This window comes from Amphiura filiformis, chromosome 14 (assembly GCF_039555335.1).
Source record: "Amphiura filiformis chromosome 14, Afil_fr2py, whole genome shotgun sequence".
NCBI classification, from domain to species: Eukaryota; Metazoa; Echinodermata; class Ophiuroidea; order Amphilepidida; family Amphiuridae; genus Amphiura; species Amphiura filiformis.
Window position 1 is genome coordinate 13,279,792 of NC_092641.1, and position 132,687 is coordinate 13,412,478.

At 35.7% G+C, this 132,687-nt stretch overlaps 2 protein-coding genes across 4 annotated transcripts; both read right to left on the reverse strand.

The window, feature by feature from the left end:
- Positions 1–57,738: 57,738 nt before the first annotated feature.
- Positions 57,739–118,939, reverse strand: LOC140169738 (uncharacterized). 3 transcript variants are annotated; one of them, XM_072193032.1, is made up of 5 exons: positions 118,789–118,939; positions 63,228–63,446; positions 62,412–62,594; positions 60,568–60,724; positions 57,739–58,103 (listed from the first exon to the last, which is right to left on the reverse strand). In XM_072193032.1, exons 2-5 carry the CDS (start codon positions 63,430–63,432, stop codon positions 58,040–58,042), a joined length of 609 nt encoding a protein of 202 aa, XP_072049133.1. In that variant the 5' UTR covers positions 63,433–63,446; positions 118,789–118,939; the 3' UTR covers positions 57,739–58,039. The 3 variants fall into 3 exon arrangements, with proteins under 3 accessions (XP_072049133.1, XP_072049132.1, XP_072049134.1); XM_072193031.1 differs by lacking the exon at positions 118,789–118,939 and adding an exon at positions 68,978–69,060; XM_072193033.1 differs by lacking the exon at positions 118,789–118,939 and adding an exon at positions 68,664–68,695.
- Positions 92,975–98,283, reverse strand: LOC140168929 (uncharacterized). The gene is made up of 5 exons (XM_072192243.1): positions 98,156–98,283; positions 97,430–97,654; positions 94,856–95,038; positions 93,679–93,835; positions 92,975–93,089 (listed from the first exon to the last, which is right to left on the reverse strand). Exons 2-5 carry the CDS (start codon positions 97,620–97,622, stop codon positions 93,023–93,025), a joined length of 600 nt encoding a protein of 199 aa, XP_072048344.1. The 5' UTR covers positions 97,623–97,654; positions 98,156–98,283; the 3' UTR covers positions 92,975–93,022.
- Positions 118,940–132,687: the final 13,748 nt, after the last annotated feature.

The following is a 132,687-nucleotide window of genomic DNA, read 5'->3' on the forward strand; positions in this document are numbered from 1 at the left end:
TGACCAAAAATCACATTAATTTACCAAACCACATTTTTGACAAGTAAATCACATTTGACCAAAAATCACACTTTTGACCAAAAAGGAAAAAGTTAATGCTTTTTCAAATTAAAAAAGGGCCTTGAGCTTTGATCTTTTGACCACTAGTGGTGATGTATAATTTGAAGTTTACTAAATATGACCTAACTATCTGCTATAGAACAATTTGCATGGCATTTTGAAAATTAAATAAAATTTCCATAATCAAGAATAATATTTTTAGTTATTTGGCTTTCTGACCTTTTAAACGCTGTGGGGTAATGTGTAAATTGATCTTTACAATATACTAGTTCAAGGATATAAATATAAATCGCAGTCCTTACAATGATTGTATGAAATGGAGGTGAATTAGCAAACCAGACGATGGTGGACTACATTATTCACTGTGGCAACAGCCAATATCGTAAACAAAACAGACAATATGACGGCAACACTGCCTGGACATTGGACGCCCCGTGCTGAGTTGTGTTTTTAGCTCTATTGGCCCTGTTACAGAAAAAAAAAATGCACAAAATATATTTCTCAGTGAATGTATAAATTTTCACATAAAAATAAATATTTTTGGATTCAAAATAAATGTGAAGAAAAAAAAATTATAGCCGGGAGTGAGCGGGACTCGATCTCGGGACCCTATGCACCGCAGGCGAGACCCGTTACCATTAGACCAAGCGAACCGTGATACACAATGGGGAAAATTTTAGGTATATATCATAAACATACCGTGCGTTATTCATACAAAACATTCAAAAAACAGTACTACAATGAGGTTCACTGGCGAACCTCAACGGATTTAGACTGATAAAATAGTGCTTAATAACATACGTACAGTTTTGGAATAATTTGAGACATTTTTGTGTTTACGTGTAAAACCAATGACAACGTCAAAATTCAGCCAATCTTGGCCGGCCCCCCCTGTAGCAAACTTACTATATATGTACTGCCCTCTAGCATTCAAACTTTACGATTCAAGAAATTTAACACCATAGAAAGTATAAACTTACTATTTCAAAGGTATGAATATAAATCGCAGTCCTTCTGATGATTTTATGAAATGGAGGTGGATTAACAAACCTACTACAATACTGCCCTCTAGCATTTTAACTTCACCGTTTAAGATATTTAACACAATAGAATGTATAAATACCTGGAAGTATTGGTTTTTCTAGTGAGTTTTACCTAAGTTTCTGGGATTTGCTTGGAAATGTTTTAGCTGATTCTTTAAATTGCGGTCAACTTTCAACAACGCAATCACAAGCAATTATTTCTCTTCTACCTTAGCTGAAAAAATCAAAAGCTTATCAAAATCAAAAATTGATGTCGACTATCGTTATTAAAATTACAAAATAGGTACAAAGACAATTGCCAAACGAATGGAAAATGTACTACCGGGTATTATATGTAATAATTAAATAATCAAACAGCCTTTGTGAAAGGTAGATATCTGGAGAAAACATTCGTTTAGTTGAAGATATGCTGCAGTACACAAATGATAACCACATTCCTGGTATGTTGCTTTTTGCTGATGTGGAGAAAGCTTCTGATTCCGTTGAATAGAGTTTTCTTATGGCAACCTTGAAAAAAACTGCTTTCATATGTAAAATGTTTTTATTCAAATATTAAAACTTTCGTAATAAATATGGGCTTTTCCACTGGTTGGTTTGATCTCACAAGAGGTGTTCGCCAAGGATGCCCGTTATCAACAACATTTTTCGTGTGTGTGGCAGAAATGTTGTTAATGGCATGAAACTCCAAAGTGGGGTGGAGCATAAGTTCTCCATTTTCGCAGACGATGAAAGGTTTTTCTATCCGATTCGAGATCTGTGGAGAATATTGTAAGAGAAACAGAAAAGTTTGGAAAGTTGTCTGTTTTGAAGATAAATTTGGAGAAAACGAAACTGATGAAGATATGAAATCTTAGAAACTGTAATGATTATGTTTATGACATTAAACCAACCAAGAAACCTGTTAAAATGTTGGTTTTTTTTTAAATGGATGTGATAGAAAAAATGTGATGAGTATAATATTCAACCAAGACTCATGAAATTAAAGGACAAATTAGATACTTGGAGACAAAGAGACATTTAGAGGAAAAGTCTTATTAGTAAAGAGTATTGGTATTTCACAAATGACTTATTTAATGTGTATCTTAATAATTGCACCAAGAGAAAATGGAGGGATAGAGCTTATGAAGATAATGTGGCTAAAGATTTTTGAGTAAAGGTTATGCACCATGGTAAGACCAAATTATTTATTTATTAAAATGGGAGGTCTGGAGTTTCTGTTACAATGGAATGTTGATGCTTCTGTTTTCTGTTTTTCTGATTTTGTAACATATTACGGTGCTATAGTTTACCAAGGGAATGGAAATTAATAAAGAAATTCTGTGATACAGATATTCGAAAACTTAAAAGTATTGGAAAAATCATTGTGTTAAAGGTAATCAGTCAACAACTCGTGATGTATCTAAACGATTTAACATGTCACAATCCACAAAACCAGCTAATCAGAATTATTATTATCGTTTTATCATCTGGGTAATCTAAATTGGGAATATTGTTTGACATTAGCTTTGTAAAATACCACTGAAGAAAGAGTGATCAGAAATATCGTATACAACAAAAAGATGCAACAAAGTAAAGCTGGGTTTTTTTTCACACGGTAATGCAAAAGCTAATACAACCTTATGAATCATATCGCACAAATAAGTGCGAAAAAGATGCCTGATGGTTCATTGGTCAGGCATAAGAAGCCATTGTCCTACATTACGTAATGTGTGATATAGAATGGTACCTAGGACCTTGTCAGACAGCCGTAATCCATTTTCCATGGCTGACGGGTCATTGATGGTAAGAAATCTACACTTAAAAACAGGGATATGCAAAAAAATACAAATATTCCAAACTTTTGTTCATGACTGTATTAGTGACGGTAGTAGTGGTAGTAGTAGTAGTGGTAGTAGCAGTATTAGCAGTAGCAGTAGTAGCAGTAGTAGCAGTAGTAGCAGTAGTAGCAGTAGTAGCAGTAGTAGCAGTAGTAGCAGTAGTAGCAGTAGTAGCAGTAGTAGTAGTAGTAGTAGTAGTAGTAGTAGTAGTAGTAGTAGTAGTAGTAGTGGTGGTGGTGTAGTGGTGGTGGTAGTAGTAGTGGTAGTAGTAGTAGTAGTAGTAGTAGTGGTGGTAGTAGTAGTGGTAGTAGTGGTGGTAGTAGTAGTAGTGGTGGTAGTAGTAGTGGTAGTAGTGGTAGTGGTAGTAGTGGTGGTAGTAGTAGTAGTAGTAGTAGTAGTAGTAGTAGTTGTTGTAGTAGTAGTAGTAGTAGGTAGTAGGAGTAGTAGTAGTAGTAGTAGTAGTAGTAGTTGTTGTTGTTGTTGTTGTTGTTGTTATTGTTGTTGTTGTTGTTGTTGTGTTGTTGTAATAACTTATTTCTAATAAATAGTAGTAGTAGTTGTATTAATAACTTACTTCTTATAATTCCCATCATTGTTTTCATTATTAATTTTATTATGCAGAGAAAGCTCGTCTTGACATTGAAGTTTTTGGCGGCAATATACAAAACATCGTTTTTAGGAGCTGTGCCGTTTTACACATTGGAATGGTATTCAGAAGTGTGTATTTATTTAAATTCTGCAGTTAACCCTATAATATACGGTTTAGCTAATGCCCGCTATAGATCTAAGTTATTAAGAGTATTCTTACCAAAGTGTTTCCATAAAAAATTATGCAAGAAGAAAAAATTAACATCTGGAACTATTTCAAACAAATAACACCTGTGATCACAATTTTAATGTTAATGTGATCCAGGAAGGTTGTTCCATGTCAGTGCATTGTGCTGTTGTGTCAGTTGGACAACTGAAGTAAAACGAAGTTGGATTTTTAAGTTAAGGAATCGGGTATTAAACGTTTGCACAACATTTTTGTGGGAGCTGAGAGAACACCAGACATATCGAATTGCATTCTGAATACGAGGAATGTCCTTCCGATATCAAATAATGTTGATGTTTCTGAAATTGGCGATGTAATTTAAATTACAATTGGATATTTTTAAATTTTTTGATATTTAACAGTCCTCAAAGTAAGCTTTATAAATCTAATGATATGTAATTATAGTGTATATAGCTGAGATGAAAAGCCGACGATCAATTAAAGAAAAGTTTGGCCTTTCATATTGAAGATAAACATTTTTTCCCAAAAAGACTTAAATATTTTTGGTGTTTTGGGGAAAAAAGACACAATACGAAAGGTCAATTCCAGCTACATACAATTGAAGTATATATCATTAGATTTATAAAGTTTACTTCGAGCACTGTTAAATATCAAAATATTTTTAATCATTTTCCATAAAATGTGTATTATATCGCGAATTAAAAAAAAGATCAAAATTATTTGATATCAGAAGGATATTACTCGTATTCAGAATGCAGATATGTCTGATGTGCTCTCATGTCCCACAAAAATACTCTTCGTACGTTTCCCTTAAGCATTTTTTGCTATCTGATATTGAAGACTTTAAAGTTGTTGCACATGTTAAGTGGTCTTTTCGTAGTATAACTAAATTTTAGTATGTCTTGTATGGACTATAGTCAGTGTACTTCGGTTATAGACGAATCCAATTTTACGCATTCCAGCTCATCAATGGCAGCCATTAGCCGCGACGGGTACCCAACTATCCCACCTAAAATGTGGGATGATGCGGCCTTGAAGGGTATTATAAACTGCATTCTATCACCCGTGTAACACGTAGACAAAAGAATGATGACAGTTTACAACACAAACGAATCTAACATCGAATTTTAAGCGGGTTTAATCCACCCAATTGGGTATTCACAACACCTGTTTGGTGCATGCGGGTACCCAAATATGGCCGACCAAATCTTGACCATGACTTGGCTCGTTGGATTCGTCTATATCTATAAATGCGCTTTTATAAACGCGCACGTGATCCATGGGCACGACATACCAAGACCAGCAAGCGTGACCAAATCCTCATGCATTGACCACTATACAGAAAGGGATAGATATCTGTAGATAAATATCATCATATTTAAGTATTAATTGAATTGCAAAATTATTACACATTTTGCAAATTTTCCGAATTTGTAATATGTTACCAAAAGCAACATTTTGAAAATATTTTACGACGGAAAAAATATTCAACTACGGAAACGTTTACAATATAATCACAAAGTTGAACAAAATAGACAATTTTGCTGCACAGCAGTCTCATGTTGTTCCGCCTTTCCATTCAAAATGTATAGAAAGACCACTCACTATGTAGAAGGTCACTGCAAGACTTACTGTCTATAAGCTGTTATGGCAGCGCGGAGGTGGTCACGTGCGCATTTATAAAAGCGCATTCATATATATAACCGAATTACACTGAGAGTGTGTCTCCTTAAACCTGTAATAGTGTAAGCTTTGTTACTCCCTATTTCGCACTAAGTTACTCCCTATTTCGCACTGATTGTTTTGCCTATCCCAGCAAACACAAAAACGTTTTAAAAACGTTTTAAATAAGTTATATTTTGGCTTTTGGTTTAGGTAAAAACGTTTTAATAACATTAAAATGTCGGGTTATATAAAAGTTATGATAACGTTTTAAAACGTTTTGTATGAAAACACACTACAACATTATTTTTTTAATGTTTTCAAAAAATGTTATTGTAAACTATTTTTGCAAACATTTTTGCCAAATATTTTGTCAATAGTTAAATAACATTATGTTACAGTATTTGAATCCAGCAAACACAGAAATGTTCTTAAAATGTTTTTTCAAAACCTTTAATAACATTTAAATGTCGGGTTATATAAAGGTCATGAAAATGTTTTTAAAACGTTATTGCAAATGTTTTGGGCAAACATTTTTCGCAAAATATTTTTTCAACCCCAAAATAACATTATGTTTAGAATGTTTTGTATCAAGTGTTCAAGAATGTTTTTGGAATGTTATTAAAACGTTTGTATACCCTTTATATAACCCGACATTTAAACGTTTTCTGTAAAACATTTTGTTTGCTGAGCAGTAGATTATCAAAAATGTTTTTAAGGTTATGAAAACGTTTTATACTCTTAATATACCCTTTATATAACCCGACATTTAAACGTTTTCTGACAACCTTTTATAACCTTTTGCGAATGATGTCGAAAACGTTTTGTGTTTGCTGGGATGCTATGTTTTCAAAAGCACCATACATGATATCCTGATTTGTATGGACTACCGTAAAACACCGTCTACAAGCATATAGAAACGACTGTGATAAAAGAGAAATTCATGCAGACGCCATCTACAATATCAAACCATTATGGAATTTGAGCAAATTAATTATCGACACAAGCAGGTATACAATGTATTATTTTATATGCATTTCGAACCTCACGAGCTTGGCTCACTTGGTAAGGCATCGGATTTTTGGTACACGACCGCTTTAGACTATTGATCGAAAAATGGTGAGTTTGAGCCTCATCACGGTCACATGAATTCAATAAACCAAATATTGTTCGACTTTTCATTTATATTTTGTTGTTGTATTTATACTTTTTACATTCTTCTATTAAAACTCTTTTTGTGTTCTCTTTAGTTTTATTTAGTTTATTTTTTTCGATAATTGTTTTTCTTTTAATGTTTCTTTTCTTTGTCGTTTTTTCTTCCCTGGTTTATTTTAATTTTTCTTTATTTTATCTTTATATTTCTTTATCACAGCAAATCCTTCGAAATAGATCCGTGTTTTACAAAATGGGGGTATTTTTTTATTTAAAAAAATCGAATCCTTACACATGCATGGATTCATTTTCGAGAAAAAAATATCCTCAACAAGCCAAATGTTGCCGGTTTTAAAGCCAAAAATAAGACCTCGGGAAGCACATCCCGCACATCGTTCGGACTTTGTAATATAATTCAGTAATAGTTGACACCTGCAAGTTCTTTGAAGCTCTCTTTCGGAGCAAATGGTTTACATAATTATTATACAGCTCATTAGAAAAAAAATCATTTTTTGAAATCAATTCATTGCAAACATCACCCAAAATTAGAACTTATTCGTTGCATTTGTTATACAATTTCTTGTTTGGAACGTCATGATTTTATTATCCCATAGTAACTGTGATACAGACTAGTGGATATTTAATTTTATCTAAAAAGCCGTACTATTCGCCATAAAAGTAGTGATGCAACATATTAACAGGATTATTTATTGGGAGCAGAAGACACCGAATATTAAGTTATCGCTTAAGCATAAAGTATACGGGTGTTCAATACAGAAACGAGGCCAGTTGTTTATCTATACGTAGAGGGTGTCTGTGGCGATGTTTCCTCTGAGAAGTTGGGAAATTTTGCAAAATGAAGGTCCAATTGAAGCCATTTGATGCATAATTTTTACACTATTTAAATCATTGCTTTAAAAAAAGGGGCGAACTTAAGTAGCAAAATTAGTCATAAGCCCTATCCAATAATTATAACGTATAAATTGTAAATTGTTCGTAAGGAATGGATTTGTTCGTTTTTGGATATTGGCTATGGTTTGTTGGGAATGTTAATACATAGAGCCCAAAGTAAAGGATGTACAAATAATGTGTCCGAGGCAGTAAAAACGTAAATATTGGGCGAGGTGCAGCCGAACCCATTTTTTAAACGTTTTTACTGCCTATAACACATAATTTGGGTGTAAAGGATATGCTGCACCCATTATTTCTATTCTATTACCAGAAAATAATGCGATTTAAAGAGAAAATATCATTTTTGGCACAAATATTTTAATTTGTTTACGTCAAGGTGGAGCGCGTACGCGTAAGTGACATCGCGTATCGCAGACATTTTGTACGTGGATCCAAGCGTAATGCTATGCGTAGAATGTGTTATGGCGTTTGACCCATTATTGCAGAATAATGGGCTCTCACGTGATGTGTTTTAACAAATCACAGTACGCGATTTTGAATGATGGTTCATAAGAGTAATAGAATAGATGAATAATTGTCCATGAATGGCTTCAATTGGGCCTTATTTTGACATATTTTCTGACTCAAATTTGTCTTAAATTGGCCCCCTTTGACTGCTCTAGATCCACCACTGAACACCATCCATGATATACCATTGCCTAACAATAGTAACCAAAATAGTAAAGTGAGCTTTATTTCTCCTATTTAAAACCAATCCGCTTGTTTCAAAGAAGAAAATTCTACCCAAACGGTTACATTTCAGCACATCACATCAAAGCTGTCATTGGGCGCCCCATTCCGTTTTTAAAGGAATTGTTATTGCTATTTTATTTCCTAAACTTGCAGGATAAGTGGGCATTTCTGTGTTTGGAATTGAAACCTGAACACCCCTCGCACATCATGGAAAAAAAAAAAAAAAAAAAAAAAAAGAGGCTAGGATAACAATGTTATCACTAATATGAGCGCAAAGGAATGTTCTACGATTATCTTACGTCCTTTTGGCGTAAACACGCGCGGTTTTTTTTTATGCCTTATGCAAAACCTTAGGCCCTATTTCGTAGGACTATATTTGCTGCAACATTAAACATTACTTATGTCTCTTTTTAGGTACTTTATAATCAGTAGATCGTATAATTGTTTTAATGCTGTAGACTTGTTTTGTAACTATTCAATGGGTGCCACGATTTTACACGTTCTGCGTTTCTCGTACCATCTACATCTCACACACCACAATATGATGGTATTATTTTGTATTATTATCTATAATAATTATTATATAATGCATTTATATATTGATACTCATTATATTCAAAACATGTTTACTCTGTATTATACTATTCTTTACTTGTACCAATTTGTGATGTGATGAAATAAAACTGAACTGAAACGGACAATTTATGCCTATTTTAATTAAAATTCATGACATAGGTTGGCAAAGAGTTTTATTTTTTTAAATTACATATGCATGTCGATTTATTGACATAAGGCCACAAAAAATTGTTTGTTTGGCGTAACCCGACCGACCCAAAAATTATGCCCGACCCTAGAGGTTTTTTTTTTTTAATTTTAGCAAAATAATAATAATTATAATTAATTAATTAATTAAATTTTAAAAAAGTTCCAAGAGCTTTATCAAAACGCGATTTACAGCTTTAAAAGTAAAGAAACAAAAATCCCGACCTACATGTACCTACCCTAATTTTTTTATGTTACGTCAATCAAACAATTTTCTTTTTGTGGCCCAGGCATGTGGCTATAAAGTTGCAAATTAGTGCTGCAGTAATAAAAGCATATGTCACTAAAATAATGTTGCATTCAACTGAAAAGTGTAACACGTCAAGAAATATTTACTGATTCCATCATATTAAGTTAGTATAAATCATTTCATTGATTGTTCGAAGCTTTGTAGATGTATGAACACATTCATACATCAAATTGCATCGCTTCTTCGTTCTCGTGAGCATTTTTGTTCTGCTGAAAAAAAAAGAAGCGCAGTGATTTATAGTCCGCTACGCAAAGGCACAACGCCTAAATGCTGATCCACAGGCCTCAGCACACTTTACAGGTTGTCGCTGACCACTATGGCTCCACATCATTCCATAAACCATTTAACCACAATTCAGGGACTTTGCTGCTACAAGAGCGCACACCCTATACATTCCAGAAATAACATTCGCAACCAGGATCAGCTCCCCGAGTTTCGTCCGGGTTACAACGAGACAATTAGTAGTAAGTTCCTTGTCCAGCTAACTCAATTTTCCACGAGCTAATACTAGGCACCGTCAGGGTTTGAACCCGCAACCTCTCGCACCATAGTCGAACGCCTTATCGATTGATCTAACTTGACAGGCATCGCTGATTGTGATGAAGCCGACAACATTGAAGATTTCAGGTATGTTTAGGTTGTAATGAACGGGACATTGTTTAATCTAACAAAAAACGTTGACAACGTAAAGAAAGCAGCAAGTTTAGAAAGCCCCCGCCTCGGCTCACTTTTTCCATTTGTAAAAGGTGCTGATTTACCTTTATCATATTATTAACTTCAAACACTTCCAGAAGTGTATGTGATATTAATTTGTAAGGGTTATGGATCGACCAGAAGGTTATTATTTGCTCTTGTTCTTGCATGATAAGCCTATACCGTAAAAACCCGTCTGCAAGCATATAGAAGCGACTGTGATAAAAGCGAAATTCATGCAAACGCCCTCTACGTAATGTCATGGAGAACTGCAAAACAAAATATCTTAATAATAATACACCATTGTGTTTTTAACCAGCTCCATGATCTAACCAAACGCACATTATGAGTGTTTATTCAAGAACTAATTTCTATTGTAGCCATACTCTATCTTGCTTCAGTGCACACATGGTGACAAGTTCCTGGTTTACTCCGTTTTTAACTAGCAAGCCAATAGGCAAGCATGGGGTAGACAAAGATGGGATAACATGAGTTCATCCTATGTAAAGATGGGATTAATTTCCTTCACGCTCTTAATGGGCTTTGGTAGTTTTGCACAACGAAAAGTCAAGTTTTAGGAAAACAATTACCGGTAACCAATTCATCAGTTTGATTAAAATAGTGAATTTTTGAAATGGAACCCAAAAAAAATAAGTATCAATGGTTACGAGATGTTATTATCTTTAATAAGGCACCTTACATGATGAAATTGGAGACTTGCCATCATTTGAAACCCAAAACACAAAAAACAAAACAAAACAAAATCAGGTCAAAAGTTTCATATGATGATCGGCTCTTCTTCCCAGCTAGTTGAATCAGTAGCCATAAGGAGTAAAAGTATTATCATCATTTACATTGTTATAATTTTTTACTTTACAAGATCATGTTGACAATAAGGATTTTGGAGTCAATATATCGAAGAAAGTTCATGGCAGATGCGGCATTTTGGACATTTGATTGGTATGTCAGAGTGTGCGTTTACCTAAATTCAGCGGTTAACCAAATAATATATGGTTTAACCGCTGTAGATCTGAGTTAGTAAAGGCATTCGTACCAAGGTCTTTTCGTAGGTTAAAAGAAGACACTTCTATTAACCACACAGAAGTAGCAGCCAATACCATGAAGCATCAGTGACTTTTGCATGCCACATGGTGGCGGGCGTAACTAACATGCACTTAACATTTTTGGTGAAAATGATTTTTTTTACAAATTGTGAAAGAGATACACGTATAGATTAGTCAATTTAAGTAAAATAATGGGTACACCTGGGCAAAATTGGAACGCCAATGCTTTTGCTTGTTAGTGTTTCCTGAACAACATATCAAAAATGGAGAAAAGGAAGTAAGGGGAAAAATTCCAATTTGAATAAAAAGTCAAGATTGAGCAAATGTGATGAAATTCAATTTCTTGTATTCCTCTCATTATTGCATTAGTATCTAAGATCAACAGGGATAAAGGTCAAAGCCCATTGAATAATGTTAACCTTGACCTATTTTGTGATGTTACCCAGGTAACAAAACACCCGAGATATAGCAAACTATTACTTTGTTTAAAATGTTGTTCCAAGTGGAACAATTTGAGACCACTTTGATCAAAATCGGAGCATTTGTTATTTTCTATTATTCCTGTTGACAATGGTGGAGACCAACATTTGACATTCCTATACTTTTTCTATATCCTAATTGCTACGGTCACTAATATAGGGTCCACAACTTATAAGTTCCCCCCTAAATACTTTTTAAAATAAATTGAAAAATATTTGACGAAATGCAAAACTCTGAAAGGATATGGGTAGCCTTATTTGTTGTAGACATGTGGACCAAATTTCAGCGCCACACGTCATTGCGTTCAGTCACAATGGTTCATTATGTAAAAAAGAGACTCAATTCTCAAACAATACAGTAGGCCAGGGATATTCATGTGTTTGTAAAAGAAAACTTAATCTTTGGTATTCTTTTTCATCTTTTTCAAAAGCAAAGCAGGTGTTTAATTCTTTTCTTTTTAATGATAAATGGCTGAGATGGAAGGGATATGTTATCAATGAAAACACAACACTGCAAGAGCTAACCCGATCAATCCAACATGTATGGAACAACATGGACCAGCATGTTGCAATACGACGTTGCAATGCACTTGTCAACGGTGCAGGAGGATACATCCCCTACTAAACATCTAGACTTTAAGTTTTATTTCCATTACAAACACATGGACAAGCCTAACATACTGTATTGTTTGACAATTGACTCCTATGGACTCAGGTGCAACTTTTAAAACTCCCTCTTTTTTACATAATGAACCATTGTGACCAAACGCAATGATATGTGACACTACAAATTGGTCCAGATTTGTAAAACAAATAAGGTTACTCATAACTTTTTACAATTTTACATTTCGTTAAATAATTTTCGATTTATTTCAAAAAGCATTAGGGGGAACTTAATAAGTTGTGTACCCTATATGACCCAGGCCAAAATCACCTGCTACCGAGTTCATTCAACACCAAATACGCAAACACACTGTTTAATAAAATATAGAACAACTTATGATTATTTATTAATTCGTGCAGTATGGCTGTCAATCAAATCACAACATAAGATCAAAAATTATTACTACAAAAATATTACTACAAATATTTCTTTTTGCTATGGCTACTTATAACTAAGCCTGGTGATCGTGATTGGTTGAAGTTCTGATGAGATTCCTTTGATGGTCTCAGTTCTTGATCCAAGATCTGGCAATGTCCAAGATCCTGTCTATCCAAGGGAAACCCATGGTCTATCTCAGTCTCAGTCCATGTCCTGATGTTTCACTATCCTAGCTGCCATGCTAGGTGTTGTCCAAATTCCCTTCTATGTAGACCGTAAGCCCCTCTCTCCGAGATCACTTGCGCAAGCTATCAGCTCTACTTAGCAGATAACAAACCATGCTAGTCCAGCAAAATATCACAGTTCGTTGATGGAGATATTTCAGTCTGTCACTTCTTTGAGTTGACAAGACAATCAATCACTATTGGCTTTCACTACCTACATTATTCTCTCCAACACACGAGAACCACAGACTGAAGTTTGAAGACTTCACACAATTTTAATAACTCTGCACTGATGTTGTTTGATTATTTTCCCGTCCTTATATATTACAATATATTACAGCACATTACATCATTTCTATAGCTCATCACATCACCACAAACCTATCAGAATCATTAACATGTGTACATCGTTGTTGTTATAGCGCCACCACTTCATCCTGTGGCAATTATGTGGTTTACATTACGGTATTATTGTTTATTAGCATTTTCCATTTATATGTACAAACCATTAGAGATAAATATCAGAACAAGTGAAAATTAATACCTAATGACATAGCACGTAACTTTTAATGAATATTATGGAATAGTTTTGGGGCACGTAACAAAATAATTAGAGGAATACAATGACATGGGTTCTACCCAGAATTGACCAATTTTAAAATCGGAGCCCTGCATCAACGGCCATTGTTGTTTTATGCAAATTAGCAAATGTTCCCCTACTTTTTTGGTATCCTATACGTCTTAGAATCTAGCGGGATGCTTAAATTGACGAATCATTTAAAAAGCCATATTTAAACCCCACACAACCTATCATCTTACGAGTAATCATCTTCGACAATGGAATCTCGCTATTGCATTTCTTATACGCGTAAGAATCGCCTATTATGAATGGACGGTAATCCAATTTGACCAGTACGTATAAGACGTCTATACATATGATTGATTGAAGTCTTTTTATATTATTGGTTGAAGTTTGGTAAGATGCAATCTTACACGTGTAATTTTACACGTTTGTCTTACAGGTAACGGTTATCGTTTAGAGCTATTTACAGCAAGCAACTTTGATGTTTCACTTTTGTCTAGTTTTAAATGTAAGCTGAATCGCCCAGTAGTCGTTTTTCATTTTAAACTTATTTTGAAGTGCAGAACTTTTTAAATTACTTTTTAAATTACTTTTTAAATTACTTTTTAAATTACTTGTTCAATTACTTTTTCAATACTTTTTAAATTACTTTTGAATAAAGAAAAAGTATGAAAATTATATCGTAAGTGCGGGTTATTGTGAAATCGCAGGTCAATGTTTGACTAATTCAACAGCATTTGATATTCTTGTAATACCGGATATCACCACATATGATATTTTGTTGTTTAATTTATTTTACTATAAATTCTCAGAATTCTATGAATAGCAAAAAAATCGTTTTAATTTTGCAAATTTTGATACCTCATTTGTTTGGATATCTCAAATTGTGTAACCATGGTGATTCCTTGAATGAAAAAGATACAGAACCAAAAGTTTCAGTAAAATGGTACTCAATTCAGTCTACGATTGCATTCTCATTAGAGAATGAATTTGGAGAAAACCTTCTGATAATTACAAATACTCGCTGAGCAGCAAGACCTTCCCTCCAAGCTTTTAATCCGATAAGCTGATTATCTATTTGTTCTCATGAATTGGAAGACATTCTTTGATGTATTACTGAGCTCAATCATCTGAAATTCGGTACAGCAAAATATAACAATATGGAGTCATTGGGTGAGAGCCTGATTTTTGGCATTGGGTGAGAGCAAAATGTACAAAATATGTGGGTGAGAGACGAACCGTTTGGATCTAAATTAGGGGGCCATTGGGTGAGAATATGACCTTTTTGAAATTTGGGTTAGAGCCAAAAGAAGCCTAATAACTTTTTTAGTTCTAAATGGCTTTGTTATTTCAAAAGAAGTAGTGATAGCTGACCATGATGCCTAGTTGCTGCACTGTTAGAAATAATCTGTAAAATTACTGTCCTTAGACTGGCAGTCTGGACGCCAGTAGTGTACCGTAATGTTAAAAAACACCTACCGTTAAAATTAGAATACTGTAAATATACCATCCTTATACTGGCAGTCTGGACGCCAGTAGTGTACCATAAAGTTACAAAAACACCTACCGTTAAAAAGTAGAATACTGTAAATATACCGTCCTAATACTGGCAGTATGGACGCCAGTAGTGTACCGTAAAGTTAAAAAACACCTACCGTTAAAAAGTAGAATACTGTAAATATACCATCCTTATACAGGCAGTCTGGACGCCAGTAGTGTACCGTAAAGTTAAAAAACACCTACCGTTAAAAGAAGAATACTGTGAATATACCGTCCTTAGACTGGCAGTCTGGACGCCAGTAGCGTACCGTTATGTTAAAAACACCTACCGTCAAAAGAAGAATACTGTAAATATACCGTCCTTATACTGGCAGTCTGGACGCCAGTAGTGTAGAGTGATGTAAAAAACACCTACCGTTAAAAAGTATAATACTGTAAACATAGCGTCCTTAGACTGGCAGTCTGGACGCCAGTAGTGTACCTTAATGTTAAAAAACACCTACCGTTAAAAAGTAGAATACTGTAAATAAAGCGTCCTTATACTGGCAGTCTGGACGCCAGTAGTATACCGTATTGTTAAAAAAACACCTACCGTTAAAAAGTAGAATACTGTAAATATAGCGTTCTTATACTGGCAGTCTGGACGCCAGTAGTGTACCGTAAAGTTAAAAAACACCTACCTTTTAAAAGTAGAATACTGTTAATATATCGTCTTTATACTGGCAGTCTGGACGCCAGTTGTGTACCGTAACGTTTAAAAACACCTACCGTTAAAAAGTAGAATACTGTAAATATAGCATCCTTATACTGGCAGTCTGGACGCCAGTAGTATACCGTATTGTTAAAAAACACATACCGTTAAAAAGTAGAATACTGTAAATATACCATCCTTATACTGGCAGTCTTAACGCCATTAGTGTAGAGTAATGCAAAAAACACCTACCGTTAAAAGCAGAATACTGTAAATATACCGTCCTTATACTGGCATTCTGGGCACCAGTAGCGTACCGTTATGTTAAAAAACAGCTACCGTTAAAAGTAGAATACTGTAAAATATACCGTCCTTATACTGGCAGTATGGACGCCAGTAGCGTACCGTAATGTTAAGAAACACCTACCGTTAAAAGTAGAATACTGTAAATATACCGTCCTTAGACTGGAAGTCTGGACGCCAGTAGTGTACCGTAAAGTTAAAAAAACACCTACCGTTAAAAGAAGAATACTGTGAATATACCGTCCTTAGACTGGCAGTCTGGACGCCAGTAGCGTACCGTTATGTTAAAAACACCTACCGTTAAAAGAAGAATACTGTAAATATACCGTCCTTATACTGGCAGTCTGGACGTCAGTAGCGTACAGTAATGTTAAGAAACACCTACCGTTAAAAGTAGAATACTGTAAATATACCGTCCTTAGACTGGCAGTCTGGACGCCAGTAGCGTACCGTTATGTTAAAAAACACCTACCGTTAAAAGTAGAATACTGTAAATATACCGTCCTTAGACTGGCAGTCTGGACTCCAGTAGCGTACCGTTATGTTATAAAACACCTACCGTTAAAAGTAGAATACTGTAAATATACCGTCCTTAGACTGGCAGTCTGGACTCCAGTAGCGTACCGTTATGTTATAAAACACCTACCGTTAAAAGTAGAATACTGTAAATATAGCGTTCTTATACTGGCAGTCTGGACGCCAGTAGTGTACCGTAAAGTTAAAAAACACCTACCTTTTAAAAGTAGAATACGGTTAATATATCGTCTTTATACTGGCAGTCTGGACGCCAGTTGTGTACCGTAACGTTTAAAAACACCTACCGTTAAAAAGTAGAATACTGTAAATATAGCATCCTTATACTGGCAGTCTGGACGCCAGTAGTATACCGTATTGTTAAAAAAACACATACCGTTAAAAAGTAGAATACTGTAAATATACCATCCTTATACTGGCAGTCTTAACGCCAGTAGTGTAGAGTAATGCAAAAAACACCTACCGTTAAAAGCAGAATACTGTAAATATACCGTCCTTATACTGGCATTCTGGGCACCAGTAGCGTACCGTTATGTTAAAAAACAGCTACCGTTAAAAGTAGAATACTGTAAAATATACCGTCCTTATACTGGCAGTATGGACGCCAGTAGCGTACCGTAATGTTAAGAAACACCTACCGTTAAAAGTAGAATACTGTAAATATACCGTCCTTAGACTGGAAGTCTGGACGCCAGTAGTGTACCGTAAAGTTAAAAAACACCTACCGTTAAAAGAAGAATACTGTGAATATACCGTCCTTAGACTGGCAGTCTGGACGCCAGTAGCGTACCGTTATGTTAAAAACACCTACCGTTAAAAGAAGAATACTGTAAATATACCGTCCTTATACTGGCAGTCTGGACGTCAGTAGCGTACAGTAATGTTAAGAAACACCTACCGTTAAAAGTAGAATACTGTAAATATACCGTCCTTATACTGGCAGTCTGGACGTCAGTAGCGTACAGTAATGTTAAGAAACACCTACCGTTAAAAGTAGAATACTGTAAATATACCGTCCTTAGACTGGCAGTCTGGACGCCAGTAGCGTACCGTTATGTTATAAAACACCTACCGTTAAAAGTAGAATACTGTAAATATACCGTCCTTAGACTGGCAGTCTGGACTCCAGTAGCGTACCGTTATGTTATAAAACACCTACCGTTAAAAGTAGAATACTGTGAATATACCGTCCTTAGACTGGCAGTCTGGACGCCAGTAGTGTACCGTAATGTTAAAAACACCTACCGTTAAAAAGTAGAATACTGTAAATATACCGTCCTTATACTGGCAGTCTGGACGCCAGTAGTGTACCGTAATGTTAAAAAAGCTACCGTTAAAATGTAGAATACTGTAAATATACCACCCTTATAATGCCAATCTGGACGCCAGTAGCGTACCGTTATGTTAAAAACAGCTACCGTTAAAAAGTAGAATACTGTAAATATACCATCCTTATACTGGCAGTTTGGACGCCAGTAGTATACCGTATTGTTAAAAAAACACCTACCGTTAAAAAGTAGAATACTGTAAATATAGCGTTTTTATACTGGCAGTCTGGACGCCAGTAGTGTACCGTAATGTTAAAAAAACACCTTCCGTTAAAAAGTAGAATACTGTAAATATACCGTCCTTATACTGGCAGTCTGGACGTCAGTAGTGTACTCTAATGTTAAAAAACGCCTACCGTTAAAAGTAGAATACTGTATATATACAATTATCTGTATGTGTTCTTTAACATTTTCAATTTTTAACAATTTCAATAATTCTTAAATTCGTATACTAAAAAGTATCTACCTAAGTACCCTCGAATTTAAATTGCCTATGTTAATTTATTCAAGTCACCTTAATGCACTTACCGGGAATCGAACCTCAACACTGACAGTCTGCTGCTCAACCGTTTGAGCTATTCGTACTTTCATTGGACGGTGTCTTATAGTTAATATTGTGTTAATTACTAAACTTTTTATAGTAATTATTATTATTATTATTATTATTATTATTATTATTATTATTATTATTATTATTATTATTATTATTATCATTATTATTATTATTATTATTATTATTATTATTATTATTATTATTATTATTATTATTATTATTATTATTATTATTATTATTTATTGTTATTCTTATTACTATTATTAGTATTATTATTAGTATTATTATTAGTATTATTATTAGTATTATTATTAGTATTATTATTAGTATTATTATTAGTATTATTATTTAAATACCGTATGGATGTAAAAAGACAATATTGGTATCCTTAAAACCTGCAAATTCATAGTTATTTCCAAAACGGCAGTAATGTAAGAAAACGGAGTCGGACGTGTATATATCTGTGCACTGTATTGTTACACTTAAAATACCGTGTACATGTTAAAAGACAATTGATATCTTCAAAACCTTTAAATTCACAGTTATTACCAAAACAGTAGTATCAGAATGTAAAAGAACGGGGTTCGGACGTGTATTTACATATCTGTGTACTGTATTGTTACGCTTGAAATACCGTCATAACGGTTGTAGGCCTATCCTAAATTTAAATGTCTACGGCATCTGACGGCATGGCAGCTGATGGCATAGGACCTACAATCACAATTTAGTGTTTTTGTTAATTCACATTGCATTAATTTACCAGTGGATCTAGTAATTGGCTATTATGATAATGAATTTACAGCCAAAATATAACCAACTCATTAACTATAGGCCTATAGAAGTAGGCCTACAAGAGTAAAGTCATATCCATTTTACTTCATGCGAGTCACACATGTGGCCAGTGTATCAGAAAGAAGGAACCTACTAAATTGTTGGCATAGGCCCCTACTGAACAAGTAGAATATAAATCGAGTTATTTTTGCATCACGCATGACCTCGACCCGGCAACCGATCACACGGCTCGTTTCTACTGCGCGGATTACACGCTTTGACCCAGCATGATCCACCTCAAGAGGTGGATCACGAAAGGCGAGCACATGACCCGGCATGACCCAGCAACCGATTACCCAGATCGTTTCTACTGGGCTTGTTACCCGCCATGACCCGGCACGGCACGGCATGGCCAGGAATTTGGCCCTCAGTAGAAACACGCAGTAAGATATGTACCACTTGATGAAAGAGTAAATACCTGTACTGTCCTATTTCTCACTCTGTTGCAAGGTTTTAATTTTGTTTTGTTTAAAAAAACAAACCTCCTTGCAATCTTGAGATGGAGAGGCAGAAAGATCAATGTAATATCATGACAGAGGCTGCAACTGGAGGGGAGGGCGGGGTTCCGGGACCAAATGCTCAACCCACTACTGCCCATCCCTAGTCGGGAGCAGTTGCAGCAGACTACGAGAACTGATAACAGGATGTACTATATAGTCCGAGCTTGATAATCCTCCCAGCAAACACAAAAATGTTTTTAAAACGTTTTAAACATGTTATATTTTGGGTTTTGGTTTAGATAAAAACGTTTTAATAACATTGAATGTTGGGTTATATGAAGGTCATGGAATCGTTTGAAAACGTTTTGTATTGAAATACACTACAACAATATTTTTAAAATGTTTTCAAAATGTTATTGAAAAATATTTTCTGCAACGTTATATATCCTTTATATAACTCGACATTTAAACGTTTTCTGGCAACCTTTTGCGAATGATGTCGAAAACGTTTTGTGTTTGCTGGGCTTACACATTCAACACTGCACATGTAGTCGTAAAGACACATTGGTGCAGATTAAGCCGTATAGTGGCCACACCCAGTCATGGTTTTCAATCGCATAAAAGTATGTGGATGTGATTATGGATGCGTATCAAATATGGTCGTTACAATAATACTACTTGCATTTTAATAAATCTTGATATTGTGAGGAAAAATGCATAAGTGTGGAATATGACTTGTTTGAGCTGATGACACCTGTCACTGCCTTATGTTTGCTTCAGTAATCATCGACTCATAATCTATAAATAGAGAGATTGGATTTTCATTATCAAGAAATCAGAGGCGTAGTAATGTCACAAGTTGACTGCATTGTGAAGATGAATTCGAAACACAAAACCTGTAATTAAAATTGTAAATCAAAAAAGCTTACAGTGTGTAGAGAGGTGAGGAGTTATTTTTCTTACTAATTTTTTTATTTGTGATATTTACCAGTCATCGAAGTAAACTTTATATAGTTAATGATTTTTCCCCAAAAGATCTCAACGTTTTAATAATTTGCCATAAAATTTATATTATATCGCGAAATTTAAAAAGAAAGAAAGAAAGAAAAAGGTATAATTATCAGAATGACATTCCTCGTATTCAGAATGCAATTCGATATGTCTGATGTGCTCTTATGTCCCACAAAAATACTGTGCAAACGTAGATAGCTGATCCCTTAAAGTATCTCTAAATTAATACTTCTTCGTTTTCCTTTCTTCAGGCTTCCCTTTCTTATTATTTTATTCATGTTTTATTCTTTCATTTGCTTTTTCTTCAATTTCCTCTTTCTCTCTTTCTTTTCCCTTTCTAACTTCATCTACCCCTTCCAGTCCTGTGGTCTAATTTTCTTCTTCATGTTCATACTCGTATTCGTCAATTGCTTCCCATTACTCTCACTCCTTTACCCTCCTATTACTTTTTTATTTCCTCTATTTTTCCTTTTTCGGTCCCTTCCTCTTTTCCTTTCATATGCCTCTTTAGGCTTATATTTTGTTTATGTTTTTATTCAGTTCCCTCCTTTTTGCCTTTTTATTCTCGCTCTTCCTTTTCTCTCGTCTCCTTTCCTATTGTTTCCTTGACTTTCCCTTCCTCCTTTTCTTATCAACCTTTTCTAACTTTTTTATATTGTCCCTGCAAAGTCCCTCCTCCCCAATTTACCCAAAGTGGGCAAGTCGTCCACCCTACCCACACATAACTACGTCAGTGTCTGAGCCCCCTGATCTCCAAAGAGAGAGGAGAAATGAGAAGGAGGTGGCATAATTTGGTGATGCCGCTGTCAATATGGGAGTGAAATCTTCTTTATTGATGGTTTTTGTCAAAGCAATTTATGATTTTTTATTGCGTATTCTACCTCACAAACTATTAAAACAAGGACGCTGGGCTATATTTAAAAATCCATCATTTATTATTCGGTGTGGTCGTGAGCATACGGTGGGTAAGGTTGTCTTGGTCCCGGGGGCACTCAACTTTGGAAGTGACGGTATGTGCCTGTCAATAGGCCCCCCCTTTTGAAGTCGACTATACCCGATGACCCCCTTCTTTTAAAAGCCATACCCGATGACCCCCTTTTTTTAGTTGTGGCTACCCAATGACCCCCTTTTTTGGTTGCGGCTACCCAATGACCCCCTTTTTTCTAGAATAGCATCATCAAAATGCAACAAAAAAATTCCGAAACTGTTTTTTTGTTCTGCTTAGTCGCGCTAAAAGTCGATCGATACATGTTAAAATCAGCACAATTCCGAGATACACCTTTTTGCTATGACATTTATTTTCTCGGTCAAATATAAAGCAATTTTTTTTTTTTTCTTCAGTAATGTCAAATAAAAACATAGTGCTTGGATGAACATTTTTTTTAAATCCTGGTGTTAAAATTAAGCATCAAATTGTGTCTTTTAGTGTGATATTTTGATTTTTATAGGCCTTTAGTTCGCCCGTGAGCTTTTTGCAGAATTCATTTTTTAGCGTCTCAAACTAATATAGTTTGCTAAAGAAAGATATTTCCCACCTCTGTAAAGCACATCGTGTGGGTCTATATATTTCTTAGCAAATAAACACATTAGGTTATGAATTACCAACAGTACACGTAATATCTTTCTTCAATTGTGTCATTATACGTTCAACATGTGATGTGTTAATGCATTTGACATGTGTTTACTGTTTACCTGTTTCATGTAAGATGGGATCCACTCTCATGTAATCACAATCACGTCACAAACTGATATTTTTGTTAGCCTAATCCAAGTAAATACTACTCACGAATCTGAGCTTTCGCCATCTTAGCTGATGGCTTGATCACAGAATTCGGCCCTGATTTGGTCAAATGATCTAACTTAAAATCGCTGTTTCGAGAGAAAGAGCTTTTAAGTTTGAACACTTGACGTTTTTCTTTTTGAATAAAATAAATTATTGAACAGATCTAATGTCTTATAAAATAAGATGGGCGCCTTTTAAAAACCTTCCACAAGGGCGTAGGAAAACAGTACGGAAATACTTTAAAAATATGCACATTGTTTTATCTAAAACATTTAAGAGTATCAACTTGAAAGGCCAAAAAAAATCATGTGCAAGGATATTTTTGGCAGCTGCAAGGAGGGGCGGACAAGCATTTTTTGGCACGATGTTTGAGAATTTCCCGCAGAATAATGCTGACATAATTCCAGCTGGAACCCTATGGAAGACATTTACATTTACGTGATATTAGACATATTACCACAATTCCGGCAGTGTCTTCCATGGATTTTTCCTGACATGTGAATTCCGGCTGTCCATTTAGCCCCGAATTCCGGAAGTGTCTTCCATAGGGGGGGGGTGCGGAATACATCTGGAATAGCCCATTACAAATGTCTTTAAATCACCCAAAATCGCTATTTGTTAATAGAGGATAACGATGAATTCTCGAAGTTGTCCATCGGCTTTAATACAGCCATAAACCTGAAAACATAATAATAGTAACGCTTTTTCATGTATGATTCAAATACTATAAGAAATATTTTTTCACTAGATATTCCTCCAGTAATAATAGAGTATTTGACTTATTTAGGTATTTGACTCACGGTTGTTTGATGTGATCATTTATTAGTTTTTCAAACAAAACGTCATGTACTACCCAATTTTAGACTTAAACAGCTAAAAGCGGTGTCATGCTAATGTATACAGATACTTTGGAGTCATTTTCAACTTTAATTTCCACATATTTACAACATTATTCACGTTCAAATAATTTTTTAAAGCTTTTTCGGATATAAAATGTATCTATCTATGACTAGATTGGTGGCGCTATTTAGTTACTGGAAATTACCCTTTCAAGCTTTTATTACAATAATTCCTTTTCTTTGTTGATGAAATATGTTTATAAAATGTCTTTGTTACTTATTTCACCCATTCCATCTGTTTTATTGGCAGTATTGATTACCTGCCCCTTCGAAAATTATGAAATATGATTTAGGATAAATAGCGCCATCTATAGTTTGCATTTTCTTAATAATGATCTATATACATCAAACAACCGTGGACTTATGGTGACGTAATATGAATGGATGTTTGCTACTGAGCGTATCTTACATCCCACATTGCTGAACTCGTCACCATTATGTCTCAAATCTACTTATTTCTATTATGATAGCTAATTTTACATTCAACAACATGGGTATCGCCAATTCGTGTTACTTTATTCCTCGGGAAGTTTGAACAACAAGACGTTGTTAAGTAACTACCCGGTGAAGGCATCAAACTTATGGTTTCGTTTTGTCAATGATACTTTCATCATCAAAGATCAAAGAGATTGTTTCGTGTATAGTGGGTCTCAACGTCTAATTGGATGACAACCACTTGGCATTTTTAACTGTCTATTACACCTGAACATTGATCGTTCTAATGGTATACAGCGCCCCCTCAATTTTTTGACTAGCAAAGGGCGCCGGCCTAACTTAAAAATACAAAAAATTAAAGAAATTTAAAAAAATGAACACATTCGGCCATGAACAGCAAACAATGGGCCAAAACCGCTGAGTTTTCGAGGGGGTAACCCCCTTAACACCATTTGTTCGTCGACCAAAAGGCGCCCCCTCTATCAAAAATTACTGGATCCGCCCCTGCTGATCATGTGTTCGATCAATTTGTGGATTTGCAGTGAAGTAGTCTCTTATTGCCTGGACTCTGTCTACGATAATGAAAATAGAATAATGGTAGAGTAAGTAATATCTCGAGGGTTAAGAGCCAGAAAGCCTCAACTCACAATCACCTGTTCCCAAAAATTCAGCATAAAGTCGCCAGGGGGTATAGAAGATACAGTTCATTAATCATGAACAATTTCAATAGAATAGAAAATACTTTTGTAGAGAAAATATTGACTTTTGAAGTCTAAAGCAAAGAGCCAACTTCATGTTCTTTCTCGGAGAGCTGGTCATAGTAAGTTACGGCTTTTTGGTTCTGAACCCTCGATCTATGATGTACGGTAAGGCTTAAGATGCTGGTGTCCATACCCATGTTTACAGGGTCTAGAAATCCATTGGTATAATCTAAAACAGCACAGGACCTTAAATCCCAAGATGGCCGCCAAAATTTAAAAATAACCACCACTAAAATGCAGAATTTAGCCTAATAGTATATCTTATCTTATCAGTGGTTTATACGGCCTTATCCGGGGTTTACGATCCTTACCTGGGGCTAAGATACCTTAACCTTAGCATAACACAGTCTAAACCCCAGATAAGGTATCTAAACCCCAGATAAGGCGCCGTAACCCCAGATTAAGGGACATAGATTCCAGATAAAGCAGTCCAAACCCCAAATAAGGTGCCTTAACCCTAAATAAGGAACATAAACCACAGATAAGGCATCTAAACCCCACGTAAGGTGCCTTAACTCTAGATAAGGATTGTTAACCCCCGATAAGGGTCTTAAACCCCCAGATAAGCCACCTAAACCCCAGATAGGGCGCCTTAACCCCAGATAAGAGACGTAAACCCCAGATAAGAGGCGTAAACCCCAGATAAGGCAGTTTAAACCCCAGATAAGGCGCCTTAACACCAGATAAGGAACGTAAACACCAGATAAGGCATCTAAATCCCACATAAGGCATATAAATCCCAGATAAGGCGCCTTAACTTCAGATGAGGGACGTAAACCTAGGATAACACAGTCTAAACCCCAGATAAGGCATTTAAACCCCATAAGGCTCCAAATAAGGGATGTAAACCATAAGGGATGATGCAAACCATAGATAAGGCAGTCTAAATCCCAGATCCATTCTTTAGGCATCTAAACCCAGATAAGGCGCCTTAACCCCAGATAAGGGACGTAAACCCCAGATAAGGCAGTCTAAACTCCAGATAAGGCACCTTAACCACAGATAAGAGATGTAAATATAGGATAATGCAGTCTAAACCCCAAATAAGCTGCTTTAACCCCTGATAAGGGATGTTAACTGGGGATAACACAGTCTAGACCCCAGATAAGGCATCTAAACCCCAGATAAGGGACGCAGCTCCAGATAAGGCAGTTTAAAAAACCCAAATACGGCACCTTAAACTAAGAAACACAAACCCCATATAAGGCAGTCTAAATCACAGATAAGGCATATAAACCAAGATAAGGTGCCCTAACCCCAGATAAGGGACCTGAATCTAGGATAATGCAGTCTAAACCCCAGATAAGGTGCCCTAACCCCAGATCAGGAACGTGGATCTAGGATAATGCAGTCTAAACCCCAGATAAGGTGCCCTAACCCCCGATAAGGGACGTGAATCTAGGATAACGCAGTCTAAACCCCTAAACCCATTACACTGTTGTCAATGGGAAAATGGCTGATTTTGGGTGAAATTTTCTCAAATTTAGAACTCTCACAGTTAATATAGTTAAAGGCCACCAATATCAGGTGAAACTAGATGATTTAATGATCAAAAACTCAACATAGGTTGAAATGAGACTTTTCTTGTTTAAATGCACTGAACCGCAAACAAAATGGCATTGCGCCCTCGAAGCTGAAAGATACAATTAATTAGATAGGGCGAATAATATGCTAAAAGGTGTCATATAATGAGAAAAATCAAAACCCAAAATGTACTTTTTTGGCAATATAACTTGGTCAATTACAGTGATTTTAAACAGTCTTTTCAGATGCCACGCAAATAAATAGTTCATCATTTCCATGCATCGCCCAGGCCTGTTAGTGGTGTATAACCATGCACTAGTGCCATGAGTAGGTACTGCATCTGATATGCCGTCCATCTTGGGCCTGGCAAGGGGTCTGGTTATGTAAAACATTGTGCTTTTGGTTCAAAGACATAATTATACACTTGGAAACGTGATCATAAAAACAAACTCATGCATTTATATACATTTAAGCAGTATATAAGCAGCCATATTGAATAATAATCATAATTCTAGAATATTAAAGTTATATTTGAGTGCATGACACAATGCTAGTTCCAGTGTTTAAAATTTAGATTTTGAGCATACTTTGAGAGAGGTATGTGGCTTTTTTGCATGTGTCAGTCAGTTTTACAAGATTTTGGCGGCCATCTTGGATTTTACCACTTACCCTGAAATATTAAATCTTTCTTTGAGTGTCTGCCACAAGGCTACATAGTTCCAGTGTTTGAAATTTACGTTTTAGCATATTTTGAGAGCGATATATAGTTTTTTTTGCATGTGTCAGTCAGAAAAAACAACAACAAAAAAACAACAAAAAAACAAACAAAAACAACAACAAAAACAACAACAACAACCGCAGATGCGACCTTTTTGTATTCACATGACGAACTGTTCATACATACGCGCTATATAACAGCATGCGTGATTGGTCGATAGGCGATGCCCGACTTTCCGGTCGTAAAACAAGCCGCGCTAGAACACATGGATGACCGCGAGTATGATATACGCACGTATGATCGCGAGCTATTTACGCAAAGCGCGAATGATGTACGCGATGTTCGCGCGCGTCCAAACGCGGTGGACTGAGCAAGTAAAAGTTTTCTTACAATTAGCGATGGAAACACTTTTTAAAATGTTCAGTTTTAAGTCTAAAATGACAATATTTTTTTTAGTTGTGGAGGAAAATAACAGCACGCCTAAATGTTGCAATAGCCCTCGGGCACAAACAATCGTTTAGTCATGAACATTATATGAATGAACCCCTAATTTCTGTATTTAGCAAAACAATCCACTTTCCTGTGAACTCCATGTTCACTGGCGTGAGCAATGCGTTTTCTTCGAGTGATACAATGTTCGGACAATATTAGGTCAACATCGGCCGTTTTGAAAGCAATTCAACAGTACAAATGTTAATGTAAAAAAAATGAAAAATGGGAAAACGTTGTAACAAATCAAAAAAATTAACTTTATTTAAAAATTACAACAACAATACACATCATGTTAAGTTGGGGGAGGTAAAACATGTTTATCCACAAAAGACATATTGTAGAACACTATTAGCAATAATTACCTGGACATGTAAAGTGGTCTACACCCTCTGCAATGCATTTCTCCAGGCATCCCATCCGTTTCAATGAATCCTTTTCAGTGAAGCATTCTTCGCAAGTTGCTTCACATTGCTGTTCATAAGTCTCACTCCTGGGGTTGCGGTGTAATGTACTCTGCACTAAGCAAATCTTCGTAATGATCAAAAATATGTGGTAAGTTCCATTTTTTACGTTTTTCCTGAAAACAAGTTTTTCAACTGTTTGATAAAAAAATCTAGGAATTTATTTTGTTTTGAATGCGTAGTTTCTGTATTGCTATACAAAAATTGCTTAATCTAAATTATACATGTAGATGCATGCTACACATCTTTACATAGTATAGAATGACCACCTTGTCAAGTCAAACTTCATAAAAAAAGCTTATGTAGAAGTAGTAGGGGGTATTAATCAGTGGCGTACGGTGGCTGCTCCTACCAGGGGGCTGCAGAAAACGTACATTTTGCTGCCCTTCATCAACAGCCAGAAATGGTTGACTTTTTTTTTCTCGATGGTTTGAAAAAGTGAAGAAATCTAAAAATTGTATGTATAGTTCCAATTTTTATACCTTTTCATAATTTTACGCCCTTTTCCTTTAATAACTCTTTTTGCCGCCCTTTTTTGCCGCCCCTGATTTTACAACGGGGAGTCCTCGCCCCAAAGCTCCCCCCCCCCACGAAATACGCGAACGTTAATGGTCATTAATAATGTTATCATGTGCGTATAGATAAAATAACCTTTGTGAGTTTTCTTCCAGACCACAAAGAGAACCATATTAAGTTTATAATGGGTTGAGATGGACTGACGATTGACTCTTGTAATTCTTTGTGTTTCCAGAGAACAGAGTTATACATGTTGGCCCTTTTTTCGATGTAAGGTAATGCCTAAAGATTTATGACTATGCAATCTAGAAGCACCAAGATTTATAGCGCCATAATTAAGTGTGATGTGAACAGAGTCTTTCTTTTCAACCCATTATGAAGGGAGTATGGGAACTTAGAAACATCTGGAACCAAACCTCAGTGACTGGTAAGGATTTGTTTTAACATTAGCTAGACTTTTTTTCTAGCGGCATGTATAAACATGATAAAATCATTTATTCGCGAATGTTATAACGATAATGAGATGACGTACCGATGCTTGCAGCTTAGGCGAGAAGAAATCTTTCTGAATATTCTTTTCAATTTACATAATCAATCAACCTTTAACTCCGTGATTGAATAATTTATATTAATCTACATTAATTAATAACGTCATGCCATCTGCTGTGGGGCTATTCTATAGGTTAAATACCACTAATTATGTATTACACGGGTTTCAATGGAAAAATGCCTAATTTCGGGTGGAATTTTCATATTCATAATTTTTAATTATTTTACGTCTCAGAACCTCGGTGGCAGCGTTTTTCAGTCCCAACCAGGACGATAGGCCTATGATCTTCTGTATACAACGTCATCATTTCCATTGAGTTACTATAGAATACTTATATTGCTTGATATTCGAATTAATACGCTATTTTACTCGGTTAGTATAATACAAGAATAATGATTACAGGCTATTATATACATATTCAACATGTTGTGACCAACTTAGCCGGATATGATCCAGTTTCCATTGTCAAAATATAAAGACTGCACAAAAAGTAACGCAGCTGTTATAAATGCGCCTATAGCGTCAGATCTAATGATTGTGTTCACAATATTCCAATATTCACTTTCTCAGTTGTACCTAATTACCAAGACACAAAACTAAATACAAATAAATTGCCTCTGTCTATAAAATCCCCTAAATCGTGAAGAGGATAATGATGAATTCTCGGAGCTCTCCATCGATGCGCTTTAACACAGCCATAAACCTGAGAACATAATAATAATAATATTAATAATATTAATAATAATAATAATAATAATAATAATAATAATAATAATAATAATAATAATAATAATAATAATAATAATAATAATAATAATAATAATAATAATAATAATAATATTAATATAATAATAATAAAGCACATACCGGCAGAACAAAACCACACCCAGATCTCTTTTGGGGATTGTGAATACTCGTAAATGGGTGCTCATAGTATATGGCACTATGGTTTGGGATTTTATATTCCTACATTAGTGGAATCAATGTTTTTGGCAACCTTAAACTTGAAATAATAAAAATTGGATGGATTACATTTTTTCATGCTTCCTGTGGTTTCCACAAGGGGTCGGAGGTCACAGAAGGGGAAAACATAAAAATAGTCCCATCATGTTGTAATATATCTCAAATTGTTCCTCTTATCACACAATATAAAAAAAAATTATCATATTTTTCTACGGTGCTTAGTTTCGGAGTTATAAGGTCGAATAGGTCACGGAATTGTCTGGCACAACGGAAATTAGACTCGATTTTTAAAGACGGTTGTTACGAACCTATATGCGGTGATAATCTGGTTTTGACTATCATAGTCCCTGATAAGACCGTTAACCCATATAATTCCGAGTTCTTCACCAAACTCGACAGGCTCAAAATTATGTTTATCAATTAGTGGATTTGCAGCGAAGAAGTCTCTTATTTTCTGGGCTCTGTCTACGAAAATAGATAATGATAGAGTAAATAATATAGAACGCTTCAGAAATGATGTACAGAAAGCCATTAAAAGATATCCCAAGAATAACATGGATGCTCTACTGCGATGTTAATAATCATACTGCAGTTACTGTCCGTTTTCCTATACACAATACACAGTGCTCTTTCCCATTGACGAGTGACCTCTACAAATAGCCCTACGTTAAAAGTATGGGGTTATGACTAGTTAACGTCGCTGTGTGAAAAATAACCGGCCAATATTAAAAGTACTCTTCTAAAGTTCTAGAAAATATAGTTTTTAACATGTTCTAAATTTTTAGCTAATTTAGATGTTTGGAAATATTCGTACTTTGGTGTTTTAGTTAATGTTATAAGTAATAGTACATTGCCTAGTTAACGTCGCTGTGTGAAAAATAACCGGCCAATATTAAAAGTATTCTTCTAAAATTCTAGACAATATAGTTTTGTAACATGTCCTAAATTTTTAGCTAATTTAGGTGTTTGGAGAGGGTCGTACTTTTGTGTTTTAGGAAGGATATGTAAACGACAGATAACACCAAAAATATGACGAAATTATTTCCAAACCGTGTTAAGTCAACAATCATTATGTTGCTCATTTTCAAGAATGCTGGTTTACAAAAAGCACGCCATTGTCTCATTTCGTAAACAAAAGTACACATACCATTGTTTCTTTTCGTTTCCTTTATAATCGGTTACCCAACTGAAGCTATAATACGCAAACTTTATTGCGATATCGCACATGAAAACAGTCACATGTGCACAGCCAGAGAAGATCCGATTTAATCAGTTGAGCTGTTTCAATGAGTGTTATCTTGGTTTAATAGCTTTTAATGGGGTTAAGTCCTGCAAAGGTCGAGATGAATTTTACTGTAGACATGACTGCATCATGTACTTTTTACATGTTGTCACATGGGCATATATTGACATGTAATGCATAACATTGCCAATTTTTGTTGGTTAAGTACCGTGTGAACTGATGGAGGCATTTGCCGAAAGCTTGGCAGTCAATAAAACGACCATCTAATTCATGTATTTATTTTTTAATTGCAAAAAGGTACTTAACCAACATACGCGTGTTTGCTCTGAATTAATTTTGCTCTGAATTAATTGTGTTTTGGAACATGTTTGTCCGTATACTTGTAAAGCAAGAAAACAACATTTAACCAGCATTTTACCCAATTAATTGTTTCAAATAATGCTTCTACAAAATGTAAGGGTTCTAGAAATGTTCTGGATGTGGTTTTGATTTGAGCCTTATTTAACACGCGTAAATCAGTGCTGAAGCACCGCTGCTACTCTCCCATGATGCCCAGGGCCCACCATAGGGTATGTGAACAGCCACATGCCTGCTCGGAAGTGTCTGCGAGATCTTTGTCATCTACTGCATCTGGCAAATACAGTAATAATTGAATATAAATGTTGTTTAAACCACGGATGGAACCGAGGACCTCTCGCACCAGACTGTAACTATCCCACCACTACCCACTACCTCCACCAAAACAGCTTAACAACTGTAGCACGCCGCGCTCTATCCTTGATTTATCTCCAGAGCAATGCTAGAAACACCTATTTTCTAGAAACATACCAGTGTTTAAACGGTGCTTGTCGTGAGTAAGAAACCAGAACATGCAGGTTTCGAATATAGGACATTTGATAGATGTCAATGTCAATAATTCTAGCATAAAAACATTGTACTTGTACTAAAGTCACGGAAAGATTCATTAGGAAAACCTATATTTATTTACTTGCTCTTCAAATAAGAGGCATCTGGTTATCAATGATTATCATGGTATCTTCAGTCATTTAAGCCGCAATACTCTTGATGTCTTTTGCCGAGAACAAATCCGAGTACATGATGTAGAAGGCCTCAACCTCTCTTTGAAGTTTAAAAGAAGGTGGTGTCACTGCACTAAGGAAAGATTGGCTTCCTATAATAGGAAAGAGTCGGTGACAACAAAAAAGAAGATGTTGGAAGCACAATAAAGAACACACCCACGATCCTATTTTCTCAATATTTAATTTATAGTAAATGGTCAGAATTGTTACAAATTTTACATTTGTTACGGAACGTTTGCCGAAATATTGTGAAATTGTGACACGATCTGCTCCACGGGGCCAAAGGAGGCATTTTTGAAAATTGAGTTACTATAATTATTATCTTGTAGTAACATTTAGAGAATAAAGGTATTGTTTATAGCCGCTGTCGTGCATCTATCGTCTCATATAACACGGGCGACATCATTATTTTAAGTAAAACAACGAGGCGAAGCCGAGTTGTTTAACGCCAAAAATAATGATATCAATGAAAATAAATATATTAATTCGTCGGTCGCAACACATAGTGGCGTACGTGCAGGATAAACGCAAAATACATTTCCGAGAAAAACGCGTTTGAAGGATATGCTACTAATAACATAGTCAGTACTCCTCCAATATTATCGCTCAGTGGACCGATTACATTTGAAATTGAAGTTAAAGGATTACACTAATAAACTGTAACTTAAGGTTATTAATTATTTTAAACTGTTGTGATTTGGTAGTTCACAGCATCTTACGAATGGTAGTGAGCTTTGGCAAAAACTGCATTGCTCAATTCATAGCGAGCGTGTAGAAGAATTAAAATATCACAGATATACTTTTATAGGTGCTGCGGTTCTTGAGTTACGTTGTAAAGAGGGCTGAAACAACAACACTTTTGTAAAACGTGCATAACTCATTAACAACAATAAATTAAGCAAGTTTACAAAGTATACGATTTGCAGAATGAACTTTTGCAAAACATCAAGGTGTTAATTTTCAATAATATATTGATCTAGATAATGAAAATCGATTTTTAGGTTGCTTCGACCAATAATACCTCGTCTACCCTTAAATAATTAAACAGGAATAATTTTTACATGATATATCTAGCTCTAAACTTATACGCCACTATGTGAAACGGACGATTTGGGGATTTCGGCGGATTTTTGAAGCGTAAGTCGCACGTACGCCACTATGTGAAACGGAAGATTTGGAGATTTCAGCAGGTTTTTGAAGCGTAAGTCGCACGTACGTCACTATGTGAAACGGAAGATTTGGGGTCTTCGGCTGGTTTCTGAAGCGTACGCCACATTATTGACGGATGTTGTGCCTAAACGTCATCAAATCCGATTTTCGCCGTTTCACATAATGGCGCATGATGATCGTACGTCAGTTTGTGAAACGGAAGATATTGGATTCTTACGGGATTGTTAACATAAGTCAATTAATTAATTAACGTTATTTATTAATTAAGTATAGTTGAGCTTCCTAACTTGGTATACTTGAAGAACTTGATATATAAAACCGTTGGACCAAATTTCATAAAATTGACCAAAATCACCGTACGCCACTATGTGTTGCGACCGACGAATTATAAGTATACCAAATTTTAATCAAATTAAATCCTACATTTTACAAGGAATTACCTAGGGCTTAGAATCGATCAGTCATGTTGTTGCTATGCACATTCCGATTGGTTCAAATAGCACGTACGAGTATCGCGAGTATCGTGTGTGATATCGTGTCATATCACACGGGTAAGAACCAATAAGATTGCAAGAACATTCTCAAGTGTTTACGAATAGGCTATAAAGGTCTACTCAGCATATTTGGTTATAAATTTATGAGGTTTTGTGATGTGTATTTTCTTATGTATTTTATTGTTTTTACACCATTTTTGCAAATGCTTTTTCTACAAATTTGCCGCCTTTGGCCCACATGGACCTGATCGTGTCACAATTATTATCATCTTAGGTCGTTGAGTTATACCAATTAGTCCACGAAATCATTCGCGCCTATGTCAGCGGATTACAAAGTTATCATATTGTTTGAAATGTGCCCTTGTCATTGTAACACCAATACCAATATCCATAACATATTACACAAACTAGAAACTCTATTATGTTGTGATTTATTTCATCAAAACTAAACTCAATATAAAAACACAATTGGCAAATTTTATAAAATAATTAAATTTTAAATCAATAGACATATTTTGAGATAAATTGGAGGATAAAAGGGTAAAAAAGGCGGATAAAGAAACCCACCTTTTCAAGGGGTATCAACAACCAAGTATTTATGAACACTCCCTAACATGCCCTAACAAATAAAAATAAAAAAACTTTATTTAAACAAATAAAGAAAATCAACTTTATTTAGAAATCATAATAACAATAAACAGCAAGTTAAGTTGGGGGAGGTAAAACATCTTTTCCCGCATTGGAACATTATTAGCAACAATTACCTGGACATTTAAAGTGGTCTACACCCTCTGCAATGCATTTCTCTAGGCATCCCATCCGTTTCAATGAATCCTTTTTAGCGAAACATTCTTCGCAAGTTGCTTCACATCGCTGCTCATAAGTCTCACTCCTGAGGTAGCGATGTAACGTACTCTGCACTAAGCAAATCTTCGTAATGATCAAAAATATGTGGTAAAGTTCCATTTTTTTACGTTTTTCCTGAAAAACAGTTTTTCAACTGTTTGATAAAAAAAAATCTAGGAATTTAGTTTGTTTTGAATGCGTAGTTTCTGTATTGCTATCAATAAAGCTGCTTAATCGAAATAATAGATTCGTGCTACACATCTTTACGAAGTATAGAATGACTACCACTCTTCAACCCATTAAGAACGGAGTATGGGAGCTTTGAAACCTCTGGAACAAAACCTCGTTGAGTGGTCAGGATTTGTTTTAACATTAGCCGGCAGTGGCGTAGATTTGTTTTTGACATTAGGGGATGGGGTTTGAACAAATTCTTGAAGTATAGTTAATCTAGCATCTTTTTGCGACAGGATAAGTTTATTACATGGAAAATACGGTGGCATGATCGACGGGAATTATATAAATAAACATAAGTTTATGGTACAAATGCGCGAGAAGCGCGCGAAAAATTTTGCTATTTTGAAGCGAAACTGATGAAATATGGTGCAAAAGAGGAACAAATGCGAGCGAAGCGCGAGAAAACTTTGCACTGTTGGGGCTAAAATGGGCAAATATATGAGGTTAATTTGGTCAGAAACCCATATTCAGGCGTCACTATTGGGGGGATGATTGTATGGACCATCCCCTCGGCAAAATATTAGGGGGATTTAAACACCCATCCCCCGGGATCTACGCCTATGTTTTCTATAACGATAATATTTTGTTATAATGATAATGAGATAGCAACTCTATGACTTACCGATGCTTGCAGCTTAGGCCGTAATGGAGAAATGTTCCTGAATATAAATGATTCTTTTCAATTTACATAATCACTAAGCTTTGAACTGAATAATTTACATTAATCTACATTAATTAATAATGTCATGCCATCTGCTGAAAGGCTATTCTATATTGTAGTAGTTGATTTACATAAAGCAAAAATCCTTGGCTGGAACACAAGTTACTTTAAGAAAAGTATGATCTAGCAGTGTTTGCACTAAAATATAAAGCGAATAAAACTGACACGCATAATGAATGTTATGGGTATTGTATAAAAGAAATCCCAAGGCTTGATATGAATTTCTTTTAATCTGAATTTTTACTGTTATTACATTACTTCACAATTTCATATACTGTTTTTGATATTTATATTTTATGATATTTTACTGTTTATATTTATGCTTCATAAATGGGTCCGTATGCACAAAAGAGTTCGACCGGGTCTAAAGTTAGACCTGGTCTAACTGGAATTTAGTTTTCATCAGGAATGGTCCTTTACTCTTATTTCCTTCCTAGAGTAGCTAGCAAATTCTAAAGATTTGAATGCAATGTTCAAAAATAATACAAAATAACTAAAGCAAATTTCAAAGAAAACATCCTTTTTCCTGGGACTAAATTCAACTTAGACCATGTCTAACTTTAGACCCGGTCTAACTCTTTTATGCATACGGACCTTGGTATAGAAAGTTCAAATAAATAAATAATTGATATAAATTTACGGATTTCCGTCCCATTGCATTGTTTTTCTGGGGAGGGAAAATACCCAAAATGTTTCCTATGTGTCCATTATTTACCTTAAATTGAGAATCGCAGTACCTGATATATTGATACAATTATTGGCTTCCTTGTTTTATTTTTTATGAATGTTTTGATATTAAGAAATTGCCCACTCCTGCCATCCGAAACGCCGTAACTATGTTTTATTTAATTTTTTGTCTCAGCGCGGTGGCTGCGTTGTTCAGTTCCAACCAGGAAGATATTGATCTCCTGTATAGATCGGCAGCAGTAGCCACGCCACTTATTGGCAGTTGCGCATCATTTTCACTGAGTTGCTATACAGTTAGAACGCTGGACAACCGATTCTTTTGTTATGCATAGTCGCGCTAAAAGTCGATCGATACATGTTAAAATCAGCACAATTCAGAGATACACCATTTTGCTATGAAATTAATTTTCTCGGTCAAATATAAAGCAATTTTTTTTCTTCAGTATGTAAGTTAAAAAAATAGTGCTTGGATATACATTTTTTAGCGTTTCAAACTAATATAATTCGCTAAAGAAAGATATTTCCCACCTCTGTAAAGCACATCGTGTGGGTCTATCTATTATAGTTATGTCAGAATTTCCGTTTTGATTTCACCTTTTTTCACGTCATGCTCCTAAAATGTCAAACGCAGTACTTTATCTCGAAAGCAAGGAGCAGAAATAATCGATAATTCCATTGTTCTAATCCAGGTCCCTTCTGCATTGAAAGCAAGGATTACTTGACAACAGATTTTGTAGCCCAAATCTCCCATTTGGGTGCTTTGGTAAATTAACGTGAATTTTGGATATTTGCTTCCGTGATCATGGTGATAGCCTGCAATGGTAAATTATATGGTTTCCATGATTATGTCGACCATTTGTCTGTTTATTTGTTTGTTTGTTTACCTATGTTAGTCCGTATTAAGAGACGCACGCTTGAGGTCCATGGGAGAATCCACTGTCCAAACCTAGAAAAATTAGCGTGTTATTAAAGGGGATTTTAATTTTCTGTCCCTCCTATCTCCAGGTGAATTTTGTATCCCCCCCCCATGCGGGTTGGCATTTTCATTACACCATTCAGACTTGTGTTCGGGTTTGTTTTTAATTTGACATGTAGGCCTATTTGTCATAATTTAGCGCTATAGGACCTACTTTCTAAATGTATAGCTATAGCCGTGCTATATAAATATTATTATGTACCGGTATGTAATATTATGTAGGCCTATGGGGGTGGGGTGGATGCAGAGGTGTGTGAGGTGGGTAGTGGGGGTGTATGTAGGGAAACTTTGGGGTGGTACTCAACACATTTTAACCATGACTTTCAATGCAAGGCTCATTGTTGCCACAAATGTGTGTGATGAAAGATCCTCATCGTGCTTTACATAGGAGCGCTATTATAGGCATGGGAATTTCTTTGCTATATTGAAGTTCTGGCAACACTGTAGCCAGGCTGGTCTTCCTACGGCACCCAGAGATATCGATCCACAATGCTAGTATTAGCCTCAGATTTCACGCGTTGATTTTGAAAAAATTTCAGCCGGCAGTAAAAAATGGTGAAATCAAAACGGAAATTCTGACAAAACTATGATATATCGCTCACGGTGATGTGCGTTTGAAAGTTGGGAAAAATCCTTCATTAGCGAACTATATTACTTTGAAAAGCTAAAAGGTTGATAAAAAAAAGACTCACGGGCAGAGTTGAAGCCTATCAAAATCGAAAATCTTACACTAAATGACTGAATTTCACGCCTAAGTTTAACACTAGGATTTGAAAAAAAAACAGTATTAAGCATTACAGTTTTTCCTGTCATTTACTGAAAAACTGAAAATTATTGCTTTTCATTTGGCCGAGAAAATCAATTTTACATTGAAAAGGTGTAACTCAAAATTTTAGCTCATTTCAACACCAAATTCGATCGTTTGTATTGCCTCATTAAATGAATGAGTGAGCCTTGCACAACAAAAGAATCGGTTGTCCAGCGTTCTAACTGTATAGAAAACTTTATTTACATTACTTGAAGTTAGAATTTTAACAAATACATTACTTTACACGGGTAACACAATACGAGAGGAGAATAATAATATTGCAGTAGGAATGTCACCAATATACTGCACACAGAAAGTATCCGAACCCCCCAAAGTTCCGAGACACAAATCTAAATACACACAAAAAATGTGTCTAAACACCATAAACCGTATATTTTAAAAAAGAATAATGATGAATTCCCGGAGCTCTCCATCGATGCGCTTAAACACAGCCATAAACCTGAAAACAGAATAATACTATTTTTATTAATAAGTTACGATTCATTATTATAGGGAAAAGAGAGACTGTTTCATTTTATGATTATATTAATGGATTTGATTCCAATATCAACTCATTAACAACTTGGTATAAACAACACCAGTACAGTGACGGTGCTATGCTATACAGAAAGCCAGAACATATCAATCAACTCTTCCTGCTTGATGTGATTAGAACTCGCAATCATCATGCAGACACAGTAATCAGCAACTCCAAGCACATACACGAAGGAAAAGACCCGTAATGAGTATTCATGGAGGCATATGCAATTACTATACCTCATAAATATTTATTAGGTAATCCAGACATCTTATTGGTTAATAACGCCAGCGTCCGAGTACGGTATTTTCACTACTTCCCCGCGCCTGTGCGATTACGCGTACGCGGGGAAAATGTGCTATCCAAAATGTACTTCCGCACCCTACTACCACACCTCATATCATCCCCCACTAAGGCCCACGTGCAAAGTTCAAAATTGCCATTACGCTACATTCGGAACTTTGAAATAGGTAGTTGAGTTAAGGCGGAGAGATCAGACGACAACAACAGAAATAAAAAATACAATTTTTTTCGGTGTTAATAGTGACAATGGCGGTGCCGGCTGCAGACAGGTTTGCAGTGCTGTCAGAAGTGGATTTGCAAAACATTTTGGATGGAAAAGATGCTAAACAAACGAAGAAAATCGTCGAGAAAGCCGTGGTAACTTTTTCATCGTACTGTGCAAGCAAAGGGAATGATATTACAGAAATTGAGCAGCTCAAAGAAGAGGACTTGTGCATCTTTTTACGACAGTTTTACGCAGAGATTCGTACTCAGAAAGGAGACTTTTATGCAAAGAAGTCTATGCAAACCATCAGGTATGGGCTTCAGAAGCATTTTTCCAAGCTGAGGAAATTTGACATTGTGAATGACAGTGCATTTAAAGATGCAAATGAGATGTTTGCTGCCATGGTTGTTAAGCTTAAAGACGAAGGGAAAGCTGCCGTCAATCACAAGCAACCAATTGAGCCGCAAAATATGCAGAAAATCAGAGCAAGTGATGCCTTGAATCAGAACACACCAAGAGGTCTCCTGAATAAAGTTTTCATTGACATCATGCTTTTTATGAGTCAGCGTGGCCGTGAGAATCTGCGAGAGATGGAGAAAGACGAGTTCCAAGTCAAAGTGGATGCTAACAACCGTCGTTATGTTACACGCATCAGAGATCGCCTGACAAAAAATCACCGTGTTGATGATGAAAAAAAGTCACGCTGGTTTCATGTATGAATCGCCACAGTTTCCAGAGAAATTGTCCCGTGCAAGCATTTGAAAGATATATAAGCCATCTTAACCCTGGTTGCAACGCCTTTTGGCAACGACCGAAAGAGGCATGTCAATTGAAGGACAGTCATGACAATTATTGGTATGACAACGCGCCGATGGGCAAAAACACACTGTATAATAAGATGAGGAATATATCAATTGAAGCTAAAACATCGCAAATTTACACGAACCATTGCCTTCGTGCAACAAATGTGACCACATTGGATCAAGCTGGCTTTGAAGCCAGGCACATCATGAGTATTACAGGGCACAAGTCAGAAGCCAGCATTCGAAGCTACAGTCGCACCGGTAATAGCCAAAAGCGAATGATGAGTGAAAGCTTGTCATCACTGGCTTACGGCGGGGGTCCAACAGACAACAGTGCGGTAAGCTTATCTTCGCCTTCAGTGCCTAGCATGCCTAGGCGGCCTAGCCCCGGGCCTAACCCTTGTCTTGCTATAAATGCTAGTTCCGCGCCTAGCACCTCAACTAGACCCACAACGTCTGTTCCCAGCATCTCTACTACAGATGCAGAGCCAACTTTCGAGTTGCAGCTTTTGTCAGATTCCCAAGAAGACCAAAGTCTAAGCGACTTGACCAACTCGCCAATGGCCCCAGCTCTCGGCTTGAATATCGATGTCACACGTCAAGTGAATCAAAAGGCATCAACTGCCAGCTTTAATTTCCATAACTGTCAAGTAAATATCTACCATGCGTAAAAGAAAAACGCATCAAAAGGAGACTGTATATATGTTTCTTGCATTTCAATGACTTTAAAACTGTTTACGTGTTACTACTTTTGCAACGGATGTTTACTGTTGGTCTTCGGTTTTATCACTGTTGGATTTATTGCTGTTGGATTTGAAGTTGAACATTTGACTTTTTGGTAATATTTAGAATGAACTTATGCTTATTATTAGCAAATTTTTGGAAACTGTTGTGAACAATATTGTACAACATGCCCAAGCACAGCAAAGTGCAACATTAAACTTGTTTTCTTCGGAGGCTACGTGGCTGCCATGGACATGATGATAAAGTAAGGTCAAATTATCATTTTATAGCAAATTATCATAGTAAATATTTATGAGGTATAGTAAAACAAATACAACATGGTTATTTTAGTAGTGGAAAATACTGGTCCCTTGGTGTTGGATGATTGGGACTATTTCCCTCCGCCTACGGCGTCGGGAAATAGTCCCAATCATCCAACACCTCGGGACCAGTAGGCCTATTGTCCACTACTTCCCTCTATACCATGTTGTATTTGTATACTACTACCCGATATAACGACCAAATAAAAATCAAAACTCTACGTCTATACCTACCAAGGGTCATTAACATCTTTTACCATACATGTGACCATTCCTTACGAACCGTGTTTCTTACAAACCCTGAAACATGCTCCGGATAAAACATGTCCGATTCAACTCCTAAAATTATACCTAATTGTTTACGGACGTCTGGCACAACGGAAATTACACCATCTTATTAAACATTTAAGGGGGTACTACACCCCTCGTTAAATTTGTGTCTATTTTGCATTTTTCTCAAAAACTAATAACACAGTGGTAACAAAAGTTATGTATATTATAGGGGCAAGGAATCCAATTACTACACTGGAATTTCAGTGACCCAAGACAAGCGGTTGGTTATTTATGATAAGAAATGAGGTACCGCTAGGATGTACCTCATTTCCTATCATATATACTGAACCGCTTGTCTTGAGTTTTTTGAAATTTCAGTGTAGTAATTGCTTTTCTTGCCCCAATAATATACATAACTTTTGTTACCAGTGTGTTATTATTTTTGAGAAAAATGCAAAAATAGTCACAATTTACCACAGGGTGTAGTACCCCTATAATGTTGTGTTACCATCTCTTACGAAGACGGTTATTACCTAGATGTGCTGAGAACCTGGTTTTGGCTATGATACCCGGTGATAAGACCGTTAACCCAGATAATTCCGAATTCTTCACCAAACTTGATAGGCTCAATATGCGTTCGATCAAGTATTGGATTTGCAGTGAAGAGGTCTCTTATTTGCTGAGCTCTGTCTACGATAATGAAAACAGAATAATGATAGAATATGTAATATCTATATACGAAGAGCTTATTTCCAAACCGTGTTAAGTCCACAACCCCATGTGTCTCATTTACTTGTGTGATACAATCACAATTACTTTAACAAGTTTGACAGCAGCAACAATGAGTTATTATTTACCATATTAATATTCCATAACAATATGCAGGTTATTGTTCTCGTTTGGGAAACAGATGCCTCACACAGTATTGTGACTGTGCGTTTGCTTTGTAATGGTGCTTCAAACTGAAATTATAATCCCTATTCATCACAACCCATTGCAATATCGCACAGGGAAATCAGATACATGGGTTTGTGGACTTAACACGGTTTGGAAATAAGGTCTTCATAATGTAGAACGATTTGCATATTTACGAAAAATGGTGAACAAACAACTACACTTTATCCTGCTTGGAACTGGCAGTGATGTCTTTGTCTCATATATTGCACCAGGCCCAATTTAAATACAGTAGTGGGGAAAGCGGATTTATATGTACATTTACTGGGGATTGGACCGGGGACGTGTTGCACCAGACCTCTCGCACCAATCACATTTATGACATATAGTCCCGGTGATTATGAACCTGGGACTTCTCGCACCAGATTGTGACCTCTCACACCACTACCCCACTATCCCCACTAAATATCTTAACCAATGGACCACGCCGCTCTCTATGATTGCTATGCCTCCAAAGCAATGCTAGAAACGCCCAATTGGTAGAAACATATCAGTGCTTCTGAGCAGGGGGATTCTAAAAGGTTTTAAAAGGGACCTGACTAAGAAACCAGGTAAGTAGGTTTTTAATATAATAAATTTGATAGATGTCAATGCCTATCGAACAACACAGTAATTTGAGCATTATACTTTACTTTCTCTTCCAAAAACAGGTTTCTGGTTATCCATGATTATCATGGTATCTTCAGCCATTAGAGCCGCAAGACTCTTGATGTCTTTTGCTGAGTACAAATCCGACAACATGACGTAGAAGTCCTCAATCTCTCTTTGAAGTTTATGAGAAGGCGGGATCACTACACTAAGAAAAGACTGGCTTCCTATAATAGGAAAGAGTCGGTGACAACAAAAGAAAACATTAATAGAAATACAATAAAGACACACCCAACTTTGACCCCTTTTTTCTCAGTTTTATTTACAGTAAATGGTCAGAATTGTTACACATTCTACATTTGTAATTCTATCTTAAAAGATAATTAGGTGCAGATTATCTTATTATTATTTTTATGGCTGGAAGAAAGTCATCTGCTACATACAACTTGCATTTAAAAGTCACATGTGCAGATACGCAATTTTCTTTATGTAATAATACAGGTATAAGTAAAGTCAGACATTTAAAATATTTGTTTATAGTAATTGGACAACATTTGTTTTAAACATTTTGTATTTGTCTTAACAATGGTTTGCAAGAATATTCTTAGTATGCAAACCATACAGATACGACTTTCTTACGAAAGTGTTGATTGCATGAAAGACGTATCAGAATGTAAATAAAATTTGTAGTGTGTATAAAAATCAGCACTTTCACTTTTTGACTTTTTCTTTTACGTTTTGCAGTTCAAAGAACACCATTTGAAGCACAAGTGCAAAGTGCTTTTCCTGTAAAATGATGAAAATGCAAATACGAACTTCTTTAACATTTACGAAATTGTCCTTAGATTGTGTTTAATTTTTGTTATCAAAGCATTGGAATATTCCAATTTCCTGTGAATTCCATGTTCACTGGCGTGAGCAATGCGTTATCATCAAGTGATACTAGTACCACTTGTCTTCAGACGTACACTATACACTGGATAACTTTTTATAGCAATTTCACAATACAAATAGTCATTATTATATATGTTCCATGTAAATTATTACAAAGATTCGTCGGTATCTAAACGTAGCCCTTTTAAAATCCTTAAACTAACAATATAAAAATGTGAAAACGTTATAAATGTTGTTTTTTAAATCAACGTTATTTACCAATTACAATACACAACAAGTTAAGTTGGGAGAGATAAAACATTAACAACGATTACCTGGACATGTAAAGTGGTCTACACCCTCTGCACTGCATCTCCCCAGACATCCCATCCGTTTCACTGAATCATGATCATCGAAGCATTCGTCGCAAGTTGCTCCACATAGCTGATCATCAAGATCACTCCTGGGGTTGTGATGTAGCTCACTATGCACTAAGCAAATCATCGTAATGAACAAAAAGATGTGGTAGAGTTCCATGTTTTACGTTTTCCTAAAATGTACTCAACCGTGTTTTTTTTTAAATATAGGCGTTAAAGTATCCGTTTTGAAAGCGTAGATTCTATATTGCTTTCAATACAGTTGCTTCTTTTAGAGCTTTATAGAAGTAGTAGCAGTTAGTAATATCCTTAACGTGTGATATAACGTGCATCAAAACAAGTCTTCAGCACTTATCGAGTTTTGCTTCTAGACCTCACAGAGTAACCATACTCCGTTTACAATGTGTTGAAACGGACTGACGATACATAGCAAACATGATTCGACCTTTGAAAAACTTAAACCTGGTTAACAGGAAATTACTCCAGCAAAGTCAAAGTCTAGCCCATCCTCCATATTGAATGGTGGACTGCACTTATGCCGAAATATGGCACTTGTCAATCAACCCACTTGAAATCCCTGACTCGCTCCACTGACCAAAGTTACGGACAGATATGGGAGTTGTTTTTGCTGTTATTTGTCACTTACATATCAGGAAGGTACGAACATTTGCAGATGCCTCACCTACTCGGGTTTTAGTCTACATGAAATGTATATATTATTCTTGATTGACAGCAAGTACAAATGATATTCGTCAAGTGGTTTAGCTCTAATGCCCTTCGAAAGAGAGCGGTCCACAAGTGAGTGATATTCACTAAAAGTTGCATTAGATTTACACAGGGAATTTTGAAGGCCATGCGAGCCCTTCCTTACTAAAACACCAAAGTGCGAATATTTCCAAACATCTAAATTAGCTAACAATTTAGGACATGTTACAAAACTATATTTTCTAGAATTTCAGAGAGTATATACAATAAATATTGGCCGGTTATTTTTCACACAGTGACGTTAATAATGCCCTACACTGTTTGTAGAGGTCACGCGTCAATGGTGAGAGCACTGTGTATTGTGTATAGGAAAATGAACAGTAACTGCAGTATGATACTTTGTTATCTGGTGATGGTGGCGCTCAAACTATTGAGAACGGAGTGTGGAAACTCAGAAACATCTGGGTGAGTGTTAAAGATTTCATTTAACATTAGCTAGGTACGTATATTTTCTACCTTCCACATTTGGTTTAATCCGTCATAGTCCGGGTAAAAAAATAGCACATATGCGAAATACATTATATCGGCGACCCGATGCGACCCGAATTTGAGTGACTCTTGGCTGTGTTAATAACAACGATAGACACGCGAAAGTGTCGAATGAAATTCAGGATGGCGCTGTTCATGGGTTCGTATCTCTCAAGTTTGTTTTATCTTGTTTCAAAAAATCAAAATTATATAAAAATGTTATCTTTATTTAGGACATCAAAATACGAAAAAAATATTGTTGCATGAGTAGAAAAACAAACTTACTTTCTTGTATTTTCACGTGTATTTCAATGGGACGACATTTTTTGTGATGTGCGCCCTTACCTTCAAAAATGTCACTAATAATTTATTAATATCGCCATGATAATAACCTTGAACAAGTTTGTTTTAACCATGTTAGGCTGCCCATTTATCATAAAAACACATCTGCTTTTTGTCACTTCAGAGATCTGATATCTTAATCGCTAATAAACACGAATACTATGAGCATGATGGGCTGGTTTTTAAGGTGGATGAGATGAAACAAACGGCTCATAATATAAACACAAAGAGGTTAGATTTTCATTATCAAGAAATCAGAGCCGTAATATGACAAAAGTTGACTGTATTGTTATGATGAATTCGAAACACAAAACCTGTGATTAAAATTGTAAAGCAGAAAAGCCCACAATGCCTAGAAAGGTGATAAGTTCATTCACTTAAATAACCCCGGTAAATAACTTCCCTCTGATTGTGTAATTTTTCTATTTTTCTTCAGTATTCTTTTCCTTGTTCCTCTGAGTATTTGGAAAGTAGGTCCAATTGGAGTTATTTCGTGGACTAGTTTGATACTATTGTTGTCATCAAAAAGTGTATGGATGTCCAAAACAGAATTGAAGCCAAAATAGACACTTCTTTATCCATGGGGTTTGAAGGAAATTGAAGCAATTTCGTAGATCATTTTTACAATACAAGCACTGTGTCCGCCCTATTCTTTTTAGTTTTTTTTTTTCACAACAGTTCTTCTCTTCTTTTCTTTTGTTTTTTGATGCGAAAAGAAGGCACGGCTCGGGTAGGTATGTCCCAGCCTGGATCCGCCACTTTTGGAGGTCGTTGAACATGATCAAATGCAATGCAATACAGGGCGAATCAAAATAAAGTATACAGTCTGAAAAATGCAACTAGATTTAAAAGGATTAGCTATTCGGTCAAAACTTTTTCGCTGATAGATGAATCAATATCTTGTCCTCCCAGAACTGCAAAGTCACTGAAGTGTGACAGTGGCTAAGGACTCAAATGCTATGTCCAATTGTTCAGAAAACTAGTTTCGCACATATCAAGCTTGCACCGCGTAAAATTTACTTTTATGATTATGCAATGATTGCCTTTTTGCTCTTTAGCAAACGGAGTTATGGCGTAAATTTTATGTGCATCGGAATCCGCAATATATTGGTTAACTGGAAAATAAAACTCTAGGTTTATTTCCTACTTTAGGTTCAAACGCCATTCCCGATTTAACAGTCAATTTAGCCCAAGCGATAAGGCCTTCGACTTTGATACGAGAGGTTGCGGGCGCGATTTCCTGGCGGTGGTTAGTATGCTTTCGTGTTAAAAAAATGGGTCAGCTTGACATTCCCCTGGACAAGGAACTTACTGCTAGCATGAAAGCCCAAAATTTAACAAGCATCAGGTATCAACATTTAACTAGTCTGCCGGACCAACATTTAACTAGTCTACCGGACCAACATCTAACTAGTCTGCCGGACCAACATTTAACTAGCCTGACCGGCCAAAAACTAATCCGATTATCAGTCAGGCAAAATTTGATGCTGAATATAGCTGACCTGTCAGATTTTAGGGCACAATTTTAAAATGAAACAAAAATGGTTAAATATGTACTATATCAATACCAAGTTACCGTAATTGAATGTTGACCTTCATCAGGAGACTGAGTGACACCAACAATTGATCGTACACGCTTGGTATTACTTGTATCGGTCCCCGTTGAGCCTAGTTTCCAGAATCCATTTAATCACCATTCATTTCAGAAAAGCATATTCAATAATACATTCAAAAGTCCACAAAACAATCCAAGTAGTGGAACAATCCCCAATTTGCATAAATCCACAATGGCCACTTATGCAGAGGTGAAATTTCAAAGTCGGTCAAATCTTGTTAACAACCATACCCATGAATTGCTATCATCATAAGGATTCATAAACAGTATAGTTTGATTGTTATCCGACATATAGTTCTTGAGTTATAGGCGAAAGGGCCAAAGGTCAAATGTTTGGCAAATGGGCGTTTACAATTGAAGTATGGTTTAATTTGAATCCAACTGGTCTCCAATTGTTACTTTGGCAAAAAAAAATCGAAATGATAAAAGTTACACTGTTTTGGTGTTTTGTTACATAGGTAACACCCACAATTGGTCGAGGTCAACACAGCTGAATGGGATTTGATCTTCTTTACTATTTTTATCAAGGTAACAAACCTTCTGAGATATTGCAAACTATTCTTTTTATCAAATGCTTTTGAAAGCAAAACAATATATGACCATTTTCATCAAAATCAGATAGTTTTTCGTTCCTGGCCCCCAGTGGAGTCCATTTTGACATTTGATATAATTCAAGAAGTGTACGATACTTTCTCTGAATCCTTATGGCGAGAGCAATACAATGACTTATAAATGCAATCATTAGCCATTTTTTTTTATAAGATCAATGTATTAATATTAAGAAATACACTGCAGTTTTGTTTTGTCCAGTTTCCATTGTCAAAATGTATTTAGTTTCTCAGTTGTGCCTCATTTCCGAGACACAAAAATTAAATACCAAAAACCACCTGTCTCTAAAATACATTAAAAATCGTCGTGATATTTAAATAATAGAGATATTGCGATTTCCAAACGTAGGTATCGGACGTACGTCGATCTATTCAAAACCACTCTCCTGTGTCGAAGCGAAATCACGTATTTAACCAGTTTTGAAGATTTTTCACTTGCGAAATCAACGAAGATACATCGTTGAAAATGCACCAAATTTGCCCATTTCACAATATTTTGTTAAAGACAGTCAAAGATAATGAACAAACGAAGGAAAGTAAAATTATTTATATGATCATTTTTGTTTGCAACAAGTCATTATAATAAAGGTACAGCGATGTGTGTTAAAAATTGACTAAATCTATACGCGATGTCCATGCGCAGAGATTTCCCATTGCGATGTGAGTGATACTTTGCGTATAAAAAATTACATTGTGATTTCACATTTTGGACCCCAACGTCGTATGAAACGCAGGTGTTACGTACAAATAAGCTGATTTTACGACATGTCGAAGTTCATGCAACGCGGCTAATTTTCAGGATAAAAAAGTGTTATTTTGAAAGTAAAGTCATGATATATGGATGTAGTAATCTTTATATAATTTATAATCTACCAAAATATATGTTATTGGGCAACTATAATATTTGGAGAACACAAAAATGCAATTAAGTTTAAGCAGCATGTTAAGTCAAAATTTTAGTCAAAATCAAAAGCGTGCTGTTTGAATAAGGCAGAGACACGGTAGCATGCGGTCACCATTAACTTTTCCATTACTATGTCCTCTATCGACCTAGATCAGATATTATAGTCGTTGTTCCAGCCGCCTTCTTCTCCTTCGTGACGAGTGAGCACAATCTAGTTTGGAACCGATACTAGCAATACTTAACACCGTATAGTCGTACGTTAAAACGTACGGTCCACGTGCTGCGTATGCAACATCGCATCTCTCTAATAATAATTTTAAAAAATATCTGAGGTTATTGTTCCGAATCCAGGCTACCTTTTGTACATTGCAATGCATACGGCCCTTTATAACAATACGCGTACTGTACGGAATAAATCGTAGTGTCAACACGTCCGTCAATAGCCTCAAATTGAGCATGTTATGAAAAAATGACAACGATGAATACTCGGAGCTCTCCATCGATGCGCTTTAACACATCCATAAACCTGAAAACAGAATGAAAATAACAGTGCTTTTGTATGTATGATTGAAATAGTGTAAAGTATATTCTGATCTAGATATTAATCCAGTAAATTTGTAAATAAATGTAAAATCGGTAAATATGTGTTAATCTAAATCAGGAAATAGAATATTGTAACTCAAAGTTATTCTCGAAAACACTGCAATTCGTGCATCTGACTGGTGCTGACATAATAAGAAATGGCTATTTTCTATTCAGCGTACTGATTTACATCACAGTGGAACGCATTGTTGAACTTGGCACTATATGTCTTAAAAACACCTATTTCTCCAATGACTATTCAGTCTTTTACATTTGACAACATGTGTGTGCTATGGGATATACGGTATCGCGAATTTTATGTTAATATAGTCATGGAAAAGTTTGAACAACAATACATTATTAAGTAACTACTCAGGGAATATGCTAAACGTGTGGATTCGTTTTGTCGATAACACTGTCATCATCATAGATAATAGAGAGACTGTTTTGGTTTCATTATTTCATTATTTCATTAATGATTTGATACCAACATCAACTTCACACGGGAGGAAAGTGATGACATCAACTTGACATTTTAATAATATTTTTATAACATCTCGGTCACCACTCTCACCTTGTTGTGATCCAAACTCTTAGAGAATTGCGTTATGTGGGCTCATGGAAGCTAATATGACAAAACAAATCTCTAAGTAATAAATAAATAATAAATTTCGGAATTTATATAGCGCTTTTTCCAGAGGATTCAAAGCGCTGTAATTTCGCTGCGTGGTGAATCACCACAATCAGATCGCATCAACTAGGCTAGTTGCAGCCGAACCCGGCGCAAACCTATCCGCACTTAGATTGTAACATCCACCCATTTTCTGCAGCTCCCCAAATTCCATTGGGTGAAGGAAGTTTTGGTAACGAAACAACTAATCACCGATTTTGAAAGCAGGAGGAAACCGGAGATCCCGGAGAAAACCTGCGAGAGCGAGCATGGATCGGGATAAACCAAATGCACATGAGTCCTTGGGCCGCGCCGGGGCTTGAAACCGGGACCTCAGTGGTGCAAAGCGAGGGAACTACCACTGCGCTAACTCGCTCTACCTGTTAAGTGACAGACACCTCCTTTACCATGCATGTGACCATTCTTTTATACGCTGCGCCTTTGTTAGGACTTAAGCAATCTTCAAGACTTTTCAAATTGCAACAACCTACATACAAACCCGGAAATAATAAATATCCCAATGTCTGGCACAACGGGAATAACACTAGATAAAAAGGTTGTGCCACCATGCCTTAAAGAAGTCAGTTTACGAACCTAGATGTGATGATAAGCTGGTTTTGGCTATCATAGCCCGTGATGAGACCGTTAACCCAAATGATTCCGAATTCTTCACCAAACTCGACAGGTTTAATGTGTTTTCGATCAATTAATGGATTTGCAGTGAAGAGGTCTCTTATTTGCTGGGCTCTGTCTACGATAAAAAATAGAATAATGAAAGAGTACGTACTGTTTAGAACGCTTTTGCATATTCACCGAAAGACTTAAAAGGCATCCCAAAAATTACATGTCTGTTCTACATCCCTGTTAATAATACTACATACAGTCATGGAGTAAATCATTCAGAAGTGAAGCACTGCTGATGCTTTCACACGATGCCCAGGGACTACTGTAGGGTGCATGAGCAACTACACCATATCCTCCTCGGAACTGGCTGCAAGACCTTTGTACCTACTGTGTCAAATGCAGTAAAGGAGAGAGCGGATAATTTATCGGGGATTGAAGCTGAGACGTCTCGCACCAGACCTCAAGCACCCTCACTACCTCCACCAAATATCTTAACCAATGGACCGGGCCGCTTTCTATCATCATTGCTTTGTATACAAAGCAATGCTAGAAGTACCTATTTTCTAGATAGGGCGGATTGGGTCCGTCCTGAATATGAAACCAGATAAGCAGACTTCGAATAATAAGAAATAAATTGACAGATGTCAATGCCTAACGAGCACGATAACTTGAGCATAAAAACATTATAATTGCTCTGACTGAATAATATACTGACTGAATCTCTATTTACTTTCTCTTCCAATAGCAGGCATCTGGTTATCAACGATCATCATAGTATCATCAGTCATTTGGGCAGCAATACTCTTGATGTCTTTTGCTGAGTACAAATCTGACATCATGGCGTAAAAGTCCTCAACCTCTCTTTGAAGTGTAAGTGAAGACGGGGTCACTGCACTAAGGAAAGTCCGGCTTCCTATAACAGGGAAGAGTCGGTTGTTACAAAAGAAGACATTTATAGAAGGTACACATTTTATATTTGAACGTTTGCCGAAATATTGTCAAATTAACACTTTGCTTAGTTGAGTTATTGCAATTTGCCAACGAAATCATTCGCGCCTGAGTTAACAGATTACAAAGCTATATTATATTGATATAATGTGAACTTGTGATTGTCATTGCAATACCAAGGACAATAACCACAACCATGACTCGATGTGAAAAAAGGCATATCCACGTTTTGGCAAAATTGGGCTTTTAAAATGTGACTCAAAAGACATATTTTATGATATAAGTGCTTAATCATATTGATTAATTCCAAAGTAATTAAGAAACAAACATGCAAATAAGCATGAAAAATATCTTCATGAAGTGCCAAGACTAGTTTGGAAGGGGGTCTACATCAATCATACGGGCTAAATATTAATTGGGACGTGTCGGGTGTAAAATAATTGTTTGGTAGAAAATGTGCTTTCCACGAGAGAATACATTATGGTGCTCATATAAATAATAGTGTATTTGCCTTAAATGGTGGCCGAATTTGAGCTTTGTTGGGACTTTATGCAACATTATTCTTTTATTATCAAATTTATTTGGGTTTGAGGTGATACTTCGTCATCAATTAGCATTCGTCAGAGCTGATATGCACTTACAATTTACCAATTTTTGGAAAATGGGAAAGGTTTAAAATATGGCTCTCAACAGTGGTACGTACTCAGAAAGTTTGAATGGCTCCATGGGGTCAAAAGTTATCAACTTTCGATACAGATACCATAGGTATGTAAGGCACATACCGCTATCACCGATGGCGATATGAAAAATGTGAAAACGTGGTATTAAACAAATAAAGAAAATCAACGTTATTTATCAATAACAATAACAATAAACAGCAAGTTAAGTTGGAGTGAAACATATTTTTCGTAAAAGATATATATATTGAAGAACATTATTATTAACAATTACCTGGACATTTAAAGTGGTCTACACCTTCTGCAACGCATTTCTCTAGGCATCCCATCCGTTTCAATGAATCCTGATCAGTGAAGCATTCTTCGCAAGTTGCTTCACATCGCTGCTCATCACTATCACTATCACTATCACTCCTGGGGCTGCGATGTAATGCACTCTGCACTAAGCATATCATCGTAACGATTACAAAGATGTGGTAGAGTTCCATGATTTTGGAATCCCTGAAATGTGATCAACTGTTTGACAAAAATTAGGAATTTAGTATCTGTTTTGACAACGTAGATTGATTCTATATTGATTTCAATACAGTTGATTCATTTCAAATACATAATTAACTCACTTTGAGAGGCGACAAAATAGATGAATGCCACACAACTTTACAAAGTTTGTAAAGCTCACTATTTTGAAACAGCTTCTGTAGCAGTAGTAGCCCTTATTAATATCATTTACGTGTTAAAAAAAAGTGCGTTAAAACAAGTCTTCTACACTCACTGAGTTTTCGTTCAGACCTCACAGAGTAGCTATACTCCGTTTACAATGGGTAATTGAGACGGGTTGACGATTGAATTTGTTGGTGATGGTGGCGCTTAAACTATTGAGAACAGAGTATATGAACTCAGAAACCTCGGGACCTAAAACTCGGCGAGTGGTAAGCATTTGATTAGCTAGATTTTCAACTCTATGACTTACCTATGTTTTTAGTAGAGAGGACACTTTGCGGCTACATAGGGTACCGTGCGACAGTTTTGGACAAAGATGCCAGTCGGGTTATAATTAATCGTTAGAGTCTCCTCTATCTCTTTAATCCGGCTGGCAATTCTTAAAAGTTACGTAAACTGAGATATTTTGGTTGAAAATGTATTTTTTGTCACTTGAATCCAATTTTAACCAAACATGTCAAATACTAAAGTAGCAATAACTTCAAAAGAAAATTGACTGCAACCTTAAATTTTGCTTTAACTAATAGAGGGCATATTAATATTTTTTATATCTGTGAACAAAAATAAGGCGAAATTTGCGTTAAAACATGTTTTTTCATACTTTTTATCTTTTAAGGAGTAAAAGGTTTTGAGATTTTTGTGTAACTTTTTTTTAACCAAAAATGTCAATTAGTAACTAGATCCTTCCACATTTGGTGTAACGCGTCAAAGTCCCAGTAAGACATAGTGCCTATGCAAAATATATCGGCGTGCCGTCGGACCCAAATTTTGAATGACTTTAGACTGTGTTGATAAAAGCGACAGGACACGCGACAATTCGGGATGAATCCGGACACATTCGGGATGGCGCTATTCAGGGGTGTGTCTTGTTTAAAAAAGTCATATTGAAATATACATAGGGGAGATCAAAATATTAAAAATATTGTTACATGGGGTAGAAAAACAAACTTACTTTCTTGTATTTTCTCGTGTATTTCAAAGGGACGTTTATTTTAGTGATGTACTCTGCATACGCATTAAATATATCTGCCTTCAAAATGAAGTTGAATGCCCGGACCATATGCACCCACACAATTAAAATGTCACACTAATGATTTATTAATATCGTCATGATAATAACCTTGAACAAGTTGGTTGTTTGACATTTGAGAGCGAAATATCTTACTATATAAACTAATTAACATGGGTACTACGAGCATGATGGGCTGGTTATTCAAGCTGGATGAGATGAAATAAACCCCTATAATATAAACATAAAGATATTCGATTTTCATTATCAGGAAATCAGAGCCGTAATATGACAAAAGTTGATTGTATTGTTATGATGAATCTGAAACGCAAAACGTGTAATTGTAAATTTTATATATAAAAAAGCCTACAATGCCTAAAAAGGTGAGAAGTTCATTTCTTAAAGCCATAATGTTCAATTTGCTCCACAGCGACGCTTTCAATTTCTGTTGAATTCCTACTTTAACATGGTTGTAATGCCCTATGATGTACTAAATTACTATGTTGACTGGGTCTATTTTGGAAAAAATCACGTTCCTAGCAGGAAGTTTGCGCAAAGGTTGGCAACCAGCTTATTTTTGTTAATTTGGGTATGCTGAACTCAAATCTGTTGTTTGCCAAGCAATATTTTGAGACCGTGACACTCACAAAGACTTCCCAAATGACCCCATACCTTCCCAGAAATGTAATGTATGTGCGTGTACGACCTATTGCTAAGAAGTTATGGGTGCCCCATAATGTCACGGGTCGATTTGCTTATTGTGTATGGGTCAAAATTCAATGTAGCTCAAATGTTCGTTGTGGCATATTGTTCGCCTAGTTAAGAGGTTTCAGAAAAAGAATAGTTTGCACTACCTGAGATGTCGAGTAAAAAATATGAAGGATTCTTTAGGATTCAATAGATTGTGCATTTATTTATCATGTACCTTCTGAAGTTGACATCACAAATAGTAAATAGTAACTATTCTTGAACTTAAAGAACAGTTTTCCACCATTTTTACGAAAATAGGAGCAACTTTAATTTTTTACCCCGTATTGACCTTGTACCTGCATGAGCCGCCTATATGAACATGTAGGGAATTGGGGTCATTTTTAGGGTCACGTGGTTCCAATATAGCTTGGCAGACAAAATATTTGAATTCAGCATACCCGAATTAATCAAAATAATTTGGTTGCCAACTTTTACGTGAACTTGCCATTTGGTGCTTAAATAAACACATATTTCCTAAATAGAACTAGTCTAATGTAAAATACTAAGCCTGAAGTGCTTTAATTACAGTAAAATTTATAAGTTATTATATTAAAACCGGAGATCTCCGGTTTTAGTCAGAGTTCACTGATCGAGTGGTAGCTAAACCATCCGTGCATGTGTAGTATTGAATCATTGAATCAGTGCAGACGTATAAACTGTGCGCATATCGCTATTAGTCTTACGCCTTGACGTGTAAAGTGAGCTAAAGTGTGTGCGTATCGCTATTCGTCATATACACCTTGGTCTGGGGCGGACATGATGAATTTAGAAGAGCAGCAACGACACCACTTGCATTTCATTCCAGATGTTAAATCTACATCGTATGCAAAATTTGAGGAAAAATGAACGAGTCCGTTTTATTTTAGGGCCATTTGTCTATAACTGGTCTTTACATATAGCCCTATGGAGAGAGTGCCCGTTGAGGGCGCTATAACCCCCATTTTATGAACAAAAATGTAATTTAAAAAAACCGGACTCGTGCGAATTTTCTAAAATTTTCAGAGTATGTAGTATGAACATGTAGAAATATAATCAAGTACCCAGCAAACACAAAACGTTTTCGGCATCATTCGCAAAAGATTATAAAAGGTTGTCACAAAACGTTTAAATCTCGGGTTATATAAAGGGTATATTAAGAGTATAAAACGTTTTCATAACCTTAAAAAACATTTATTGATAATGTACTGCTCAGCAGTAAAAAATGTTTTACAGAAAACGTTTAAATGTCGGGTCATATAAAGGGTATAAAAACTTTTTAATAACATTCCAAAAACATTCTTAAAAACTTGATACAAAACATTCTAAACAGAATGTTATTTTGGGGTTGAAAAAATATTTTGCGAAAAATGTTTGCCAAAATATTTTCAGTAACGTTTTAGAAACGTTTTCCTGACCTCTATATAACCCGACATTTAAATGATATTAAAAGGTTTTGAAAAAACATTTTAAGAACATTTCTGTGTTTGCTGGGTTCAAATATTTTAACATAATGTTATTTAAGTATTGACACAATATTTGGCAAAAATGTTTGCAAAAATAGTTTACAATAACATTTTTGAAAACATTTAAAAATATTGTTGTAGTGTGTTTTCATACAAAACGTTTTAAAACGTTATCATGACCTTTATATAACCCGACCTTTTAATGTTATTAAAACGTTTTTACCTAAACCAAAAGCCAAAATATAACTTATTTAAAATGTTTTAAAACGTGTTTGTGTTTGCTGGGTAGTTGCCCTACCTGCTCTTCTCCGAAAAAAATTAAAAGTCCTATACCTCAATGATAATGAAACCTAGGTGTATGCTTCATGTTTGTTCGTCCTAGCTGTGTGAAGCTACGCCAATATTAAATGATTGCCTCTCCCAATTTACCCTCTCCCAGGACTCATAATTTATTGAAAACAACTTGGTGTTATTAATTTTAGGTAATACATGTATGTAAAGTATGCATCCACATCCCAAAATGGTCATACTGATCAATGAATCATATCTAGATTCTGACTAACACAATGCCTGTCACACCTTATTGGTCTGTATTGCTTGACTAACCTGCCAGGTAGTCGGGCAATTAGCCAACCACAATGTATTTTGTAGCTTGACTACTTGCCAGGTAGTCAGGTACCAGTCCAACCAGGTGTATACACTAGTCAAGCAGTCACTTGGCTACTTTGGACGTTGCTTGGCTAGGGAATTAGGTAAGTCTAAATGGTATCAATTTTGCCTAGAGCTTTGTAACATCTCAGTCTAGCACATTTTGAAACTAGCATCTTTGATTAATGATTCCAAAAAGATTAATGAAATTCCCAAAACCAGTATGCTAAAAGTACAAATTAAATTCAAGTTCAAGAGCATGTATGTTAGTTTGTTTTAGTTGTTTTGTTTTGCTCATGTAAGGTGGAACTACACCCAATGATGAATATTGTGACTAATTTTGCATTTTCTTCAAAAATAACTACACACTGGTAAAAAAATGTTATGTATATTATAGGAGCAAGGAATCCAATTACTTCACTGAAATGTCAATGAATCAAGACAAGTAGTCCATTGCATATGTTAATAAATGAGGTACATTCTAGTGGTACCTCTTTTCTTATCATAAATAAAGTATTGCTTCTCTTGAGTCACTGAAATTCCAGTGTAGTAACTAGATTCTTTGCCCCTATAATATACAGAACTTTTGTTACCAGTGTGTTATTATTTTTTGAGAAAAATGCAAAAATAGTCAAAATTTTATCAAGGGATGTACCACCTTAACGGCACAAATTATTTTATTCACATTATGAGCATGGCCGTTGTGTCCTTTATTTGACTGAAGTCGTTACAATTTGTTTGTGATAGTGAACTTATTATTGCCGATTTGCAGTCTTTTCCAGTCTTGGGAATACATATGTCTTCTTGTCGGTTTCATCTGACCACCTCTTCTGTGCAACTTTTCAACGTCACCATTTACTGGACACCTTATCCAATCCAAATGAATCCTTTGGCTCCTATACTGAAGCTTTCCTGATATTATATGAATCAAAAGCCTCGCCCTCTCTGTGTTCGACAATCTCTTGGACTTCCGCCATTTTAAGCTCTCGTAACCTGAGTATTTTACCACCAACTTGAACACCACTTAACACCGATGTATACTTCACTTCGCGACAGCGAAGAAATTTGAGCTGAAATTGTACGACTTCCGCGAAGGAATTTCCCAGGGTTCTTCGCTTCGCGGAGAGTTGGAATGGATTCATGGGGGGGGGGGGGGGCCAGCGAGTTTTCTATAAGAAAGCACAGGGCGGGTAAAAAATTCTTCACGATACTCGGCGATATTTTGATGAAGTATACATGAATGCCTTCGCGCGAAACGACGAATTAATATTTTCATCACAGCTTCCCCCGAAGTGGCGAAGTGGAGTATACATCGAACTTTACCCTGCGAATAGGGTAGTATTAACGGTTTAATGTAAAACATTTTGACATTGTATGTCACATATCCGTATGTCCTCAAAAAAGTATAGTACTGGCTTGATACGTAAGGCTGAGTTCACATGAGTATACTTAAAAAAGGACAATGATGAATTCTCGGAGCTCCCCATTGATGCGCTTCAACACAGCCATAAACCTGAAAAAAGAATAATAAAAATGGTTTTGTATTCGCGATTGAAATACTTGTATTATAATATGATATATGGTGTAGATCATTCATTCAGTAGTAATGAAAATTTTTAAATATAAAATAGAAAAAATATTGGAAAAAAATGATTGTGTCCAGAAAGACCGGACTTCTGCAGGGATATGACGGATGTTGACGTATAGGGAACTAGAAAGGATTATATTTGTACACAAAATATAGCTATACCCTAATTTGAAGAACCTCTTCAACTGTTTGCCCATGAGAATACCAATTGAGTCACATTAGTGTACCCAGTTATTACTGGTCCTGCGGTCCATAACGAATTAACCAATGGAGCTCATGTACCCATGTGGGGTATAATCAGTGGACTTTGGTTATATATAAATGCGCTTTTATAAATGCGCACGTGACCAAATGGCCAGCGCCATATTTGCATTAAATCACTTTCAATCACTGAAATGGCGACCATTGAGGGAGTGGCTACAATTGTGACATTGTTTTGTTGCTAGCACTGGCAAGGAACATTGGCTGGAGGTTCGATGCTAATTTGCAAGGATAAATCATGGCTATCGAAGGATAAACAATAAATTACGTAACGCATTGTTCCTGTGATGCCGATTTGGTTTACCCCGGGCTCATGATTATTGCACAGCGCACCCCCCATGTACAAACATAACTTATTTTTATTTATTTATGTATTTATTTATTTATTTATTTATTTATTTATTTATTTATTTATTTATTTATTTATTTATTTATTTATTTATTTATTTATTTATGTATTTATTTATTTATTTATTTATGTATTTATTTATGTATTCATTTATTTATTTATTTATTTATTTATTTATTATTTTTACTTATGTACTTACTTATAATTTTATAAATATTATTTGTTCCCCCTTTCGGCTAGGCAAAACCCCGGGGGCAAAACCCATCATCCCCCATCAATTAATTGTTTTTGCTAAGTCCCCCTTCCGTGTAAAGTAAAACTTTATAAGCCGTTTGAAACAAACTGAACAAAATTGACGTATACAATTACAATATAATATATTGTAATTATATTATAATACCACGACAATAATGTGTATGACGATCTAACGTCCCATACTGGCCGAATATACCATGCATCACATACGTGAATTGTACGTCAAAATGTCATATAACGTATGAGCGTGATGTATAGTATACATCTTCCTCAACATCTTCCAGCAGGGATGATTAGATCATGTACAGTCGAGTCATCTACGTGTTTATATTATAAGTTGTAAGTCAAAGGGTGTACATATTACCGATTTAGCATACGGCGACACGAAAAGGGTTGAGGAGGTCTGGCGGGACATCTAGCCTATTAGTTAGAGAGGGTCATTATTCCTAAAGTTATAGTTAAAATTAGACTCCCAAATAAATAAATTCATGACCCATTCCTTCCGAAGAAAATGACAGCCCCTCTGCTAATTACGTGCAAAAATTATCAAATAAAATCATCAACAGCTGCGCAGTTCTGACCTTAATGTCCGTAAGAATCCCATTTCGTCATCAATATGACCAATTGCCACGCCCATTTAGCGCGGAAATAATGAAATTTAAGTTTTTAAATCAGCTATATCTAGGTTTTCCGTCGTTATTTTTTTTCCGTAATGGAAAACCCAAATAAAGAATTTATGTTTCGGGTCAAATTATTTTGCCCTTTGCAATAAATGCCACTATTTTGTGTACATCCGGGTACCTTACATCGTTGAACACGGTATGGCGACTTGTAGATGTCACGTGCGCATTTATAAAAGCGCATTTATATATTATACCCGAAGTCCACTGATAATGCTGAAGTGTATCATCTCATAAATCGGAAGTGTGCCATGTACCATCTCATTACTCTTTAGCTGTTTTATTTACTGAGAAATGCCCGGCGTTTCTTTTAACATTTTGCGCCACGGGGTTCAGCTTAATTATGCATTTTGTATCACCGGAAGCAGTGTTGAATTAGATAAAATTTCCAAGGACGAAAATTGCAAAGGTGTTACAAGTCAGAGGCACCATTTGCAATTGTAATGCTAAATTAGGTCGAAAAGGGGAAATAAATATCCAATATTGTGTTCAAAAGTGAGCAATAGGATCTTCCACTGATCAGTATATCTCTGGCCTGATGGGAAATCATTACTGGTGGAATAGTATAGCCCGACGACTTACGCGCATGCATTTTGCCACTACGACATGTGCAGCGACGCAATGTTTACTGCTGCGACAAGCATCGAGGAGAAGAACAACAAAGCCCCCAAAGCTATTCACTATATAGATCGGAAAATTGCAGCCAAGAACCAGAGTCGTTGCGGAAAACCGAGAACGCAAAATCTGTCACAACGGGAAAACACACGGTTAAACGGCGGGCTATATGATACTAGGCTTTATGAAGGTTATGGTAACATCTCTTAAGACGACGGTTAATACAAACCTAAATGTGGCAAGAAGCTCGTTTTGGTTATCATAGTCCATTATAAGACCGTTGACCCAGATGATTCCAAATTCTTCACCAAACTCGACAGGATCAAAATATTTACGATCAACTTGTGGATTTGCATCGAAGAAGTCTCTTATTTTCTGGGCTCTGTCTACGATAATGGAAAGAAAATATGATAGAGTGATAGATGATATCTACAGAATGTTTTTGCATATGTGTCCCGTTCTGACAAAACCAGTAACAAGTCGCATTTTTGACATTTCATGATATGTCAGCACTATGATACCAAATTTATATAAATAGCATCAATACTTTTCAAGATATGGATACTTTTGTAAATGATACCTTGATATTTTTGCCAAATTGCGATCCTGAGTAATGAGCCAGTTAGTTTCATGCCTTACACGTGATTGAATAGGGATTATCATAGTTCAACTGTTAATTATTGATTAAATAAATCTCTTTTTAATACGTACTTTCCAGGATTTGAAAGTCCACTTAGTCCCACAGTCAAAATACCACGCAATTAAGAATTCAAAATTTGATTTTTTTTATGGGAATGTTTTCTTTAAAGGCCTTCAACTCAAAAACATGTCTGGCGACTTGTTGAGCTGGTCACATATACAAAAGGAATTTACGGAAAGGCGGACAGGACATACCAAAATGACATGGATGCTCTAGAGCTCTGTCATACTTGTGACGAATGAAATCACGGAATCCCAAAATCATAACTTGATGATAATAATAATAATAATAATAATAATAATAATAATAATAATAATAATAATAATAATAATAATAATAATAATAATAATAATAATAATAATAATAATAATAATAATAATAATAATAATTATAATAATAATGATAATAATTATAATTATAGTAATAATAATAATAATAATAATAATAATAATAATAATAATAATAATAATAATAATAATAATAATAATAAGTAATTAAGCAGTTTTAAATATATCTATAGCTTCAGAACTATTAATTAAATTCAGAATATTATTTTAAAAGAGAAAGAAATATCGTTTTTACGCACGTTTTGATACCCCATTCGCCAGGTTTGTTGAAAATTAACAACACATCACTGTTTTTATCTCGAATTAAAAAAGTTGTATTAACACACAGTGACCAATGATTGATTATTAAACGCATTGTGGTATGTAAAAACCGCCATTTTCATCCGTCAATTAACAGTTTTCACATTCAATATCGCACGTTTGTAAACGATGTCAAATATTTTTTCACATTCACATATAAACATTCAAAACAAAGCATGTAAAATGCCCGGTGGGTTCAGTCTTCACTGACAATGTGTACGCATGATGGTTCCAATTAGGGGTACTTTTCAAGAAATGTCAGCGGAATTTTCGAGGACAAAATTGTTCGCGATTGTCCAAATTAGGGGTGTTTTGGAGCAAAATTGTCCTTGAAATGAAAAATAGGGTATATTTCTAGGACTTTCGTCAGTGTTTTACCGCTACAGTTTTCGTTATTGTCCTAATTTACCCATGAAATAGGGGTACAAATTCAAAAGTGTCCTTAAATGGTAAAAATAGGGGTATTTATTTCGAAAAAATGTCCTTGATTCCTCGTGATAAGGGGATGAAATGAAAATGCGTCCTCAAAATGATAAAAATAGGGAAGGTATTTGGGGGCAAATTTTCCTTGATTTCGCGCAAAGTAGGGGGTAAAATTGCTGCAAATGTCCTCGATTCCCCGTGAAATAGGGGTCATTTTCAAATCCTGGAACGGTCATACGTCCTACCTTTAAAAACAAACTGAACCCACCGGGGTAAAATGTACGGAAAACTATATCTATTTACTCGCTCTTCCAAGAACTGGCATCTGGTTATCAATGATTATCATGGTATCTTCAGTCATTGTAGCTGCAATACTCTCGACGTCTTTTGCTGAGAACAAATTTGTGTACATGACGTAGACATCTTCAATTTCTCTTTCGAGTGCTCCAGAAGGCGGTGTCACTGCACTAAGAAAAGATTGGTTCCCTATTACAGAAAAGAATCGATGACAACAACAAAATATATTTATATTGACTGTGATGTTTCATGTTTCCCCTGGCTCGAAATACTGGGACGAAAAGGTTGTAAATACCAGAAAACATTAAAGCGGGACAAAATCGAAGGAAGGTTGTCATTGGTGACTTTTATCACATACCGTTAAAACTCGATTGTTAGCATAATTTATGTGCCTACTATTGAACGCTTTTAAAACATGCAAATATAAAGAGCCCCATCCACAAAAGTGTAAAGTGTTTTGAACAAATTATCGATACACATAGTTATATACAAACAAGTAAACCTGCAAATGTGTGTCTCAACACCATTAGCTCAGTTGGTAAAGAGCCGGACTTTGGTAGAATTTCCTGTTTTCAAAAGCGCTCGATAATAAGCACATACGCTAACTATCGATCAGTTTTGCCATGTCGCCTGGATGGTACGCCTTGATGGTTATTTTTATGCTCGATACAGTTTATTACACCTTAAAACAGCCATCAGTACACACCAGAGTACCAACAGCGTTATGGGATCAATCTAAAAGTGACCTCTTTTTGATACATTAACCTAAAAATGCGGAAAAAAATCAAACATACCAGAACATTTTGGACAACGATATACTACCTGGACAGCTAAACTGGTCCACACCCTCTGTAATGCATTTCTCCAAGCATCCCATCCGTTTCAATGAATCCTGACGATTAGCGAAGCATTGTTCGCAAGTTGCCTCACATTGCTGTTCATCAGTCTCACTCCTGTAGTTGCGATGTAACGAACTCTGCACTCTGCATACCATCGCAATTACCAAAAAGATGTGGTAGAGTTCCATGTATTACGTTTTTTCTGAAATGTGATAAGAAATAGATGAATTTAGTATCTTTTGAATTCTTAGATTATTTTTTTTTAAATTTTTTGTAGACAGCTGTCTTTATTAAAAGTGTCTTAATACATAGTACTGTCACTTAATCAGTGACCTTAAATGCATTAACGTGCATTTTATTTATTAATATTAGTGACATAGTCATTTCAAGAGAGTTATAAGAGGATTGAAAAACAAGCAACAAAAATAAGGGAAAAGAGCAACAGAATGAGCGAATAGAACTAACTGCTGATTATTTTGTACTCAAATTGAGTAGAAAACAAAAACAAACAATCAACAATGAGCTCCACCCGACCCACCCGCCGACCCCCTCCCCACACATTGAGCATGTTGAGCATATTTTACTTTCTTTACTATGGATTAAAAATACACAGGAATTAAAAATATTATATCATAACATTAATAGTTGCCAGGATTGCCACTCATTATTAAACTTTTGTAACTTTAGGCTACATACTGCTTGGTATTTCAAAACATTATAATAACATTTAAGTTCCCTTTTAAAAACATCTAAGTTTGGTCGTTTCTCTGTCATCTTTACTCTATACAAATGTAATTTTGCAATAGTCAAAATCAATGTTAGAATTAAATCATATTTAGATCCAAAAAGAATTAACTGAGGGGTCATAGCTAGATCTATACTGATCTTGTCTTTTATCCAGTCTTTGAGATCTTCCCAAAAATTTCTAGAAAAAGGGCAATCCACAAAGAGATGCTTGATTGTTTCTGGATTTATCTTACAAAAAGTACATAAGTCATCATCACTTATGTTCATTTTTAACAACAATGTATTTGTGCCTATGATACTCTGATTAATTCTGTATTGAAACCATCTCAGTTTAATATCAGTGGAAAATTTGAAATTTAAGGTACATATTTTTTTCCAATCATCATTCTCCATTCCAAATTCCGTTTGCCACTTTGACTTACTCATTGTATTCTTCATCTTTGATTCAATAGAAATATCATAGAACATTTTGCACCCTTTTCGTGGCTTAAAAAGTAGTTCCATATTATACGGCTGAAAAGGGGAGGCTAGTTTGGAGCCAATAGTACCATTGTAAATAAAATTTGACTGAATTGCTCTAATAATACCATTGTATTCTAAGAAATTGGTCTTCACTTTATAAAGTTTTGTAAATTCGACAATCGACAAAAAGGATCCGTTTGCATTTAAGAGATCATTTATAAACAGCACACCTCTTTTTTTCCAATGGGCATAACAAACTGATTTACCACCAATCTTTATTTATCGTTCCACCACAAATATTGTTTTGCAATACGGTTGAAATCCAGATTATTATTATTTACAATGTTTATAAGTGAGGACCAAGAAAACAGAGTATCATACCAGAACTTATTATCTATCATGTTTTTCATGTCATTAAAACGATACATACCAAGGCAACAAATATCATCACTTATTACATTAAAACAAAGACGAAATAGCTTAACCCATTTTTGATCACCACAGGCAACCCTCCGAATCCAATTTACCTTTAAAGCATTTATATGCATTTCTACATTTGGCATCTTTACTCCACCATTCTCATAATTTTGCTCAAATTGTATTCTTTTAACTCGATCTGGCTTGCCGTTCCAAATATATTTATATATCTCATCATTTACCGTTTTGATAAATTCCTTGCTTGGGTTTGGTAGCATTTGAGCAATATAACTTATTTTTGGCAAAGCCAATAATTTCACAACTACAACCCGTCCCAACACCGTTAAATTTCTTTTTTTCCAACTTGATAACAGTTTTCGTATCAAATGAAGTGCTTTATCATAATTATCATTTACCATTTGAGCAAGGTTTGTACTAAAAGAAATGCCTAGAAACTCAAAGCTACCATTGAAATTCCATTGTATTTTTAAATTTTTACTAATTATAGTATTTCTGAATTTCTGAGACCCAATCCATACTGCAACCGTTTTATCAATATTAATTTTCAAACCAGACATCTCATAAAATGATTGCAATGTTTTAAAGGCACTTTCCAGTGATTTTTCTGTACCATCAAGAATTAATGTAGTGTCATCTGCATACTGTGCAATTTTAAAATTCATATCATTGATGCAAATTCCTGTTATATCCTTATTTTGTCTAATCATTGTAGATAATACCTCCGCACATAAAACGAAGATATATGGCGACAGAGGATCGCCTTGTCTACAACTGCGCTGAATTTGGAACGGTTTAGATATATTTCCATTTATGATTATGGAAGAAGATGCGTTCTTATACAAAGCCATAAACCATCTGCAAATGTCTGATCCGAAATTAAACACCCTTAAAGTTTCAAGAATAAAATCATGCGAAACCGTGTCAAAAGCTTTTTCAAAATTTCATTAACCTCTGTATAACGTATATAACAAATCATAAATAAGGCGAATACTTTCACCAATGAATCTATTTGGGACAAAACCTGTTTGATCTTCTGAAATTAAATATGGCAAAACCGATTTTATACGGTTTGCAATACATGCAGAGGCCAATTTATAAGAAACATTTAGAAGTGAAATAGGCCTCCAGTTTTTAAGAACTGACGGGGTTTATCTCCTTTTGGCAGAAGAGTAACGTGACCCCTTTTTGAACTTGAGTAAGAGACCCAATTCTAAAACCTTCATTTAAAGATCGGAGGAGAAAACAAGATATTTCCAACCAGAAGCATTTGTAAAATTCCGCTGTAAAACCATCAGGTCCGGGTGTCTTGTTGTTTTCATGTTTTTCAAAGCATATGTGAGCTCAGAAAGAGTAATTTCACCCTCTAACGTATTTGATTGCATTTGCGTTAATTTGTTTATGGAAGCATAATCATCAATTTTAACATTATTATTTCCACCTTTTTCTTTATACAGATTTTCATAAAAAGATACTACCTCCTTTTCAATCTCATCTTGAGATGTTGCTTCTGTGTTGTTACCTCTCACAATTCTAACCATTTGTTTGTTTACAAAGTTTCTTTTTCAAGATTAAAAAATATTTGGTGGGTTTCTCTCCTCCTCTATCCATCGGACCTTTGTTCGAATAAAACATCCTTTAATCTTTCTACTACGAATATCCTCAAGTTCATGTTTAGCATTATCTAACTCATTCTTTAAAATTTCAACATTAGGGTTGTTTTTCAATGATGCCTCCTCGTATGACGTATTTAAGTTTTCTATTAATTTGTCAAGTACTTCTTCAGACTTGTCCATCTCTCTCTTTCTTTTGAGGAGTATGCTATAGTAGCGCCTCTGATTTCCAAAAGCAGTGCTTCAAAAAACAGTTGGTCATTAATAGTTAGTTCTAACTCATTTGGATCAATATTGTTTATATTTTCTCTGTCATACGGCGAAGCAGCATAGATTTGTTTTACTTTAGTTATCGAATCCTTAACTACTTTTACATATTCATCATCTTCAATTAAATCGTTATTCAACTTCCACGAACCTCGTCCCTTTGTATATTATTACTCTTACTTAGGCCAATGACTACCATGGAATGGTCAGTCCTATATCCTGTCTGACAAATTATATTCAAAATTTCAGAAGAAATCAAGAAAAAATCCAGCCTAGCTTGTTTTATGGGATTGTTTCTTCTCCAGGTAAAACGTTTTATATCTGGGTTCATAATTCTCCAAGGGTCACACAGACTCAAATCTTCTTTTATTTTTAAAACAGCTTCTTTTGCCTTTGGATTATTAATATTCAAATATTTAAATGTATCTAAATTTTGATCCTGGACTAAGTTAAAATCACCACATACAATACAATGTGGGTTACCAACGTTTTCGATAACATTTTTAACACGATTATAAAAATCTGGATTATCCTCATTTGGACCATACAGACAAACTATCGTGATATCCATTGACATCATCGTAATATCAAGTACAATCCAATTACCTGTTTGATCCCGCTGAATATTACGCACTTTGAAGTCAAAATTGTTATTCATTAACACTGCCACGCCCCTGGCATTTGTCTTATAACCTGCTGTATAACATTCATATCCCCATTCTGATCTGATCATATTTTCCCATTTCTGGTCCCAGTGTACATCCTGAAGGCAATAAATTGAACATAATTTAAAACATCTCTTCTCTTAGATTTATCACTCAATCCTCTACAGTTTACAGAACATATATTTATAGTACTATCCATATTCTTTAACCATGTGAAAATGTTTAACAGAAACCTTCATTTGGTTTTTGATTACAACATACATAACTTGATTCACAGCTGTCTTTTTATGAAAAATATAATACATACCACACACAAAACTATATAAAAGAAGAAAAAAAAGTTGCAAAAACAAAAAAAGCAAGAAAGAGAAAAAAAAAATCCAAACCAATCCAATGCTAGTTCCAGGATCCAGTCCCTATCTCCAATGGCACCGAACCTGACGATAATGGGATCCGGGCCTTTTCTTTGACCACCATAATTTCGCCGGGGCAAGCGATGGGCATTGACAATAAAGATACTATATACATCTGCCTGTGGTACATTAAAGTCTGTGATCAGGAAATCTCTCACCACTTCATAAATAGTTTTATCCTTATTTTCTTCCGCTCCATAAAACAGAAGGTTAGTTTTCCTGTCGTGGATTTCGTTGAGTAAGAGTTTTTCTCAATGTCCTGCTTTAGTTCTGTAAGCTTTTTTGTCTATATTTGGAACTGTTTCATGTGCTAGCTCATTTGTTTGTTCTGAGTCCCTTGTAACCTTTTCTTCTAGGTTCCGTATCGTTTCTTCATTCGTTGAAACAGATTCATTTAGTTTGTTTACTTGTGTCTGTAGTTTATCCATTCGCTTATTCAGCGTGCTCTCTAAGCGTAACATAATAGTCTTTAGTTCGGCGTTATACCGTGTCCATCCTTTGTATTGCCCGTCATGTTGTTACTCACGTACTGTGTACTACCTGGTTCCTGTCTTCGCTGGTTTTGTATCTCAGTTGAGTCAAATTTTGATGTCCTGTGTTTCAACTGATGCGGCTTTCCACTTCGAAGATTATATGTAGAATTTAGAATGTTTTTGTTCCCCTGCATACTATTTTTTTGAATTTATGTAGGCTCGGTGGCCGAGAAAAAATTACACACGTCCGGCCATGATGGAATCCGGGTTGCCAGTCGAAATTTGAATTCTTAGATTATAATATTTCTTTCAATAAAGTTGCTTCATTTGCAATAGATAATTACCTCAATCACTTGATATACTTCAACTGTCAAGTTTCGCGTGAAAAAGATCAAGATGGTGAAAGCTAAATGTGATTAAATTTTATGTTGAATTTGAGTAACATAACTTCTTCCTGCATCATTTTGCTACAATGCATCTCTTCAAGAAGATAATTAACTCCCTTTGAAAGGCTAAAGAATGGATGCATGCCAAATATGAGTAGCTTTAAAGACTAATAGAAGTAGTAGCAGTTATTGATGGCCATTACTTATAACGTATGTAGGTAAGGATAAAACAAGTTTTCAGCACTCATCGAGGGTTTTTTTTCAGACCTTACTGACGATTAACTCTGTTCACAGCTGATGATGGCACTGTAAACGTGGCGTGTTATAAATCATATATAAAGCTTATATAAAAAAATTCTCAAAGATGTACGACTTTGTTCTTTTGAATCACTAAGAATTACAGCGCCATCATCAGCTCGGAACAGAACCTATCTCAACCTATTGAGAACGGGGCATGGTCACTTTTTGGAACAAAAACTTGGTGAGTGGTGAAGACTTGTTTTAGCATTATCTACCCATGTTTTCTACCGGCGCGTACGAACGATTTACTGGAATAACAACTCTATCACTTACCAATTTTTTGCAGAATATGTCGTAATAGAGAAATGATCGTGAATATAAATGATTCTTTTAAAGTTACATAAAATATTCTTGAATATTCTAAATCCTCCAATAAACAGTACAGTATCACGTCTCATCCGGGACATATGATCAGACCGAATGGGCTGGGCTGCCGTTGTCACGTCTTCCGATATGTCACTCCAATGATCCCACGGGCCAACAGTTCAGCGCCAGTCAAATTAAAATATTTGATTCACTTTACATAATCAATAAGCATTGAACTCCGTGATTGAATAATTTACATTAATCTACATTAATTAAAACGTCATGCCATCTGCTGGAGGGACAGATTTATATTTTCATAATACATTAATAACACGACTAGTCACTTACGACGCTCTTGCTTATACTATTGCTAACAAAAACAGTACGACGTAATAACAGCAACAGCAACAATAACAATAATAACAATAAATAATTACAAAACAACACCATCAATAATAATAACTGCGCATGTGACAGGCTTATCACCGTTATATTCCTGCACAGGAGGACTAGAAATAATAAGAATAATAATAGTCCTAATCCTAACCCTAAACCATAACCCTAAACCTAAACCCTAACCTTAAACCCTAACCTTAAACCCTAACCCTAACCCTAAACCCTTACCTTAACTCTAACCTTAACCCAAGCTGCAAACCCTTACCCTAAACCCCTAACCCCTAACCCCTAACCCCTAATCCTTACCCTAAACCCTAACCCCTAACTCTAACCCCTAACCCTAGCCCTAAACCCTAACCCTAAACCCTAACCTTAACTCTGAACCCTAACCCTACCTTTTTATACTTTTACCCCATAATTTCCCTCATTCTTCAAGCCCTGCCCTCTATCGGGGCTAATTTATAGTTTAAGCTTGTTGGATATCCATATTTCATGGTTAGTGCTTTTTTGTAGCCCTGCAAGTGCAAACTATAGGGTCCACAACTAATAATTTCCCCCTAAATACTTGTTTTTATATAAATCGAAAAACATTTGACGAAATGCAAAAGTTTAAAAAGATATAAGTAGGCTTATTTGTTTTACACATTTAACCATTGTGGCTGAACGCAACGCTATAAATTGGTCCACAGGAGTAAAACAAATAGGGCTATACATATCTTTTTACATTTATATATTTCGTAAAATATTTTTCGACTTATTTTAAAAAGTATTAGGGGGAACTTAAAAGTTATGAACTAATTATGTATGTATATCCAATCTGGGGAAAAAAGGCCATGAATTACGGTACCATTTTGCTCAAAAATACACAGCTTATTAAGCCAATGTGAACATGGGGTTGTCGATTTAAATATTTTCCTAGCATATTGAGCTAACACCTCAGCTACTTGGGTTTTCACAATAAGATATTAATGGAAAGAGATGATCAAATGTTCGTCAGCTAATGTTTTTTACAGAACGTTTTATTGTGCATCACCTCTTCCACAAGTCAGTCTCTTACACAAGACATACCAACATACGCTTGATAGCATATTGAGTATCCTTGGCAAAAATAGTTTATGATGCCTGTTACACATTTGAACTTCGCACTGTACATGATTCTGAAGAGCTACTTTTATGCACTCGCGATAGGGGACATTAATTCATACTTCGGGTTTTATCGAAATGACTATAAAAGGTTTATAGCATTGACCAATGGCTCTGATGAATAAAAGTTGATAGCTCTAAGACATCAATGATTCTTCTAGGATTTGGATTTAGTAACTTCTCCCTGGGCGGAATCCAGCCCAGTTCTTCCTAATGATCTATTTGGTATCTACACTCTTATCCTCGCGATATAAAAATCTTAACGAATCTTAAACAGGCGTTGGTTACGTGGCTCTCTCTTCTAATAATTGGTTAAAGGCCTTAAACAATGCCACTGTTTAAAACCTTTTAACCAATAAAATGCTCTAATGCTTTAAACAACTGCCTGTTTAAGACTTTAAACCACTAGCTGTTTAAAAGGTTTAAACGTTTATTGTTTAAAATGTGCTCGACCTTAACAATAATTGCTTAAAAATATGAGTGGGTCAATAGGCTTGGGGCTTTCTTTCTTCCGTTCTTTTTGTTTTGTTTTATCATGCTGAAACAGAATTCATGATAGATTTCAAGTCGTCAGAGCTTGGTCAACTGTGAGATTCGTTCAACAAATATAAATTCATGGATAAGCGTACAGGATTTTTTTTTTATCAGTTCAACCCGATATACATTAAAATTAAATAAAAATTAAAATCTACTTAAATGTTCAATGTATGCCTTTCTCTATCGCATACATTACGATACATTGCCAAAGTACAGTGCTTCGTCGGGTCACGGCTTCAACGGGGGTTTTAAGCCTAAATTCCAAAACTCGGTACAGCCCAAGTTAGTGTTTTCAATGCATCACTTCTACATTGTACATAGATATACCATTGTATACTGAACATCGCTATCTTGACATGTGCACACATTATGCACACATTGATACACGTATTGTAGTACAGTACTGCCAGTGCGTACGGTACGTATTATACGGGCGCTAAAATGTCAATTCCAATGTTGCCAAAATCTCGCTAATGAACCCATAAATATCTATCTTTAATGTCCCAGAGAAGCCCATGCATATCCTATTAAACGAATCTCAACTTTGGTTCAAGCTTGAATGACTCAAAACCTACCTTTTTGAATGGAGTTTCAGGAAGTTTTTAGCAACACGATCCACACACATGTGTGTGCCTTTATGTCATTTTAAACAATAATTGGTTAAATTACGCGACACGCGATGCTTTAACTTGCAAAAAGTTAACGGATCTTAATCTTTTCTGTTTAACCCTTGTTTTAACCTGTTAAATAAAATTGTTTAAAAGAAAATGTGTGGATTTAAACAGATATTGCTTAAAATCGTAAACTTTTTTTCATAAACAGCGCTATCTTAACTTCTGGGACAAGAGTGTAATTGTCATCAATATCTTGTTGTATCGTGTGATCCCTCTTTAGTTAGTCATGAAGCCGAAGTCTCCTTTCTTTGGTAAAGACATAGGCGATCCATGTACTGCTCTGGATGAGTAATTGTGTAAGTATTCTAAATTTGGGAATACGAATGGTTCCAAAACTCATATTCAAACCGAGTTTGAAAAAATGCTGATTTGTAATAAGGTTGTGTTGTTGTGTTTTGCACTAATTTCGAATCTACTGTGTGAAAATTGTTCCTAAGAGTTCAAAGCACCTTATTTACTTTACAAATTTTAGCTTTTAAATGGGGAAAAACTCGATTCAAAAGTTTTATAGGATAACGTGTATCACAATGTAATACACTTTATCGTAAATAGTGTATCACATTTATTTCGTAAAAAGTGCATCACATAGTAGCGTATCGTGGAATGATGCCCCATTAAGTGATGCGGTTTTTTTTCCTATTTACGAAAAGGTGCATTACACAGTGGCGTATTGTGTGATACGCCACTGTGTGATACACTTTTTCTAAATTATTTTTCATCTCTTACCATACGCCAAATTTAATTATTTTTAAAATTAAAATGACTAATTAATTACTTAATTTTCAGCTTTGGGACATGGTTCTTCTTATTACTTAGAAAGAGAGAGCAAACATTAAACAATGTAGTTCAAGACCGAATCGTGCCTCCAAGTACTAAAAGTATACCTCCCTTGTTTTAGGGCCTCAGTACAATTGGTGAGGATATGGTGTAAAGTCTCTTCTTTTTTTTGCAGAACGGGCACCGAACATTACTCAGCCCACCCGAAGTTTCAGATTGGAAAGGTTATGCAAGAAGTCGATGGAGGAGCGGACAGCAAAGGACAGGACCCCCTTGGGAAGATCATAAATTATAGAACGCCAGTGTAGATCAGATTGTTCAGCACATATAACCTTAAGCATTTTCCCTTGTTGTAATAAGGGACGGATATAGTCTTTCCAATAGTCTGTGCGATTGTATTTGAGAATGGTTTGAATGGTCTTATAGACCATTCTACTGTCTTTTAAACATATGTACCCAAAATTGCAAATATGACCCAAAATCACGACACGTCACTATGTGATGAACCCGACGAAATATTCAAAGTTATAATTAATTGATGGAGCTCAGTACCCCCTCTGGAGGCCATTGGTTATATTTAACTGATTTGCATTAAATGTTACTTATTTAATGCTTATTTAAAACATGACTAAGGTGAGTTCTTGAAGCTCTGCACGGACACGTGTGAGAAGACTCATAAACCTGTTAAAATAAGAGTAAAATATACAATGTTCATTAAGGATACGATTGGGCATTTAAAACGTTATCGTGAACGTTATTTAAATTTGATTGGGGTAAGGAGACGAACAAGTATTACACGGGCTCGACCGACTCTGACTTTGCGTATTGGATATCTTGTTTAGCTACAAGAAATTAAAAACATACATTTTTAACGAAAGTAGATTCATTTGACTACAGTTTTTGTCTGTCGGCCCGTAATTTTTTTTCGATTCCTATCGAAAATAAGTATATAGTCTTCATTCATATATCAAAATCTTAGTTTTTATGAAGTAAATTGGAGGACGTTCAGCCAAACACCGTTAGGTAGAAAGTTCGTAGTTTTATATTTACAATAAAAACAATTCTCGGTTAGAGATTGAGACGAGCATAAAATAAGTCAATAAATTGATTTGTTAATTCAAAGCATAGAAGAATATTCAATCAATCACACACCACCTAAATTTGAGGTCAAATCAAGTCATTTTACCTAGTTTAGCTCAAGTAAAGTCGCTCTGGTCATTGCACAAGTTCAACGGATTCTAGTCACCGAATATCACTCAAGTCAATTGTCTCTCAAGTCACAAGACATGACTTGTTATTATACCAATGATGTTGAATCAAAGAGTAACGATTCAGCAATGATGTATGTCATATCATGGATTATATCGCCATGCACCAGACAAACTTCGATTCAAAGTGCGTGGTTGTTTGTGTTCTGTGTATATATTAATAACGCGTTCTGCCAAAAACGCGCGCCAAACCTTTGTAGACGCTCAAGCTAATACTTATGTAAACTTTTCTTCGATTTCATGCCCTTTCCGATGAATGCAGGGGGTATCACCCTATATATTAAAGCCTTAATAACAATTTCGGTCAAATTTTAGTCAAACTTTTAAAAAGATATCGTACCTTATGGCTTTAAGTAACATGAGTGGCATTATCAAATCTTTTGGTATAATATTTTTTGCTTAAATCCCGTTATTATACCTACTTACCTTACTGATGAAATCTTATTGTCTTGCTTATCATAGTTGGTAAAGATACCGTTTACCCAAATAATTCCATAATCCTCATTGTATGTAACGGGAGACATATCAACATGGTCGATATCGGGATTTGCAGTGAAGAAGTCACTCAATTGTTTTGCTCTATCTGAGAATGAGAGAACATTTTATACATTGCATTAAATCGTCGGCCGTATCACAAAGTGACGTATTCGACATTTTGAACATTTTTGAGAAAATTGGAACATTAGTTCTACTAATCTAATTTGTTATGTTCTACTCTATAGGTGACCCCGGAGGTGACGTCACAAGCCGTTGACCTCCGTTGAAAACAAATCCGATTCAGAAGTCAAATTTGTAGTTTTCTGTGGTTTGTCCCTTTTCAAATCGGCCAAAATACTACCATTTCTATAACTTCTCGACATGGGGCCTCCAGCCAACAACAAAACTAAAGACTCTCCTCTACATGTTCATGTGTACAGCTTCACATAAAATGCAATAACGACGTATTTGCCGATCATCTATACTGCGCAAGCCCAGTATGTCGTATATGAAATTGGAAGAATTCACATAGTGATGAATTCGCGCGACTTTGTCATTTTGCGCAACTCTTTCACGTAGTGACATATTTGCACGATGTATGTGTCTTTTGAACGGCGAAATTGTCATTAATCCTTTTCACATAGTGACGTATTTTATTTAATGTTGATTGTTTTGCGTAATTAGTTATGCTCTGATAAGTGCAAAACAGTCTCTAACACACCACTGACTGTGACGCTGACGGCTGTATGCGTTGCCAACAAGCTAGTTAAGTTCATAGCTCATGACTGGTAATAGACACGACAAATCCGGTGTTTTTATTCTTAGATTCGGTAATAAATCTTGAGAGATAACATTAGGGCAAACGGGGCCTTGCTATTGTAAATATTATGTGCCGAAATAAATTGACAGTTGTTAAGTAACATAAAATGACAGATATTGGACATTGTGCCGATATTACGCATATCCTAATTTAGCAGTCAATGATACACTATCGTATGTGGCACATACGATAGTTTTGCACTCTACACTAATTTCTATTTGAGTGCAACACTATGGTATGTGGCACAAACGATAGTGTTGCACTCTACACTAATTTCTATTTGAGTGCAACACTATCGTATTGTGGAATATATCACAGAGATGTATTCCACAAGTTAATGAAGAATGCGGCTGGAAATTTGATAAATTATGGGTTTGTTAATTGCAAATGAGAAACATATAAAAATGACTTAGGCAGTTTTGTTATGAGGGTGACGATATAATTATTACGAATTCACACTTCGACGCATTCCGACCTTTTTGGTCTTGCATAAAAGGGTTACATCGTGCCTCGGACGATACTTTCTTTTATACATTGTCCAACAAATGTACCTCTGAATCTACTCATTGGCTATTATCATAGTAAGTTATAACAAAGTTATTCTTCTTTAATACAGTAGTAGAGACAATGCCTCCTTTCCCATATATTAGGTTAAATAGTTGGAAAGTTGCTAGTTAGTTAATTGGTTAACACGTTAGTTTGGCAGACAGCTTCGGAATGAATTATATAAATACTTCCGCTTTTCAACTTTTCTTCAGCTCTGATGAGATCAGAGACCCATCTGACTAAAGCTCGATCACTCACACCGAGATCGGCAGCATTGGCAGTTTGGCACTGTGATAAGCGACGAGTACTAGAAGAAATACATCTACTATATCTGATACTTATTGAGTTGAGGTTGCACTTTATAATTATATAACGTAACATGACACCGTAGGGTGAGGACGTGCTTGGGTGAGCTCTCGCCTCGCGTGTTAACCAATGCATGCATCTCAATGGGGCCAAGGCGGAACACGAACAAAAAGCCTACCGGGCCAGCAGCGGCTCAGGCGGGCTCTTCAAATTCCCGTTCTAATGCGAGTTCTAGTGAGTCGGACGATGACAGTAACTTTGAACTTTTCGTGAGGAAAACACTTAAAGAAATTATAAAGGGACAAGCCAAATTGGAGGAGAACCTTGAAAAATCTATTAACTTCAACAGTGAGCGCATTTCTGTTTTGGAAATATCTTCTGAAACGCAAACAAAACAGCTGAAAGAACTTGAAGATGAAGTCGAGAATCTGAAAGGACAACTAAGAAGACAGGCTGAGGATATTAACAAAAAATGAGCGCTTCGCACGGAGAAACAACTTCCGAATTATTGGTGTCCCCAAAACACAAGATGAAAAATGCGTGGACATCACTAGCAAGATTTTGATGGAACATTTCGAATGGAAAGAACCACCAAATATTGAACGGGCTCACAGAGATGGACCAAGTAGAGATGGTCGTGCACCGCACATTTTAGTTAAGATGTTATCTTTTCAAGATAAAGTATACATAATGGCCAATGCAAGAGAGAAGCTAAAGGAGGAAACTTTTTATGTACTGGATGATCTCACATTGGCAGACTTGAAGGAGAAGAAGAAATGGAAGGAACAAGTCCAGACTATGTATAAGAATGGAATAAAGCTGAAGTTTACTGGTGGTAAATGGAGAAGTAAAGACGGAGCTTTGATTAAATTCCAGGACTAGATGGTTAACTTTCAAAATGGCGTCGTATAATACGTGGATTTTATGCCGTGGAAAATATTTGAACTACCTGTCGAATGGAATTCTTTATTCATGGTTTTACAGTGAACGGTCAAGACATGAACCTTTATGCCCTGGATTGATATGGATTTAATTTAAATTTCTACCGGAAATGTGTTTTTGAGCGGACTTTTGCGTACCTAAAATCGGCATGGTAAGAAATCTGTCTTTTTTTGATGTTATGAATTTCAACCGCGAGCCGCGATTGACTCATTATTTACAACTTTTTGGCAAGTCATATTAAACTATTTAATCTCATTTAATGGCAGTTTAATGTCGGCAAGAAATATTCTTTGTTTTTGAAGATATCTATTGACGTATCGTGGTCCGAAGATCATCAAGATATTCATTGTAGTTTTCCGGGAAACTTTTTTGAACTATAGACGAGTCAACTAGAGTGGTCTCCAAAAAAAATTGAACTCTTGTGTGTTTTACTATCGTTGGAAATAACTCTCCTTCAATGCTTATGGTCATTTGGAAGTGTGTTTTTCGCTTGTCATAATATCATGTTGTAATATTAATTATTTTGCTGGTCTGTGTCTTTGTAGCTTTTGTTTACTGTATTTGAGTGATGAAATTATATTATTTTATAATATTTTATGTTATGTGCCAAACTTTTTTTTTGAATGCATTTCAAGATACCATCTTAAGATTATGTACCCTGAGAAATATTGTTTGTTGCTTGAATCTGAATGCCTGTGTTATGTTGGATAGTAATTTTGCCTTTCAAAATCTTTGGCTCGCTTTTCCAATTCAGAATTGTCCACGTGTATATCTCCATTATTTGCATACTTATTGGGAAACAGGTGCATGCATCAATTGTAGCCCGTGCCAACCACATGATAATTGCTTTGAGTATAAGATTGACGCGTGTAAAAATGTCTTTGTGGTCACTACTTCAGGTATTTTCACTTTGCATATGAATGACAATATCCTTGGTAGCCCAACCCACATGTGGGTTAATAAGTCGTGCGTGTTTTGTAGGTGTGTGGTTGACACGAACAATTGGGTCATTCACCTAAGTGTACATCATTTTATTATGAGATATTCATGGTTTAGGCTAACACAAACAGGTGATACTAACTTTCTTACGGGTGCTAAAAATAATTCTAGTGGTATAATCTCAATGGGTATTTCTTATCCGAATACAAATGTGGCATATTCTAATTGTCATTCATCTTGTATTTATCATGAGCTCAAAATGCATATGTTTTTATTTTGTAATTTTGTTACGTGTATGTGTCATGAAAAAACGTTAAATACCCGCTTTTTAGGGGAATGCCAGACTTTAAGAACCTGTTTGGCTACAGTTGATTTTACTTTTGGCTTTAAAGTCAATCAGATGTACTATAAAAATGATCTTGTGTTATACTATGTTAAATACTTCGCCACAAAACTAATAATATTATTATGAAATGTTACAACTGGTTAATTAGCAATGATCCGCAAGATCATGCTATTTGTATCAAATATTTGCATGTTTATAGAGATGAGTTGATAGCGCACCCTTGGTGCCTAGGGGCTGTGTATTGTGTTCCAAGTATCTACATTTGCATAATCCTTGTAGAGTTGATGTCATTTATATTGTCATATAAAATGCACCGGTTTGTTTATGTATCTTCAGATAATGCATACTTCGTGGAATTTTAGTCTTGGCTTCAGAGAACATGTATGTCTTAATTATTTGCATTTGAATGGATAAGTCGGGCGTTAGCATTTATTCAATGAACGCACGTGGCTTGGGGGATCAAAATAAGCGCAACCAGGTGTTTGCCTGGCTAAGAAACAGGGATGCTGATATTTTTCTTATTCAGGAAACTCATTCAACATCAGACATTGAACAAAAATGGATTGATGATTGGGGTAACAATAATATTTATTTTTCGCATGGGACATCCAACAGTAGAGGTGTTTGCATTTTATTTAAAAATTCGTGCAATTTCCAAATTAATAAAAATTTTAATGACGATGAGGGCCGTGTCATTATTTTGGATCTTATTTTAAATGATAATAAAGTTACTCTTATTAATGTCTATGGGCCAAATAAGGATGACCCAAGTTTTTTGAGAATATTCATAGAAAATTGTCTGATTTTGACTGTGAATAAATTATCTGGGGAGGAGACTTCAATTGTGTCCTTGATGTTGTGTGGGATAAAAGAGGTGGTCGTGCTCATACCCATTTCAATTCTCAAAACAGAATTCAGGATGTTATGAAAGATTACGATCTAATTGATATCTGGAGAAAGAGGAATCCTAATGTTTTCAGATATACTTGGCAATCCAACTCAAAGCCTCCTGTTCAATGTCGTTTGGACTTTTTTCTTGTTTCCCAAAAAGTGTGTGAGGGACTGGTCACTGTAAATGAATGTAAGGAAGCTTTAGTGTTAATGCCTAATAATAAGACTCCTGGCACAGACGGTTTCCCTACTGAATTTTATAAGTTTTTTTTTTAACGATATTGTTCACTTTCTTATCAACAGTTATAATTATTCTTTTGACAATGGAAGCCTTTCAATTGATCAACGTAGGGGAATAATTAACCTGATCCCGAAAAAAAGATAAAGATCCGATCTACCTGAAAAATTGGAGGCCTATTTCATTACTCAATACTGATTATAAAATTGTTACAAAATGTATTGCCCTCCGTTTAAAAAAGGTTTTGCCTAATATTATTCATAATGACCAGACAGGTTTCCTGAAAGGACGTTACATTGGTGAAAACATCAGGCTTGCCCTTGATGTTATTAATTATGTTAATGAAAATAATCTTGTTGGTATTATGTTTTTAATTGATTTTGAAAAGGCATTCGACAAACTTGAATGGTCCTTTGTGTTTAAGGCATTAAAATTGTTTAATTTTGGTGATGATTTGATTAATTGGGTGAAAGTTTTTATACAGATATTACCTCGTGTGTTATGAACAATGGACATGCTTCTGATTTTTTAAATTGTTTTGTGGACTTCGTCAAGGTTGTCCACTTAGTCCGCTGCTTTATATAATTAGTAGTGAGATTTTGAATTGGGCCATCAGAAATGATAATAGTGTTAAAGGTATCATGGTTGAGAATACTGAAATTATTATTAGTGCTTATGCGGATGATACCACTATTTACTTAAAGGATGTTGGCTCCCTTCACAGAGTTGTTCACATTCTTGAGACTTTCCAAATTTACTCTGGCTTGAAAATTAACTTGGATAAATCTGAGTTACTCCCTTTAGGTTTGTTTAAGGATAATCCTCCTGATTTAAACAATGATGATTTACATTTTACTGCCAATCCTGTTCGTCTTTTGGGTGTAGTTTTTAGTTCTGATCTGAGCAATATTTTTGAATTAAATTTCGTTCCAAAACTTAAAAAACTCAAGGAAATCTTGCGTATTTGGTCGATGAGAGATTTAAGTCCAATTGGTAAAATTACAATTGTTAAATCCTTGGGTCTTTCTCAATTAATTTTTCTGTTTTCTGTTTTACCTAAACCACCTGATAATTTTTTGAAGGAGGTTGACTCGATAATATTTAAATTTATTTGGTCAGGAAAACCAGATAAGCTCAGCAGAAAGTCCATCATTGGTGACTATGAGAAAGGGGGCCTCAAGATGGTTCACATTCCATCAGTTATTAATGGGCTTAAAGTGGCTTGGGTTAAACGTCTCTTGGATGTGAACAACAATGGTAAATGGAAATGTTTTTATATGTTTTATATGAAACCGATTGGTGGTAATCTTTTTTGGCAATGTAACACTAAACCAGAGGAGAAATGTATTAAGCTTATTAAGAATGTGTTTATTGGTGAAATTCTCAACGCTTGGTGTACAATTACTTATGATTCTCCTTCAAGTCATTTTAGGCATCAAATATTATGGAATAATTCATCTATTGTTATCGCCCAAAACACTGTTTACAAAAAAGTCTGGCATGAGAAAGGTATTAAATTTATTTCTGATATTTTAAATGAAGATGATAGTTTTCTTCCCCTTGATATCTTGAAGACCAAGTATAATTTACAATGTAACTTTTTGGAATATTTTGCTCTAATCTATGCCATTCCAAATGTATGGATCAGAAGTGTCGAGAGGGGGGGAAGACTTGGGAACTGTTCAGAATGATCATGATGATATGCTTGCTCTTATCTGTTCCTCTAAGAAAGTCTGCAAATTGGTTCACAAAATTTGCGTTGACAAGTTGTTTAAGACGCCCAAAGCCGAGGCCAAATGGGCTGTCTTTTTTTGATGATATGAATTTAAATTGGAACGATATTTACAGGATTCCCTTGTCTTCCTCCCTATCAACCAAACTTAGGTATTTTCAATTCAAAATTCTGCATAGAATTATAGGTATAAATGAAAATCTTTTTAAATATGGTTATGTTGATTCAAATCTTTGTACTTTTTGTAATCAGGAGTTAGAAAATATCCCACATTTATTTTGGCAATGTGGTACTTCTGCTCAATTTTGGAAGTAGGTTCAAGATAATATTTTTATAAAAAGAATTACTCTTACCATGAAGGATGTTCTGATGGGCATATTAGATGTTGATTATTGTCATTATAATTTTGTTGTTCTTCAGTAGAAAAAGTTTATTTATAATGCAAGATGTAATAAAAATAAGCTGGACATACAAGGTTTTAAAGGTATGCTTAATAATGTCGCAGAGACTGAAAAACACATTGCAAACAATAAAGGTAAAATGTATGAATGGAATAAAAGATGGAACTCTATAAATATGTAATAACAGTTACTTTCATCAATGTAATATTATTGTAATTTTCTGTATAATTGTGGCTTATATAACTATGTATAACTGAGATCATGTTTGATAAATAAATACACAGGGCACCTTGTGTGCTCTGTGGAAAGATAAAAAAAAAAATTATATAAATGCCCATCTATCATATAATATAGAAAATATAATATAAAGTAAGAAAATTAGATATTTGGTATACTGATTAATTAATATTAATGAATTGTAATGGTTACTTAGTCGGTTAGCGTCTGTCAACTTAGTAAATTATATTTACCGGCTCGTCCAATGAGAGGCTTCTGATTATCAACGACACTCAGGGAATTTTCTGTAAATGTAGCCGCTACACTTTCAAAATCTTTTGCTGAGAGCAAAACAGATCTTCTGGTGCAGAAATCCTCAACATCTCTGCTTACCTTTGGAGAAGGATCGGTTACTGCACTAAGGAAAGATTGGCGCCCTTTTGATAATAATGAATTAAGAACCATGTTGACAAAGGTTTATAAATGAGGTGACATCATATCAAAAAGTTGGCCGGTGGTATCTACAGATGAGCTAACTTCAATATCGATATGATTGAGCGAACTGGATACAACCACTTCACTGTTCAGTGGCCTTATACACCAATCCGAGAACAGTTTATTGTATTTGGCTCTCTATTGACGGAACCACAGATGTACCAGTGCGGGAGATTTAATTTGTTCAATCAATTCAGGGTCATGTATTGAAAAACAAACAAGAATATAATTGATGGAACCCCCGACCTTGGGATATCACAGTTTTAAGTCGGGGACACCTCAGTAATGGCGTAGTCGGATTGGTGTATATTTATGTGGCGGGAAGCACGGGCTCTGAACACTGACCTCTATACATGGATAGCTGGTGGCGACCGAAAAAAGTGAAACCGAATTTATTGTACTCACTAACCTCTACCATATTGGAGAGGGCCAAACTCGATAGTCAGTGGCGACTATCCTATTACGTGCGAGCCCGCTATACATGTATAGAGGTCAGTGGCTCTGAACCCTGAAACCCCAAATAATTTATGGATATCAAAGGATCATGATTATTGCACAGCACCCCCCATGTACAAACACAACTAATGTTTATTTATTTATTTTTATTTATTTATTTATTTATTTATTTATTTATTTATTTATTTATTTATTTATTTATTTTTTTTCAAATTGAAATTTATTTACAGATTTTTGTGATTTTTATGGGTTATTTAAAAAATTTTAAAAAAATACCAACCGACCGACCGACCCTACTTGAAAGGTCCGTTCGCCCATAGAACAGGGTTTCTCTCTTTTTTTGCTAACTTTCCCCTTCCGTGTAAAGTAAAACTTTATAAGCCGGTTGAATCAAACTGAACAAAATTGACGTATACAATTACAATATACCATGACAATAATGTGTATGACGAGATCTAACTTACTAGCTGAATAAACCTAAAACCATGCATCACATACGTGATTGTACGACATATTGTCATATAACGTATGAGCGTGATGTATAGTATACGAGTCTTCCTCAACATCTTCCAGCCGGGATGATTAGATCATGTACAGTCATCTACGTGTTTATACTCTAAATTGTACGTCAAAGGGTGACAAAGTGTGTACAGATTACCGATTTAGCATGGGGGACACAAAAAGGTGCTTAAAACACATTTTGAATTTGTTTTTTGTCCATTTGCGAGCGAATGAGTAAATTAGAATTGAGGAGGTCGGGCGGGGACATCTAGCCTATTAGTTTGAGAGGGTCATTATACCGAAAAGGGCTAAAGTTACAGTTTCCTCAATTTACGTTATAATTAGAGTTAAAATTAGGGTCAGAGTTATGTTCATTGGCGGCGCTAGGGGGGGTACTTATCTTGACTCCCAAATAAATAAATCCAAGACCCCTTCCTTCCGAAGAAAATGACAGCCCCCAAGTTCCCTACGTGCAAACATTATCAAATAACATCATCGGCAGCTACCCAGTTCTGACCTTAATGCCAGTCAGTAAGAATTACATTTCGTCATCAATATGGCCAATTGCCACGCCCATTTAGCACGGAAATAATGAAATATAACTTTTTAAATCAGCTATATCTAGCTTTTCCGTCATAATTTTTTTTTTTTTCCGTAATGGAAAATCCAAATAAAGAGTTTATGTTTCGGGTCAAATTATTTTGCCCTTTGCAATCAATGCCACTATTTTGCAAAACCAATTTTCCTTGTAACTTGTCATTTTCGCCTATACTTTTGCGTGTGGAATTTGTGCACATCCGGGTACCTTACATCGTTGAACACGGTATGGCGACTTGTAGATGTCACGTGCGCATTTATAAATGCGCATTTATATATATACCCGAAGTCCACTGCTAAACGTGATACGCATTGTTTTGTCGCAATAAATGAAATGTTGAAAAAAACAATGATTTATTTCAAATGAATTTGCAACAATTATTTTTTGATTGATAGCTATTCAATAGTGAAAAAATAATTAAAAGCTGAACGGTTTTTAGTGCGCTACTCGCATACGCACAGGCACAACGCCTAGACGTAGATTCACACGCCTCAGGACACTTTACAGGTTGTCGCTGACCACTACGGTCCCACATCATTCCATAAACAATAACAAATAAAAGTCGTACAGAAACTACGAAGCACAGACATGCACGCATTCCACTTGCATTACGTATGTTTGAGGAAATAATTATGTACCCCACTAATTTAGTCTGTAAGTCGAGGGTTATAGTCCCAGTAAAGCAAAAGTCCTTTTTTCATTTTGCTATATGTTGGAAACATTTACAGGACCATCAATTTCTACCCGCTTGCACGTGTAAACCAATGTGACATATAAAAGTACCATGACATCAAAACCTATTTATATTATACTACTTGTATATAATTGTTAGCGGATGGTTTGCTAAATATGAAAGGGTTATCTAGAATGATTTGATGAGAGAGATATCCTGTTCTATTCTTAGCATAATTATAAAGGCTGTATTAACTTTAGATTTATTTGCCCCATTGCATTTACACACACAGACCTCCTATAGACGAATCTATCGAGCCAAGTAACGGTCAGGATCTGGTCGGCCATTATTGGGTCCCCGCATGCACAAAACTGGTGTTGTGAGTGCCCAATTGGGTGGATTAAACCCCCTTAAAATTCGATGTTAGATTATTTTGTGTTGTAAACTGTCATCATTCATCTAACACGGGTGATAGAATGCAGTTTAAAATACCCTCCTAGGCCGCATCATTTCACATTTTATGTGAGATAGAGCCGACAGGGACCCAGCTAATGGCTGCCATTGAGGTGTAGGAATGCGGGAAATTGGATTCGTCTATAACAGTGAATGGAATTTGTCTAAGGTGTCACGGTAGCTGGAATGTATAATAGTAAGATAAGGGTTACCTTATTGATATATTGAAATCACCCCTTTGTTTTGTACAGTTCAATTTGACAATTTATGACAGCCTATATAAAAGTACAATAACAGCAAATTCTAAAAATATTTTTAATTACACCCAGTACAATTTTAGTTATGAATATAATTTATTAGTGTAAATAGTGCAGGCAAAAGAAATTATTATTTAAGTGACTTTATGAAACTCGGACAAACTGATATTGGCCAAAAGTCTTGCAACATCACCGAAAAAAGAAGAAATCGGCAGTTTGTCTTAAAGTTTGAACATTCATCCAATATCCTGTCGGTTTCTCATTATATACTAGATGACAATGTTCTTTGCATGAAATAAGTGAATCAGGCTAATCGCTGGGATGGAAGGTTTCAATTGTGATGACATCATGTGCCAATGCCAGTAGTTACATTGGCGGAATAATGTAAATCACGTTGAATGCAGAGACGAACAAATAAAATGTCTTCATGGTTTTAGAATATTCACCAAATTTTCATTTTTTTACTGCCAATTTCAAAATCAACCCGTGAATATGCCCTTGGATGGCTGATTTTGCATACCACAATAGAAATAGCGATTGTTTTTGCTGGTTGTATCAAAATAAAGTACTGAAATGGACATGTTGACAGGCGCAAGTGGGAAAAGGCGAAATCAAAACGGACATTCTGACAAAACTATTGCATATAGACCCATACGTTGTTCTTTATAGAGTTGGGGAATCCTTTAGTTAACAATATTAGTTTCAAACACTAAAATGTTAACAAGCACACCCCCCCCCCATCCACACACACACAAATCACCGTCAAGCCCAGGTCTGTAAAAAAAGAAAATCTTACACTAAAAGACAAAGTGTATGCCTTCTTTAGCACCAAACTAAAACACTTTAAACTAAAAGAAATAAACACGTAGCATGCTATTATGAGGGGTTAATATAATACTACAAACTCCCGACAGGTACTAAGAAGTTGGAATAAGACATTAATTAAGTAGGACCACGCCTTGGTGTTTATTACAAATATTCCAAAATTCAGGATTAAACAAACAATGCAACGAAATTATTTTAAAAATTTGAATACTATGATTATGTTATAATAGTATAAACAAAAGTTACCTGTACAAGTAAACTGGTCTTCGCCTTTTTTAATGCATTTTGCCAGGCAACCCATGCGTTTTAATGAATCGCGATTAGCGAAACAATCTTCACAAGCTGCCTTACATTGTTGTTCATCAGTCTCACTCTGCACTCCGCAAATTATAGAAATGATCAACAAGATAAGATGGAGCTTCATTTTTAGTGTTTTACTTCAATGAGAATTACTGTTTGAGAAGACAAAAACTGCATATTAATCTTTTTAAGGGTACACGATAATTGTTGGTCGAAGCAACCAAAAATCGATTTTCAGTATTAAAATCAATGTACTATTGAAACATAAAACTTTGATGTCTTGCAAAGGTTCATCCTACAAATCATATAGTTTGAAAACTTGCTTGATTTGATAAGTTATGTAGTCCGTTTTACAAAAGTGTTGTTGTTTCAGCCCTCTTGAAAATATAACTAAAGAACCACACGGCTTACAAAATGACATAATGTGATATTTGAATTATTCTACACACTCGCTATGAAATGATCAATGCAAATTTTGCCAAAGCTCATTACGTTCTCAAGATGCTGTGAACTACTGAATCGCAACAGTTTTAATAAATGCTTACCTTAAATGAGTAGATTCTATATATTTCTTTAACTTGAAATAGAAAGTTTACTTCATCTAGAGAGGCTTCGTAGCTCTACACTATGACCGCCAATTCAAGTCAAATATCTGGCTATGTCAGTACGAGCATTTCGCAAAATAATAATAATGTTAATAATAGCAACTCTATATAACTTACCAATGCTTGCAGCTTAGGTCCTAAATGAGGAATGGTCATAAACTGAAACGCTTTGCATTTGCTGTTTACAAGTAGGTCATACTGTGCTAAAAATACATATACACCCGCATGCAAATCATGCAGGGTGAATTGTGTTCTTGTGATTATTCCAGCTTGCATAGCATGCTGGGTGTAAAAAAAAATATTGACATCCTGTAGTTTCCTCTACTTCTCCTTCTCTTCCCACTTCGTCATCAACGACATCAAAGTGACAATGGCGTATAAGTCTATATAGCACACATGGGCCCTACCACATAGATGTGCATTTTGCAGGCCTCAGAGGTCAAAGGTCAAAGGTCACGGGCCCTTCGTAAAAAATACGAAGCAGTCCGTTTCTTATTAAATAAAGCAGCCTATGGGCCCTGAGTTGGTACACAAATACCACGGTTGTTTGGTGGCACGTAGAACTGTATTAATTTTCAGCAAAGTTTAACACTGATGGCGCTATTTATATTAAATCTTGTTTGCATCATTACGAGGGCTGTTGGTATTGTAAAGGTCAAGAATTGAAAATAATGTTACGTTTTGTTAGAAGCAAAAATGATCACATCAAACAACCGTGATAGTCCTTGAGGCATTCGACATAAATTAAAAAGTAAGGCAAGCCCTATATATCATAAATTATGGGCACAGGGCCGGAAATGTCAGCTATAAAACTACACTATGATTTTGGGTAGTCTGGACCACAGAGATTTTAAAAAGTTCATAAGGACTATAATGTGTGCAAAATTTCATGACCCCATATCGTCAGCCTGCTACGCTAATTGCCTAAGTCATTTTTGAGAACAAAGAACAAATGTGGTTCAAGCATGCATCGGTTACGTAATCATCATAATTATTTCGGATTATTTATTAGTATCATTATCATTTGTTCTTGTGCAAAGATTGGTGAATAAAAAATGTTTAAATGCATGTTTGAACCATATTTTTTACTTTGTTCTCAAAATTACAAAAAACGACTTTGGCAACTAGCGTAGTAGACTGACGATATGACGAATAGTAGTTTATCGCACCCTGTAGCCTATAACAATTTGTTACTAAACATTTCACTAATAATGAACAAAAGAATGAATGAATAAAAGAATGAACGAAACCCTGATCCTAATACGTTATGCAAAACACAAAACAGTTGCAACGGTTTCTTTAACATGTAACACATGACCCTAGGCAGTTCTAAAATAACCATTTGCAAATGAGAAAAATCATTGTAGAACACCTTGCACAGCAGATTTTTTCAGCATATCAACCAGGATTTTATTTCATTTCATCGGATTTGTATTTAGTGTTGGTACAATATGTAATTAGTGGATAACAACAGTTGTTGTTATATCACTAATCAAACAGTGGCTGCAGAATGCTGTTATAATAATAATTGAGACCCCCAAAAAAATGTACCCTCCTTCGACTTCAAAAACTTTTTCAAGTTTTAAAGAGTTTTAAAAAATTTTTAAAAGTTTTTAAAAGTAACTTTTGTGTAATATGTTTTACTGGAAAAACACCGTTGTGAAATCTTGAAGCTCCCCATTAATGCGTTTGAAGAGAGTCATGAATCTGTAAAGAGCAGGACAATAAGGCAATTAGTACGACAGAGACTATTGTGTATTTTTGCCTGATGGTAAATAAGAGTAGATTTAGCTTCAAAAGTCATACCAGATATATAAGGACAACATAATATGATAATTAACAATTAGATTTATGGGACTCGTATCCGAGGACGCGGGGTTTAATTGCCCTCACACGCGGGTACGTACGGATTCTCCCCTGACCCATAGTACCACCGACACGGAGGAGGGAACTGAATTGGGGGCGTTTCCCCCGTGAAACAGGTCGTAAGGAACCGCAGCCGAAGGACACACAAGGTCTTTTTGAAAACCACTATGGTGGAAACATTTCATGATTTTGTTGAGACATACCTGGACTGTGCTGCCTGCTGGTTGTCCTTGTCATAATTCGTGAAGATACCATTTACCCAGATGATTCCGTGCTCGTTACCGAAGTTGACAGGATCCATATCCGAACAACCAAGTTCGGGATTTGCGATAAAGAAATCGTTTATATGTTGTGCTCTGTCTAAGGAAAAGAAGCAAGCAACAGCCAATGAGTTAGTGTGTTCCAGGAGCTGTGGTTGGTTGGCTGGTGGGTCGATGGTTGACCGGGTGGTGAGGGTGAAATTCAAACTTGCTCTGTTGTTCTTAAACACAATGAATTTTGCTGCATCAAATTAGGTGTAAATTGGGACATGTGTAAACATTGCAAATATGCCAAAAATCAGGTTTGCAATAAGTTGATCAAACTCATTTTAAAAGAGCGTGCATTATGACTTGATTATTAAGCTGGTTACTTGTTTGGTCAGTAAATTATAATTACCAACTCGTCCAATGACAGGTTTCTGATTATTAATGATTGTGACGGAATCCTCGGTTACTGTAGCCACCATTCCTTCGACATCTTCTGTCGAAATAAAATCCCCTCTCTTTACGCAGAAATCCTCAATCTCTCTCTGGATTCCTGGATTTAACGTGCCTTCAGCACCAAGGAAAGAGTGACTCCCTTTGGTAAGAATGAATCAGTAACACACAAAGGGTTTATATAAACCCCTCACAACCTCGCAGCCGTTACAAATACGCCTGGTTTATGTGTGGCTTATTTACACAAATTGCCTAATTTTGTTCATTATTAAAAGCACGGGAGTATATTTTAAAAAAAAAAAAAAACACATTTTATTTGTATATTTTGTTAATCATTCAAAACATGTTAAAGAATCTGGTTACAGGATTGACCTTTTCGGTAAATCCCATAAGCCTTTGCGAGTACACCTGAGAACTCGTCATTTGTCGTCACGCCGACTTGCAATGCGCAGTAACGATGTTCGATAAACAATGTGCGCATCGGCGCAGATCGGCGTGACGTCAAATGACGAGATCTCAGATGTACTCGCAAAGGCTTATGGGATTTACCGAAAAATCAATTGGCGACATACTCTCAAAGATTGTTACAAAATTATTGAACAAACTAATATTAATGTTTTCTTCTTTATAATTAGGGAATACTATGGCTATTGAAAACTACGTATGATCTGTGTTGTGCTTGGCCATGTCGGCTGGCGACATAGGGAAAAACAACCTTTATAATGATTTATTTAAATACTTATGAACTTGCAAAAAAAAAAAAAAAGAAGAAGAATAAAATAGAAAACTTCAAAGAAGACGCAATCATTGCACTACCCCAATATAGACGAATCCAACGAGCCAAGTCATGGTCAGGATTTGGTCGGACATATTTGGGTAGCCGCTAGCACCAACCTGGTATTTTGAGCGTCCAATTGTGCAAATAAAAGCCGCCTAACACCTAGAGAAGATGCAATGACGAGGAGGGTTAATAGAATAATAGCTAATAATATATATAATGGAGATAATTCCGCAGGTAATCCCGTCGCATCTATTCATACATAGTCCTTTTGTTTGCAAGAACATCAATGCATAGATACCGCGTGTAGTTAATCCGATTATTATGTCACTTCAACAGCGAATAGACCAGCTGTGTGTTTTGTCGAAGGGAACTGTATTGTGTTGTAAACTTTAATCTTTCTTTTGTCTACCTGTGTTTTCGCGGAAGGTGTAAAACGGGTGATGGAATGCAGTTTAAAATTTCCGCCAAGGCCGAATCATTTCACATTTTGAGTGCATTGTAGCCGACGGCTACCCAACTAAAGGCTGCTAGTCAGGTGTAGGAATGCGTGAATTTGGATTCCTCTATAGGATATAACTATTGGTCGTATACGATGTTTGTTGATTTAAAATATTTGCATTTCAATATGTTCAATATTCAAGCAAAGCAAATGATAATAAAACCAGCAAAGCACAAAACAAGGCATTTTGGAACAAGTCCTACTAAAAACAAAGGTGATTTACTCACGTTTAGTGGCACTAGTTCCACTACTACACTAGTGGTGTAATCAGACTGGGAACTCATCACATCAGACTGTTTTAGACTGCAACAGAAAGCACCGTAGATGGGTGCGTGATGAATTGGTGAAATATGCTGTTGAGTGAGTAAGCCCCTCGTCATTGATTAGAATATTGAATTTATATTTCTGTGGATCCAAATGGCTTCTCTGATCCACCTGATAGTCTTATCAGATTCACGATCAAAGACTTCTCAAAGGGACCTCCCCAATATTGATTGAGTGATTTGTAGAGGCCAATTGATCAGTGATGGCAGATTTATGAATGTCTGTGACAGAAGATTTGCAATTTGCACGCGTAAATGGTATGGATTTTTTCTCCACCTTTATTTCATGCTCTTAAAATCGTGCCCTTTAAGTCGGATACTAAAGGAGCGACCAGTTTCACCAATGTAGGAACTTCAATTAAGAAAGTCAAACAAGACGGATCCACTTCTAAGACAAAACCGGGAGACAAAATTTACCTCAAAGCGAAAAAATGACAGTGAGAAATCAATCGGCGTGGTTGTGGCTCCCTATATAGAGGGCATATCTGAGTGATTCTCCCGTGCGTTTAAAAAACACGGTTTTTTATACTGCCATGAGGCCATTGCACCATCAAAAGAATAAACTTCTCTCTCAACGTCTCCCTCATTTTTGTCAAAAGTACTGACGAATGTGGAACTGTAGGAATCCTAGTTGAGACAGACTTCTCAAAGGCATTTGATTGCATCGACCATACGAGCTTGGTTACTACCGTGGATTATAAATTTCCTCACTGCTCGTCGTGAACGGGTGTAGTATCTCATGTGGGGTCCTTCAAGGTACTAAGCTTGGCCAATAAGAAATGAAAAATACTTCTGAGAGGTCTCTGTCAAAAAGCTTTAAATAAGTATGTTGATGAGCTCAGTCTTAGAGAGGTTCGTTCTGCTAATCAAGTCAGCCAGATTGGGTCTAGTATTCGGATTTGGATGCTTGGGCAAAAGACAATCATCACAAGGTCATTCCGAGTAAGTGCTGGCAGTCTCACGTTTCAAACACTTTGGTGTTCCAACTGTTAACTTAGTTTCTCTTTATATTGGTTTTGTTCGCAGTACATCAATATCATCGTGTGATGGTGTTTGCAATCATTTTGTCTTAATATGGGCATACTGATTCTATGTGGAACATCTGTGTAAGAGGTTATAGAAAGTTTCTTTTTTCTTTTTTCCCCATTTTTTGCCTCCTAAATCATCGTGTACCATAATTCGTGATTCCTATTCTGCGATGAAGACACCAGCCGAAATGTCTGTATTGCAGAATGTAATGAACAGAACTCAATACACCCCGGGGAGATGATGTTTTAATCGAAAGTCGATATGCGGCTGGAGTACCTCAAGGAATAGTGCATGATGGGAAGTAGGGGAAGTAGGGTAATACAACTCAAGTGGTTCTCAATGATCTCGCCAAACATCTAGTAATCTCTCTTTTTTTAAATCTCTTTTGGGGATTCACCTTTACATATTTAAGATTTTGTGCTTGCTAAACACCTGAAGCAATTGACTATTATGTTAAGCTGAAGACACATGTATATTCGATGAATTTGTTGAATCATATTTATTGATTTTTATTTGTCATTCATATCATGTTTTGCTTCAAATATTTCAAAATAATCCTTTAAACTATGAGGATGTTGCTGAATAATGAAGTTATATATCATTACACACTTGATATGAAGCGTATTGTGTTATCGACGAGGTGCTCATTTATGGACATATCCTTCACATTTTACGAAATGAAATTCTTAGGTTATGAATGGTATTATTGAAACAGGACAACGGTTTGTTCTTGAAGCTTCCCCTCGCCGCGTTTCAAGAGTGACGTTAGCCTGCAACATGAAACACAAACGATAATGATAATCAATTAAGTATTTATTAAGTCTATAAGGAGAGTTTCGTTTAGGAGCCAATTTTAGTGTTTGTTTGGTTTAAATTTCATTTATTAGAACAAAGTACTTGAAAATTGTTGTGTTATGACGGAACCGGCGTTTTATTATTACGATGGAATTATTAGTCGAGCGCAAACACGATGTTCATAACACACAGTACGTACACGGCGTGCGGGACGGTGATATACACAACAAAGGGTCGTACCATAACATGACCGAAGGAGTGATACGTATTGGCGACATGTGCGCTGGTAGTAAATTCCAATTTTCTTTGGTTTGCCGTAGTTGTTCGGCTCAAAAATAAAAGGGGATATATCTGACAGTAAAAGCTATCATTTTATGGCAAAGAAATGCTAATCTATTTTGTTTGAAAATGTTATAATATGGCTTTAAGCAGGCCTCTGATGCAAACAAATAACATCGCTAAGGTAGCCCCGACGTACAAAAAGGTCGTAAATGGATTTGTAATTTATACCTTAGTATGCACTATGTACTAATAACGTTCTTGCATCACATCATTGATACTTACCTATATTTTAAACCAGGCTGGTATTGGTTATCATACCACCTGACAACACCGTTAACCCAGATGATGCCGTATTCTTCACCGAAGGCAACGGGGTCAAAGTACACACGGTCAAAATCGGGAGTGGCAGTGAGTAAGACAGTAATAAATTTTTCCATTTCTGAGGAAAATAAAAAATACAATTTCGATAAGAAGCAACCCAGATCAAGGAAAGAAAGAAATACAATAACAGCGAATTATCAACAGTATTGCCTCAATACGGGGAGGGGAGGGGGTAGCTCGCATTTAAATAAATAAATTAAAACGGTACGCTTTTATCAGGAAATGAACGCTGTGAACCTGTTTATTTATTCTATCGGAATAGTCCTGTTTAGATATGAGAGCTGTAAGGGTAAAATATTTTAAGCTTGGTGTGTGTAACAGTATAACAATATTATTATTAAGAATATAAACACATCAAAAAGGTAATCACCCTTAAGGCCGTGTAAAATTAATATTTTGGTTCTCGTCCCTCCCTCCTCAATTTCTGGGATTTGTCAGATTTTTAGATTTTTTAGATTTTTCAATTTTTTAGACTTTGGAATGATTTATGAAATCTTCATACATATAAATAAGTTTATTAGAGAACAAGCATCACTTCCAAGTCTTTTTATGGTTCTCTAGGGGGTTTATCCCTCAGAATCTCACATTAGAAAAAAAAAAAAAGGGCCTCATCGTTTCCTCGAGCACTGTTGGAGAAGACCGAAAACTACTGACAATGCTAATTTTACATTGAAAAAAAAAAACCCAAAAAACACCTCCTCCCTCATAAATACATGAAAATCCTCTGGACGAGAACCAAAACATTAATTTTATACGGCCTAATGAATGACCAAGTTTTAGAAATGGGTCATCATATGAAAGCATTGGAAGCAGAATTTATTTCTGCGCATTATAACACATGATTTGTTGCAATGGTCCCAATATTGATGTCGCGGCGTACATTTAAATGAAAGTAACCCAGGATTTGAATGTTGCAGCAAAGTCATAATTGCCTTGCAATTAAAGCTTTTCATGGTCAGTCTTTCACGCGGTATTTGAGTACACCATTTGGGTATTATAATCGTGCAAAAAGCAGGGGGAAATAGGGCGTCCTTGTGACCAAATCACACATTGTCGGCGAGTAAGTCAATTAACTTACCAGCTTTTCCAATGCTAGGCTTCTGGTTATCAACAATACACACAATATCGTCAGTGTACATAGTCATTAGAGCTTCAACGTCTCTATTCGAAAACAAATCCGTTTTCTTTGAGTAGTGGTCCTCAATATCTGATTGCAATTTTGGTGAAAGCTTGGTTACTGCACTAAGGAAAGATTGGCTACCTTTGATCATGTTGATAGAAAAGAAACAAAGAAATCAAATCCATTAATGATGTAATGGTAAAAAGTCAAACTAATTTTATGATCATAAAAAAGTAAAGGTCAAGTAAAGGTCAAGTATCTGGGAATCCTGTTAGTAATTATGCATGTAACATTGGCATCGGAACCCTAGTGTTGTTTGGGCACAAAATAATGGTCAATTTGTCACATTCTGTTTGAGACCCCACTACATTCACAAGACGTGTACTCAGCCGTAAACAAGTGATTGTTTAAAACGCGGTGTCATTGTAAAGGGAAATAAATTAGCTATCCATTGATATGCAACACGATATGAACATGTCACAAATAATCTGAGATATAGATGCTTGAAAAAAAAATTCCAAACTTTTGTTGAGGAGTTTATAAGAGCAGGGTGTTCCTGAATGATTAGTAATGTGATTTCTCCCGATTAAAAAGAAATATGTAAAATCAACTGTGTTTCAAATTTTACTCCAGGTTGTAATGGTACACATAATATCACCTACTTAATCGGTTAATTTAATTAAAATATCTTTGGCGTGACAGTGCAAAAAGACTTAGACTAGAGTAACTGCTCATCGTTTTTCCACGCAAGGATATACTTTCTAATCACCTCAAACAATCCATAGATAATTCATTAACATTCGCAGTGGAACTTTGGCAAACCACGACCATACAATTATCCTACTCAAAATCATTTAGTGTTAAACATGGTCAATAATTCTACAGATGTTCTAAACAGAGATTGTTTTTTTCTGGCAAAATTGTGAAAAAGGTAGATCTATGTTAAATTATGTGTGTTGACTGTTACTAATAACCGGCGGGAAGTATACAGCCTGTCTCAAAAAAAATTGTGCAAGTGAAAAGCGCCCTCTTTGGCAATTACAAAATACTGTTGTGATATAATGTTTACATCAATGTCACGGGCGCAGTCTTAGCTCTCAAATGCCGTTTGTTCTGTTCAATTTGCTTGTTCCTATTTCGAGATATGTTTATTTAACAAAGAAAGGGTAAAATCACAATTGTGCCACTTTTACTAGGGAAGAGAGCTGTAAATCAATGATAGCTGATGTTGATGCGTCTAATGCACTCCCCCTTTCGGGGCGCACGCATCAACATCAGCACTATTTTGTCTAATATCTCTCCCAACAAGTAATATGCGTTCATTAACCTATAACATGTATAAGTGCGCAATATTTGCTTGTCTTTTAACATGTCTTAAGCGACTAATATTATAAGAGAACAGTATTTATCATGATAAAATCATTGACATGCACATGCAAAACAGCAAAATGTGAAATCCATTTTTACAACAGAATGTGAAATATTTATTTATCTTTTAATCTCTTTTAAGTGGAAAAAGAGAATCGTCATTCCTGCATCATGATAAAACAGTAAAAACAGTAAAAAACTTTTTGTATTGTGTATTCTTTTGATTTCATGAAGGAACTTGATGCTATCACTGTTACATGTAAAGCCCTCTTCCATAGTAAAAGTGGCACAATTGTGATTTTACCATTTCGTCTTTAACTAAACATATCTCGAGATTAAAACAAGCAAATTGAACAGAACAAACGGCATCTGAGAGCTAAGACTACATCCTTGACGTTGATGTAAGCATTATTTGACAACGGTATTTTCTAATTGCCAGAGATGGCGCTTTTCACTTGCACAATTTTTTTTGAGACAGGCTGTATAGACATATAACGTAGACTATATACTGCGCCAAAAAAAGAAAAAATTATTACAATTTCAAAACTGAACCATATTGGGGTATTGTTATTTAATAATCTAATCCGGTACATTATGATACCCCATTGAATCCAATGTGACTTCAAGAGGCAAAGTTACAAGCATTTGATTAGACGAAGTTCCAGTTTTACAAGTGACAAACTGGCCTTTTCAAAACTCCACGGAAAAGACATCTGGTTTGAGAGTGATGAATGGCGCATTATTTTTTGCGTGCCTTTAATTTAAAAAAGGAACAAAAGAAAACTGAAACAAAGGAGCTGACAAATAAAATGAAAGTTATGAAAAGTACATAGAAGTAAAAACTGAAATAAAACCGCTTTAAATAAAGCTTCATTGAAGAAACAGTGTTGTCTCTTTGTTGCGCTTGTTGGAATCTATTTCCGCCTTGTATAGGCCAGTTTGTCACTTTTAAAACTGAACCTCTGTCTGTTCAATTGGTTGTAACTTTACTTCTTGAGGTCATATTGGATTCAATGTGGTGCCAGAATGTGCAGATTTAGACAAATTTACCCCAATATGGTTTAGTTTCGAAATTGTGATTAACGTGTATCGATACTTCTTGGCGCAGTGGAAACAAACAAGTATACAAATGGAAGAGTATTGGCTGTTTTTCACAACGATTACCTGGACAGGTAAACTGGCTTAAACCGTCTGCAATGCATTTTTCAAAGCATCCCATTCGTTGTATTGAATCCTGTCGATTTGCAAAACATCTGGCACAAGTTCCCTGACATCGCTGCTCACCAGTTTCACTGTGGTTTGCATTACAATGGACCATGCATATCATTACAATGGTCACGATGAGGTGTAGTTCCATTTTTTATTTGGTTGTTCCTTCGATTTGATCAACTGTTCGAAAAAAAATGTTAGTTTATATTATCTTTCCTTCGTTTAGTAGACTCGCCGGGGCAAACAATAATGATTAAGATCAAGAACAATTAACAACATAAATTTGGTCACCCACCTTTGCATTGCATTTTTTGTGGACCTGAGAGCACATCAGACACACCAAATTGCATTCTGAATACGAATATCCCTTTGATATAAAATGATTTTGTTTTGATTTTGAATTGATATAATATATCTAATATTTGCGATATAATATATATAATATTTATGGCATAATATTAAAAATTGATAGTTTTGACATTTAGCAGTCCTCGAAGTAAACTTAATAAATCTGAATATATGTACTTAAAATGTATGTAGCTGGTAGGAAAAGCCGTCCATCAATTGAAAATTTGACCATTCGTATTGAAGATTGGTAGATGGATCAGCAGTAGCAGTAGCAATAGGAAAAGCAGTTACTAATGACTTATTACCGAAAATGATATACAACTTATAACTTACCAGTGGTTCCAGCTTAGGCCCTCATGAAGAAATGATCATGAACTATGATTCTTTTTATTAGGCCTATTTATTGTAATCTACGAACCTGGTATGTACGTGTTTGAATAATGTGCATTAGTTAATTAGTGCATAGTTAATGACGTAATCCTTCTCTAAAATTCTTTATCCTAAAAAGTATACTGCCCCACATTTTATTGATGAGTACCAACAAGTCTACTCATTTAAATACATGTGTCAATGTGACTTCTATTATAAAAGTACCATGACATCAAAGACTTAGTGCTGTAATTACATTAAAGCAGGTGCAGGCCCAGCAAATATATACCACTAAACAGTATTCACATGCTAAGTTTATCCACTGATATGATTGCCAATATGAAAGTACAATAACATCAAAAACAATGTTAGTTCGCATGCCGCAAAACTTTTAACGTCATTAAAATTCTAAATAATACAATATCCCATCACAATGAGATACCATTATTTCTACCCACTTCAATACAGCTATAGGAAGACATATTTCCTGGTGCTTTCTGCCTAAGATATACTTAAAGTGGTAAAATCTCCAAAAAACACCTATTTTGGGGGGCCCAAACCCAGCCTAAAACTTCATCTGGTCATTTTTTGACAGATTATATTTTCAATTTGGCCTTATAATGGTTTATGACTATATACCCCTCAAATAACCCAATGTCATTTCTGTTATCAAAGTACCTTGACATTAAAAACTTTGTGTAGCAACTACACCGATGCAGGTGCAGACCCAACAAATCTAAGCATGAAATTATCGAAAATTGCGCAGGCATTTATGTGTAAAGCAATTTTCCTTAAATAATAATGTTAAGGGATAGACCGCTTCAGGAGGTCATTTCACTATAATAAGTCGGCTAGTCTGAGTTCCTCCATTGTTTATGATACATAACAGCTCCATGTGATTTGATGACTAGATTATAATTCATATAAGAATTTTAACATACCTTGGTCACAAACATCACTGACCATAGATGAACTGTGAAACTTGTGGGATCAAAGGTCACGCATGGGTCATTGGGGTCAAAATATGATTTCAGTTGCCGCTTCTTCTTTTGTACAGGCCACGTATTGCTATTATCCATGGGTGTTCAGTGTTCAGAAACTTGGGGTCAAAGGCCATAACGGGGTCACTTCCAGTATGAATCGAAGTACCTTCAAAATGTCTCTCCTCCCACAAATTATGTAGGACAGTGACTTCAGTTACACACATGCATTGTTATTACCCGGTGACTATGGGGTGTTCAGATATTTTGGGTAAAAGATCATTAACGGATCCCTCCCGGTATGAAACAAAATACCCCCCCCCCATCGGAGAGTGATGTACACGGGGTGTTCTCAGATTTGGGGTCAAAGGTCATTAATGTGTTAATTCTCCTGAGATGAAAATTACCATCAACATGCCTTTTCAGGTACAAATAACAGAGCACAATGATGCCACTAGAATATAGATGCATTGACAACAGCCACTGCTTATTGCGTATTCGTAAATTTGGGATCGAAGATCAATAAGGGTCACCTCCAGTATGTGACAAAATCACATCAAAATGATGTTATGTACAAATAACATAACAGGCTGATGCTATATATAAACAACAGATTTGGGATAAAATGTCATTAAGAGGTTACTTCCGGTCTGAGATGAAATGCGTTCAAAATGCCTATTCTGTCATAAATAGCAGAGCATTATTTGGTCCCTTTCACACATGCAGGTACGTTGTTTTGTTATGTTGAGCAAAAATGGTCCAAAAACCCCGGTTTGTTTAGGAACTTCTCCAAAAATGAGCATTTGGGTCCAAATTTGACCTCACACCTGAATTTATAAAGTCTCTCCCGTTCTAAATAAATTTATATATATACTTTTATATTCTTTAGAGCAAGAATTTAGCAGTTACGAGGCCCGAAAGTTTCCATAATTCCAAGGTTAAGACTACCCTTAATATCAAACAAAGACGTAGACCATCTGAATTTAATAGTTTGTCTCAAACTTAAAATACACAGATTGGAATTTTCCATGCCTGTGCCCTCTAAGCGTACTCGAATTCAGCTGACGCCGGTACAGCGTACATACCCGGCGACATCGCTTATCTTACGCGCGAAGTTTCTTTTGTGTACGCTCGCGCTGTTTGCGCTATTTTTGAGTTTGCTCACGGGGTACCTGACTTAGCGTCGATCCCCTGAGGCATCATGCCATGTTTCCGCGGTATGGTCTCAAAGCTCCCGCGCGCATTAATAAAATCATCCGCTTTTTGCGCGTTATTCGGTTTTCCTCTGTTTTATCTTTTCCAAATCCACCACACAAAAACCTCACGTCTGACATCGCCAGACTTCAAAATAGCCTAAATCGTAAATTTCAATAAAATTCTTCATCTTGGCCACAGTAGAACCCCCTACTCTATTTTTGTCAAAAAGCTCGCCCGACAGATAAAAAATATTAAAGTAAAAAAACCAAACAGCATTCCGCATTAGGTTTTTAACTTGGGAATGGCTTTGAGACGAACTATTAAAATAAGATGACCTAAATGGATAGGAAAACTGGTCTACACCTCCTCAAATGCATTTCGGGAAGCATCTCATCCGCTTTAAATGAATGGTGATTTTATTAAACCATTTTAAACATTTTTGAAGACAAAGAATTTTAAGGTGCAAGTATTATTGATTCTGAGGACTTTTTCTAATGTAGCAAATAGAAATACAAACGTAGAGATTATTGAATCAGTAATGAGCGAAAAACTATCTCTCACCCACCGAAAAAACTCCAACTACTAAAATATTTCATACATTGTAAGAAAATTAAATGTTTATTTAAAAAATTTAAAAGCAGTTTAACCAGTTGTTGAGGCTATTAACACAGCCACTGACTTTAACAATATTTCTTAGTTTGTGTCGGTTGTGGCTATATATCACCATAGAGATAAAAACTCGATGTCTTTATTCACAGATCATGTGCTTTATTGCATAGAGTTACTCAAAGGCCCATTCAGTGATCTTCTCATCCGCATAAAAATTCAGATTTGGGTACCTATGTCATTATCATAGATGTGTTAAGGGAACTGGAATGAGCGTTTTGAGCGTTTCGACAGTATTTTTTGTGGGACATGGGAGCACATCAGACATATCGAATTGCATTCTGAATACGAAGAATGTCTTTCTGATATCAAATAATTTTCATTTTTTGAAATTCACGATATAATACAAATTTTATGACAATTTTGATATATAACAGTCCTCGAAGTAAATTTGATAAATCTAATGATATATTCTTAAAGTGTATGTAGCTGGGAGGAAAAGACGACGATCAATTGAAAATTTTGACCTTTCATATTGAAGATATGGATTTTTTCCCAAAAAAGACCAAATTTTTGTGTGTGTTTTGGGATAAAAATCCATATCTTCAATATGAAAGGTCAAAAATGTCAATTGATCGTCGGCTTTTCATCCCACCTACATACACTTTAAATATAACTCATCAGATTTATAAAGTTTACTTCGAGTACTGTTATCGAGTACTGTTAAATATCAAAAATATCAATTTTTAATCATTTGCCATAAAATGTGATGCGATCAAGCAAAATCAGTCGGAACTTGGAAATATTGAATTTTCAGTTTCTTATAGGATAGTAAACAGCATTTACAAATCTGGATTTTGGAGAAAACCCCATTGAAATTGAAGAATCAGTTCCAAAGATATGAGCAATTAAAGAGTTCCCAAAACAAAAGGAAACAAAAGGAAACATTTCCTTTGTATGGCTATATCTCAAAATCAATATGTTCGAGTTCCGACTGATTTTGCTTGATCGCATCACAAATGTGTATTACATTGCGAATTTCAAAAAATCAAAATTATTTGATATCAGAAGGACATTCTTCGTATTCAGAATGCAATTTGATATGTCTGATGTGCTCTAATGTCCCACAATAAATACTGTCCAAACGTTCATACCCCAGCCCTTAACACAGCCTGCTAGTGGTTCAGTCGAAATCTGTGTATTTAAGACAAAATAAGGAATGTACATGAATCTGTAATTTATACAATGACAGTATACACAAATGAAAGTATGGACCTCTGGAAAAGGCAACCGTTACTACTTGTTTCACAACATACCCTCACTTACGATCATTGGGTATACCGATCGTCAGACGGATAAATAATGAGCGAAAAACTATCTCTCCATAGAGATAAAAACTCGGTGTCTTTATTCACAGATCCTGTGCTTTATTGTAGAGGTCTATACTTTTAATTTGTTTCTACGCTCACCTGTAATGGGTTTGAGCACTTTTAATTCCAAAGTTAGTCACCTGAAGAATAATACTTGTTATATACTGACAGTATGTGTAGCTACATTAGATGGGGCTTCAATTTTGTCAATACAGATGTTTTCTTTGTTTTTGCCAATTATTTTTTCATATCAGAAATAACAAATGTACCAAATACCAATTAGTATGACTTATACTTCACTTTAAAGAAATTTATCAACAATTTTCTTGCACTTGCGCTGGGATCACTGAATTTGACTTTAATACTATATGTAATACCAATGTTTAGAAATGGTATTTCCGGTCTGACCGTGAACAGACGTGTTTCTCTGCTGCTCCTGTGTTGTAGCCAACCGGATATACGTAGTGTGTTTATATGCAAACTATATAACCGCCGATTTTAAACTGTGTATTTTCACGTGATATAAATTGAATTATAATATAATATTATTATTATAATTTTATGAGTTAGGACTACTATACATGATGAAGAACCGTACCGGCAAGTGTGAAGATTGCAAACTTTTGAAATTAAATGTTCAGACATGTCAAGCGGACCTTTGGTTATGCCCGGAATGTACAGAAAAACGCTTTCCTTCGGTGAAATCTACAAAGGCTACGTCATCAAGCAACAAGGCAGAGAAAATGTCAGTGGAAAAGGCAGCATCCGCTGTTCTGGCAGCAAACATTGTAAAAGTGAGTAAAATGAGCGTGGAAGATCTTCGTGCTTTTAAGGCTAATGACGAACTAAGAGGACTTCGCGCGAGTTTATCATCAATCCTCCCGTCAGACACTAATCGGACAGTTATAGCAAACAACGCGATGAATATATGTGCCAAACTAGCCACTGCAGCGTCAGAAAGGAAGACGCAGCTCGAACTTGAATCACAAATGTCAATATCACAGAGCATCTTACTGGATACTCCTCTTCGAAGAACAGCCGCAACCATCATGTCATCGCCTACTCTAACAACGCCCATTCCAGTGGACATTACGGCAAAGAAAATAACATGCGTGACAACTTGCCAATTTCAACATCTGGAAACACGAGGCAAAGCACTGTCGTGCAGCATGTGTGATGAACAATTTCACAGAACTTGTGTTGGTCTTAAGACATCAGCGAGACCAACTTTCTGGCTATGCCGCCAATGCAAGGATATACCATCAATGGTTAAAGGGCTTACCACGGTGGTCGAAAGCCAACAGACTGAAATACGCTTGTTGAAAGAAGAGAATGAAACACTGACGCGGTTAATCTTAGAACAGAAGAACAAGCTTGATGGAATTTCAGATAATCATGAATGTACAACTATGGCGCAATCAGCAAGCAAGAAGGATATAGTAGATGAAGATGTTGATATAATCAAGAACGATCGTAGACCTACATTATTATTAGGTGACTCGATGGTGAAGGACATCAATGAACGCGGCCTCCAGGACACCAAAGTAAAATGTCTACCAGGGGCAAAGATCTCTGACGCCCGGCAACAGTTGCAAGACGCGAAAGTTGAAAAGTTTGACGCTCTTATCTTACATATACAGGTTGAGTCAAAAAGAAGTAAACTCATGTTTGAGGGGCTGTAACTAGAGATCTGTAAGAAATCTGCGATAAATGAAAATATCATTGAAAAGAGCAAACGCTACACGTCTAAATAAAAAAAAGAATTGTTGCAATTTCTCACAGCAAACTAAAGTTATACTCATTTGAATACAGCCACCCATTTTTGTAGCTGCACACGGCTGGTTGATTTTCATCCATTTTAATTTCGACGAATCAACAAAGTGCTAACAGGATTTATTGTTGAAATGACAACTTTTGCTTTTAATTAATATTGAACAAACAATAAATTAATATTGAATAAACTCCGAATGAAGTCCATGACGGTACTGTAGTTTTAGGGATACCAATTCAAGTCTTTACGAACGATCCGGCAGAAGCTTGGTGTTGGGTAAAGGATTGCGCCTTGAGCTGATCATCGGGTCTTGCTGTAACGCATGTCTAACTCTAGCAATGTTCACTTGTGATATAGCAGTTCGTGGTCTGCCTGAAGCTTCCAGCTGTCTGTTCCTTAGTGTCCCATGCACATTGAGCTTGTTCACATTCTTATATACTGCTCCTGTGCTCCCTTATAATTATGGAATCCGATAAGCTGTGGGAAATTGGAGATGAAAAAGACGCTGAACTTCAGTGGGACCCTTGGCTTCATGATACTTCTTCGACAGAAAAGTGAACTCCCATGCGGTAAATTGTGGTGCCATTATAATGTTTCATTATAATGTTTCATTATAATGTAGTGCAATGAGGTAAAATTCATATTGAAAAGAACCCGTTAACATGTAGGAATTATAGATCAAAACCACACCTGCCACGTAACTTTATTTGCATTTTAGAATATCGCGCCTTGCCAATCAATAAAATAGGTACTTGGGAAGTGAAACCGTGTGCAGCTACAAAAATGGGGTGTTGTATTCAAATGAGTATAACTTGCATTTTCTGTGACCAATTGCAACAATTCTTTTTTTAATATAAACGTGCAGAATTTGCTCTTTCCAATGATATGTTCATTTTTAGCAGATTCTTTACAGATCTTTAGTTACAGTCCCTCAAACATGAGTTTACTTCTTTTTGACTCAGCCTGTAGGAACTAATAACTGCACGTCACAAGAGAAACTGCAAGAGGGAATCAAAGACTACAAGAATCTAGTTGCTGATGTCAAATCTCGCGTCCCGAACACTGAACTCTTTCTTTCTACAGTGTGTAACAGAGAGGACAAGACTCAGAATAACAACAGGGTGGACTTACTGAACAAGGAAATACGCGTAATCGCAGAGAAAGAAAATTGTGAACTTATTGAGAATAATAACTCGCGGGAAGATAAAGACACAACCCTCTTAACAGGAAAAGGATTGCATCTCTCCAAATCTGGAACTAGGAAGTTACTGCAGAACATGAACAGCAAGCGACAAATAATTCGCCCAAAGAAACAGATCGGTAACCACGGTAATGAACATCCATCTCATCCATCTGAGAACAGACGCGCTACCCGTGAGAACCAGCGTCACACGCGACTCAACCGACCGACCCACTCGCGCGGATCCTCGGGGACAGGTCGTCGGTGTCATGTTTGTGGAGAACAGAACCATGTCAAGAATAACTGTAAACACGGTAAACCTATTCATTGCTTCTCCTGCAACGGTACTGGACATAAAGCACATATGGGACTATGTAAGATGTGAAATGTTGGCCACGAAGAAAGTGCCGAATATGGTACTGGCATAAGTGTTTTAAATAGGTTTGATATTCTTAATGATGAATGCAAAGAGCAAGCAAGTGACAACTTTAATTATTGTAAACAGTGTCTTAATAATGTTAATGTATGCATAACAAAATGTCATGATGTTTTACATGTTGATAATAATGTTCGTAATGATAATGTATTACATGATGTTAACAAAAACGTTGATAATAATGTTCGTAATAATAATGTATTACATGATGTTAACAAAAATGTTGATAATAATGTTCGTAATGATAATGTATTACATGATGTTAACCAAAATGTTGCGAACGACAAAGTTAAGAAAGGTATACAAGTAGAAAGGCTCGTTAATCATGTTATCAAGAACAAGGATCGTGTACAAACTGCAAAACATGTTAAAAAGCGTAGGCGCCACAGACGAGGTAAAAAAGGGCATAGAAAGGTAAGCAAAGAAAATAAAAATGTTCGCGTCAACATAGCGTTTAACAATGTGAATCGTGTAAATTCTAGTATGTACGAGATCCCTAAACTCCTTAAAGATAATCACATTGATATATTTGGTATATGTGAAACTTTCTTAAAGAATGATGATAAGATATATGTTGATGGTTATAAATGGGTTGGAAAAAACCGTTGTAATATGGGCGGCGGTGGCATTAGTTTGCTGATTTCTGACAATTTTGATATAGTTGATGATAGCTTATATAATTCTGGTGAAGATGAGTATGAACGTATATGGGTTAAAGTAAAAGTAGGCGATAACTCTTTCATTTATGCATGTTGTGCTTACTTTCCAGTAGATGGGACCAACCCTACTCTTACTGATGAATTGTATAATCAACTTCTTTCGGAGGTCATCAAAATTCAGGAAATAAACGACACTGTTGATCCTCACATTGTTATGATGGGAGACTTTAACGGTAGAATTGGGGATAAAATCTAATTCGGTGACCCAGTAGTCAATCGAAGTGGGGAAAAGTTACTTGATTTCTGTGACGATTTGGGACTAACAATTGTAAATTGTACTCGCAAGTGTACAGGGAAAATTACTTGGTTCCGTCATCCTTTTCTTCAACAATTGATTACTTTTTAGTATCAGATGGTTTTTTTCCGATGTGTAAACAATATGATTGTCGATGAGGAGCGTGAATTCAATATTGGAAGTGATCATAATATGCTTTTCCTAAATATGAATATTAACGATATTCCTACAGAAAAATATGCTTGTAACAAAAGAATTATATGGGACATTAATTAAGGTCAGGACTTTACCGATTATGAAAACGAGATTAAATCACAATTTTGTAATTGGAATGCTAATTCTTTTGATGATCCAGATTCCCTGTGGAGTGACTGGAAAAATAAGCTAATTTTCGCAGCAAACAAAACAATAGGTGTGAAAAACTCCAATTGTAAACCAAAACAATGGTGGGACAAAACAATAGATGATGCCATAAAAGACAGGAAGAAGTGTTGTCAGGCTCATCGCAGGTGGTCCACTTCAAGTTCGTCTTCAAGTGTGGGTCATAATAAGGAAATTGGAGATAAATTATGGAAAGAATATATTGAAAGAACAACTCGAGTGAAGAACCTTATTAAGAATCGTATAATGCAAATGCGAATTGATAGAAGTGTAAAAATTGCTAAAGAAGGCGGTCCTTCAAATAGGGACTTTTGGAAAAACCTAAGAGGGCCTAAAAACCAGATAAGCACTGTATACTCTTTAAAATTGCCCAATTCCGATGATGTAACTAACGACCGTAAAGTCATGAATCAAACTGTCAAACAATATTACCATTCATTGGGCAAAATGAATAATCAGCTGTATCAAGAAGATTTTATTAATGATATGATATCTAATACTAAGTATCTAAGCAACCATACTTTTAACAATCTAGATGTATCTGAAGATAATATTATGCATAATAGTGTACTTACACTTGATGAGGTTATTGATTCCATTAAGGGCGTACTACACCCATATATTGGTTTGATTGGTCTAAAAAAATATTTTGTCATTTATAGCTAGGCGATATATGCACGGATCATGTGAAATAAAAAAAAAAAAAAAAAAAAAAAAAAAAAGGTGCTTTTAAACCATTGTATAGTAAGTCATTTTAGCCCTATATATTTTTTGTTTACTGTAACCTAGTTACTCAGATGCATGTTTCATAACAAATCATATTTTATTCTTTTCAACATGTTCAAGTAGGGTACATGAATAGAATACATTAAATCCTTTGTTATACTCTCTATAGAAAATCTAGTGGTACATGCAAAATATATAACACTGAATAAATTAAATAAACACTTACACAATAGATGCATATAGTCATTAGTCAAGTCAATACTATGTGTTGTTAGGAGAAGAAAAGGCTATTAGGTCACCGTATGTCAGGTTATAGGTCAATTGGTTCAGGTCAAATTTAAGCATCAATTTTGAATACACATGTGAGAGTCTGTGATATCAGAATGAGGAATAATTTTGATATTCTGTCTTAACTGGATATATATCGAGAAGTGCAAGGTGGATATACTAATATACCTTGGGATGTAAATGGTGAGTACAATTTAGAATGCCTAGTTCAGATGGATTTCACAAATAAATATAAAATAGTTACCAAAATCACAAAAGCTAAGCTTACGGAAAACTACCCAATATGGTGGTATAGGTGACAAGAAATACAATTTTTTCAACATTGCTGTAGTATGGTTGTGGTAACCTGTTACCTATAAGCTTAATTAAGTTTCAGTGAAATAATGTCGCAAGTTAAAAATACAAAATATAGCTCAACATTGAAAATAGAAGCATTTTAACAGGTTCGTTTTTTGATAGTTGTGGAGCACCAAGTTCATGAAGTCATAAAAGAAATCAGGGACCACTTATTCCCATTTTACATATCAACATTATTTCCCTAATGTGTTAGCAACACATATCCAAAATTTTAACGAAATCCGTTGATAGTAAGCTTTCCAAAATGAAGTGAATTTAAATCATCAGTGATGTACCACCTTTTGGCTTCTACTTTTAAAAGCATGTAAGCTACGTTGATACCGATGCCACCAATAAAACGAGAAGATTTGCCCCTTCATTTTGCATACCACTTTGTCCAATTTTTTTTGTAATTTCTTCACAAAATGCAAAAAATGCAAAAAAAATCAATGGGTGTAGTACCCCCTTAATCAAGCCAAGTATAACAAGTCTCCCGGTATCGATTCAATCACAAATGAGCTTATTAAAAATGGCGGGGATGCTCTTAACAGTTCCATGTTCTTTTTGTTCAAAAGATTGCTTGTTTTAGAGAAGATCCCCAAAGAATGGAATAAGGGAATAATTATCCCAATTTTCAAGAAGGGCGATAAGAAGGATCTCAATAACTATAGAGGTATCACCCTTACCTCATGTATCTCCAAAATTTTCAACCGTATTATATCAAATTCAATTTCGGAATTTCTGGAAGATAATGACGTGCTGTCGGAAATCCAGGGCGGATTTAGGAAAGATCATAGATGTGAAGATCACGTTTTTGTCGTTAAGAGTATAGCTGCTGCCAGGTTAGTTGAAAAGAAACCAACTTTCCTAGCTTTCCTGGATTTCCGAAAAGCTTTTGATACGGTTTGGAGGGATGGCCTCCTCTCTGTGGCCTGGAACGTAGGAATTCGAGGGAGTGCTTGGAAATTAATTGAAAGTCTTTATTGTAATGTAGAAGCTAAAGTAAAGTTTGGTGATATTGACACTGAATATTTCGAGGTAGAAGAAGGTCTTAAACAGGGATGTGTCTTATCCCCAATTTTATTTTGCATTTATATAAACCAGCTAGCTAAACTTTTCAAAGAAAGTGGTAACGGTATTCGCATTTGTGATGTTCAAATAGGTTGCTTATTCTGGGCTGATGACGTTGTTTTGATCGCAAATGATGAAGACGAACTTCAGAAAATGCTGAATATTGCATCTTCTTTCTCTCGCTTATGGAAATTAGATTTTAATTATGATAAGTCAAATGTTGTAGTAATTGGAAAACAAGTAAGTAATGACAAGACATGGAACCTATGTGATAGCACCATTTCCTCATGTGACAGTTATAAATATTTAGGAGTTCATATTTCTAAAAATCTTTCTGATCACACACATGTTAATGAAGTTGTAAAAAAGGGAAATAGACTTATTGGTTATATTAGATCTATTTTGGATGGACACGATGACTTTAATAGGGTGCAGTATGGGGATATTTTATGGCGTACACTTGCTCTACCATGTATTAATTACGCGTGCGCAGTGTGGACATGTGGAAGTCAAGCGGACATCAAAAGAATTGAAAACCTGCAGTTACAAATGGCCCGATATATTCTTAAGGCACCGCGTAATACCCCAGCGGCAGCCCTTTATGGTGATCTAGGATGGCAATCAATTGCCTCCATTCAAGATACTATTAGGATTAACTATTTTGCTCGTCTCAGATCAATGGATTTACATCGATGGCCAAAACTGCTTTTCAATACTTTATTCATTCTTGATTGCAATATTGACAAAATTGACATGTTTTTTCTGTGAAAACCTTTTCGTTCTTTTTAAACAATCTGTTTCTTTCAAAACATTTGCAAAACCTGCACGATATTGAAAATGAAAGCTTGCATGTAAGATGATGCTCGGTAATTGTAAATATTTTTTTTCGTTAATGTTGATATAAATGATGCATAAAAAAATTCTCACACACATTAAAGTTTTTGGAATATTTTGTAGAAATTGTAATGCAAAGCTTTAATCTATTAAAACTTCAAAAACTTCAACATTAATGTTGCATGATATCAAAAATCACACGTAAAGTGTAAGCACTTGATCATTCAAATGTTCAATGGCTCAAATGTTCTTTGGAAAGTTAAAATATAACATATTTGCACAACCGAAAGAATTAAAGTTGGATAGCTTCCAATTACAGACTTAAAGTTTTCTCGGACAAACTATTATTCATCTTCAGTGAAAGCATGAGTAACATAACACCGTCGATTTAACGAGATACACAAACTTTAGGAAGCGGTGAGTGAGTAGGAAAAAGAGCCTGTGATCAAGCTTGGAATGAACTGCCTTGATGCTTGCATTATGTAATCGTTAATTTCTTCGCAACTAGTCAATCGAATCAAACACAATTTTCGTACGTGATGATCAATAAAATAGGATATGCGCTACATTTTTTTTTTTTTGATTTTGATGTCTACTTCTCGACTTACGTTCCATTTTATTCACTCGGTTTTTTTATGGGACACCCTGTATGAACAGAAAAGTGGTGTCATGAAGAGCAACTTTTTTACTGCACAACCTTGTATTCGGCAAGCATGGAAAAACCCATTGTGCTCCCCATAGTTTTTATACTCTTTATGGCTAATCGATTGAAATTGTTGGAATTCCCATGCACATTGAAAATAATGAGTTTGGGTAATATATATTATTATTTTGGATGAAAAAACAAGGGCACTTCTTCTCAACTAGTCATAACAAGTTTTATATCTGCGGACACCTGAAAGCATGAATATTCCTGTTACGTCTGTAGGACAAAATAAAGAACGACAGGCTATTAAATTGTGACGTGTTATGTCAAAAGCAGACACTTTTTGGGCAGGATCGTAAATGGAGAAATAGCCAAAAATCTACCCGGGGTAATTTTTTCACAATTTGGGTTTTGTGATGTTATAAATGTTAAAAATATTGTCTGATAGATTCAGACCGGAATATAACTGGCATCTTGTATTTTTCGAGACATTTTTCAATGTAATTCCTACTCTCAACATAGTCAATAATATTTTTAAAGGCTGATATGTCAATTTCCAATTTTATAATACCATAACTTACGAACTCAATATCTTCGCTTCCGAATGTCCGATTTCATTGGGGAAAACGGCGTTGTAGAGCAAATATCTCTATATTTAAGATATGTAAAAACCTTAAAATTGATTGTCTGCTTTTGACATGACACGTCACAATTGGCTATGTACGTTAAAAAGACGAGCCCGCTGAATTATTCGGCAAGCTTCTTTCCCATTGAAAACACGACGTTTCAGCCAAGATTTGGAATTTTTAATGAAAGATAGCGGGTTTTTTTGTACTCAGAAGTAAGGTTTTTGTTTTCAAATAGGCTTTTAATTTTCATATCCCGAGCGTGGATTATAAGTTTTTTGCACACTAAACACACACTGACCAAAGAAAGAACAGCCAATGGGAAACAAGAGCTGAATTATTGATATATTTGCAAAATATTGCGCACAATTACCCACAAAATAGCAAAACGCATCTCATTTGGGAAAAGCCCCGGTAACTGACCCTCCCCCCTGTATTGCAATGCTGCCGTTACCACTGTACATTTCTCAAACAAAATAATGTCAAATGTTCTTTGAGAGGAGTTATTTGGGACAAGACACGATTTAATCGATGCATTTTTGAAAATGTGGCCTCTGTGCATGAGCTATTTGACATTAATTTACTCTTTAAGTTATAGAGTAACTCCTGAACTATGGCAACTTTTTTATTCTTAGGAATGAGGGAAACACTTTCAGGTGTATAACAACATGATAAAATAAATTTTACATTATGACCTTCGACCCCACTGGGAAGCATAGGAGACAATTCTAGTTTTATTAATTGAGGTGTAAAGGTGTATGGTTCCACTAATTTAGCAAGACAAAAAGCTAATTCAAATATCAATACATAGGGTCATGTACTCCTAAGTCACTTGTCTCATTTTACCTTAAGTCACAGGTCATGACTTGCAAAAAAAAAAATGTCATCAATGATCTACTCGCCTTTCTAATGAAACCACCTGGTTTTGCTTATCATAGTGAGTATAGATAGCGTCGACCCAGATGATACCGTTTTCCTCACCGTAGGCAACTGGAGCCACGTCAGTATGGACGAAATCGGGATTTGCAGTAAAGAGGTCTCTCAATTGTTTTTCTCTGTCTGAGACGAAAGGTAAGAGAAATTAAAGTGCATAATGATAACCTCAATGATCATCTAAATGTAAGACGTCATGATCATATAATAGGGAAGTACGATTGAGAAAACTATCCACGATTAGTGTAAGCTACGAGGGTCATTCAAAAGGTTCTACCCCCATTGTTATATCTCTGTTATCGTACTCGCCAGGAAATTGACACTACCCTCGAAAATACTCTTAAGTCTTTTTGCAAAATAAAAGTTATTTGATTAAAATGGGATTTTGGTTGTAAAGATGTGTTGGTTAAAGTGAATACAGATTTGTTACGTTGGAAACGGTCTGAAAAGAGTGTGTGAGTGACCGAGCCAGTGGGTGACCGACCGAGTGTTCGTTAGATAGTTAATTATGCTGATTTGTTATACTTAATTCTTTGGTTAGGGGTGGTGCAATAATTATGTGTACCCGCGGGGTCTTGAGTAATAGGGGGCAAAGATTTTTGGCAGGCCAAAAGGGGGGGCAAGCATTTTTTGGGCAGGTCGAAAGGGTGGGTCAAGCGATTTTTGGCAGGTTGAAAGGGGGAAAGCGATTTTTGGCACAGATTTGGGCACCGTTTCTATATGATAAGACAATTTAAGGTTTTAAATTCGGGTTCATCACAATCTTGCAGGGGGAATAGATTTTTGGCACGTCAAAAAGGAGGGTGTAGGTTTTTTGGCACGTCAAAGGGGGGGCAAATATGTTTGGCACGGTCAAAGGGGAAGCAATTTTGACAGACCATTTTGAGAATTCACCACCCCGGGGGTACACATTATATTGCACAGCCCTTTAGCGTTAGTCAGTTGGTCAGTTAGTTATATTTACCAGCTCGTCCAATGACAGGTTTCTGGTTATCAATGACAACCATGGAGTTTGCAGTAAATGTAGCCGCAATACCTGCGACATCTTTTGCCGTGAACATATCCGATCTCCTGACAAAGAAATTTTCAATCGCTCTTTTGAGTCCTAGAGATATAGGCTTCACAACACCAAGGAAGGACTGTCTTCCTTTGAGAGAAATGAATAAATAAAACAAGACAAATTTGTCTATATGTAGGAGATGTTAATAGTTTTGACTACTTTCCTACTATATGTATCCACATTCCTCCGTTCGATGGACTCTGTTAGACGAGGATATACCAAATATCAACAATATTTTGTTTTGAAGGATCTTAAATTATGGCAAAATAATACTTTTTTAGGGTTATCGGGACAAGTAAAGTTATTTACCTGGACAAGTAAACTGATTTACACCTTGTCGAATACATTTCTCCAGGCATCCCATCCGTTTCAATGAATCCTGATTAGCGAAGCATTTTTTACAAGTTTCCTCACATTGCTGCTCATCAGTCTCACTCCCAGAGTTGCGTTGTAATGAACTCTGCACTCTGCACACCATCGCAATGATCAACCAGATGAGGTGAATTTTCATTTTGTAATTTGTTACTTCAATAAGATAACTGTTTGAGAAAACAATTGTAAATTAATCCTTGTTGAATGCGTAGATTATTTTTTCAAAGGTAGGCCCCCATTGGGATATTCTAGTTGAACTCTATGCACCGGGTAAGGAAGACATAGGATGAGTAATCGGGACAAGTAAAGTTTAGGGTTATCGGGACAAGTAAAGTTATTTACCTGGACAAGTAAACTGATTTACACCTTGTCGAATACATTTCTCCAGGCATCCCATCCGTTTCAATGAATCCTGATTAGCGAAGCATTTTTTACAAGTTTCCTCACATTGCTGCTCATCAGTCTCACTCCCAGAGTTGCGTTGTAATGAACTCTGCACTCTGCACACCATCGCAATGATCAACCAGATGAGGTGAATTTTCATTTTGTAATTTGTTACTTCAATAAGATAACTGTTTGAGAAAACAATTGTAAATTAATCCTTGTTGAATGCGTAGATTATTTTTTTTCAAAGGTAGGCCCCCATTGGGATATTCTAGTTGAACTCTATGCACCGGGTAAGGAAGACATAGGATGAGTAAAATTTATAATGGGGCTACATGAATAGGGAATCTATTTTAAATTCTACACCCTGTACGTGTGTGAGATTACTGTCGTGTTTCCATCGGCGGTGATGGATTTCGGCTGAAATAGCCCATTTGAAGCAGAAAATTTACTGTAGAGGCCATATAATGGATGCAATTAGCCATTGCGGTTTATAATGTCAAACTTGCAATAATGATGCGGTTATATCAAGTTTTTAATTTACCAGTGCTTGCAGCTTGGATCCAAATGTGCACATGAACCAGGACAATAATAAGATTATTTTAAATTATCATCATCAACGATCATGGAATACACATGTACGTGATTGAATTGTGATTAATACTTCATGACATCAGAATAATGCACACGAGGCACTATGCTACATAGCAGTGCTAAGGTGGCGAAAAAAAACATGTTTTAAGGGCGGACGGACCTTTCAATTAGGGTAGGTCGATCAGGCTTTTTTTCTGAAGGCTAAGTTTACCCAAATATTTCACCAAAATCAGAATAATCTGAAAAAAAAATCTGAAAAATCTCCAAAACGCAAATTCGGGGCCGGTCGGACCCAGAGATTAGGGTGTTTTTCGTCACCTAAGCGATAATGCAGTAGCTGTGATAAACTAGTGTCTCACGATTAAGTCTAATTATCATGATCACCAATTTCTATAACGTTAAAATACAAATGTTCTCTTATTCGAAAAATTAATGTTTTCAAAGTGAATTTATTTTTCACACAATGAAATAATTTCTCCAATGCAAAATAAGTTATCCAATGCGAAATTATTTATTTTATGTGCATTTAGTATGCAACGAGAAAATGAATGAATGATTATTGTGGCATCTGCTTAGGAAGCTTAAATTCGAGGGATGTGTTGTACCTAATATTTCCACAAGTCCTGTAAGTTGAAGCTGAAAATCTTAACTGATTTGTTTAGATTATATATATTTATGACTTACGAATATCATGAATACCATTTGCACCCTGCAAAAACTCCGGTGTCAAAAGTAACACCTTGCAAGGGTGTTAATTTTAACACCAAGAAAGTGCTCTAGGAAGACCACACCCATGGATATTGATTTACAGTGTCTTCGACACTGCGGGGGTTTAATTTGTTTTTGCTGGTGTTAATTTAAGATTATAAGGTTTACAATGCTGGGTGTTAACTGCTAATTTGAAACTGGTTTGCACTTCCGTACGGTGTCCCATTTGAACACCACTTAACACCGATGTATACTTCACTTCGCGACCGCGAAGAAATTTGAGCTGAAATTTTACGACTTCCGCGAAGGAATTTCCCTCGCGGAGCAGGGTTCTTCGCTTCGCGGAGAGTTGGAATGAGTTCATTTTGGGGGCGGGTAACAATTCTTCGCGATACTCTGCGATATTTTGATGAAGTATACATGAATGCCTTCGCGCGAAACTGCGAATTAATATTTTCATCACAGCTTCCCCCGAAGTGGCGAAGTGGAGTATACATCGAACTTTACCCTGCGAATAGGGTAGTATTAACGGTTTAATGTAAAACATTTTGACATTGTATGTCACTTATCCGTATGTCCTCAAAAAAGTATAGTACTGGCTTGATACCTAGGGGTGAGTTCACATGAGTATACTTAAAAAAGGACAATGATGAATTCTCGGAGCTCCCCATTGATGCGCTTCAACACAGCCAAAAACCTGAAAACAGAATAATAAAAATGGTTTTGTATTCGCGATTGAAATACTTGTATTATAATATGATATATGGTGTAGATCATTCATTCAGTAGTAATGAAATTTTTTAAATATAAAATAGAAAAAATAATGGAAAACAATGATTGTGTCCAGAAACACCGGACTTCTGCAGGGATATGATTGGTGTTGACGTATTGGGAACTAGAAAGGATTATATTTGTACAGTAAAAATAGCTATACCCTAATTTGAAGAACCTCTTCAACTGGTTGCCCATGAGAATACCAAATGAGTCACATTAGTGTACTCAGTTATTACTGGTCCTGCAGTCCATAACGAATTAACCAATGGAGCTCATGTACCCATGTGGGGTATAATCAGTGGACTTTGGTTATATATACACGCGCTTTTATAAATGCGCACGTGACCAGATGGTCAGCGCCATATTTGCATTAAATCACTGTCAATCACTGAAATGGCGACCATTGAGGGAGTGGCTACAGTTGTGACATTGTTTCGTGGCTAGCACTGGCAAGGAACATTGGCTGGAGGTTCGATGCTAATTTGCAAGGATAAATCATGGCTATCGAAGGATAAACAATAAATTACGTAACGCATTGTTCCTGTGATGCCGATTTGATTTACCCCCGGGCTCCTGATTATTGCACAGCGCAACCGCCCGCCCATGTACAAACATAACTTATTTTTATTTATTTATTTATTTATTTATTTATTTATTTATTTTTACTTATGTACTTACTTATAATTTTATAAATATTATTTGTTCCCCCTTTCGGCTAGGCAAAACCCCGGGGGCAAAACCCACCCTCCCCCATAAATTAATTGTTTTTGCTTAGTCCCCTTCCGTGTAAAGTAAAACTTTATAAGCCGTTTGAACCAAACTAAACAAAATTGACGTATACAATTACAATATAATATATTATAATTATATTATAATACCACCGTTTTTACCACAAAATAATGTGTATGACGATCTAACGTCCCATACTGGCCGAATAAACCATGCATCACATACGTGAATTGTACGTCAAAATGTCATATAACGTATGAGCGTGATGTATAGTATACATCTTCCTCAACATCTTCCAGCGGGGATGATTAGATCATGTACAGTCATCTACGTGTTTATATTCTAAGTTGTACGTCAAAGGGTGTACATATTACCGATTTAGCATGCGGCGACACAAAAAGGTGCTTAAAAACACATTTTGAATTTGTTTTTGTCCATTTTGATACTTAATTGAATATGAGCGAGCGAATGAGTAAGTTAGGGTTGAGGAGGTCGGGCGGGACATCTAGCCTATTAGTTAGAGAGGGTCATTATTCCTAAAGTTATAGTTTCGTCAATTTATGTTAAAATTAGAGTTAAAATTAGACTCCCAAATAAATAAATTCATGACCCATTCCTTCCGAAGAAAATGACAGCCCCTCTGTTAATTACGTGCAAAAATTATCAAATAAAATCATCGGCAGCTGCGCAGTTCTGACCTTAATGCCCGTAAGAATCCTATTTCGTCATCAATATGACCAATTGCCACGCCCATTTAGCGCGGAAATATTGAAATTTAAGTTTTTAAATCAGCTATATATAGGTTTTCCGTCGTTTTTTTTTTCCGTAATGGAAAACCCAAATAAAGAATTTACGTTTCGGGTCAAATTATTTTGCCCTTTGCAATAAATGCCACTATTTTGTGTACATCCGGGTACCTTACATCGTTGAACACGGTATGGCGACTTGTAGATGTCACGTGCGCATTTATAAAAGCGCATTTATATATTATACCCGAAGTCCACTGATAATGCTAAAGTGTATCATCTCATAAATCGGAAGTGTGCCATGTACCATCTCATTACTCTTTAGCTGTGTTATTTACTGAGAAATGCCCGGCGTTTCTTTTAACATTTAGCGCCACGGGGTTCAGCTTAAATTATGCATTTTGTATCACCGGAAGCAGTTATGAATTAGACAACATTTCCAAGGACGAAAATTGCAAAGGTGTTACAAGTCAGAGGCACCATTTGCAATTGTAATGCTAAATTAGGTCGAAAAGGGGAAATAAATATCCAATATTGTGTCCCAAAGTGAGCAATAGGATCTTTCACTGATCAGTATATCTCTGGCCTGATGGGAAATCATTACTGGTGGAATAGTATAGCTCGACGACTTACGCGCATGCATTTTGCCACTACGACATGTGCAGCGACGCAATGTTTACTGCTGCGACATGCATCGAGGAGAAGAACAACAAAGCCCCCAAAGCTATTCACTATATAGATCGGAAAATTGCAGCCAAGAACCAGAGTCGTTGCGGAAAACCGAGAACGCAAGATCTGTCACAACGGGAAAACACACGGTTAAACGGCGGGCTATATGATACTAGGTTTTATGAAGATTGTGGTAACATCTCTTAAGACGACGGTTAATACAAACCTAAATGTGGCAAGAAGCTCGTTTTGGTTATCGTAGTCCATTATAAGACCGTTGACCCAGATGATTCCAAATTCTTCACCAAACTCGACAGGATCAAAATATTTACGATCAACTTGTGGATTTGCATCGAAGAAGTCTCTTATTTTCTGGGCTCTGTCTACGATAATGGAAAGAAAATATGATAGAGTGATAGATGATATCTACAGAATGTTTTTGCATATGTGTCCCGTTCTGACAAAACCAGGAACAAGTCGCATTTTTGACATTTCATGATATGTAAGCACTATGATACCAAATTTATATAAATAGCATCAATACTTTTCAAGATATGGATACTTTTGTAAATGACACCTTGATATTTTTGCCATATTGCGATTCTGAGTAATGAGCCAGTTAATGTCATGCCTTACACGTGATTGAATAGGGATTATCATAGTTCAACTGTTAATTATTGATTAAATAAATTTCTTTTTAATACGTACTTTCCAGGATTTGAAAGTCCACTTAGTCCCACAGTCAAATACCACGCAATTAAGAATTAAAAATTTGATTTTTTTTATGGGAATGTTATCTTTAAAGGCCTTCAACTCAAAAACATGTCTGGCGATTTGTTGAGCTGGTCACATATACAAAAGGAATTTACGGAAAGGCTAATAACACTAATAATAATGATGATAATAATTATAGTAATAATAATAATAATAATAATAATAATAATAATAATAATAATAATAATAATAATAATAATAATAATAATAATAATAATAATAATAATAATAATAATAATAATAATAATAATAATAATAATAATAAGTAACTCAGCAGTTTTAAGTATACCTATAGCTTCAGAACTATTAATTAAATTCACAATATTATTTTAAAAGAGAAAGAAATGTTGTTTTTTACGCACGTTTTGATACCCCATTCGCCCAGTTTTGTTAAACATTACAACACATCTCTGTTTTTAACTCGATTTTAAAAGTTGTATTTACACTCAGTGATCAATGATTATTAAACGCAAGCATTGTGGTATGTAAAAACCGCCATTTTCATCCGTCAATTAACAGTTTTCACATTCAATATCGCACGTTTGTAAACGATGTCAAATATTTTTTCACATTCACATATAAACATTCAAAACAAAGCATGTAAAATGTACGGAAAACTATATTTATTTACTCTCTCTTCCAAGAACAGGCATCTGGTTATCAATCAATCAATCAATCAATTTTATTTCATCCATCCATTCATATACAACAATATAATTATGATACAATGAGTTACAATAAGGATGTATTTTATATACAATAATATAATGGAAAAAGCAACTAATTTTATGAAAAAACGTCAATGAGATGGATGAGGACACTGCTAAACGCAGAGCGTGAGGTGCAGTGCCCTCGGCCTAAAGTTACAACATACATAAACAACATTACCAAAAAATAAAATACGCTCGGTACAGTTAACAGTTTTCACTAAAAATCGTGCACTGAGTGCCTATGGACGAGATAGTGAAAGCAAGCAGATATGGCCACAAGGCTGTCCATGCACTGAGCACACAAATTGGAGTGAAGTGATACATAATTGGAAAATATAAAACTGATGGTAAACTAAATAATGTACCAAAAAATTAGGGTGCCGACATAAAGCTAATCTGATAGCAAAAAATGAGAAACCGTTTTAAAGTAGCAAAGAAACATGAATGTAATTACGATTAACTTGGCAAATATTTTCCAAGGAGATGTTTTTTCATGTGTTGTTTAAAAACAGCTACCGAAGGTGCGCTTTTCAGAATTGGTGGTAAATTATTCCAAAGTAATGCACCTTGGATTCTGATGGTGTTATATGCAAGGCACGTGTTAGTTTGCTCAATATGGATATCACCTGCATGACGAGTGTTGTATTTATGCACATCACTGTTGATAGTAAAATAATTTTGATCAAGTAGGTCGTTAGGAAGGAGACAATGATAAAATTGATACATAAACATTACAATTTGAAGCATGTACAAATCATGAATTTTTAATGTTTTTAAGTGATGAAAAAAGTGGGTCAGAATGTGCTAACCAGAGTGAGTTAGTGCAGGTTCTGACGAGCTTCTTTTGCAACAGGAGAACAGAGTCACGGTGTGAATTATTATTATCAGCCCAGATAATTGCACAATAGTTTAAGTAAGGATAAACCAACGAGTTGTATAAGATTGGCAAGGACTCAATTGGAAGAAATTGCTTAACTTTTCTGATGATGCCATTATATTTAGAGATGATATTACAGACGTGAGTAGTGTGGGACTTCCGACTTAAATTATCATCAATTAGGATCCCTAAGAATTTAGTAGTATTAACTTGATCTAATTGTTTATTATCAATCTTAACTTTAATGTCAATGTTAGCATTCCGACTATATTTACTTTTAAATATCATGTAATTAGTTTTATTTACATTTAATGACAGCTTGTTTAATTTCAACCAGTTAGAAATTATTTCAAGATCTTTATTTAGCAGGGTTTCAAGGGTATTCGGATCTTTATTGGTACAAATTATATTAGTATCATCTGCGAATAAAATAAATTTAAGTTTAGAGGAGCAATTGGGCAAATAATTTATGTAAAGGAGGAAAAGTAAGGGACCCAGGATCGAACCCTGTGGAACTCCACAATGGATGGTATTGGTGGAGGAATGTTTCCCATTGAAGACAACAAATTGTTGTCTGTCCTTTAAATAGTTTTTGATCCACAAATTGGAAGTTCCTCTAATGCCACAGTGGTAAAGTTTTTGAAGGAGAATGGAATGGTCAAGGGTGTCAAAAGCCTTGCATAAATCAAGGAAGATACCTACTGTGCATAGTTTATTGTCAATTGCAGTGGTTATGGTGTCATACAGGTTATTAATAGCCATGTAGGTGGAATGATTTTTGCGAAAGCCAAATTGGTTCGGACTGAGAATTTTGTGATCAGTAATGAAGTCAAGGATCCGGTTATAAATGATCTTCTCGAGCAGTTTTGAGATAGATGGTAAAATAGAAATGGGACGATAATTGGTGAATTTATGTTTGTCCCCAGATTTAAAAACCGGATTCACTTTGGCCGTTTTCAATTTTGATGGAACAATACCTGATGATAAGGAGCTATTAAAAATATGTATGATGACATCAAGAATTTCAGGGATAATCTGCTTAAGAATTTTTGAGCTGACGCCATCAACGCCGCAACTGGTGCTCGCCTTAAGGGAACGCGTGATGTCGAGAACTTCCTGGGTAGAACATGGTGAAAGAAAAAGGGAGTTTAATGGTGAATTAGAAGTTTTAATTTGATCCAAAATGGATATATCAGGAGACGGAATTTTACTTGCAAGAGATGGACCTATATTAGTAAAGAAATCATTAAAGTTTGTAGCAATTTTATCGGGATCTTTAATTACATTACCATCATCATCAGTAAAATAACTTGCATGTTTAGCGGTTTTATTCCTACCTAGAATATTATTGAGAGTTTGCCATGTCTTTTTCATGTTATTCTTATGAAGATTAAGCTGAAAACTAAAGTGATTTTTCTTGGATGCGCGTAGGAGGGAATTTAGTATATTGCGAAATTTTGTGTATTTAAGTTTATTTTCAGGATTAGGTTTAGCCAAGTATTGTTTATATAATTTATCTTTAGTGAAAATTGACTTAATTAAGCCAGGTGTTACCCAAAGGTTTCTTAGGGGTCTGGCGCTTACTAACTTTAGATGTTTTTATCGGACAATGGGTATTCAGTAACTTTTTTAGTTTAGTATCAAAAATATTATAAGCTATTTCAGGGTTAGATTCGCTATGAACCTCATTCCAATTAGTTAAAGATATACCATTCTTAAGACCTTTGATATTATCAGGCTTCAATTGGCGCCTCTCAAATATTTGAGTGAAAGGATTCACATGGCTGCTGGGGTTTATATTTGATGTAATGGTAAATATAGCAAAATGGTCAGCGATATCAACAACCAGAACCCCAGAATTGATCTTAGCAGACATATCGTTGGTCAAAATGTTGTCAAGAAGGGTTGCGCTATTTTCAGTAACCCGTGTAGGTCTATCAATGCAAGGAAAGAAATTATTAGAATAGATTAGATTGACAAATTCAGACACTTTATTGTTAGAACCATGTTTAAGTAGATCAAGATTGTAATCACCTGCTACGTAACATATCTTGCGCTCTTTATTGATGATATCAAGGACTCTAGCAACATCAGAAAAGAAGCTATCCAAATTAACTGTGTCTGGGCGATAAACGACCCCAATGATTGAATTAGGAGTTCGCGGGCTATTGACTTCAATGAAGACTGAATCGCAATTATCACACTTGATGGTAAGATCATCTCTAAGGCTGCGTTCACATAGAAGTATACTATTCGGGTATACGGTGCACGTTTTGCATGTACATGCGTATATAGTTAAATCGAGCAAGGCAATTTCATAGTACCGGGTCACATAAGGCTACGATCGCATAGAAGTATACTATTCGGGTATACGATGCACGTTTTGCAGGTACACGCGTATAGATTAAATCGAGCAAGGTAATTTCATAGTACCGGGTCACATAAGAGCTATTCGAAAAGGCCGTATACCTGCGTATAGTATAGTATAGTGGGAATCGCGCATGTTCGATTTTAGTGCAGCGTATACCGTCCAAATTTTAAAAACCTAAACCATATGTGGGCAAATTCATTTTTTAATAGATGCACTATCTAATTCTGCACATTATGACACCTCATTGAATGCAATGTGACCTCAAGAAGTAAAGTTACAAGCATTTGATAAGACGAAGAAAATGGGTAAACTGACATACTCGCTATTGCTATACGAAATACGCTCATTCGATCAGGCTGAGTTCACATAGTATACTCCTATATGAACTCAGCCTGAACGAATGAGCGTATTCGTATAGCGAATACCGTATACCGTATACTTCTATGTGAACTCAGCCTAATCGTGAACTCAATGTTGTTATCAATAAAAAGAGAAGCTCCACCCCCTCTTTGACCAGTTCTATGACAATTAACAGAAGTGTAACCTTCCAAATCAATGAGATCTGCATCACAGTTTGATCTAAACCAGGTTTCAGTGAAGGCATAGATATTGAAATGATGTTCAAATGTCGATAGATAATCAATAATATCATTGGCATGTTTGTTAAGACTACGGATGTTCATGTGAAACAGCGATAACTTGCATAGATTTGGGTTATGGACCCGATTGAGAGATAAGCTGTTATAATAGTTACAGTTACATTGCATTATGTGATCAATATTACAATCATCATCAGTTTCATTGGAGTGGGTATTGAGGGTACTATTAAAACGGAATGGGTCAAATTTTAAAGATGATACAAAATCAGACATTGTGCAAACAAATAGGGATACTTAATTAACAGTAAAAAAAAAGACAAAAATGAGGAATGAGGATTTACTTAAATTACAACTTAAATGCAAATCAATAAGATTTGGATAGTACAAAATCCGGAGAGGTTAGATAGAGCTCTCCAAAAATCACACACAATAATTAACAATAATTAAAAATATAAATTAATGGGAGTATAGAGTAAAGCAAAAATAATAGTAATGAAAATCTAGAAACAATGAGAACAGGAAAATTGGGCGAAACAAATTGCACAATACCAAAATGCGAAACCAAAATGACAAAGTAAGCCAAAAAATGATATGACCAACCAAAGGTCATGCAAGCATGGCATAGAAAAATGACAGTAGATAAGTTACATCGAACCAGTCGGACAAGGTCAGTTGAGTGCTCAATGAGGTGAATCATGAGCACATAACGAGCGATCGACAAACGGACCAGTCTGATGGGTCGATTTACTTGGATGGAACCAAACAAGTAAAGCATATAAAAAGCAAACAAGGCAAAATGAAGAACAGTATATATATAGTGTAGTCAACTATTATAGTCAACTATATACATTATCAACAAAAATGAATTGAGAAACCATGGGATGCATAACAAATGTGACTTGTCATGTCAAAAGGAGACACTTTTGGGCAGGTTATCAATTTTGAGGTTTTTACATATCTTAAATATAGAGATATTTTGCTCCACAACGCTGTTTTTCCCAATGAAATAGGACATTCCTAAGCGATGATATTGAGTTTATAAGGTATGGTATTATAAAATTGGAAATTGAGATATCGGCCTTTAAAAATATTATTGACAATATTGAGAGTAGGAATTACCTTGAAAAATATCTCAAAAAATACAAGATGCCAGTTATATTCCGGTCTGAAACTATCAGACAATATTATAAACATTAATAACATCACAAATTTGTAACAAATCCAAATTGTGAAAAAATCACCTCCGGACAGATTTTGGGCTATTTCTCCATTTACGATCCTGCCCAAAAGTGTCTCCTTTTGACATGACACGTCACAAATATATAAACAGAAAACCAAAATCATTGACCTATGCAGACCAGGTCAATTGAAGCTCAGTAGATGGGACTTGAGCAAGGCAGAGAACATACTGACCAAAAGGGCAAGGTAGGCAAGCGTGATACGACAGAATCCCGGTAGGCCTACATATAGACCATGTCTGTTAGGTCAATGAGAGTAATCATGCATACATATATGAATGAAATGCTGGGCACACAAAAACCAGAAACATAATAAATTAATCAAGTATAACAAATTAAAGGTAATCATGCATATCAAAATGAACAAACTATTAATGATGTAAGTCAGATACAGAAAAGCAACATAATAAATATGATAGAGTAAAATATATAGTATGTACTTCAAAAGCACTTAAAATATGGTAAGGGAATGGGAGAATGCAACATTGAACACCAATGGTTAAAAACGAATGCTGAAGACTCCGAGGAGCAGCTGTTAAGTGAGCATATAGTAACAAGTTAACCAGTTTGGTGAACAATGTACAAATGTAGCAAAGTGATTCCACAGAGTGACAACGCTATGGTCATCTGTGCTTTTATTTAACTTAGAAACATAGGAAACAAAAACAAATTGGTAACCTGGTGAAAATGCAGATAATGAAATACTACTTAAACCGGGATATTGTTTGGCAATAGCATGAAAAACATAGAAAGTATCATACAGTAAATAAATTTTACGCAGAGAAAATAAAAAACACATTAGAGCAGTTTCATGTGGCAAAAAAGCATGGCATAGAAAAATGACAGTAAATAAGTTACATCGAACCAGTCGGACAAGGTCAGATGAGTGCTAAATGAGGTGAATCATGAGCACATAAACGAGTGATCGACAGACGCTAGACGGACCAGTCTGATGGGTCGATTTACTTAGATGAAACCAAACAAGTAAAGCATATAAAAAGCCAACAACAAGGCAAAATGAAGAACAGAATATATAGTGCAGTCAACTATTATAGTCAACTACATACATTATCAACAAAAATGAATTGAGTAACCATGGGATACATAACAAATATAAAAACAGAAAACCAAAATCATTGACCTATGCAGACCAGGTCAATTGAAGCTCAGTAGATGGGACTTGAGCAAGGCAGAGAAAGAACATACTGACCAAAAGGGCAGGTAGGCAAGCGTGTTACGACAGAATGCCCGGTAGGCCAACATATAGACCATGTCTGTTAGGTCAATGAAAGTAATCATGCATATATGAATGAAATGCTGGGCACACAAAAACCAGAAATATAATAAATAAATCAAGTTTAACAAATTAAAGGTAAGCATGCATATCAAAATGAACAAAATATTAATGATGTAAATCAGATACAGAAAAGCAACATAATAAATATGATAGAGAAAAATATATAGTATGTACTTCAAAAGCACTTATAATATGGTAAGGGAATGGGAGAATGCAACATTGAACACCAATGGTTAAAAACGAATGCTGAAGACTCCGAGGAGCAGCTGTTAAGTGAGCATAATAGTAACAAGTTAACCAGTTTGGTGAACAATGTACAAATGTAGCAAAGTGATTCCACAGAGTGACAACGCTATGGTCACCTGTGCTTTTATTTAACTTAGAAACATGGGAAACAAAAACAAATTGGTGACATGGTGAAAATGCAGATAATAAAATACTGCTTGAACCGGGATATTGTATGGCAATGGCATGAAAATTTTACACACAGAAATAAAAAACACAATAGAGCAGTTTCATGTGGCAAAAAAAAAAGAAGCATGGCATATAAAAATGGTAGTAGACAAGTTACTTCCATGGTTATATCGAACCAGACAGACAAGGTCAGTTGAGTGCTCAATGAGGTGAATCATGAGCACATAACGAGCGATCGACAAACGGACCAGTCTGTTGGGTCGATTTACTTAGATGGAACCAAACAAGTAAAGCATATAAAAAGCAAACAACAAGGCAAAATGAAGAACAATATATATAATGCAGTCAACTATTATAGTCAACTATATACATTATCAACAAAAATGAATTGAGTAACCATGGGATGCACAACAAATTTATAAACAGAAAACCAAAATCATTGACCTATGCAGACCAGGTCAAATGAAGCTCAGTAGATGGGACTTGAGCAAGGCAGAGAAAGAACAAATTGACCAAAAGGGCAAGCGTGATACGACAGAATGCCCGGGAGGCCTACATGTAGACCATGTCTGTTAGGTCAATGAAAGTAATCATGCATAAATATGAATGAAATGCTGAGCACACAAAAACCAGAAACATAATAAATTAATTGAGTGTAACAAAGTAAAGGTAATCATGCATATCAAAATGAACAAACTATTAATGATTTAAACCATTAGCAGTAAACAGTATTTGTGAGCGATATTGTATCGGCAATAATTATAGTTTATCTAGTTCAGCTAGGCTATTGACGGTTACCTTTCGGCCTATGTGTGTTAGAACCGTAATTCTGCCGTCTTGGGTCCAGGTACTGGATATGCGTTCATCTTTTACCATTTGCTGTGCTTCCCGATAAAGGTTCATACGTGTTGCCGTTAAGTTCTCTGTGATAAGCATTCCCGAATGCTTAAGCTCGCGTTTTGTTTGGTAGACTTCTGCTCTGTCAGCGTATGAAATAAATTTCATGATTATCGGCCGTGGTCTTGGTTTCGCCGATGTGTTTTGGTCTGCTTTGTTCGGTTTTCCCAACCGGTGGGTACGGTCGAAATCATAATATTCAAAGTCTCTGATGATTTCCATGGCGACAGCTGTGGTATCTTCCTTAGGTTTTTCAGGGACACCATGCAGTAAAAGACAGTTCCGTCTACTGTATTGTTCAGCCTCTTCAACACGATTTTCTAGTTGCGTTTTCTCCTTTCTCACCTGGTTAAGTTCTTGTCGGAGTGTAGCCATCTCTTTCTTGGTATCTTCGATATCCATGGAAACCGATTCATACACACTCTGTTTAATTTCAGGCTTTATCATTTCTGTGATCTTTTTAGTCAGAGCCTTGGATACTGCATCCACAAGAGGGTTGAAAATCTCTGGTGTTAATAACACAGCAGACACAACGGATGAGACAAGAGGATGTAGTACACTGGTATCAGAAAGAACTTGTTTAACTGATTCTCTCAGCTCACCGGTGACTTCAGACTCACACTCGCCATCTAATGCAGCATCTGTATTTCCCGGGCTGGTATTGATTGTGCCATCGATTAGTAGAGGTGCAGAATTTGGCTCCTCGGCCATGTCGGTGGAATCAAGCAAATTTTGCTTAGATTTCTTTCGATCTTTCTGCTTGGATCTGGTCGTCATAGTTGATCCAGATACTTCCTGGTGGCTTCGATGTAAAGATTTTCAGGTTGATATTGGTATATTGGAGATGGAAAGTTGATTTTGGTGTGATTTTCGGGAGCTCAAATCATTCGATCACATCTCTCGATCAGTGTTTACGTATCTGCTCAGATCTATCGAAAATTAACACCTTGATGCTTTGCAAAAGTTCATTCTACAAATCGTATACTTTGCAAACTTGCTTAATTTATTGTTGTTAATGAGTTATGTACGTTTTACAAAAGTGTTGTTGTTTCAGCCCTCTTTACAACGTAACTCAAGAACCGCAGCACCTATAAAAGTATATCTGTGATATTTTAATTCTTCTACACGCTCGCTATTAATTGAGCAATGCAGTTTTTGCCAAAGCTCACTACCATTCGTAAGATGCTGTGAACTACCAAATCACAACAGTTTAAAATAATTAATAACCTTAAATTAGTAATGTTCACTTCTTCAATCAATGATTATCATGGTATCTTCAGTCATTGTAGCTGCAATACTCTCGACGTCTTTTGCTGAGAACAAATTTGTGTACATGACGTAGACATCTTCAATTTCTCTTTCGAGTGCTCCAGAAGGCGGTGTCACTGCACTAAGATTGGTTCCCTATTAAAGAAAAGAATCGATGACAACAACAAAATATATTTATATTGACTGTGATGTGTCATGTTTCCCCTGGCTCGAAATACTGGGACGAAAAGGTTGTAAATACCAGAAAACATTAAAGCGGGACAAAATCGAAGGAAGGTTGTCATTGGTGACTTTTATCACATAACGTAAAAACTCGATTGTTAGCATAATTTATGGGCCTACTATTGAACGCTTTTAAAACATGCAAATATAAAGAGCCCCATCCACAAAAGTGTAAAGTGTTTTGAACAAATCATCGATACACATAGTTATATACAAACAAGTAAACCTGCAAATGTGTGTCTCAACACCATTAGCTCAGTTGGTAAAGAGCCGGACTTTGGTACAATTTCCTGTTTTCAAAAGCGCTCGATAATAAGCACATACACTAACTATCGATCAGTTTTGCCATGTCGCCTGGATGGTACGCCTTGATGGTCATTTTTATGCTCGATACAGTTTATTACACCTTAAAACAGCCATCAGTACACACCAGAGTACCAACAGCGTTATGGGATCAATCTAAAAGTGACCTCTTTTTGATACATTAACCTAAAAATGCGGAAAAAAATTAAACATAACAGAACTTTTTGACAACGATATACTACCTGGACAGCTAAACTGGTCCACACCCTCTGTAATGCATTTTTCCAAGCATCCCATCCGTTTCAATGAATCCTGACGATAAGCGAAGCATTGTTCGCAAGTTGCCTCACATTGCTGTTCATCAGTCTCACTCCTGTAGTTGCGATGTAACGAACTCTGCACTCTGCATACCATCGCAATTACCAAAAAGATGTGGTAGAGTTCCATGTATTACGTTTTTTCTGAAATGTGATAAGAAATAGATGAATTTAGTATCTTTTGAATTCTTAGATTATAATATTTCTTTCAATAAAGTTGCTTCATTTGCAATAGATAATTACCTCAATCACTCAATCAACTGTCAAGTTTCGCGTGAAAAAGATCAAGATGGTGAAAGCTAAATGTGATTAAATTTTATGTTGAATTTGAGTAACATAACTTCTTCCTGCATCATTTTGCTACAATGCATCTCTTCACGAAGATAATTAACTCCCTTTGAAAGGCTAAAGAATGGATGCATGCCAAATATGAGTAGCTTTAAAGACTAATAGAAGTAGTAGCAGTTATTGATGGCCATTACTTATAACGTATGTAGGTAAGGATAAAACAAGTTTTCAGCACTCATCGAGGGTTTTTTTCCAGTCCTTACTGACGATTAACTCTGTTCACAGCTGATGATGGCACTGTAAACGTGGCGTGTTATAAATCATATATAAAGCTTATATAAAAAATTCTCTAAGATGTACGACTTTGTTCTTTTGAATCACTAAGAATTACAGCGCCATCATCAGCTCGGAACAGAACCTATCTCAACCTATTGAGAACGGGGTATGATCACTTTTTGGAACAAACACTTGGTGAGTGGTGAAGACTTGTTTTAGCATTATCTACCCATGTTTTCTACCGGCGCGTACGAACGATTTACTGGAATAACAACTCTATCACTTACCAATTTTTGCAGAATATGTCGTAATAGAGAAATGATCGTGAATATAAATGATTCTTTTAAAGTTACATAAAATATTCTTGAATATTCTAAATCCTCCAGTAAACAGTAGAGTATCACGTCTCATCCGGGACATATGATCAGACCGAATGGGCTGGGCTGCCGTTGTCACGTCTTCCTAGATGTCACTCCAATGATCCCACGGGCCAACAGTTCAGCGCCATTAAATTTAAAATATTTGATTCACTTTACATAATCAATAAGCATTGAACTCCGTGATTGAATAATTTACATTAATCTACATTAATTAAAACGTTATGCCATCTGCTGGAGGGACAAATTTATATTTTCATAATACATTAATAACACGACTAGTCACTTACGACGCTCTTGCTTATACTATTGCTAACAAAAACAGTACGACGTAATAACAGCAACAGCAACAATAACAATAATAACAATAAATAATTACAAAACAACACCATCAATAATAATAACTGCGCATGTGACAGGCTTATCACCGTTATAGTCCTGCACAGGAGGACTAGAAATAATAAGAATAATAACAGTCCTAATCCTAATCCTAAACCATAACCCTAAACCTAAACCCTAACCTTAAACCCTAACCCTAACCTTAAACCCTAACCCTAACCCTAAACCCTTACCTTAACTCTAACCTTAACCCAAGCTGTAAACCCTAACCCTAAACCCCTAACCCCTAACCCCCCCTAACCCCTAATCCTTACCCTAAACCCTAACCCTAAACCCTAACCCTAACTCTAACCCCTAACCCTAACCCTAACCCTAAACCGTAACCCTAAACCCTAACCTTAACTCTAAACCCTAACCCTACCTTTTTATACTTTTACCCCATAATTTCCCTCATTCTTCAAGCCCTGCCCTCTATCGGGGGCTAATTTATAGTTTAAGCTTGTTGGATATCCATATTTCGCGGTTAGTGCTTTTTGTAGCCCTGCGGGGCAAACTATAGGTTCCACAACTAATAATATCCCCCAAAATACTTTTTTTATATAGATCGAAAAACATTTGACGAAATGCAAAAGCTTAAGATATAAGTAGGCTTATTTGTTTTACACATTTAACCATTGTGGCTGAACGCAACGCTATAAATTGGTCCACAGGAGTAAAACAAATAGGGCTATACATATCTTTTTACATTTATATATTTCGTAAAATATTTTTCGACTTATTTTAAAAAGTATTAGGGGGAACTTAAAAGTTATGAACTAATTATGTATGTATATCCAATCTGGGGAAAAAAGGCCATGAATTACGGTACCATTTTGCTCAAAAATACACAGCTTATTAAGCCAGCTACTTGGGTTTTCATATCAATGGAAAGAGATGATCAAATGTTCGTCAGCTAATGTTTTTTACAGAACGTTTTATTGTGCATCACCTCTTCCACAAGTCAGTCTCTTACACAAGACATACCAACATACGCTTGATAGCATATTGAGTATCCTTGGCAAAAGTAGTTTATGATGCCTGTTACACATTTGAATTTCGCACTGTACATGATTCTGAAGAGCTACTTTTATGCACTCGCGATAGGGGACATTAATTCATACTTCGGGTTTTATGGAAATGACTCAGTTTTAAAAGGTTTATAACATTGACCAATGGCTCTGATGAATAAAAGTTGATAGCTCTAAGACTTCAATGATTCTTCTAAGGATTTGGATTTAGTAACTTCTCCCTGGGCGGAATCCAGCCCAGTTCTTCCTAATGATCTATTTGGTATCTACACTCTTATCCTCGCGATATAAAAATCTTAAACAATCTTAAACAGGCGTTGGTTACGTGGCCCTCTCCTCTAATAATTGGTTAAAGGCCTTAAACAATGCCACTGTTTAAAACCTTTTAACCAATAAAATGCTCTAATGCTTTAAACAACTGCCTGTTTAAGACTTTAAACCACTAGCTGTTTAAAAGGTTTAAACGTGTATTGTTTAAAATGTGCTCGAC

Bases quoted from the DNA above. Each gene is read 5' to 3' on its own strand.
- LOC140169738 (XM_072193032.1), bottom strand. From the start codon at position 63,432: ATGGAACTCTACCACATCTTTTTGGTAATTGCGATGGTATGCAGAGTG. The intron at 62,595-63,227 runs GTAGTATATCGT...TTTCTGTAATAG, and splicing joins GGACCAGTTTAGCTGTCCAG to GGAACCAATCTTTTCTTAGT. The intron at 60,725-62,411 runs GTAAATAGATAT...CCATTATCGTAG, and splicing joins GCCAGTTCTTGGAAGAGCGA to ACAGAGCCCAGAAAATAAGA.
- LOC140168929 (XM_072192243.1), bottom strand. From the start codon at position 97,622: ATGGAACTACACCTCATCGTGACCATTGTAATGATATGCATGGTCCAT. The intron at 93,836-94,855 runs GTAAGTTAATTG...TATTTTCCTCAG, and splicing joins GCCTAGCATTGGAAAAGCTG to AAATGGAAAAATTTATTACT. The intron at 93,090-93,678 runs GTAAGTATCAAT...TTCATGTTGCAG, and splicing joins CAGCCTGGTTTAAAATATAG to GCTAACGTCACTCTTGAAAC.